The sequence below is a fragment of the Sporothrix brasiliensis genome (assembly GCF_000820605.1).
Source record: "Sporothrix brasiliensis 5110 chromosome Unknown Cont19, whole genome shotgun sequence".
NCBI classification, from domain to species: domain Eukaryota; kingdom Fungi; phylum Ascomycota; class Sordariomycetes; order Ophiostomatales; family Ophiostomataceae; genus Sporothrix; species Sporothrix brasiliensis.
The window spans coordinates 3,474,811-3,610,619 of NW_024467138.1; the positions used below are offsets into that span (position 1 = coordinate 3,474,811).

Below are 135,809 nucleotides of genomic sequence, written 5' to 3' on the forward strand. Positions count from 1 at the left end.
TCGCAGTGGCTCTGACAAACGCTCGGCTCGTGGCTCTCCTCACCCAAGTCGTTCGGGTCGGAAAGGAAAGCATCGATGGCTGCAACAACATTGGCCACGCCGTGGCTGTTGCTAAAGGTGGCGTTGTCTTCTTGTGCCTCTTTGCGTGCCGTCTCTTCGGCGGCCGGCGTGTCGAGAATGATGTCCTCCGTCACTCCCTCCTCGTGGCCGGTGATGTCGTCGGCGAGGACGATGTCGTCGGCCATGTGCGCTGTGTGTGATATGAATGTTGAAGCCCAGATCGAGGTGGGAAGAAACAGCAGGCTGGCGAGAAAGAGGGTAGAAAAGAACAGGGGTATTATGTCGCTGGTCTGGTCGAGGCAAGATGAAGGTCGTTTCGATTTCTTATGGTGTCTTACTGTGTCTCTGCGCTCTGGCAACGGAAAATGCAAAACAAGCAAAGAACGGGATGTGAAGTGTTGTTGACGCAAAAAGCAGTAAGGGTATCTGGTGAGGTTCAAGGACAAAGAACAAACAGACTGGAGATGAGAAGCCGTAACAAAAAAATAGATTGGACGAACGTAGCTCAGGTGCACTTAGGGGGCAGGTAGCCCAACGACGTAGAAGGCTCTGTCGCTCTTTCCTTGTTCTGTTTTCTTTGGCTCGTGCATAATGTTCCAAACTGGGCCATGGGCTCGTAGTTACAGGGCCCTTTGTGGCGCTGGTGGTGGTGGTTGCAGGCGATTGTTTACCTCACCAACCGTTGCCAGGTCAATGGCGCCACCCAATTGGAAAGGGAAGCCAAATGCGTCCATTCAATGCGCCACCCAAAAGACGTCAAAATGCGTTTCTGCAAAAGATGGAAACGATGCAACTTATGTAGCATTATCTTTACGAATTTGGACGGCGCATTTCCGTGATGCGTTGAAGCGCGACATGAGTTCGACTGGAATCCAATCAGCACGTTTATTGTTGGCCTTTCCGCTGCCCTAACGGTGACACTGGCATGGCGCCGGTTATCATTGCTGATGTACCTTTTTGGTGCTTTTAGTACTGTAAAGGTACATGGCCCGTCTGCCCTTAGCCGTTGCCAAGGTGTATTAATGTTATTCAAGCGCTCGTCTTAATTGATTATTTCATAATCTCAACAAATTGACGTCACAGCCATAAGCATGGCTTTCCATCAAGATGACAACTTCATAAATGCACAGTCCATCACAACGCAGGAACATAATTAAGTGCAGTATAGCTAGACGGATTTGTATTGTCACTGTACGGAGTATATATTGCTATCACGCAAACTTGGAGCATGTCGTGTCTTTGAAAAATGTCATCATCATCAATTCGAACAGTAAATGGGTACGGTTCTGCCAGTAGGAGACAGCCCCCCGTTGGCAGCCAAGCCACCACAAACATGAGCAAGGATAAAATAGCAAGAAACGATAACACGTAAGAAAATGCATCGGCAGCGGAGGATACAAGAAAAAAAAACACAAATGCAAAAGCCTATCCCGAGAATCATATCCGACCTAATTTCCTTGAATCAACGACGCCGGGCAACAGAATCAAACCAAATGACTTTGTACAACGAAATGGGGTGGGGAGAGGGACGTGTCGTCCCATCGGTATGCAAGAAAGCAGGAGGGCTCAGACAAAGGAAAATAGGAGCTGCGGAGCCGGTCTATGTCGACCTCAACTTCGGTGACTGAGGCCACGACGGTGGAGGCAGTGTTGCAAGGAGATGGAAACCCAAAAGAAAAGTATCGAAACGCCGACGCTGCTTGACGTTACAGCAAAAGCAAAACATGACCATGCCAAACCCGAAGAAACGTTGCAAACACAAAACACAAAACGAAAGAGTCTCGGTTTACTCGGCGTTCAGCCTGTCAAGCCTTGATGCGGTCGTTTGGATGCTGCGGGCGATCCGTGCTATCCGGGCCAGGGCCAGGGACTCCTCGGCTTCGGTCATGATCTCCGCCTCCTCCTCCTCCTCGGACGCGGCACCGACGAGCTCGTAACGGGACAGAGCCTTCTCCGTCTCGACACCGCCAAAGATGCTGTCAACATCCGACATCACCTCGGTGTTGAGCGAAAGGGGCTTGCTAGCCGCAGCGGGCGCGTCGGCGGGGCCAAAAGCGGTCGAGGCAGTCGAAACGGCAGCGTCGTGGTACAGCGCAAAGGCCGGGTCGTTGTCGAACGCGGCATCCGCGGCCGCAGGAGCAACGGATGGGACGAGCTCGGCGACCTTGTCGGTGACGGGGTGCGCAATGATGGGCATCTCCACCTTCTCTTCCTCGTCCTCGCAGCCGACAAAGTTGGACAGCTTGCCCGTTAGGACCGACGTGTCGATCGAGGGGATGGTGACGTCGGGCGTCTCGAGGACGGCGTACACCTGGGGCTGGAAGGCAAAGGCGGGCTCGGCATCCATGTGCAGCATCGAGAAGTCAATGTTCTGCTCCGGGATCATGGCCATACCGATCTGCTGCTGCGCCGCATACGGGTTGGCATCTTTGGGGGGCTGGCGCTCCTGGTCCTGGGACGCAACCTGCGTGGAAACCTGGGAGGAAACCTGGGCCTGGACAGCCTGGGACTGAGCCTGGGCCTGGTTCTGCGGGACAAGGGCGGGGTTGGCGCTGAGGCGGTCCAGGAAGTCTGAGAACGACGGCGAGCCAAGCAGCATGCGGGTCAGATCCGACAGGCGCTTGTTCTCCTCGGCGAGCAGACGGTTCTGGGCACGGAGGTCGCCGTTCTCGGTGACCTTGCCAGCAATCTCCGCCTCAAGCTGCGAGATATATTCTGTTGTTCAGTTAGCATATCGTATCCAAACGTGTGCATCACGAAATTCGTCGGGCGTGCAACTTACCCTTTCTGCGGGACCGGAATGCGCGCGCCGACACCTTGTTGCGGAGCTGGCGGCGCTCCTTGCTACTCAGCTTCTTTCCCTCCTCACTCGCGAGCAGGCGCTCGTCCTCATCCATGTCCTCCTCATCCTTCTTGAGACGGGAGATGTTGCCCATGCCGCCCATCGACCCGTTGGGCGAAGACGGCTTAGCGCGCATAGAGCTCAGCAGCTGGGTGATCTTCTGCTCAACAATGGGGTCCGACGGCTGGCCAGCCTTGGCCCGCTGGGACTGAGGTTGCGGCATCGGCTGCTGCTCGGGCTTCATCTGGCCCTGGCTCGACACGCTCTGGCGCTGGCGCTGCTGCTGCTGCTGGATGACCTGCTGCTGCTGGCGCTGCTGGGCCTGGGCCTTGGCCATGGCGGCCTGCTGGTGCATGCCAGGCCACAGACGGCCGACGCTGCCAGCCTGCGAGCCACCGCCGTTGGCAGCGACGACAGGGGGCGACTGCATCTCCTGGGTCTGGACGATGACAGAGGCCGGAGCGGAGGGAATCTGCTGCTCAGCGAAGAAAAAGGACGGATCGGCGGTGGGCGACTCGAACTCGAGGTCAATGTCCGAGGGGCTGACGGAGGCACCGTTGGGCGCAGTGTTGAAGTCGAACATGTCGTCGGCGCTGTTCATGTTGATAAAGTTCATGTCGAAGCCGTTGTTGTAACCAACCATCTGAGGGTTGCTGTTCTGTGTCACGGCAAACGTGTTGGCCAGGGCTCCCGGGACGAAGCCGGTCTGCTGCTTGTACTGGTCATACTGATGGCTCGGGCCGGTCATCTGTTGGCTGGTAGACAGCATCGAAGACGGCGTCGAGGCCGCGGTGGTGCGAGCAAAAGAGTTCTTGGACGTTGCCGTCGACAGGGCGGGCGAGTTGAACTGGTTGGCGTTGTCGTACTCGGACAGGTCAAGGAGCGAGTCGATGGGGTCCATCATGCCCTGCTGGCCCGAGGCGGAAGCGGCCGATGACATGTTGTCGGCCATCGAGTTGCTGTGTGCGTCGGCTTCCTGTTTAATGCTCATTGTTGCTCCAGGCGAAGACGACAAGGGAAGACGGTGACAGGAAGTAGCGAAAGCGCGTCGTCAATCGGGGAGGCTGCGAGGTCGTTTCACAACGATCCTCAAGTCGAAATAGAATCACTGGCGTTGCCGTCGAGGGTAGAAGCCGTACGAAGATAAAGCCACGATGATTCGGAGCCTGCTTGTCGTCGGCAGTTAAGAAAACAAGAGTACGAATCGCCGTACGAATTAATGCGAATATGGAAATGGAGAAAGTAGATGGGAGAGTGATGAAAGGAAACGGAAAAGGGAAGGAAACAGAAACAGAACAAGGAGAATGGGTTGATGGAGGATGAAAAGAGGATACGGGACAATGCAAAAGAGTAGTTGGGCCGGCAGAAATGGATGGAAGTGGGTGCGAACAGGGCCGTGCAGCGATTCTGTGAGGAAAAAGAGAAACAGGAGAGTCGTTTGGGGGAACTGGATGCCTGGCTTGGCCAGAGGGGTGTGTCGGAGGCTGTGGAGCAGTCGGGGGAAGGCGAGGGAACGAGAACGAATGGGCTGGGCCTGGGGCAGGAACGGAAGTAAAGAACAGATTGACGCCGACGGACAATTGCCAAAGGCCGACGGCTGGCAGAGGAGGCGCGACCAGTGAAAATTACTGTTCCAGGCAGTCCTTCAGCGGACGACAGCGGCGGCAGGCGGCGGCGAGTGCTGTAGAAAGTGCAGGGAAGAGGGGAGGAGCGAGGGCTGAGAGGGAAGGACAGGGAAGTTTCGACCGGAAGGAGCCCTTCTGTGCAGCATGCAGGCTGACCAGGGGCGCGAGGAAACAAGCTGATGACGCGTCCTTCTTTCCTCATTACCCAGCGAGCGCCCTTTCCTCTTTGGTTCGCTGCTCCCAGAGCCCCACCTAATCGTCTTTCTTGCTCACAGCCCCAAATAGCAGCAAGGACGTTAGGCAACGGTTAAAAGGCCAAGTCTCTTTTTGCGCAGCATACACCAGAAGAGTACATGCACGAAATGGCGCCAAATGTACGGCCAGTGTCGATCCAGCCAATCAACAGCACTGCCGTGTCGTTCTCGCTTCCCCATAGGGCATGAGAGAAGCACAGATGCGGAGAGTGCCCACAACCACAAATCGAATGCATCGGGAGAGAATCGGCGCCAGCACCGACTGTGCCCATTTACGAGATACATAGACTGGCTGACAGAATACGGGGTACTTGGGGGAGTACGGAAGTACCGCCAGAATTATGTACCTTGTTCCGCTCGCGAGTCCCTTTTTCCACCTCCTCATTCTCAACCTCATTTGGCGCATCGTGCGGAACGGTCGACCATTGTCGGCGAATGACGACAGCGACCCAGCAACGGGACACTGGGGATGACGAGGCCTTATCCGCCAGACTGCCCCTTTTTTACAAATGTGCCGGATGTGCTCCTGGAAAGCCAGGATTGGTTCTTCGCTACGCTTCCTGCTTGTTTGGTTTCGTCGTCACTTTTCTAGGTTGTTTCATCTGTTTCTTGAAGATGAATGCCGAGGACGAGAATTGTTTATCGATACTGCACCAGGTTCCTATGAGATAGGCAGGAGGGGTGAATCATTGAACCCCTTGCATGTGGACTAGTTCACCTGGCAAAACTGCGTGCCCGTTATCGAAGTCTCGTTGATCCCGGCCAGGGCTGTTCAATTTAGAGAGCGACTACGTCAAGTGAGCCCTGGCTGCCAATCTTGGTTTATATTTCGTGATGATACTTTTTTCCCTGCAAAAGAAGACGTCACGGGCATCAAGTAGTGTAACAGAAATACAAAACATTTGGCAAAGTCAAGCCTTATGGACGGCCAAACGTACGTCGTATATGTTTCGGTGTTGCTGAAAGGAAAGGCAGAAAACTGCGATCGTGCTATGTTATGCGATATGCCCAGACGCAGCAGTCACGTTCCTCTTGACTGCTGCTATTGTCGTCTCTTTTAAGCCAGCGGCCCACACGCGTTTGCGCTGTTTGTCTAATTTGTCCTCTGTCCCTTGCCGGGCACAAATGAATAACTTTTGTACATCGGCGGCGCGCCTGAATTCGTTGCGTGAATTTGTACCCTTTCTACCAATTTGCCCACCGGACTGTTGCTCCGTATTTTTTATTACAGCCGAAGTTCTTGGTGGCAATTTAACATATACGGCATACAGTACGGAGTACCATTGTCAAAATCACCCTAGGAACTCTGAGCAGGACACAAATAGAGACTCGTAAATTACCATGAACACAGACAAGGAAAGAAAACTGGTACTGAAGTAGTTGGTAATGGGAAGGGCCCCGACGCCCGTACATGCTTAAGCTTGTCAAACTGGGCAAGTAAGATGGCAATATGAAACATTTGCACCTGTAGCGATCCAGCTGAGTCAAGTACTGCCGCATCCTAGCAAAGCAGTGGAGTTTATTGCAAACGCGGTCGTAACGTAAAATGAGCAGCGTTGCACAGCCACCCCGCTGGCAGCAGACAAGAGATTGGGCAACGACGTCGTAAGACAGGTGAGATGCCAGGTCTGTCTGGCACCAGTACTCGGCACCGCGTTGCCAATGTTTGAAACGGCCAGTTCGTGAGCCTTCTTTGTCACTTGAGCGTATGTCTTTCTTTTCTTCATCTTGGTGCTGACCTCCATCGCTCCTGCCACAACAACAAACCTCTGTCAGAGCCACGCGGTAAATGCCGATGTAAAGTCCGTGCCAAAGCAGGGGTGATCCGCGCCAGGGCGGAGTCTCCCAGACCACTAGTCCGAGTGGTACTCCGTATTTCCGAGAGCGACGGGCAGGTTGAGCAGAAAGGGAAAGAGCAGCAGGGCGAGACCTACTAGTGCGGATTTTATCGCCGTGCCTGGTGGAAACTCCAGAGCAGTTCAGGACACCCACTCATTGAATGCATCCGCTCGCAGCAAAATCGTCGGAGTGGAGCTACCAACAGCAAGCACATAAAAGCACTGCCTTTACAATCTCTCACCACCCGTCGTAGCTATGGAGCTGGAATGGTCCTCGCGTCCTTTTTTGCTGAGTTTTCTTGTTGTAATACGGTATTCGTTCCGGCCTCTACAGATAATCCGAGTGACGGACGACCGGACACGTTGCCAATGCCCTCACGCACGTCTTGGAAGGCCATTTTCGATCCTCGTCATGAGCAAAAAGAACACACTCGATACTGCCCTCGCCGAAGCAGCGAGTATCAAAATTATGAGACAGATCGGATACGCCAAGGATGCCCTGCGAAAAGATGTCCCTACCTCTGGCCTGTAAGTCACAGTGAATCGGCGTAAACTAGAACGGTGTCAGGAGGTGTCTGTCCCCCCTGCCGGCAAACCGTCTCTGAATCGTACATGTACACCATAAACGACAAGAAAATCCCAGAATTTGCTCCCCCTGGTCAAGTCGTTTCACCCCTGAATTCTGACCTTCTAGTGCCCACGTAATATTCAAACGTATTTCCGTGTCCAATGGACTGAGCGGATTTTCGCTTTCTCTTCTACGGAAGACCCAGAGTGCCCAGAATAAGATGCACCATACAGGCGCCAATTGTGACCAATTTCCTCGTTTCTCGACTTCTAGAGCCAGAGCAAAGAGTCAAGCTTATTTCACCTCCCGCCTGAATCAGTGGATGTCATGCTGAATAACTGTTTGTGTCTCGGCGGTTCCTTTTTTTTTTTGTTACCGTCTCGTCCTTTTATTTATACTTGTTTACAATTGCCGTCCATCTTGAATCTTGACCTTTGAAACACGAAGAAAAGGGTCCACCGTAAATGCAAACGACTCGACGTCGTGAGGTAGCGCCTTCAGCACCTGGTCCTTGTTTGTTGATCCCTGTTGACAAAGTCGCAAAGCCCGAACTAGCACATTCTTATGGCCGAAGCCCCTCTCTAAAAATAGAGGGAACGCCCGAAGCATTGGCATCAGCAGCCAGTCCGCAAAAAACCGGAAATGGAATCGAGAATTCTGCTGCCTAGCCGCCCCCAACAAGAGAGGTGGAAACGCACAGCAAAACTCCTCCGTAACACGTCGTATTTTGGATCTTGTGCAGTCCAAGCCATTTTATCCAAGCCTCCCATCCCCAAGCCTTCCTAGCTTTCTCCGCCCTTTCTTGCTCAGTGGTAACCAGTTCTCATAGCGTGCTCGACTGTTGACCCAAGGCACAGTCCTCCGTACCCACACTCTGTGAGCACACAGAGTCAAACAGGACGACAAACACCCCCTTCCCCGGCTTGTTTCCGTATACGGAAGCATAGCCGTGAAAATAGCAGTCCCCTGTCGGCGGGCTACCAAACACTTAGAATGAGATGCTTATGCCCGAGAATGGCGTGGATGCTCCTTGCAACGTCGTCGTCAAAAGGAGTACGTAAGTCGAGTCCCGCGTTGCTACACCCCCAGGCTATTACGAGTAGCAACAAGGCAGACTCTGGCGTGTCTTTACGGGGCTCCTCATCGCCGTTATCTGATGCTTGTAAGATATACTTGCTGATGTAAACTGGCGGCCTCCCAGAAGGCGCTCCTACTCTACAAAGTCTGCCATGGAGTGAAACAAGCAAAAATCAATACCATTGAGAAACACGTGCTCTAGCGTTAAAGGTTTGGAGATGTTGACTCAAGTTGCATATTCTCGACATGGATATTTCTGCAGTGGCCGAGATATCGAGCACGTTTATGAGGCGGCCCAGCAGAAGCGTATGATGTCGTTGGAAATGTGATGAGTTAATGCAGTGGTAAACTGTGTGCCCGGTCCATTTTGAGACGTGACTGTCAGCAGATGATTTGTTAGTTTCGATATCTGCTGTACTTTATGATGTGGGATTAGGTATTGTCCACAGTGTTTTGATCAGGGTTTCTTTTCACATTTGTTCCTATTTTCATTCTCGAATATTATGTCAAGTTTCGTATTGTTGTGGATAATTGTTATATAAATATTGTCCAAATATTGTCCAAAGTTCAAGAACAATGACAAAAATTTATTAAAAAAGTTTAAAAAAAAAAAAAAAATGAATTAAAAGCACATACGCAACCCATGCACACCGCGAGACGCGTTCAAAAGGGCACACAGAATTTCAAAAGTAAAATTGTCTCTTACCCATACGAATGATGTCGACTGAAGCTGTCGGTGAGATGGATAAAGAAGCAGGCCACCACGTGATATCGAAAGGTGCGGTCTGAAGAAGGAGGAGAGATGTAGATATGCGAGCTGCAAGAGAAGGAGCCGCCTTGTCGACTGCTTTGTCGCATACACTATCGCATCCGCTCCTTCTCTGCTTGACACACGCACCCTGACTGATTAATGAAAACACAGCAAACGGCAAGTGCAAGTCGTGTGACCTTGCCGCTGTCCATTCAGCTGGCAATTGCCTTCTGCGTGTTCTGTATGTTGTCCGTATTGCTCTCCACGCAATCTATTCGTTGCCGTGTCTCGCCAAACCGCGGCGAGCTGGACCATTCGTTCACCCACTCGCAGTGATACAAACTCATCTGCCGTGCGCTCATTTTAACAATTGAGTGGCTCGGCGAGCCTTTTGGTGAACCCAAAGCTCCAATGGACCCACTTTTTGTAAGGTTGCTGTTGGCTCCTTCCCTCCGGGCCCCCTTTCTCCTGGGGGCTGGTTCCATTTTTCGATTTTTTTTTCCAGCTTCTCCTCTCCCGCCCTTTTTCGCAATTTTTTATCACTTTTTTTTTAGTCCCATCACCCAACGCTCTTTCCTTTTCTCCCCCATCGTTCTTGTTAGAAGCCCCCGACTTTTTCGTCATTATTTTTTGCAGCAAAAAAAAGACAAAAAAGAATAAATCGAAAAAAGCAACTGCAGCTTCGGCATCTTGAAAGTTTATTTTTGTTGTATTGTGATATTGCTGATCGCGTTCTGGGCAGCCCCTCGCCATTTCCGCTCGGCAATTGACTGCGCGGAGACTCGAGCCTCCTGCCGACGTCGTCCCCGTCGACATCCCATCCTGCAATTGTCGCCCCTCCCCGTTTGTCGCTGCCGACGCGCGACAAGGGTTGGAAGCTTGACGTTTTAGCCGAAAACAGAAAAAAACAACACAAGAAGAGAGCTCGAGCTCGAGCTCCAGGGCCAGCATGGAAACGCCGATACCACCGCCGACGGTGCAGGCACCGGCCGCGGTCAAGCCGGAACCCATCCGGCGCAACGGGTTCCAGTACGACGGCACGTTCTCGACAATTGACGGCGTCGCCTTTGAGCGGCCACAGCATTTGCTGCGGCTTTGCTACCCCAGCGAGCCGGACAAGTGGAAGATCAAGCTCGGCCGAGGCCGGCCCCCCAAGATGGAGAAGATCACGGACATGGAGGCGGCACGGACGCTGTCACGAAAGTTTATGCTGGCACAGTTCCGCTTCTACGGCATTCCCCCGCCGTATCAATCGTCGTCGGACGAGGTGATGGCCATTTTCCGCGAGCAGGTGACAGCTGGGAATGTAAGTGACACGTTGGATGCCCTTTTGCTTCCTTGCGAGCGTCTATGACGTACGAGTTGCGCAGCTGTACTAACAGACTGTGTTTTTGTCGTGCAGTTCCGGAAGATGACGCCTGATGTCGAGACCCTGCGCGACGAAATGGTGGCCGAGTGGGACGCGCGCCGGGACCCCAATGCCCAGCGGCCGCGTGGCCGGCCCAAGGGCAGCACGCGCAAGCCCGAAGACCTGCTGCCGGCCACGATTGCCGGCGCCTACGTCATCACGAGCAAGGAGATCCAGGACCAGTGGTCGGTCAACGGCACGCTGACGCTCGACGTGGCGGCCACGTCGACCCCGGGCGTCTACAAGGCGACCTTCCACTTTGGCGTTGTCCTCGGCGTCATGATCCTGTCGGCCGACGAGAAGCAGTTGACGAGCCATGTGCGGCGCCTCGACGCGGGCGACGACCCGGACCGGCGGGCTGGCGACGACCTGTCGGCGGCGGGCAAGCGCAAGCAGCCCCCGAACGGCGCGGGCCGACACAGCGATGTCCAGCAGCAGATGGCATCCGGCAAGAAGGCACGGATGGGTCCCGGTGCGACGCCACAGCATCCGCAGCATCCACAACATCAGCAACAACACCCACAAGGAGGCCCCGGCCAGGGCCTGGCACCCGTTGCCGGGATGCAGCCCATGGGCGGGATGCCCGGCATGCCTGGGATGCCACCTCCCACCATGCCGGGCAACCTCGGCGGCCTCGGTGCTCTTGTCGGCGGCGGCGGCCTGGGCGGCATGCACGGCAGCCCCGGAGGACAGCACCCAGGCCACCAGGGTACACCGGTGCGCAGCGCCACGGCGCCCGAGACGCCGAGCACACCGACGACGCCGATGGCGGTGATCAGCGGGCGGCCGCCACTCAAGTTTTACGTGCGCTGGCGCGGCCGTGGCCTTGTGGACAACAACATGCAGACGGGCGAGCACCGGGGCACGCTCAAGTTCACAAACAAGCACTACACCAAATTTGCGGGCGAGATGGACCTGGCGTTCCTGGGCGCGGACGAGATCACGGGCAAGCGCATTTCCGACGTGCCCACGCTGTCCGGCGAATCGTGGTCCGACTACTTGGAGACGGTCTACGACTGGACGCGGAACCGGTGGAACTGAGATGTGGGCGCTGGGCTGTTTTGACCCGTTGTGCGTCTCGTCATTTCTCATCTCTCACCCGCGGCACATCGCACGGCACCCATCGCATGCTACACGTTGCATGTCGCATTTTACATTTGCTATCATTTCGGGATATCCTCGGCGTTGCATTCTGTTCTTTATTTTTTGGTCCTCTCTTCATGTCACTTCTCGGGCGGAGTCTGCTGCATGGCTTCTCTGATTTGTTCTGTGGACTCTACTCGTGTCCTTTGTTGTTCTGTTTGCTTTCGTCTTTCCGTGTATTTCATATTCGTATTGGTTTGGGATGGATCCGCAGAGAAGGTTTCTCTCTGGCAAGTGGCGGGATTGGGTCATTGGGACCGCGTCACTGGGACGAGATCACGGCGACGGGATGACGATGTTCTCGTCAAAAGCAGCATGGAATGTTCATTTTGGGCTTTGGGAATCCCGGCTTTCCACTTGCGGCACATCAAAGTTTTACAACATGACATTAGAATGTCACGAAAAGGGAATGACTTACGATCCACTACTTGATAGGAACGTCTACGTGGCACGAAAATGGCGCTAGAGTGTATAACTTAATGTATCATCGACATGCAGCAGCTCTTTGGATGCGGTATGGCGATGTCAACAAATGCCGCGATGCACCCGCGACCGTGCCCTGAAGCAATCAGTATCAGGGGACAACCATGTAAGCTCGAATGATGGACGTGCGGACCGACACAGGGCGAAACCGCCTCGGACTTGGTCTGTATATCGCCAGCCAACCCATTTCCCGCCTTCGAGCATCAAGACGTTGGTTTCGGAGACGCGACGGTGACCACGTCTCGGAACGGCCCAACGAATCGCAATGCGCCCTGAATCGGTGGCTTGCTAGCCGCAATATTCCCGACGCTTCGCAATACTGGGCGATTCTTGCCGTCACCAGTTCCCATCATCTGCCACCGGCCTTTTCTGCCAGCGTCATCCTCATCGCGACAGTATAGCCATAGTGACACTAACGTATCGGAATAGAAATAGCACGGCGTATCTCACATAGCGACAGGCTCAGCAGTGCCATTCGTCGCCACAATGCCAATACGGATGCCGTTCGCCGCCGACGTTCACCACTTGCAGTATACAACGCTGCTGAACCAACGCGGATGCCGTATGAGCCACAATTCACGCGAGACGCGCGCGATGACACTCGGGACGGTGCCTGGATCGTAATCTGTATGCCTTTCGGTCTTGCGACCTGCATGTTTTTCGGTACTCGTTTCCGGGATCGCGTCTATTCAATTTGCCACCATGGATTATAGGACGATCTTCGGTTTACATAATGATGTTTTGCTTCGAGTAGAGCGACGGGAAGGCCCACTACATCAACATATTTTCGCTCGGCGTTGCGAATTCGACTGTTTTCTCAAATGTCTGGCGATGCGAGACACTGCGCTGACCGCCGCCTTGCGATTGATACCATTCTGTGTCGGTTTGTTTGACTGATCAATTTATGTCCACGTTTCTGAATGTCTCGACCGTTTGGTGCCTCTCAGAGCTCACACGCAGAGCCCATAATCATCGTCTCTCCCAACGGCACATCTGCCACCTTCAGCCCCCTTCTCACCACGTTTCGCACAATCAGCAAATCTCTGGATCGACCAAACTCCGCTCGTTTCTCTCCATTTCCGGGTACCGCATTCATGCCATCTGGCACTGAGCAACCCTCCCGGGCCATGGCTCGCTGAAGTCCCCTGTGTTTGTGATGAGGTCTGGCAGAACATCGGATGTGGCGCCTCCAAAAGGTCATTAGCACACGACCGCCGTAGCTTGAAATGTACTACGACGTACATGTAAGCAATACTACCAAAAAGAAACGAGATGGATAGCGGATCTCTCGCTCCCATGCACAGGACCTGCACAGGACCTACGACGACCTTGGCGGTGTTCAGTTGGCATGCGAGGGGAGGACAGCTGAACTGGGCAAAAATCGGCGTAATGATACATATTCAGAAAGAGGGCTAAGTCCAAAACCCACAGCTCCAGAGAGCAATGGAGATACAGATGCACTTTTGAACAATGAAAGCCATACGACGCTTGGTTCTGCTCTTGTGATTACACTCCCTTCTGATTCCAAGGACCGCTGAGCAGATGTTGGCTACCTATACATGAATCCACAACTAACAAATCGACCATCTTCCGCGTCTTCCCTTCCCACTTCGCTCTCTCGAATCCCTTCGATTTGTCGTTCTGTAATTTCCGGTTTCCAAGTATGGGCCCCAGTGGTATACTAAATTATTGGATCTCTACCTCTTAGTTTGACCGGCGTCCAGCAAAGTGGAAAAAGGCACGACAAGCCCAAGCAGGACGAGAGTCAGGACTAAGGTCCGTACGGCTCGTACTGGAAGGTCCTGAAGACCAAGCGAACTTGCCTCTGGGAGCCGGGGAACGGAGAAAGAAAAATGTACATCGTATTCCGCACGACGTATCTGGCTTCACCGGCGTATGTCGAAGAAGGTAGAATATAAAAAGGGCCACGCGAAGGAAAGACTGTATCTTACTTTCTGCACACGAAATACGTCCAGTAAGAGGACATTGGGTACATCAAACACTCCAAGCACAGGCCTCATCTGGACGGCGATGCAGGTGACGAACGGACGCTATGATGCTCTGGACCTCCAAGGCTTATGGCTAGTTTCGTGTCTAGCCTTGTATCCTTTGTTTCGCGCCCAACTTGTCCTTTTGCCTCTGACAACAATGTCTCCCGCACGGGCAATACCGTTGAACCACGCCAGGGTCTCCTGGACTGGCCGCCATCTGGTCGCTCGGCAGTGAATTGTTTGACATCCGGCAGTACGACGTGCATTACCCGTTCGCGTTCACGCTCTGTTCTCCATTCGAAACGACGTTATTTCGTTTAACACGAGCTCTCTCTTGGCCAGACCTGGTTGTCGGCCCGTCTTTTAGGCCTTGGCGCCTCCTTGCTGAGGAAGAGCTCGGCGTATATTGCAGCAATCGGACACCGAAGAACCCGTCGCATTTGGTATCGTGGGTGTCTTTACAAATCCACAAGTCCCAAGGTTGTCCACCACCCGGTCCCTGACGCTCTGTTGGTCTCCTGTCGCTACAGGTGTTCGCTGAATTTCGTGCCGGCCATAGCTTAGTGGCATACAAGCATTGGTATGCCTTATTTGCGCCTGTCGTCCCGCTCTGTAGTCGACAGCCTATTGCGCATCACATTTCTCGGGGTCTCTCCCGAGGATAGGTTTCGTCCGCTGTTGTTCTGCGCTTCATATCGTCCATTTGTCGCCCTCGCTCACGACAGCGTCTCCGGCATGTGGCCACATCGCACCAACTTGGACGAGCTCGAGTTCTTGGCTCACTTGGCGTCTCATTGTGCCCTCTTCTCTTGCCCTTGGAAAGGACCGCGGGATATATGGTGTTGTAAGATAAGGGCAAGGCCCGGCCACGGCCACCGTCCCCGGTTCATCTCCCCTTGTCTCTCATCCCCGTATATGCATCGTCTGCAGTTGTTTATCGCCTTACATCCCATTCCGTATCAGCCTAGATGTGGGACATAATGGCGATGAGAATCTTCAAAACGGGCAGCAGCTATCACTCTTGATGCCTTGGCTTATTCGCTCGTGTCTTAATGGTGTCACATTCAGAGTCTGCATTGCACCGACCCCTTCCTTGGTGACCCGCGGGACCCTTTCCTTTCCACTGTCTAATTCTGCAGCTGCCGATGCGCGTCTTGCGGCCCAAGATGTGGACTGATCTGTCTCTTGGCGTCCGTCGATCTCGGGGCACTCGTTCGTTGTACTTTCTGGCCATTCCCTCGTCTCATCTGTCGCAGGTTAGTCTTCGTATTAATTCAATTGCTCCAGCACAAATGACAACCTTGTGACTGCAAAGAACAAAAATACGGCAACAATGGCAAACGGATAAACAGACATTCGTGGGAACATCGCAGATAGATATAACAAACATAAGTCACAACTCCCAAAAATAGAAATGAACAACAATGAAAGAAGAATCAGACGCAGGTAGGAAAGAACTCATATAAACGCCAGAATGAAACACGCCGCTTTGCATTCGCGGCCGTCGCCCGCGCACCTAACGTTGTCTGCACAGAGGTGATGGGATAAGCTCTGTTCTATAGCCACGTCCGTACAGGGCGGCATGGAAGCCCCCTCCAACGGCTCCCCATTTTGAGGTATCCTTGATGAAGTGTACATGTAGTTGCACCATCGTGCGTTTCGTGCCGCCTAGCCCAAGTTGCCTCGGCGGCCGCCGCGCTTCGAGCGTGATACGTGGGCTTGCAGTGCCTTGCGCGTCTCGACAAGACTGCGGCGGTTCTTGGCACGCGCCTTGCCCATGGTCATAAAAATGTTCTTCTTGCGCGCCTTTTCCTGGTTGGTCAGCGACTTGCCCTCGGCCACCTTCTTGGCCTTGCGCTGCGCCTGCACCGACTGGTGCGACTCGCGTGACGGCTTGCCCTCCTGCGCCTTGGCAATGCGCTCCTCCTTGGTGGCCTTGCGCAGCGTCGACGCCAGCTCAATCTGCTCGGCCGTCAGCCCGTCATCTGCGTGCCGCGCCGCCACCGCCTTTGCGTAGCGGCTGGCCGTCGCCGCCGCCTTGCTGCCCAGCGCCTTCTCCACGCTGGCCTCCATGCGCAGCTCGCGCAGCTTGGCCAGATCCGCGGGCGTCAGCACCGTCGTCGTAGCGAGCTTGGAAATGGCCGCCTCCTTGGGTGCGTCGTCTTCCTCGCTGTCGGCATCATTGTCTTCATCGCCGTCCTCGCCGCTCCCCACCTCTTCAGCGTCCTCCTCGTCGCCGTCGGCATCGGCGCTCTTCTTACCCTTGCGCTGCTTCTTCATCGGCGGCAGCTTAGCAGGGGCCTCGTCCTCGCTGACATCGATCCAGCCGCCCGAGTCGTCGCTGTGGTCTGACATGTCCCACTCGCTGGAGTTGTCCGAGTCGTCTTCATCTTCGTCGTCATCATCGTCGTCGTCGTCGTTGTCTCCCTCGTCCTCTTCGCCATTCTCGGCCCGCTCAGCTGCGCGCTTCCGCTTCTTTTCGGCCTTCTTCCACTCCTCCAGCAGTTCAATGCCCTCTATGCCGCCACCCGTGGCCTCCTCACCGAACTTGCGTAGGTGCATCTCACCGCTCCGCAGGCCCATGGTCGCCTCCTTTCCGCGGTCCTTCTTCGCCAGCATCTCGGCGCCCACAACCCGGAACAGAGACAGCAGGCCGCGCGCGGCCATCATGACGCTCTTGTCCTTGCTCTTGCGCAGAAGCACGAGGTCCTGTAGTAGGGTCTCGTTCATGGCGAGCGGCTGCCGCAGACAGACTTCGCGGATCGCCGTCAGACCGGCCGAGGCCACTTCGGCCGCAGAAGCCTCCGACACGAACTCATTGGCAATTTTGGCCAATAAGGGTTCCAGGGCATCCGGTGGCACCTGGTCGTGGACCGCCTGTGCTAGCGACGCCAGGAAAGTTGTTACGGATGTTTGACGAGGTGTCAGGTACTTGGTAAACCAGCTGAAAAGCGGAAGGATAATGAGCTTGTGGAGGCCATGCAAGCGCGTTACGAGCTGGAGAATCTGCAGCTTGCTGTCCAGCGAAAACTTGCACTTGGACGACTGCAGATGGCGCGTGAACAGGGCCTCGGCAAAATCATGCGGTGCGTGGAGAAGATGCTGCACAAAAATGAACATTAGTTGCTTGTAAATCAGAGTGGTCGACAGAGTGAGAGTGAGAGTGAGCTGGAAGGGGTGGGGGCACCAAGTAGTCCGTTGTCTCTGCCCTGTGCTCGCCCTGTCCGTGCTCCATGCGACCCAAGCGCCCCTCCCTCTTCCCCCGAAAAAAAAATAAGAATAAAAATAAAAAACAAATAAATAAAAACGTTGCAACCAGTGTTACTCGCATCGCCAAAGGAAGCCCCATTCAGGCCTAACTAACTTGGAGGTAACCACTCATAGAACAAGGCAGATGAGAAAGAAAAGACAAAATAGCAGGACTGCCACCTAAAACAATATGCGCAAAAATGGGCACAAAATCGGAACCGGCCCGGAGGAGTGACGAAAAAGGTAAGGAAGGGGACAAAAACAAAAAAAAAGATAAAAATAGAAGGTAAGGAGCAGATGGCCATGCAAGACAAACAAAGAAAAAAGACTCACCAGAGCAGAAAAGTTGAGCATTTGTGGCTGTTGCTTTTTGCGCTCCATCTTCTTGACCTTGTCGACGGCCCGCTCCAGGCGCTTGGCCGTCTTCTTGGTCTTCTTGCTGTGCAGACTGCCCTGCTTCATCTTCTGGAGATCCACAGGTCCGCCTGCGCCGCCGCCCAGCACACCGCCGTACTTGTTCTTGCCCTTTTCGTCGTCACTGCTGTCGTCCTCGAGCTCCTCGCGCGCCTTGTCGCCGCCCAGAAAGAAGCGCACGGCCGACACGACCACCTTTTCGTTGTCGCCCAGGCAGGCCTCGCGCATGACCTCCACGGGCCGCTCGTCGACCCAGATCTGGCGGGTCCACAGCTCGCGTGTGATCTTGACGGCCCAGATGGGCCGGGCCGACGTGCGGTCGGACGTGACGAGGTTGAACAGGACGGTCTGCACGGTGCGGTTGAGCTTGTGGTTCTTGGTGCGGCTGTTGGCGTTGCGCAGGTCCGAGACGATGCGGCGGAACAGCAGCGTGCGCAGTGTCTTGCTGGGCGTGTGGACGAGGATGGGGAAGAGGGTGCGGGCGAAGGCGGGCGAGTCCAGGATGTCTTTGCGGCGCAACAGGCCGAAGCTGCCGACAATCTTGTCACGCAGCTCCGGGTGCAGCACGGCATGGTGCTGGGTCAGGATGGCGGCCAGGTCGTCCGGGAAGCTGCGCAGGGCCTCGGGGTAGCAGTCGGCGATGTGGGCGAGCAGGTCGATCAGGTCGTGAAAGGCCCGGATCTGGTCCGGCGAGGCGTTTGCCGGCGCGGTCAAGAAGAGATCCCGTTGGGAGACTTTACGAGGGGGGAGGTGGCGGGTAAGTTAGTAAATGTGCCCCAGAAGCGAACAACGTGCAGAGCCAGGCATACAAGGCGTCACATACCATATTGCTCGTATTGTCTCTGGAACTCATCTTCATACGACCTGTGAGAGGTTAGATTTGGTCCATAGGGCGTCGACATAGGACCGTGGTGGCGATTTCCGCTGTCACTGTCATCGATAAGGCAATACTTGCTTTGGGTCTCGCCGGATCTTGTACTGCAGGCTCGCGCTGATGATGGTTAGCAATGGCTTGATGTGGTGGGTGGCGTTGATGGTTGGCGATGAGAGGGAAAAGAGGGAACAGAGGATGAAAAGGGGCAACGTACAAATCTGCATCAAGTTTCTCGAGCGCAGCTACCTTGCGCTTTCCCATCTTGGCGGGTTGGGATGGGTTTTGGAGGAAGGTGCGACGGTGATGTCTGTCGAGGGAAAGAGGTCGGCGGTTTGCCGGTTGTGCTTGCCTCGTTTTCTGCGACCATTTTTCTGCACAATTTGCTTGGACTAGCGTTCCTGCCAAGAACTTTTTTTGTATCTTATCTAATCGCGATAACGACAGCGCTCTATCGGCACGTGCCGCCCGCCTGGCACGAATCGCGCACCTTCCCTGTGGCGCTTTTCCTGTTGTGAGTGCAAAACAGGGTCCACTCAGACGTAATAAGCTTACAGCCTGGCAGGGCACAGTCTTTGGTGAGATTGCTTGGATTTATTTTGTGACCTGTTTGCCGTTTGCCCGCCATCCTGCAAACTATATTCGTAATTGTCCAATGCAACCCTGGGTTGACACTGTGTCGTGATATTGTGTGCATTCTGTATTTCGTATTCGATAACTATTTCGCGCCCCCCATTCTTTTGTCACGTTGTTTTTGATGGCATTATTGCAAGACGGTTCAAACAAATCGATTATTGCGTTCGTATCGTTGTTTTGCCTTCTTCACATGGTTTCTTTGCCATCTGCCGAGCGGTCCCACCCTCAAGCGCACGATCCTTCGCATCCATCCAGTAAAATTTACTTCTAAATGGAACAACAACGGCGTTCTTTTTTTTTTAAAAAAAAAGCGCTCGAAACGTTAGCGTCACATCAAAGCCACGTTTAGTGGCGAGCTGAAGGGTATCGAGAACTTCTTGGATCTCCGGGCTGTATCCGGGCTGTAGTATTGGCTGCAGGTCATGGTTTTCAGCCATGGTCGAAGCAGCCGCATCCGGCCGACTGGGCTGAACCAGCTGCAACGCTATCGTTCTACAGCTTGGCTCGTGACTGACCGGAATTTGCGTGTGCTCGCATCTGCAATATGATATATCGCGATGCCACTTGCCCGTTGCATTCGCTAAACGTGGCCTGTCCGTCGTTGGACTCGCGGCGTCTGTGTTTTACACCTGGTCTTGGACGACTTTGGCCTGTCTCTTGTCTGTTCTGCCACCCCACGGCATTCACTAGGCCGCTGGTCAAGCTTATCCAGCGTTGTTTCTTCTCGTTCTTCCTAAGGCGGCAACTCGAAAGGACAGCTTGAAAACGTGAGAGCAGCAGGCTTACCTATATGGGGTTGTCGTATACGGTCCACACAGGGACGGCAGAATGAATTGCATTGGCCCGCCAAAAGGAAATGTGAGGATGTTGCATACTGTTGTGTAAGTCAAGCACACTGGGCCGCCTGGCTACAAGCCGTTCCTGTAGTGATGCCATTGGGCATTCTGAGTGATGTTGTTGTTTCTTCTTTGCTATTTTGCTTGTTTGTTAGATTGTTTGTTCTCCATATGTTGTCCTCCCAAAGTCCATGCTGGTCAGTGAAAACGTTTGACCAGCCACAAGCTCGTGCTCCATTGATGCTTGTCTCCGTGGCGTTTCGGCTGCCGGTAGCCACTCCCGAAAAACGGTCGCAACTAACCGTCCTTCCGTCTAGACTAGGGGGCATCGGGATACCGATTAGGGGAAAGCGAAGAGTTGGTGCACATTTAAAAACCAAGTCGAGGGAAACAGAGCCATTGGCGGCCACGAATTGTGGAATGCCATAACAAGTTGTCTCAAAGGCGTCTAAATTGTACACCTTCCAAATGCGCTGCGCACGGCCAACAAACCCGAAAAGAGCCGCAAGGCGTGGTTTAAAAGGGGCCCCAAGCTGAGACTTTGGGGGTATTAGAGCGTTGGCACCGAGGTACGGCAAGCTCAACTGTCGTGGCCCGATGTACAGCCACCGGATCCCTGTTTTATTCTTGTTCTCTTCCTTTCTTCCTGTAACTCTTCGTCCCCGGGCTTCTCGTCCTGCGCGGGGCCCTAGGCAGTCAGAAGAGCTCGAGAGACGACTAAAGTGATGCATGTCTTACTACATGATCAGCAGTACACTGGGGCTCAAGAGCACCGAGCTTCAAACCATGAAGAAATGGCACAGCGAGAATGCAATCTTGTGTGATAATTCGGAACAAAACCTACACCGTCAAAAGGAGAAACTAGCCCCCAGACCTAGACCCGGATGAGCAAATTATAACCACCCATATTCCTTTGTCCACAATCATGCAGCTTCTGTAGTCCGTATGACGTGTGTGGGTGTGTCCGCCTTCCGCAAGAGCACTAGAGTGAGGGCTGCAGGAGGGAGAGCTACTGGGAAGAATGGATTGGTGTCTTGATCTGCAACAGGGTGTTTTGAGCAAGTGCAGAGACACACCCACACACATCTTTTCCATTTTGACCAGCCAGCCGCAACTGTCATCACAATCAGCTTCGGTGTCTTCGGTATGATACGCAGACCTGCTTCCAACATACGACGTAAGACGTAAGATGTAAGTAAAATACACACCTGGGACAGGAGCCAGGCGGCGAAGTGTGATTTCTCGGAGCATACGCTTCCCTGCTTCTAGGCTTCACTTGCTTACCCGGATTTGTCTTACGTATCAGTGCCGAGGCCACGGGGTGAGCGTGGACGCTCGGAAGGATGGACTACGCTGTCTTATATCGTACTCTCAGTCGGCTTTCCGCCTTCCAGATTTGGTGTTTTGTACAGTCAGGGATTGCTCGTAGTAGGCATGGCACCGAGTCTCCTCTCATTGTTGTCCTCTCGCCGCTCTGCTCTTGTCACTGTCTTGCTCTCCTCGTAGTATTCTTGTCTAGGTGCTTCGTTTTATTCCCTATGTCTAGAAATAGGGCACCGTGAACCAGTTTTGTACAAATGAAGGAACAGCGTGTGGTATGACGGGAGAGCAGTTTTGTGCACGGAATTATGGTAGCCATTACCCAAACCTGCACAGAAATTCCCTCCCTGTTTTAACTTTATTTTAACTCAGCGCCTGCCACTTTACTTTTGATAATAGCCTGCTTCGGTATGTTTCAACCCTCATTTCTTTTCTCTCCTATACCTGACGGTATGTCTCCCATGTAGGCCTACTGCAGAGGGGAGACGAATTCCATGCCCCATACCGGATACTTGCTTAATTACCTTGCGACGTTGGATGCCCCCCCCCCCATATACTCACATGCTGCATCGTTGGTCGGACACAAGGCGTGCGCGAAGGATTCAGAAAACGGTGCAGGGCTGTTGGTACCCACGGAAAACCATGCTGCCCCTATTCCTTCAAGCTGTCAACCAGCGATCGAGCCCAGACCACACGCTGCACAGTAACACAATGGCAACAAAACTCTCAGGGACCTGGTCCTGAGGGACGCCAAGTGGCAAAGCTTCTCAAATCATGGCGATGGACTAGGGCCGTTTATGGGCCACCCCAGCCCCATAAGCACAGACGTGAAGGCTTTGATTTTGAGCTTTTGTCCACATTCTGGATGCTAGTGGCATAATTCCCACCGTTAGAAGGGGAGGCTCGAGAAGGTGCACGACATACGTCGTACATGTATCAGAGCACAAAGGGGACTCGGTGGAGAAGGGAGGGGGGTAGCTTCGCTGAGGAGGTATGGCCAAACTTGTCTGTTTCCATTCGGGACGATTTCAAAATGGGATGGTGTCCTGCTTCTTCTCAAGGAAGGGTCCAAGAACGTCACAACTTTTCCACTGTCCCTAAGATTGCGCTCTTGTCTCCCCAGTCGACTCGTCCGAAAGACGAGAGATTGGGGGCAACGAGACGGCCAGTCGAGCTTAGACTGACTGGGAAATGATGGGAAGCCAAGAGATAGCAAGACCAAGAGCCCAACCGATCACCATCTCCAGCCCATCAAACTTCAAACAAGTTGATTTGCACTGAAATAGGGGCCGGCACTGCCACACACACTAAGGGTTCCGCTTTCCACGCTGCCGGGACTGGGGGGAGGTCAATTGTCGTGGGCGAGGTGAACGGAAGTATGAGAAATGAAAAAAAATGCGTACGGCGCGTCATCTGGACGTTTAAGTCCCCAGAAAATAATGCCAACATCGACGTCGCCGCCAACGCCAGAGGAAAGAAGCAGACGAACAAAAACACATACTCAGTAAACAAAAGAGGAAGCAAAACGCAAACGCCGCTACCACGAAACAGGACGACGACATGGACCGCGCCAAGGCGAAAACCGAAATGCAAAACGAGCGCCGGCGTTGCAGATTGGAAAGTCTTGGCATCGGGAGATGCAGTGATGCACTGGGAGGGGGAGACTGACTATTGGACCAGACGTGTGGGAGGGCTGTTGCGAACGGTGGCCAGGACCAGGGCCGGAGGGGGAGGGCACAAGATGGCCACGGAATAGTCAACGACAAAGGTCGTTTTGGCATCTGACGGCGTACGAATACGGACTGAGCAAGTTGCTCCAGCGAACGCAGCAATGGACGTTCAAACCAGATGGAACAAAAGACAGGCCCTCTGACCTGCAGCCAGGACGCAGGGCGTCCCCCAGCAAGGGAAGCGAAATGAGCACCTACATGGTATCCTGTGAGAGGCATAGCCCGGGCGGTGGGCCTGCGAGGGGGTTCTCCATCGCACACAGTGCTCATCGTACATCACGCGTCACTCCCGCAGCAGCCCTGCGTTGATGCCCTCGACCGTCGTTTCGACGGCCGTTTCGCCAGCCCCATATTTGCAGTAGAGCCGAGAGCCCGTTGCCGAGTCCAGGGAGGCGCCAGGGCGCTGCTTTGTCTTTATTCTGTAATTCGTACATGTAGTAATCTTACCTCTCTGGACTTCAGGTGGGGTTGTGACTTGCTCAACTGCTACCTTGAGCTCCATCTGCATCCCCACTTGGTCGTCACCGGCTCGATGGTCGTCTGTGGACAGGACTGGTACCAAATGGAAACTGTGGAGTAAATGGACCTATTGCCGGGCCAGTTCCCACTGATAACTGTTTTTGGGACAAAATCAAGATGCTTGCATTGGAATTCGCGCTTACGTTGTTCATGGTGATGATGCCTTTGATGCATCCCGTTCTTGTTTATAAAGTACCTCGAGTATCGATCATATATGCTCAGTACACGACAGGTGTTGGCTTCTTTTCACAAATGAGGCACACTCGTCTAGCATTGTTCAAATAGATGTCACAGGTGTACCAGGACAAGTTTTCACCAGCCAAGCATCAGGAATACGTAAATGGGCTTGTAGAATATTGACCGTCCAGGTTAAGACTATGGCTTTTGTCTCACCGAAATCAGCAAATCAAGTGGCCTAGGACCTCGCCGTTTTGCATTGTGTTGTCTACACTGCGACAAAAGTTGGATCGAAGGCCATCCCTTACATCGTACAGTGTTCAGATAGTCGTGTGTTGGGATGCCCAAGTTGGCATAGCGAGAGTGTTGAGGAAGGTTTGGTTAATCCACGCAGTAGTGGTTCTTATCTTGCCAACTACTGGGTTCGTGTCTTGTCAAACGTCCTTTTGGAGAAAAACAATTGTGAATGAGAGTTCATACGGGCCAATATGAAGGTGAACAAGCCATCTTCAACTCTCCTATACTGGCTGATCTACATAGAACGGTGGCCACGCTAATGTCTTCAGGCTGCGGAACCGCAAGAAGAGACAGAGGCGAAGACATCTCCAAAACAGCTACCAACAGGGGGCCTTGGGAGCGCCATAATGGCCTAACGTCAAAAAGGGTATGAGGCTAATTTTGCGGCTTTTGCGAGTATTTTGCTCCCACGATACGCCTCACAGAGAAGACAGTTACGACGCAGCAAAATGTCATTTTCAAAGAAACTCGGATGAGAAATGGGGCGACAAAATCATATGAATGACGAACACGAAGAATCTGCCTGAAAGTGCCTAGCAAGTTGGTCTAAAAATGAATTTAATGATGATGATCTTTTGACATGGGAACAGAAAGAAAGGAGAAGAAAAACACGAGCACGAAAACCCGTGATAATCAAAATCACAGCGCCATCCCGTGTTTCCATTCGACGTCCATTTTCAACCTCCTTTCAAAGCGCAAACAAATGATGCCGAATGAGAAAGTTAGCTCTCACAAACAGGTTTTTATTTTGCTTTGTTGTTACCAGCTGCCTCTTTGAGCATCGACTGCAGAACAATCATACGAGACTGCGACTTGCGCCTGGTTTCGCGCATCATCGGTTTGATTTGCCCCTGAACTGTTGACTTGTATTCGTCGTATTAACGGCCCAATCTTAGCACGAGACGGTACTTGCCGTCGTGGTCGCCCGTGCCAAAAGGATCCTTGGTTCGCTGGGATGCTTGTACGACGATGTGTGGCAAAACTTTCAAGAACCACGTTGCAGGGTAAAATAGCATGGGCCCTGGAAGAGCAAATAAGGCGTCAGGGACCCCCGCCGGCTCTTTCCTGCTTAGGTAAAAACATACGGAAAATGCCGCGCCGTGCCCAAAACGCGGTCGCTTTCACGAAGAGAGGCGCAACGCCATGAATAGGCAGAGGAAGACCAAGAAACATACTGTTCCGCAGACAGCGTGCGCCTTGTAAACGTACGAGTCGGGCAGGCCTATGTTTACAAAGTACGTTTAACAAGCAGTAAGTATACGTGTCATTGCTGCCATGCCGTGTACTTTGTATGTTTGCCAATGCTGCCTGCGTCGCAAAGTGGTGTTTTTTTTGCGGTGCGACGTTCACAACGACGTAATAAAGCTCCTTGGCTTTGGCTTCTGACTTCCATCCCCCTTCCCTTCCCCCCCGCCACCCCTGCCGGAAAAGTGGCTCTACTTTTGCATGTATTAGTGCACGGACAGGAGACTAAAATGGTTCGAAGCAGGCTTTTCTGGTCTGTCTTGTTTTACACTATTTTTTTCGTGAAAAAATAATTAATAAAAATTCTGGGCCAAGTAGCGGCATTTTGGGCAAAGTACGAAATAACTTTAGAGGCTCAGAGGATAGAGAACAAAGGTGCAAGGTAGTCCGTACTTGGAGCTCATATCCCAGCATCTCCACATTTATGTGGTGCTCGGCCACGGCAGTAATTTGTACAGGGAACGTTCAAAGTTAAAGTAAAAGGAGCGAGCGGTATGGAGACCATCCGAGGAACAAAAGTTGGGCGAGGACCACCACAGCAGAATACCAGGTACAGGGTATGGAAAAGTCTGTGTTTGCACCCGAATTTTGCCCTGCTTGATAGCCGTCGGTAAACAGGCTTTTTTCTCGAACTGAAGGGGGTCGGCGCGTTTTTCTTTTTCGTTTTTTTTTTTTTTTTTTTTTTTCTTAAAAAAATAATAATTTTTTGCTTCTCTTTGATGCTGAGGTATCCAAACGCTGGCGACCAAGCTCTCAAGGAAGCCAAAGATGAAAAAGATTATAAGGGAATGAACCAGAGAATGACAAGAGATGGATGGTCGGAGGTGGGGGACAATCGTCGGTACAGAAGTAAGTACAACATACAGAGTTGAAAAAGTACGGCGAATTTCAGGGCTCGAGCCTACAAGTCGATTGGCTCGCTATTGTGAGAAGAAGCAAGAGATGTAGAAAAAGGACAACGGAAGAGCAATGGGGCGCCAAGTGGCTTCTGTCTGCATTCTAGAAGCGGTCACTACCGGATTGGAACTGTATTTAATAAATCTCCAGACATTATGTGGCGTACCTCCGTTCCGGAGATCGGACTGGCTCGCCTGGTGCCACGGACGAAGAAACGAAAACAAAAAGGTAAGGTGTACGGTACGCACCGCTGGAACACCATCGAAATACAACGAAATATTGAGACACTAGAGCACGTGTGGCCCTGTGGTTGAACAGTGAGACAGCCTCTTCTCGAGGCTCGAGACGTCAAACTCTGTTTTGGCAAGGAAATCCTCAAAGGTGCGGTCCGGCGGTTTAGGACGCATTTGTGCCCCAAAAGGGAAGGGAGTCGAGGGAAGCGGTCAACAAAAAAGGAAGCCGCCACGTACTAGCTCCAAAAAGCTTAAAACGAACAAGCCGTGCGCTTTGCTTCGCACCTGCCTCCCCTGAAGCATAGAGGGTTTCCCACGTGATTTACTTGGTGTTTAGCGCGGCTACAAGTATTGGGAAGGCCCCCAGGGAATGAGCGCCGGCAAGAGAGAGAAGTGGAAGGAAAGAGCGATCGTGCCAAGACAAAAGCGCGATCCGATGGGCAAAAACACGTGAACGGTACCAGATGCAACTGCAGGACGCAAGGAAAGGAGCGGTACTAGACGACGACGGTTAAAACAACGACTGGCAGACGACTAACGGAAACCGGACCGAAAGTAGTCTTTGCTCTTGGGGTGCGCAAGAGTCCCTGCAGCTCTGTACCACGGCAGTGCACGTTCTGTACTCAGTACGGACAGAGGGCGGCCGTGATGGTGTATTGCATCGTACGAGTGGATGAGACGAAAGAGGGATCGTCAACAAGCCGCCCGGGGAAAGGGTTACAGAGACTGGGATGGCAAGCTCGCAAGGAGGAGACGGGACGCAAACCCCCTGGCAAAGTGGCGCAATAGGGCGGCCAAGGTATTGGCACCACGGACAGGGCTCGCTGGGTTGCACTTTATAGTTTCTGGTCGCCGATGTCGAGAGGGATATTCTAGCTCTTGTCTCGGGGGTCTCTCCAGCCTAGTTTTCAATCCTGTTTTTTAAGCTTTGTAATTTTGTTATTTTTGGTCGTCTTATCACCGAGGCAGACAGCTCTGAAACAAGACCAACCGTGGCTATGCCAGATGGACGCTAGACGGTGGCCTTTTCAGACTTTTGATGGCCAAGCTTTTGTTCCTGGTTGACACACAAAGCTATTGTACGTAGCGTGGACTTGGTTTCTGTCGTGGTTGACGCGGATCTACGTTGTTTTTTCTGTCGACAAAGTATCTTATTACTTACAGTCCTCCTTCACCGAAAAGTTTCTTTTTGCGACGGTTTTTCTCCGTTATTTTCTTTCTCGTCGTATCCTCTTCTCTTTCTTCTTTTCTATAAAGTACAAGAAAAGAAAAAGAAAACTCCACGCGCGACAGTAACGTCTCTGTTCATCTCTCGTGATGCCTTGACAGAGGTTGGCCAGTCCAGCCTCCGAAGTAGGGGTGGTAAAGAAAAGAAAAGAAAAAGCACAAGTTTGTGCTAGCGTGTGATTTTTTCCCGATTGCCTCCCCCAACCAGCAACTATTTTCCCATTTGAGACGCTTTGAGACGCTATTTTCCCCCCCTTTACTTATTTAACCTCCTTTTTATTGTGCAAGTGTGTGTCCAGGTCCGCTCGCAATTACATCGCACTACCGAATCTGTTCCTGTAGCCTTGACCCGCTTTGAAGGCTTGAATGAGGGCTACATTTGAAGCGGATGGGGAGTTGTCTCTCAAGCGATCTCAACGCGCCAAACAAGATACACGAGACACTGGAATGGCACAACAGTTACTCCGTCTGGATTCCTCTGGCCACCACTCATAAGGGTGTACCGGTATTCGACAAAAGTGAGCGAGTATCCAATGCCCTGCAGAGTCCCATCCATCAGACGTGACTTTTACATCGTGGGTGCTTATTTACCGATGGTCTGCTCCATTTTACGTTTTATTTATGTAATTCATTTACCACCATTCTACACACATGTTATTTTATTCTGTTTATTCTTTATCTGTTTCGAAAAAGAAATACAATAATATAACCCGAGATAAACGGCTGCTTGCCCTTCATCTTGTCTCTCCTTTTTTATTTCAGCTCGTATCGTCACGATTTTCGCCACCATGATGCTTCTGGCTGCTCAATCTTCGTCCTCCACGTTCTGCGTGTTTGTAAGACAACCTTTCTGCTTGCAACGGGATGCAATCCCGTTCACCAGTATTTCGTATTGCCCATCCAACTCTCGCACTCTTTGTCTTTTAAACGTTTCGCCGACCATAGCCGCAAACCGCGTCACTGGCGATGCAATGCAAGATCACCAAGACGGAACTTCCCTGGACATGTTTGGAATTGTCGTCCCCAATTCACACGCCCTCCCGGAACACCCTACGGAATCGTCGTAGTAGCCTTGGACGATCACTTAGTCTGGAGTAATTACCTCCGTAATTTTGTTTCAAACGACACCATGTCAACCCAACTCCCGGGACCCATCGCACTGGGTCTTTTGTCACCCGAAAGCTCTATTGTCTTGGCTTGCTGGGCCCTGTCTGCCTTGCCATGGCCTGCCCTGTTCCTCTTATCCCCGCTCTTACGACCTAGCGCTCTTTGCTTTGTGCCATTTTGTATTGTATTACGGAGTAGGCTTTCGCAATGTCTGTTGGCCGTGCGTGGCCTGGTCTGGCCCCAAGCCACATTTCTTCGACGATGACAGTCTAGTAATACGACGTAATACTTCTCATTCCGTGCGACATATGGCTACAGACTTTATGTATCCCGTGCTGCGCAATGTCACCCACGGTGCTGTCATTTTTTTTTTGTTTTCTTTGGCAACAGACATGGTCGTCAGTGGCGCAAATGATGCACATGAAGGCTCTTGCTTTTATGCTTGCAGCTCACTTTGTACACACATGATCGACCAGTGAACCCCGACTTCCGTTCTTAGGCAGTAGAAAAAAGCTATGGAAAACGTGGGATGTTGACATTAGGACAGGAAAAAACGTGAGGCAAAAAGGCGACACCTGTCAATTGTTACCACAACAGCTGGGTTTAGGCCAAAGCAAGAAGGCAGGGCGACAAATCGTCAAAGGCGGTCGACACTTTAGAAACACAGAGTTCTAGGTACGTATGCGAGAGATACCAAGTACGAAATACAAAGCTGTACTGAGTACAGGGGCACTAGCGAATCAACGCAAGGGAATGACAAGAACCAGGACGAAACAAAGTCAAAACGGAAAAGGGACATGGCAAGGAAACAAGAAAACACGCCCATTCTCCTGCCGCTCTAGTTCCGCCCTATCTCGATCTGGCTACGACCTCGCCCGTTTGGGCAGCTCCAACAGAGACTGGCGTCATGAAATCCAAACAAAAAAACACCCCAAAGTAAAAACAAAAACAGAAACAAAAACAAATGATTCAAAGAAAAAGAAAAGGTGACCCCTGACAAGTACCGGTGTGCTTTCTTTTCCTTTCCTTTCTTTGCAAGGTATGTACGCTTGGCTGGCCATCCTCAGCTCGGTTGTCCATTTACATTATTGTGCTTGATTCCCTGTTTCTGCACCCTCTCGCCCCCTTTCCACCCCCTTTTTATGGTGGCTCGTGGTCATGGTGGATGTGCCTCTACGGCGGTACCGATGTGTGTTGCGTTGCTGCCAGCTGGTGGATGGTTGACATGTGCTGACGGGCTGAAAGGGGGGGAGGGGGGGGGAGCCATCGTCCTTTGCCACCTGGCCCTCGTGGCATGAGGACCACACCGGGTCAGAATACAACTTGAAATCTGACATCTGTACGGCGTATGCATGGCAATGATGATTTGTGCGACGCATTGCCTTCCAGATCTTCTGCTTCTCCCGAATGCCAAGACCCAGGATGGCCCTGGCTTTCCCGCTGTGTTAGTTGTGGGCGATTTCGACCGTTTTTTTTTTTTTTTTTTTTTTCCTTTTGTCAGAGTTTGATTTTCCACTAGTGCCGGGTTTCACTCTGGACTAGAAGTTTTGTGGATTTTCTTTAGTGTCTTTGGCGGACGCCTTCTCTTTCGTGCCAACAACTGGCTCGGTGTTTACACTTTGGCACGCGGCTGGGAAGAAGAGGAAATTGGTTCGCCATTTTTCGGCGAAAGGAAAATGCTCCCCATTCGAGTAAACTATGTATAGAGAATTTGCAAGGTGGATGGCTGTGTCTGCGACTCGTCTGTTCTCATTGCTGTCCCATGTTAGGTTTCTCCTCTTTGATCTTAACATTGCAAGAAGGGTTCTGACTCGTTGCCCACCCAGCCCCCCTCTCCTCCAACTTTGATCTAGGCAGGTCGACCGACGGCATTACGACTAAACTAAGCAGCCACCTAAGAAACTCTTATCGTGACTGCTTTTATTGCATCCATTGTGTTATTGATGAACCGCCGTATGCTGCACGATGGGCTTTCTGGGGAGCAATGTCTTTCCCTTTCCTGCCCTATTACTTGGGTACGGCGTCCTCCATACCTTGGCTTTGTTCCGGGTTCTTGTCCTCGTCTCATCACTCGTCGTCCCTGTCGAGCTTGCCCTGTTCGGCTTCCTTACCAGCTGCCTCCTGATTTGGCTTTTGGCACTCTACGACGTTGTCCTCTTGTGGGGGCCGGTTCTTTGCATTTGGCTTCCGAGGATAATTTCCCCATTTCTGGCCCACTCGTACGTCGTACGAAATATGTTGTACATTGTCATTGCAGTTCGACACCTCTGAGGCCTAGTTAGCAAAACACCGCAAACGCGCACGCGGACTCATACACAGCACATCGTTCGTTCTGTCTGTCATCGGCTTGGCCGCCTGTTGGTCATTTCTCGGCTTTGTTTCGTTTTCTTGGTCGCTCATCGAACGACCATCACTCAATCACTCTTTGCGGTCTCGACTTGCATGGTCTTATGGTCTTGGCCCAGCCAGGCCTGACCGCACAGGCTCACATGCATGAGCTGCATAGGGCCCGCAGGAGCAGGATTAAGGCGGGCGCAGAAACAAGAAAAAAAATAAAGAAAAAAAAGGAGAAAAAAAAACGCAATCCTACCTACACTTTGTGGTCTTTTTTGTTCATGCCGACGAAAAACTGCGATAGGCTGTCCATCTGGCTCCCGACCGGGTCTTGCTGCCACATCTAATTGCTCCCGATATATTTTGGTCCTTCCCACTCCACGTTGCTGCTCTCCTCCTCTCATACTTACGATTACTACTCCCCTTCGTCGCAACCTAACCCCTCTCCATCTTCGCCCTGTCCCTTGACTCCTTGGTGCTGCATATGCTGCCCGTTGCCTGCCACTCCAGTCGTGCAGTCGTGCGTGCTGTGTATTCGATGCAATTTTAAAGTACAAACAAGCAGCCCCCATGTCGTATTCGAGTCGAGCTCTCAGTTCGTGTTCTTTTTTGGGGCCCTCACAGTTTAGACGGCGACCTGCGGTGTTTCTGCGGCTGAATACCTTTGTGGTTTTGCTTCTTACATGTATCGTACTTTTATGAATGTGTCAAGACTTATTTCTGGTACTGAGCTGTCCTCGCATGTCTGACGTCCATTCTGGGTCCTGTCTGTATGTGGGCGTCGACCTCCCGTGTGGATGGATTCTTTAGATCGATCGAGACCCCCTCTCGTTCTTTCTTCCCAGTTCCAACGGTTTACGACCTACGTCGTACGATCTCATTCCCCTATTTTCCCACCATTCTTTAATGATCATCATTTGATTGCCGGGCGCATTTGCTTGTTTCTTTCCCACACCCCCCCCCTCTCCGTCCTTTTTTCTATCCCCTCCCTTTTTGTTCATTCTTCGTACGCCCACTCTCCACTTTTTGCTTTGTCTTTCTTCTCCGCGCACCTGTTTCTCCCGCGCATGTCTCGTCTTCTGTTCCTCCTCAACCACCTTGTCCGCTGCCCACTTCACCCGTCCGTCCAATTGTTTCTAAATTTCCCAGGGTGCTTCTTCTTTTTCTTCTTCACGTCGTATTTTTCTTACTATCATTATTGTTTTTGTTTTGTATTGTCGCAGCCGGCTTGGCTACAGCCTCCACTTCACTTTTGCTCGCAAATAAGCGCCCGAACCGTTGAGAGGGGCACGCGCCTGTCCACATTTCGAAACTAAAGATGCCTGTGCATGTCGTACTCGGTGCTGTGCCGAAGTGGCTTTGTGAGAGAACGCAACTGCCAGAACATGTCACCTGGCGTTGAACATCTGCTGTCGGCGCCTCTGGCGCATCGGTTGCCTTCGCCACAGCTGTCTTCGTCATCGCCGACCACTAAGGCAGAGGGACGCGCAAAGTGAAAAAGAGGCGCACGTTTCTGGTGCACATGTCACAGCTAGTTGGATAGTTTGATAGTTGGGATAGCTTGATAACGCGGCGACGGGGAACTAACAGAACAAGTAGCTTGTTGCCCGACCGGTGAAGGACAGGAGAGAGTGGCGAAAACGAACCGTGAAAGTTTGAAAAGAGGGCTAAAGTTTAACAAGTCCCAGGCAAAAACAAAAAGCTAATTGCGACTTGCCTGCGCTGTGTCCCCCAGTTTCATAGCTAGGAAGGCTTCAAGGCAAGCGCGAGTAGTACCGGCCTCGTAGGGGCACCAAACGAGCATGCGCCCAATTAAGGCAGGAACGAAGAACGACAACAACAAACACGCAGAAATCACAAAGGCAGGCACGGCCCTGCCATACAGGACAAGAACAGGGCAACTGGGAAGGTATCTCGACGAGGAAAGAGCCAAATCCCAAACTTCAATAAAAAAAAAGAGTATAACACAGAGAGAAATACATAAAAGAAAGAACAGAAACGCCGCCAAAAGAACTCACAAAGTCCATAGGGCAAAAAAGACTAAGAGACTAAGACGACAAGACCACTTCAGAGCCAAAACCGCGGCCGAAAAACGACAAACGTGTCGTATTTTACCTGCAGACTCCACACACCCTGCCCCGACACACACAAAATCTCTTGGAGCCTCCACCGGCCCTGGCCTCTAGAACAACTCTCTGTCTGTTTTGTCTTGTGCTTTCCTTTCCACATGTAGCTCCATGCACACCTGTCCGATCTTGGTTTACCCTGCATTGTCTTGGGCCATCCTGGCCTGGTCCATTGTTCCTCCGCTCCTTCCCTCTGGTCCTTGTTAACTAACCTTCGTCTCAAAACATCGTTCGCTCTTTCCTGGTTGGTCTGGTCATGGCCACCGGCGGTTCTTTTCGATGGATGCAACTGCACCTTCCGTAGTATGCTCACATTGTCTTCTTTGGCGGCGTTGTCCTTCGCACTTGCTTTATTTTACCTCCTCTTCAACCAAATCTCGTTGGTTGCTGCTTCCCTTTTACCTTCTTTTGTTGTACCCTTTGGGGTCTTGGAGCTGTTGCGAGCCTGGGCGGCACTTTCCTTCGTGTTTGTGCCTTTTTTCCTCTTTCCTTCCCCCACACATTCTTTGCACTTGCTCTTGTCCTCTCGCTCTTGCCAATTCTCTTGTCTTTGCGTTCATCTCCCCCCTCGCCCCCTTAAAGGGTCCCGTCTCTATTTCTATTTCTATTTCTCGGTCGCCCACCTCTTCTCTAGACTTCTTCTTCCACCATCCCTTTCATTTTTCGACCTTGGGACCGTCTCGAACATCAACGCCGGCCAAGGCCTGACCTCCCGCGTCTTTTTCTACTCGTTGTCGTTTTGCCATATCCAGCCCCAGTCCCGCAGAACTAAGCCTGCTGTACCCGACTTTTTCTGCTTGCTTTGTCGCATTACTTCTGTCTTACGTGCACCCTCTTATACTTTTATTCCCCTTGGCTTCCTCGACTTTCTTGAACGTCCCTCCCTTCCTGTCCGTCTTCCCCACGCCAAAACAGCCGCCCAACACCGGGCCAAACAGCACACGGAATCGCAGCGGACAGAACATATCCGCCCGCTCTTGGCTTTTCCAACCAACAGAGCGCCGTCGTCACCGTTTTTTGTCAACTTTTGAAGCCACTCGTTGCATTTTCTCCCTTTATTATCTGACGTGAGTGTGTATGTCCCCCGAATACCGTCAACAGGCCAGTCTTGGCTTTCTTTATTCTACCTTGCAATGCGCGTTATTCGAGTTACTTGAGGTTGTTATCTTTTCTTGCGTTTCGTTTTTCTTACTCATTTGTTGTTGTGATTATGCTTGCAGTGTCTCGAGTCATTTTCGGCCTTCCCAGGTTTCACGTTTTCCTTGCTGTGATACAAGAGCTTCGGGCCGGTCTCGAGCTGCGCGCATTCCGCGTGTGAGAGCAGTGTCATGGCGCCAGCGAACGCTCCGGCTCGCGAGCTGGACGGCGGTTCCGGCGCGGGCGCTGGCTCGGGTGGCAGCGGTGGTAGCAGCGGCAAAGGCGCCGGCGGCAAGGGCAGCACCACAGTTCCGGGCCGCATCGGCCGGCCGCCGCAATGGACAAGCACGCGCTCGCGGAAGCTGGTGCGGCTGTACATGTACTCAACACTCTCCGTCGACAAGATCCTCAAAGTCTTGGAAGACGACGTGTTTAAGCCAAGGTAAGCAAAAATCATATGCAACACGCAAAGGGTTGATCCTGCGGAGCCGAGTATAAGAAAACATGACGACGGAACTGCCAACAAGAACGACGAGATACGGCGCGAAGGAAAGTCGCATCAGATACTTGAACGAAATAGGTCCCCTGTCAAAAAACTCGAGCAAACCAAGGCTGGCAGAGCCTCAAAGACAAACTAAAACGGCGTTATTCACACTCTATTGCGCACTGCAGGAAAAATTCGGCCCAAAAGACGATTCACAACATGCTGGACCACGATCCGCGCTATTTGCGCCCAGAGTCGCGTGAGGACATGAACCAGCGCGTCAAGTTGCTGGCCGGGTCGACCCAGCGCAAGCGCCGGCCGTGGAAGAAGCACGGCGAGGCTCAGCAGCAGCAGCAGCAGCAGCAGCAGCAACATCAGCACCCGAACTCGCAATACCAGCAGCCGCCACTTCCACCTCCGATGGGCCACTCATCGGGCTACGATGACGCAATGCTCCATGGCATCAAGCCCGAGATAGGCCACGGTCCGGGCCTTGGCCACCTCTCACAGCACCCACAGCACCACCAGCAGCATCAGCATTCGCAGCACCCGTACCAAGCTCAGCATCAGCAGCCGCAGCACCACCACCAGCAGCCCCAGCACCAGATGCCTCCGCAGCCACATCACTTGTCGCAGCACTATCCGAGCCAGCCGTCGGCAACATATCTCCCGCCGCCCCAAAGCCTCCACCAGCACCATCCACAGCAACCGCAGCAACAGCCATATCATGATTTTTACCACCAGCAGTACCCACAGCAGCCAGCACCACCGCTGCCGCAGCCGCAGCCACAGCCGCATCAGCACTACCCCCTCTCCATGCAACAAATGACAGCACATCACGTACCCCCGTTTATGAGCGGTAGCTGGGGCCATGTGTACGATAACCAGAGTCAGGCCGCAGATCCCGCCTCCCGTCTCACCATGAGCAACTCGTTTGACCTGGCACAGCACCAAACAAGCATGGCACCGCTCCATGCACAGCAGCAACATGCGGGTCATGCACAACAGCACCTTCACCAACACCCACAACACGCGCAGCAGCACCAGCAATATCAGCACCCCCACGCAGCACACGGCCATCCCCATCAACCCTATCACCCGAACGAGCACAGCGGCATCGATGGACACGGTAACCTCGGCACACTAGGAGGTGGTATCACGAGCAGCCATTTGCCCCTGCTCAGTGACCACCAGCGGCAGCGGCGCATGAGCTCCGCGGCGTACTCAACAGACTCGGACGCGTCCTCGGACGTCAGCACGGAGACGATCCAAGATCTCAAAAACCGCCTATCCGGTTGTTCGACACATTACGCAAACCAAATCGCCAACTTGCTGCGCAGATTCACGATTAGCAACGGATCCGACGACCCGTCGTCTCCTTCGCCGTCCGTTGTTCTCTCGGGCCCTCGTAGCGGCAGCAACGACAACAGCACGGACTCGCACCGGATTCGGAAACCCTGGCGCCAGCGGACACAGAAAATTCGCAGCAACAGCGTCAGCAGCACTAGCAGCAACGGAAGTTTTGGCGTCTTCGACAGCGATGTGGACGTATATGGCGAGCCAGGCGACGATGACGACACTACACAGCGCGGCCAGAGCAGCCACGGTGGTAGCAACCCTTCCAGTGTGGCCGGTGCAAGCCCGGATGGGCACGTCGATGAGCATGTGCGCGGTAGTGCTATGCGGCGGGCAGGTGCCTCTGGAGCCGGTTTGAAAACCACGACAGCTACAACAGCTACGACAGCACACGCGACGACCATTCTGGGCGCCAGCGGTGACAACGCCGGAAGCCCGCGTCTTGTGCTCCCGGGAGACTTTTTCAACGCGTACCAGTACCGCGACGACGCTAACTGTCCCTTCCACAACAAGGAGCAGCTTCTGCGTGACGAGCAAGAAAGACGGCAACGGCAGGCCGAGGAGGACCAGAACGACCGGAGACGGGGCCGGAGCGGTGCGAAAGGAGCCAACGCCAAGGTTCCGCGCGAAAAGCGCTGCTGGTGTGCGATTGCAGACGCAGTCGGCTCTGTGGCACTCGAAGACGGCTCGTTCTGGGTCCTCAGCGACGGCCGGCTCACGCCCGACGCCGAAGCGATGGTTCGCGAGCCTACGCAGCAGCGCCACCAACTGGCGCGCCGCGATCGGTTCGGCCACTCTATGCTGCACTTGTTTGCATCGCGGGACGGTCTGCAGATGCAGCTGCTGGCCATGGTCCTGAACTGTGACGATGCAACGCTCCTGGCGGCCAACACAGCCGGACAGACGTTTTTGCACGTCTTGGCTCCCAGCTGGTTTGTGGGGCTTCATGAGCCGTACGCACCCCTGGTCCAGCTTCTCGCCCATTTGCGGAGCCGTACGCGCCAGCCGCCAGCCGGCGGCAATGTTGGGTCCGACGCGGCAGATGACGTGAACGGCCCGGGGTCAAGCAACGCCATGGCGCACCTGATCTACGCGACTGATGTCTACGGCCGCAGCTTCTTCCACCGCTTCGGCACCTTTGTCAGTGACCCGCACATAATAACGAACACGATCATCCAGCATTACGACCGCGCGGCGCTCTTGCGGCGCGACGGCTTTGCCCATGTACCGCTGGCTATAATGGGCGCCAGCGGCAGTGGCGGCGCCGACGACTACGGCGCATGGCCCTCGCCGACGGCCACACATGCACTGGTTGGCGGCAACGTCCCGACCGTGTTCTCTAGCGAAGATGCTTTTATCCGCCACCACGAGTCGTTGCTGCGTACTGTCACGGCATCGGACAACCAACCGAGTGTAGAGGACCCTGAAGGCCGCAATGGCCTGCACTGCATGGCCGAGGCGATTGTGGACAAGCGCATTATGGACGAACACCGCAGCGCACTGAGCGCGGGCCGGAAGGTGCCTAAAAAGAAGACACTCGATAAGAAGGATCCCAGCACTGCGACGAGCAGCAGCAGCAGCTTTATGAATGGCCTGCTCCTCAGCGGCGAAGGCGGAAGTGTCGGCGACGGTCTTGGTGGTGGCCCGACATATAGCAGCACCAGCCCCTACGTCAGCAACCCGGCTCTTGGTGGAGCGACGTCCACACAGAGCCTGCTGCATACGTCGGTGGACGGTGCACAGATGGCAACGCGCCTTCGCCTGGTGCAAGGCCTACTGTCGCCACCCATTGTCGTCGACGTGAACCACTACGACCGCCGCGGCCAGACCGTGCTGACTGCCTTTGTTGTGCACATTGCGGACGACCAAGAGGATAAGGCCAAGAGCCTTGTCGCCATCCTCGAGACGCTGCTGTCGGCAGGTGCTCGTATCGAAGGTCGCAACCGCCGCGGCGAAACCCCGCTTCTCGTCGCCGCGCGCCTGGGCCGCAAAATCGCGCTGACTACGCTTCTCGACCACGGTGCCAATGTGCATGCCCGCGATGCCGCCGGCCGCGGTGTACTCGACATTCTTGATATGCAGTGCCGCCGACAGGGACGCAACAATGTCGCCCTCTACGGTCGCCTCGAGGCGTGCCGCGTCCTGCTGACGAGCATCAAGCAGCTGCCGCTCGGCGTCAAGCAACGCCCTACGCTGATGGACGAGTGGACCATTGTACACCGGCGTGGACCGGAGCCGCGGGATATTTCCATGGCCATGTAGCAAATGAAAATACGGACACTCTTCAAGGCAGATATGCGACGCTATGGGCCCGGCAGCTGCCACAACCAACGCTGCTGGCCAAGGAGCACATGGACTCGTCCAACGAGCTTTTGCCATCCATAGTACATCTAGACAACAAAATTTCTGATCGGAGTCAAGTCAGACGCGGGAGGAGATATCTACAAATGTCCAACCTCACATATGAAAGACATAGCTCACTGCCAGTTCCACAGATGGTTTTTGATGTACAAATAAAAGACGCCATTAGTCATACAAAGCAATTATCAAAAATCAACAAAGTCTGCGGTGATGACTGAAATGCGGTGTAGAAATGTCTAAGTCGATGCGGTGGAGCGGGCCACGATGCTGCTGTCAATGGCGGTCGATAACACTGCCTAGCACGGCGTCTTTCCTGCGTGGTCTGACTGTCGGCCCAGTGCAACCCGACGACCAGCTAGGTCGATATTATTGTCTTTCTTTTTTCTTAATGTTTTGCTTCGCATTTAGTGCGCCCTTCTGGTTACCCGCCATCGCTAACAGAAACCAACAGCACTGGGTTGGCCCGTCTTGGCGCGGTGGGCACAACAAATGGGAAATAGAAAAACACAAAAAGTCGCCCGTCGCCGTTGGCGTCCAGCCCTACAGGGCCTGCTGGGTGCAAACCGATAAAGCCACTGGGATTCCGCATTTATTGCGCGTGCACACATCATGCGCGACGTCGTCAGTCGTGCGCAAAACGACTATATTTGCCTGGTCGAGGAGCCGGTCGAGGACGTTTTGCGTGAGAGGATGAGAAGCGCTCGTATTTTCTCGTATTTTCTCGTATAGGCATTTGTTAGTGATAAAATTACCCAGGGTTCGTGGGCAGCAGCCTCTGAGCAGTCTCAACAACACAAAATAGCAGCCACAGAATGACTTTGACATGCAGCAGAAACGCAAGAGCACAAACGATGCAGTAAAAATCCTGTGCCGAGTGAATTTTTCCACTTCCACCCTGTGCGTCTTTTTTTCCCACCCGTAGTTCAGGACAGTGGAGGGCGGCGAGGGCGCGCTGTTTTACTAGGCACAAAACGTGGTCAGGGCCCTTGTCCAACTGCGATTTCAAACGTCGTAATTCGTAGAAGAGCCAGACCAGTCCATCAGATCCTGTATTTCTCGGCAAAAATCTCCAAAAAGACGGAAAATCTTCGGCGCATGTCTCACACCATTTCGAAGTCCGACCCCTCTCTCTCTCTCCAAGCCATTTGTCCTTTTTCCTCTTCTTTGTCTGGTGCTTTCTGCAAGTGAGATGTCTGCAGGTCTAGGAACTAGACCAAATGGAGGACCTTCTCCCATGCACCCAATTCGATGAAGAGGGAACCAACAGTTGGTTCCGAGGCCTTGGCCAGTCGTTCCGTAGCTTCCGTCCTGCAGCTGTCATTGGCTGCTCAACCAAACAATGTGAACAACAAAAAAGGTGCGCTCTGCAGAATCTGATGCCCAGAAGGGTCTACTTTGGCAGGCGAGTATCTCACTCGCAGGCGAAATCAAACAGTCCCGTCATAATCTTCTTACGTCATATTTTGTACGTTGCCCTTGATTCACTGCTTCCTCCGCTCCCAGAATTGTTCCCATACGCAGTAATTACGAAAGAACGAGGGCATTGTCGAGAAATGGGGCCAGCTTTTGCTGTCAGATTCTTAAAAAGGGGGAAACGACAGGGGTCGGCTCAATCTGCCTCGGCGGTCAACTCAGGGGCTTCGGTTCCTTTGCGATTTTCGTCCTGTCACGCGCTCTGCCAAGAAAAGGGCCACCACCCCTGCCTCCTTATCCTTATCACTTCTCTTTAGCTGTTGAAGCCAAAGAACTTTCTGGGGGTTAATAGACGCGAACCGGTGAAGCGTTTATTATGAGAGCCAAAGAAACGAGGGGTTCGTTTGTAATAAAAGAAAAAGAAAAAAAGAAGTAGGGCGATTTAGCGGACGCAACAGGATACTACGTTTTACCCTTCCAGAGAATACAGGCACACAGCAGTGCCCATTCCAAATGTACTTTTAAATTCTCTTGCCTGATTTACCCTGTTTTTTTCGCTTTCTTTCCGCTCCAACGTAAAGGCAGGATCATATGAGCGACAAGAGCCAATCTCAATGCACACAATACGAGGAAACAGATCTAAAAGAGACGCAATAGTAAATTATCTGGAATGTGAGATGGTGGATAAGGTCAGTGGCCTCCGGCATGGCACATCCATTCCATTTCCCCCCTCTATTGGCACTCATCGGGATTATCTTTTTCGTAATCTGTACAGGTTTGACCTTTCATACATCTCTCACATTGCTTTGCCACAATGACACGACGGCTCCTGCAGAGGAATTTCCGCCGTCACCGACGAGCGAAGTAGACTTCTGACAGCGGCGCGCTTACAGACTTGCCGTCGGGCGACTAAACCATCAATTGCTTCCCATCTCCCGGGTCGACAACCACAATATGGGTACCAAAGCGGTCTTTTTACGGCTGTTGAAAACATACCAAGATCCCTGGAAAATGCTACGCCAAGACTTTCGTAGGATGGTGGGCAACGAAGGGCTACGGAGTGGAAGTACTGAGAGAATAAGCTGCCATTTTTGGGCCATCATGATGCCATGTGGCTGCGTTACAAAAATGAGTGTGGGTCACAGAGGAGCTTGCGATTGCAGTAGATTCAACACGAGATGGCTTCAGCAGGAAAGGATTCGACATTCAAAGGATGAAAATGGTGTGTAAGTGGGCCAGTTGTATTGATTTCTTAAACAAAAATGATTTGTTTGAAGGCTTCATAAGTATGCTGTACGGATAAACAGACGCGACAACCCAATCGTACAATGCAAAATCCACCTCGAAAGAAGCAATATTTCTGGACGGTACACAGCGAAACAAAGAACCAGACATGCAATAGATCAGAAAGGACCGGAAAAGGTAAAATATAAAAATAATGGACGAGCAAGGACTCATACAATCATCAACACTGAGCATTGGCATCGATGTCCCTAGGGGTTGTATGGCGTCGGTCAAGGCCGGCGAGGCAGGCTCTAAGCTTAGCGTACATTTGGTCAGCTGCTTCGTCAGGCGTGCGAGCTGGACAAAAGCCGATAGATGCAGGCTCGGCCTCCAAGAACCGACGAAGACAATAACCATGGTCCAGGGGCACTGGCACCGACGGGAAGAAGCTGCCGAGCTTCTCTGGAGTGCAGTCTAGTGGGAGATGCTGGGCATTTGAAAACAGCCCTGGGAGATTCACGGGTGCCGAGAAGGAATGGAGTCGCGTGAGCTTGGGGGTTGCAGGAATTGTAGGGATGAGCCCTTGTACGTCAGGGGGGATTTGGAGTGCATTGGCCTCTGGAATTGTCGCGATTGTAGGGAGAGCAGTGGGGGCCGGATGAAGTGCGCTTTTAGAAGACAGGAAGTGTAAGTAGGAGGTTGCACGCCAATTCTTCGTCTGGCTAGTTGAAAGATACCAATGAGGGTGACGGGAGACTGGACAACAGGGCACAACATATGTTTGCCGGCCAAGAAAATATCGACATTCATCTTGTGTAACAACATAGAGGAGACTGTCATACTTAATTAGTGAGATGCCCTGAGGCTGTTGTGTTATAGCCATCTCTATTGTAGCCGGGAAGAAGCAACACAAACGGTCGTATCTAGAAGAAAAGCCACGCGATGAATATGATAATGTGGTATCTTCAGTGACTTGAGATGACGTGAGGAGACGTATGGCAACGTGTTGGTCTTGACTTGTGAGTGGCTAGTGACCGATGCAAGGTCGTAGGCTCGGTAGACTTGTAATGTTTTGCGACTGGTCGTTAGGAGACGAAGTGCAAATAGTAAAATCCCTGCAACAATGTGACTGTGCGATATTGAGAATATGAAACGGACGATTATGATGAAAGGCGAGATGAAGCGAAAGAAAGCGAGGAGTTTTGCTAATAAAAAATACGTTCTCGGGAAGCTATGCACTTTATGTCCTAGGATTGGCTCCTTTTTATAATGAATGGGAGATACGATCATATCATAGAAAAGGGGGGCCATAATGGGTCAGCTCATTCTGGTCTGCCTTTTGCTTTATTCTTGTCCACTTGGTTGCCTATTGGTAGAGTTGAAAGATGTGACAGACATGGAGTTCACGAGTTCACACTGACCATGAGTATTGGATAGTTCCTTTTCTGTCATGGCCTACTTGACATGAGGCACGATCCATTAAGCAATGAGAACCTCCGTAATCGGCGATTTTTGTGATGAAAATATGTCAGGGTGAACACAAACAACCCCAAATCAAGGAACTAGCACCTTTTGACGAGGAATCTCGGGATCTCCTGGGATGAGTAGAAGTGAAACTCGGAAAGAAGACACTGCCTGATTCCGTATCCTTATCGGAGCATACGCCCCTGAAGTAAACATGGACCAATTGGATGTCCTGAATATAACGTAGAGGGACATAAACAGATGCAGAAACCGGTTTTGAAAGTTTACAGGGCGTCGGCTGACCGGCAAGAGTGAGAAACCGATACCAAGCAATAATAGTCTGGCTACATTTCCAATCTGCCGGGCCAATGTCGTGATGAGGCTCATTTTGACTATCAGATTAGGTGCGGCTTTGCGGGGAGATATTCGTTACGAGAACATATCCCCCCACGCAGGGCCAGTCACAATTTACGTGTCCCGGACCATAAATGACGTATAAAATAGGCTCAGATGCTCATAGGATGTGCAGCCTAGAGGTAGACTGAGGAAGGGAAACAAGAAACAGCCTAGTTTGACCGAGGGGCGAAAGCACATGGCCTGGCAGGATATGCACTGGGAGAATGCTTCCTGGGCCGGTGCGAGGGTCTCTGTTGCCCTGCTTTTTTCACACGTCGCGTGAATCAAGACCAAAAAATCGGTCTTATTATTCGATGTAGTGAAGCAGGCGTATTATTGGCCCTTTGAGTTGGTTTTGCTGCGTTTTTCTGATTATCGTCCATCGTTGGTCGTTGGTTGCAAGGAGTTGATCAACATATGACGTCACAGGGACTCCCCGGGCAGCCTTACGCGGGCCGTTTTCCGAGCGGCGCCCGCCATATTGGCGCCCGCCCAATTTGCTTCCAGGGTCTTTTCAGGGTCCCCTGAATACGAAGCCAATCGTACGCCGGCCGCAGTTGTTGACTGTCTTTGTTTGATTCGAATCAACGTTCTCGGATTTGTGGTCCTCGTTCCAGCAAGTTTCTGGTCTCTTTATCGTATCCCATTTTCAAAAGGACTATTTATTTCTCCTTTTACGTCCGATTTGTACGATAGTCGGTGTGCAAAGTAGAACTTGGGAATCTTCGAGTCCGTTTCATAGTCTTAAAACGTAATGGCCATCGTAGGTCTCGCCATGTTTGAATCATTCAACCTCAACTTTTGTATTTGCCGACGTCATTTTCTCAATTCCCATTTCTCATTTTCTTGTTTTTGTTCCATTCCCGCCTTCAAGCGTATCTCTCCGCCATCGGAGAAAGATCAAGTCACCTGCCAGTTGACCACATTCGCCACAGCCGATTTCATGGGCACACTCAACCCCGTGGGGGCACGTCGTTGTCTTGATTTCAGGGCTCGGATAAAGGACGTTATTGCCGTCGTTGCATCATTCAATGTTCTCCATCCTCCTACTCCTCCTCATGAGACACATAACCCAGCAGCTTCGTGCTTGTAAAGCGTCCGCCAAAGACGGGCTGCAGGTGATCAAACAGTGCCAACGTGTCTTCCTCGCGCACACCGGTGATGGTGTCGGGATCATAGGGCAGCATGCGGGACAGCACATCTTTGGCTTCAAAGGCCAGCTTCCGAGCCGCGTCCCGAAGCTTGGCCGTCTGTTCGTTCTCGCCATCGGCTTGGATGCGCTCGGTCATGATCAGCGACAGATGGTACTTGGTGCGCGCCACGGCGGCGTCGGGCCAAAAGTTCTTGCCGCCACGGCTGGCCGCCTTGCTCAGTGCTGACTGCATCAGAATCTCGGCATCCTCGAGGCGGCCAAGGTAGTGGCACAGGGCGGCGACCGCGTATTGACTTTGGAGCGTAAAGTAGCTGGCGCGACCCTGGAAGCCGAGACGCGCCTTGAGAATGTCCTGGTGCATGTCGAGCGCCTGCTGCAGATTACCTGACTGCAGCATGATGCAGGCGAGATCGAAACGGTACCGCAGCGCCATGGCCATGTCGCTGACACTCTCGATAATGCGCACAGCTTTATGACTCAGCGCCAGCGCCTCGTCAAACTGCCGCCGGTACATCTTGCAATAGGCCAGGTGGTGGTGCAGCTTGGCAATGGCAAAGGCGGTCCCACCGTCTTCGGCCTTGCCAATTTCTGTGTAGATGGTCAAGCACTCTTCGTAGATGGGCTCGGCCTTCCGGAAGTCGTTGAACTGAAGCAGCGTGTTGGCATAGTCGGCTCGCGCGTTGTTCAGCACGAGTTTGTCCTCATTGGTGACGCTCTCCGGTAGTCGTTGTGTGAGCATACTCTGACGGTATTCGAGAATTTTGGCGGACCGTTCCTTGATCTCTTTCCGGTGGCTGATGCCAAAGTACTGGAGGAGCAGGTTGATGGTGATGTTAATCTCGGAGCGAAGGTTTTCGTTGCTTTGTGGAAGCTGGTCTAAGACCCGCTCGGCCGAGCGAAGCAGTCTCAGTGCGTCCCCATGGATGTACCGCTGCCATAGCAGGACACCGCCATCTTTGAACAGCTCCGCCAGTCCTAGGAACGGCTTCACATTGACAATTGACAGCGGATCGGTATAGGCCCTCTGCAAGCTAAGCACATGCGGAAGGTACTCCTTGAACGCGTTCCATTTGGCCTGCTCCGGCGTGTCAAGCGACGGCCGAGGCAGACGGTTCCGGATCAGCCCGTAGGCAATGCCGAAAATAATGTCTCGCTCGTCTCGATTTGCATTCATGTCCTGCAACAGCTTCGACTGTAGCAGACGGTGAACGGTGTAGATCTCGCGGCCGCCCTGTTCTCTCTCCGAGACAATGCTCTGACTTTTAAGCTTGCTGATGATAACACGAAGACTGTGGAATAAGGTTGTTAAAGACGGCTTTCTTGCACAACATATGGGAGGCTACGTCATGTACGTACCGGCTCTTTTTGAGGTAGGTCGGTCCCGGCTGGTCTGGGTTGTTCCACTCTAATACCTCGCGCTGGATGCCGTTGCTGTCAAGGAAGGCCATAATCTTGAGCAGTTTCATTTCGTCAGAACTCAGATCCCGGAGCGCAACGTAGAGTACACTCTCTCGGCCAGCGGTGCTCGGCTCCTGTCGCTCTCCTTGAGTGGTGTTGGCGCTCATCCACGCGTTCGGCCGCCACTCGTTCCAATACTCCCAAAACTCCGAGAGTGTACACCCAGACTTCTTGATGTACCCTGAGACGTAGACAATCAGAAGCGGCAGCCCAATTAGCCCTGCAATCTCACCCGCCACTTTATACTCAGGATCGCGCAGTGACATCTCTTCGGGGCGCAGCTCTTCTGGGAGCCCAAAGATGAGAAGTTTCCGACCTTCCTCGACGTTCAGCTCCTCAAGCATGACGCGGTAGTAGTTAACAGGCCGCGATGGCGCCGTTAGGCTCTCGTGCCGTGTCGTGATTAGGACGGACCCTTGCGTGGCTGATGTCTTGTTGGGCATGTATGCGTCAATGTCTTCCCAGCGGTCCACGTTGTCGAGAACCATGAGCCACCGCCTGTCCTTGATTTGCTCGATAAACTCGCGGCCAAGCCGGACCAGCGTATCTTGATCAGTGCCGTCTGGGGCCAGCTGCAGTTGCTGGGCGATTTGCGAGAAGGTGTCGCTCGATCCGACGGGCGTCTCCGCCTGCACCCAAAAGATGTAGTGATAGCTCTGCTCAAAGCGCCAGCTGTACTCGACGGCGAGAGCTGTCTTTCCCATGCCGCCTTCGCCGCTCACGACGCATACTCTGCCAGGCTCGGACAATATCTTGTACAGATTGGCCAGCTCCTTATCACGGCCCATGAAATCTGAATTGCGTGGCGACGAAAAAGTGCGCAGCAAAGGCATCTTTTCTGTGGACGATGCCAAAGACGGTGGCTTCGCAGCCAACTGCAAGGCCTGCCGTGTCTTTTGACTAGTGGTCGTCGATGTCGTCATCCGCCTCGCCGGTGTATCGCGCTCAAAGGTTTCACCGGTGCGGCCGACCGAAGTCTGTTGCGCTGCTCCAGAGGTGTTTCCCGTTTGGAACATGCGATCGATAAGCATCTGCCGTGTGTCTCCGTGACCGCCACCGATGCGCGAGTCTGAGTCTTTGGAGCCGTCGTAGTCCGACATGTCGTCCAACAGGTCCAGCCGGCTGCTACTATCCATGAACAGATCAGGCGGCTGCTTTCCTCGCTCCAGATTCAGCTTGAACTGCTCGGTGACAAAGGTGTTGAGAACAAACTCCTTTCGGCCGCGCTCAGACATGGCATCGTCGCTTTGTGAAAAGATGTCGTCAGAATCGTCCTCCTCCGAAGCGTCTTCGTTGGCAACGGCAAGGAGCGCAAAGTACTCGAGGTGCCGTCCGATGTGGTCCTTGCAGGCAGAAGCCTCTACTTTGTCGCCGCACAGAGGACATATCTGCGTGCCCACATGTTGACCTGAGAGCGTCTGTCGCAGCATGGCCTTCATCATGACCACCTCTTTGTCGTCTTTGAGCTCCCGGCAGTGTGTCTGCACAAGATGTTCGGACGCCTCGCTCTTGGTGTCAAACTCTTTCATACAAGCAGGGCACGGCCACGTCTTTTTGATGCGGTGCGATTCCAGCTCGTGGCGGTACCACTCGTCACGCTGTGCGTAGGTCTCTTGGGCACTAAAGCACTTGTCGAAAGTGCATAAATATGGTTCCAGATCTTTGAGGAGGTGCTCGTTCCAGTCTTCCTCGGTCTTGATCTTGCCACCGGCTTCCAGATCGTAGCCGCAAAAGTTGCAGGTGAACATTTGCGTCTTTCCTTTGGGTAACTCGGTAAGCTGCAATGGCGGTCTCGGAAACAGTGCTGCTTTAGCAGGTGGTTGCCCCAACATGCCGCTGCCCGCCATCTGGATTTTTTTGGAGTTGAAAGTCGCCATGGTCGCCATGGTCGTCGCAGATTCGGCTCTAGTCAGCTTTGGTAGTATGGTGTGGTCCACATCGAATATGGATGCCGTTTCAGAGGGTGCCGCACTGCTCGCGGCAATCGACATGAGAGGTAAGAACATGGGCACTTTTGGTACTGTCTGTCGTCTCTCCGGCTTCAACGTCGGCTTCTGGAAGTTGAAAGCATCCTGTGCTACATCGTGATGGTGGGGCTTTTTGCTTCCTTTTTTGGTGATGTGGACCTTGCCATCGTGTTGGATCTGCTCTTGAACAACCGCCTGAGAGACCCGCCGTTTCCAGTTGGCACGGCCAAGGCGAGTTTTGAGAATATTTGATGCTGTGGGAAACTCAAGCTTTGCGCGCTCAATGTCTAGTTGGTCGCTCACGTCGCTAGTGTTGCTGATACTTGATGAGTATGTGTCGATGTCCTGCGGGTACGGGCGGTTGAGGCTAGGGCCGAGCATGGTCAAATTCTCAACACGCTCGCCAATGAAGTCGAAAACATCAGAGAGCGTCTCGAGTAGATCAGCGGTCTGCGCGTCGTCCAGCGATGCACCGTCGACTGTGCCCGGAATCAGCTCATCTCGGCTGGCAGTTCCATCTTCATTGTCTGGAATAACTGTGACGGGTGGTAGAGAGCGGTCAGCTTGGTCATCTGTGGCACGACTGGACCATTGTTGAAGTTTCTCATCTTCGAGCAGTTGCAGAGCTGTGCCGTAGTCAGTCGCCGGTAGTTGACTAATAGAGTAGTAGTTTTCAAGGGTACAGGCATACCTTCATCGAGCGATACCTGCAGCTCTTGGAGCGCCTCGACCACCGTGTCGTGGAGATCTTTTGACTTGCGCAGCTTGTAATCCAGAGTGTGGTCCTCGGCCCCTGTCTCATGGCCCCAGATTGTGAGGCGTGCAAATGCATCATCGAGAGCTTGGTGCTGTGTTTCTGTTTTGGGAAAAAGTTGTGCAAAGGGAATGATATTTGAGCACAGCTTGTTAAATGTTTGCGAAGCGTTCTCGTAGCGAGCAGCAACGACTGCCTTCATGACACCCGGTCTCCTCTTGCCGAGCACATCGTACATGTGTGTTTGCTTGTCCATGACACGTTGGTCTAAGAAGATAAAGGAAACTTCAATGAGGCAAATGTGCTTTCGTCAGAAAGTCCTATGCCGGTGACGTCCTCTGTGGCTATCGATGTACCGGGCGACGACGCGCAAGTCAGAGATACTGTTTAACCTCAGGACCCACGATGTTGATATGATACGCAAGAGGCAGGGTAGATTAAGTGGACCCTGTCTTGCTTGTTAGATCTGTTGTATGCACCACGCTAGCCGTGGCACATCAAGAGCTTTCGCTGCTTTCGAATCGGTCGAGAAATGCTTCGCCGTTTTGATTTCAAATGGTAGTGCGTACTTCAATCAGCTGTCTCTTTATCTTTGCCCTCTCTCGACGTTGCCCGAAGACAACCGTCATGTTCTCTAATCGACTTCGCAGTGCGGCTCTGTGTTGGCTCTCGGATGAGCCGATAGTGGCAGAGTCGGGGTAATAATCGCTGCTCGGTCGAAACAAGCGGGCACACAATTTGGCAACGAGGATGTATTGGTATGCCTTGGACGACAGAATGACTTAGGGAGACCTATTGCGAATTCAGCCTCATCGCACGCATGCCAGCGTGACCACCTGTAGCTTGGCGTGGGGATGCATTCAGGCCACGGCGGGCCAGCCAACCGATTCGCTTCTTTGTTCGGACGGTGGTGGGAGCGGGCGCTGTTCCGATCTGTAAGTGTTGCTAGCTGCATGTTAGTGGAAGCGAATGCACCACAACTAGACGGCCATTTGCGGTCTAAGTTTTGCACTGCCCTCTTTGCTGGCCATACGAGCGGGGCATGCATATTGTCCGAAAGTTGTCGTCATATGGATTTCTCTCCAGAACACAGCAATGCGTCCTGGGGTATTCCACTTGCCAATATCCGCCGACAGGTTGACAGGTAAAAAATAGACCATACATCCACCCTCTTGGAGAGAAACTGGGAACGACATCGGGAACCTTGACCGAGGGTCCTAGTGGCAGGCAGCAAAGTCACTTGGGCAGTCCTAACCCATGACCTTATCTGGACCGAGTGTTTGGCAACACGTCAGATCATTGCTCCTTGCCAACCACAATCTTATGAGACTTGCGAGCACGCCGATATAGGACACACCGTGTTCTTTGTCCATCCTGACTGAAGTGTCGGGGAAAGAAGCACCTTCTCTTCCAAGCTTCGGTGCCTTCTAGCGTTGTTCGTTCTGACATGGCGCCGGACGGCACAGCAGATCGCTCTTCACTTGCTCGCGGTTTGCTTGCTTCTCGTTGGTCAGCCTGGCCTGGCGATTTGATGTGTCGTTTTGTTTTCACAATGTTTGGTGTCATATTGGGCTGTAATTATAAGCATTCGGTTGGTGTGAAAGAAAGTAAGGCTTGGCCAAAACCCAGGTGCGGCCACCACACCAACTTTCAGGTGCCAACCAAATAGCGTCCCAGCGTCCATAACCTCCCCCCTTTCATGGTTTGGCTTGGAAATGGTTTGGCTTGGAAACGGTTCATAACGTTGACCTCACGTCTGCGTCTCTTGTCTCGGCTTCCTCTAGGAACATTCAAACTCCTTGAGCCGCCTGTTTGCCTATTCATTTTCAATTTCATATTTTGGACTGCCGTTGCCAACATCAACCGAGATTCAGCACAACATATCCAGAATTCAGTAAACACCAAATCACACTGCCCCTGATGTCGGGCATGGAGGTGATCGGCCTAGCTCTCGCCCTATGGCCCGTGGTCGGGTGTCTCAACGAGCTTTACTCGTCGGTCAAAGATGGGTCTGCCAGCCGGTGGGCCATGACCATCAAAGTTCAGGAGCGCATCTTTAAGGAGTGTGTGCTCAAACTGTTGCAGGGCGACGAGGATCTGTCAGAAAAGGACCGCATTGGCCTGATCACCGGCGACAAGAGCTTTACGAGCCTGTGGCAGGACGCCGAGTTCAGTGCGCGGCTTGAGAGCCGTCTGGACAAGGAGCTGTGCATGCTCATCAAGCACGAGGTCTTGGAAATCTCCAAGCTGGTCTCGAATTTGCAGCGGTACCTTGGCGGGATCAAGACAGAGCCGGTGGCCAAGCGGGTACTGCCGTCATTCCGGGACGTGAAGAGGGTCCTGCGCAAGGACGAGATCAAGAAGAATCTGGACTACCTGGCGTTCCATAACTCGGCGCTGCGCAAGCTGCTCAAGACCTGCTCGAGCACGGCGTACGCGGATGCCAAACCGGCGGCGAACACGGTGCAGCGGCAGAGCACATTGCAGGAAGAGCGGCAAAAACGGATCGACGCACAGTTCTTCAACGGCTTCCACGAAGTGCTCGGCAAGAGCTTCCGGTGCAACTGTCCAGCGGGCCACGAGGCGAACCTGTCGGTGACGGACACGATGGTCATGTTCCAGTCGTCCGACCTGTCGCGTGTCATGTCGAATCTGCGACTTCGCGGGCGATCGGCCACAATGGAGAGCGATATGACAGCGTATGACGACGCAGATGACGACGAGGACATGATGAGGTGAGTGTCGATGACATGCCCTGTTTTGTGACCGATTGTTGTCGTTGTCCGCCACTAACAAACAGTGAATGGATCCGGTCGACGTGGTCCCGCGCGCGGCAGGGCAGCCTGTCGACGCGGCCAGGCGACAACCCGGCACTGCTTGTCAAGTACAGCGAGAGCCGCGGGGTGCAAAACTTTACGCCCATCCCGGACCTCTGTCAGTGGATCCACGCGGTGCGCATGTCGCCGCCCAACTCGCCCAAGATGAGGACGGAAGAGTTGCAGGGCGTGCTCGGTGCCCATGATGGTAAGCGGTACACAGTGCGTGCACCGCGGCAGCACACGGCGCTCACCATTGTGTCGATGGAGGAGTGGCTCGCGACGTGCGGCACGGAGAGCAAGCGGCGGCGCGTGCGGGCAGAGCTGGCGATGAACCTGGCGGCCACGATCCTGCAGTTCTACCCGACGGCGTGGATCGAGAAGACGTGGACGTGGCAAAACTTTTCGGTGGCGCGGCATGAGTCGTCCCACAACCTGATGATCACGCAGCGGTTCTGGTCGCTGGACATGCCGCGGCGGCAGAGCCTCAAGAAGACGCCAGCCGCTGCGCCGTCCAAGTTCTGGAGCACCTTCCAAGACCTGGACCCGATGCTCGTGCGGCTGGGGTTTGGGCTGATCGAGCTGGCGCTGGGCAAGCGGCTGGCAGACATCCGAATGGACAAGGACACATCGGCCGAGGGTGGCGGAAGCGGTGGAGACAGCGGTAGCAGCGACGCAGATCTGGCCGACTACTACACGGCGGTGGATGTTCTCAACAGCAACGAGATCGAGGACGAGATCGGCGTGACGTACCAGCGCGTGGTCGAGGCGTGCCTGCGATGCCGCGTGATCAGCGACGTGGGCATCAAGCTGCTCAAGTCGAATTCGAGCAAATTCGAATCGGACTTGGAGCGGTTTGTGGTCGAGCCACTGCGACGGCACCACTCGTCGATCTGGGGCACAGCACAGGTGACGACGTATTAGTGGCAGTAGTGGCTGGCAGCGCCAGGATGGGACTCACGATGTATGATGGCGTTATTGGGTTGTGGCTGTAAGGCGTTTCACGTTTATGTAAATCTGAGCAAGCAATGTTTTTTGTTTTGCTCTTTTGAGGCTTCGTCCAATTTGGTCACGCGATTATGATTTTACTTCCAGATTAGGCAATGACGATGTAGAATATCTAACTTGGAAGGAGCGTGGTGGGAAGGAAGTGGCGTGTCTATTTGGGAAAGAGCATCTGACAATGTCTGCATAAGATGGTTTCTTTCTTTCTTTTATTTTTCGAAGCTATTATAAGTATGATGTTATTGTAAGTATCATTTTTTTTTAAAAAAAAATTGTACTGTTCGTAGGAGAAGGGTACAATTTATTTTCAATACCATATGTATTATTTACAGTTTTATGGTGACTGAAAACTATTTTACTTGAAAATATTATCTCGTACCCCATTTTTTATTGTGAAAAAGACAAGCACGGTTTTCTCCAAAAAAAAAAAAAAAAAAAAAAAAAAAGAAAAACATACAAACGTAGAGATTGAAAATCATGTCGTATTCCACAGCGTCTCATCGAGCAGATCTGTAACCGCTAACCATCTATAGAATGATCGCCAACATTGGCTGTATCACGCAACAGTCAACCTCGTCGCTAAATGCTTGCAGCTTCATACATAGACTGATGGTATCTACGTCGTCCAGCTTGCTCCCTTGAACCCGATGGCTGGCTCCTGCTCGCGCCCGGCAGCGGTGGCCGGCCATTCTGGTACATCAGGTTGACAAAATGCCCCATGACGTTTCTGGCTTGATTAAGCACCAGAACATCTAGGATAGTCATTCCCGTGTAAAATGACCATCATTTGTCGTAATTTTGAATTCAAGAACGTAGATGAGGATAGCTTTCATGAGGAAAATTTGAACCAACCGCGGCCATTCCGCAGAGGTAGAACGGACTCAAACTGATCGACAGGACCGGCGCTTTACTTGTATTGTCCTCTCTCCCGATCCATGTCCGCTATCATCGTACAAGCCCCATGGGATGGCTTGATATTCAACGGCGTAGTCACCACTAGCCTCTGTTGACGTACACGTGCCCGATTTGCAACAATTGCTATGCTTTTTAGAGCCTCTGACAGGTGGCTCTCATCTGTCCTTGTCCGGTCTTGGCACGCAGCCGTGACACAATGTTGGGAAAGACGTCTCACCGTCGCATCGAAGCCTTGACGGCTCTGCGGTATTCTACCAAAGCAGGATAACGACTCGCCAAAGCTTCTTCCTCGGGCGTCAGAATGGAGTCGTCCGCATTGGATGGCGGAGGGCCAAAGTAGGCTTCTTCTTCATCGTAGTATTCAAACGCCTCTTTCTTTTTCCGCTCCACAAATTCTCGTCTCTCGTCGGTATCAAACTCCTCAAGCCACCCGTCAACGGTTTCTTCGTACTGTGCATACTCCTCGTCGCCACGCGGAAAGCGCAAGCAGCCAGCTTCCGAGTAGCTGAGGTGGGACCAAAAAGTATCGTAGACATATTCGGCGTGGGACAGGCCGCGCAGTACGAGAGCGTCGCAGCGCTTCTCCTGTTGGGACCAATCCAGCTGCGTATCCATCTTGTCCAATATGGCATTCAACTTGCGCATCTCTTGCATGTGGTCCGGATAGGTGAGGCAGAGAAAGCGAAAGTCGTGGTTGATGATCCAAAGCGGAGGAACCAAGAACTGCACGGGGACCACCGAGCTCCATTCCCAATCGAGCACAGCTACGAGGTTCATATCGTCGTCCCAGAGCAGGTTCTGGATGGCAAGGTCACCGTGCATCAAGACGAATGGGCCGGTTTCCAATGCTGGATCCATCCACTTGCTTGTGAGATATTGCCGGTATGCCGCGAATGCGTAGAGGAGCAAATTCCGCCGCCCGTCCACTGCGTTTCTGCCCTTCTCCAGCAAGTTGTCGCCAAGCCAGAGCAGCGTATCGAGGTACTGACTGGCGCCAGCGAACGTCGTGCCAGGAGGCAGCCTCGCCGTCGGTGCGAGGCCTTCGCATTCTTGCAGGAGAACCTCGATATTGATAGGTCGGTGCCGCACTTGGATGGACGAGTCTCCCGGGTCGAATCCCAGAGCCCCGATTCTCGGAAATTCGAGCTTGCGCAGCTCTGTATAAATATGCGCCAGGCCACGATAAAGAGCCTCCCGTCGTTTTCCTGTCCGCCCGGGCGTCGCAACCCAATGTTGGTCGTCCGCCGCGAAGCCAAGTTGTCGAATATTTTTGCCCTCCACGTAGTCCATTATGATAAAGGCCATATGTATAGGACTGTCTTTGGTGAAAGCGTATGCATGAACTTTCGGAATGGGAATGGTCGTATGTGAAGCAACATATCTAAGCAGCAGGCGGTCAGCAGGAAAAAAAGCGTAGCCGATCAGCATCCCAGAGAAGCGCTTACTTCATGGTAGCGACCTCGACTTCAATCTTCTCGTCGATCCACGGAACGTTGCCTGGAATCGGGAACCGCACGACCCATTTGTCTTGGGCAAAGGCGACAAAAAAACAGACGTTAAAGCTCCCATTGGCAGGGGCGCGGAAGACTTGGCAGGGTTCATCGTTGTGGTATGACGAGGCTAGACTAAGCACCGCTTGCGTATCGATCGAGTCGATAAACACTTTCTGCGCCTTTTCAGACTTGTCTTTGAGGATCCGGTCTCGCATATTGGCTGTCGAAGAGATGGCGTGTTGTGCTGTTGTCACGATGAAGGTTGTCGTCACGAATAAGACTGGGGAGAGAGGGGCGAGATGCTAACCAATCTGGCTAACCAATCCGAGGCCCAAATGATTTACATGTGTACATGCCTGAGGCACTAATTTCTCAGGAATTAATGCCTCAAGGCGAAATCAGAGCAACGCGGCCTATTGCTTATGCTTTGATGCAGCCCAGAGGATCGATTTTTTTTGTTTGGTTTTCCATCCCGAGTCCGTTGTTTCTGGCATCTTTTTACACCTAAAAAAAAGAACAAAAATTTCTCCACCGCCTTTGCTTCTTATTAAACGTTAGTGCCATCTGAACTAGACCAACAAGACTGGCATATTAGCGTGCAACTAACTCAAGGCTTTAAACGCTCAGATGCGGCGTACAGGACACAGCCATAGACACGGAGGCGGTGGAGCAAGCGGGAATAGCTCTCACCGCAACGACCCGCGGCCGCCTAGTCCTGCACAAGTATTGCAGGATGCCCAAACCATGCTGCGAAAACTCCAGAGACAATCGGAAGAGCTACGAGCGCAGTACAATCATTATGGACTGGAGACCAACAGACTCCGGATTCTCATCGACCCTCTAATCGCGGAACGCGAGATGCTGTCAACTTCTGCAGCGTTTGCGCAAGCCGCTCGCCAAGGTTGGGTCGTGACGCCAATTGAGATCCGGTCCAGAAAAAAGCAAATCAACCGACATATCAAGGACTTGAAGAACTCAGCCTCTTATTATGGAAGAGCATCAGAAGCCATGGGCCGCCTAGTAGGCAGCTTCGGCGAAGAAATCATGAGACTGGAACAAGAGATAGATCATTTGAGGGCTGGTCGTGAACTCGACCCCTAATATACAGCGGGTTCACCTTGGACTAAAGAACTATGGCTTGTGGTGGAGAATGTTTGGGGGATGCCCCGCTTCTAAGAACGACTTGACGATGCACCCCGCTACCCCCGCACACAAACTACAGTGGATAAGATAACGACAAGAAAATGATTAACTAAATGTAAGCAATACTGTCACGTAATGGTATGAAATAAGCTTGATTCTCCTATCTAACGACATCGCTACGGGTGTGGCGATGTTTATCTATCTACCCCTTGTCACGTGATAACGGGAACTAGTAGCCTAAGTCAGGAACCAGTGCCTGAGGCATCAGCTGACAAATACCGTCACGCCAACCACGCTTATGCGTTAAAACGCGTCAAGTACAAAAAAAAAAAAAAAAAAAAAAAAAAAACTAACAGAACAGAAGCACGGGAGGAGGGGGGCCGAACGTGCCGCACAGCCTTCTCCTGCAGGTCGTCTATCAACACCAAGAGACCGCACGTGATACGGAGTCGTGGGCTCAATAATCCGTAAAGGCCTCCTTAGCAGCGACACGCGAATTATTGGTTTAACCAAGGGAGCGGAGACGGGATCCCCGTGTTCTCCTATCTGTGGCCGTACGTGAAAGAAACCGGTGTGAAGTGATATATAGCAGAAAGCGTAACAGTAGTTGAAAAAATCAAGAACAAAGCTTGTTTTCGTGGTTGACTGCGTGGGCATTGACAGGGATGCAGTTACGGTGCACAAATGTACGAAATAGGCAGATGCGGCGCAAGACGCTTGGTATCGGCCGTGTTTCCGGTAGCGGTGCTGCTGAAGGGAAGATACCTCGTGTGGCCTACGACGTCTTTACCCAGGCGCAATAGCCCACCGGTTAGGCGCTAGTTTACTATCTTGCAGACCCCACTCCACTGACTGAATGACGCTGGCACACCAACAGTCGGCGCACAAACGCACACAACAGACATGGCCGTCGACGCTGAAGATGTGCCACTGTTGGCCAGCGGCGCCAACAAGGGCACCGCTGTGCTGGGCAAGATGCATTTCCTGGCGCGCGAGGCCAAGTATGCGCACGAAAAGCCGTACACGCTGCGGTACACGCCGGCGCCCGAGAGCGGCCTCCCGCAGACCAACATTGCGCGCGTCGAGCACCCGGTCGTGTTCCGCGACTGGCGGGGGCGGACGGACCTGCCGTACGACGAGTGCGGGTTTGGGATGGTGACGCTGGACGACGAGCTCGACGGAAGGTTTGGCGAACGGTTCGGCTACGACGACTACGAGCACAGCGACCGCATCGAAGGCCGGCATGCGCCGCGCGTGCTCGAGGCGGTGCGGGCGGCGCTCGGCGCCCAGTCGGCCGAGCTGGTCGACTACGTCGTGCGGCGGCGGCATGCGGCGTGGCCGGTGTCGACGGGCGAGCCGTATGCATTCCAGCAGCCGGCATCGCGCGCCCACATTGACCATACGCATGCCGGCGCGGTGGCCGTGATCCGCGAAGCACGCGGCGCAGAGGCAGAGGCCGTCCTGTCGCGACGGTGGCAGCTAGTAAAGTAGGCCCCAGCCCTATCCAGCCTTCGTCCAACCCCCTTCATATCATCGTGACCTCGCTGACATCCCAGCGCGTGGCATCCGCTGCGCGGCCCGTTGGTGGACTGGCCGCTGGCCGTGTGCGATGCGCGCACAGTGGACTTTGCACGCGACACCATGGCGGGCGACGTGGTGGACCGGCACCAGGTGTTTGAGAACACGCAGGTGCACTTTGACGCGCGGCAGGCGTGGTACTACTTGCAGCACCAGATGCCGGACGAGGTCGTCTTTTTCAAGAATGCCGACAGCCGCGAGCCCCAAGGGGCGTCGCCGGGCGTACCACATGCAGCGTTTGATAACCCGTTGACGACAGACGAGGACGTTCGGCGCGAGAGCATTGAGATGCGCATCCTTGTGGTGTGGTAGGGGGGAGGGGGGAAGTAGGATATCATGCGAGATAGCGAGGCACTGCCGACGCTGATCATGTATGCAGTGCGATGCCGTATGATGTATGATGCTTGACGAAAATAGAACAATAATCATCACTTGGTACATGCTACGGCGCGGTGGCCGCATCGTACGGTACACAGTAACGTGAATCAGTCTGACCACAATCACATCATGAGCGGGTGAGCAGGGAGCACGATAAATCCGCGGTATTTCACTACCCGCCCGTCCCATCATTACTTCCTGTCTGCCTTTCATTTTCGTCTATAGTACAGCAGTCACTCCAATCGTCAAATCATTACAGGTGGTCCCGTGCCTTCGCGATCGTCCGGCCACCCGATACCATCGCTCTCCTCCGTGTCCGTCATTGCCGCACAACACGCACCGTCTTGCGCGAGCTTGGCTTGACGTTGGCCGCTGTGCCGTCCACCACGACCGTGTCGCCCTTGGCCACGCCGTATTCTTTGCCGCTGCTTGTGCTGGCTGCAGTGGCAGTGGCTGCGCCGGGCCAGCTGGCCTTCCACGGCTGCGTCTTCTCGGCGCTCTCTGCGCTCTCGGCGGTAACTCGCGCTGACGGCTTGACATTCGCCGCAGTGCCATCGACGACGGCCACATCGCCCTTGGCGACGCCGTACTCGACTGGCGGTGAGCTGCTGCCGGAGGCACGCGCCTCGACGGCCGGCCAAGCGGCTTTCCACGGCTGGGTCTTGGCGGCCATTGTGTGGCGAGGAGAGGGAGTAAGAGAGAGAGACAGCTGGTGTGGGTGTGATGCAGCCGTGGTGGTGCCGTGCACGGGGGACTGTTTGTTGTTTATTGTTTAATGTTTGCAGTGTCGATGTTGGAAGAGTCAGAAGGCCAAAATCGCCCACAAGTCCAAACGGGCGAAAGATAAGAGTCTTATGATAATGCCAATGGCTAGGCTCGGCTTGGGCTGGCGAAAGGGGCATGTTAGGGCAGTCTAGGCCCTCCTCTCCAGTGGCCGATATCGCTAGCGGTGGGAAAAACCGGGGACAGTCGCCGCCAATTGATAGGGGACCTGGGGGAACTGGCGGCCTGGCGGCAGACGGTGAGACCAGCGGTGACCGCAAGACTGCAGCCACGCGACCTGTTATCACGTAAAATAAACTCGACAAATCCACGCCATTCCTCCAGTCTGCCCAGCACTTCTGCATTTCTCATACAGAGGCGAGATCATGCACCAACGATAACTGCTTTTGAACAGCACGAAATAGCTCCATAGTGGGACAGCTGAGCCGCCTCCAAAATATAAAAATCGAGCATCGAGACGGATATTTGGCATCGGACCACCACATCGACTCGGACCGACAGGCTGCTGGCCTGGATAGTATAATACGGTAAGTATAATATGGTACGGGATATTTGATGGTTGCTCCGTCATTCTGAACAAATCTACGCAGATGATGTTCATGATACATTCCCCCAAAGCATCCTGCTTGTCTCCCTTCTTCATCACTCCTGAACGCGCATCGCCGCCCTGCATGTTTTGTGCTTCTTAATTTTGTGCTGTGCTACCCTTGTTGCTGATTAAAAGGCTATGCGCGTATATGCTGTGCACCCTCTGTGGCGTGCTCTGCCTGCGTGCTATGTTGTATTACTCGCTCAACGTGAGAATGCGTAGTTACTCAGTCCACGCCTTTCCGACGGTTCCACGGCCACATTTCCATGCTTCCCACGATATCCAGCGAATCCAACCATTGCCGGCCCATTCGCAGCTCCCGTACCTCCACCTCCATCTGCATTCATATCCTCGGTGCTATTATTAGAGCCGTCGTTGGCAAACTCACCAACTCTTGCACGAACATCCCCTACACTTCCAAACGTATGCCAAGATGTGCATACCGCACGTAGAACCTAAAACAAGAGCATCCCCGCCACGGCCAGGCTGAAGAGGGCCACGCCGGCCGCGCTCATGCCGCCCTGGCGCATTCCAGCAGCACCCGACGACGGCGGGCCCGGGGGGCGGGTTGCGCTGCTCGTGGGGCCGGCGCTCGTCGTCGTGCTCACGAAGCTCGAGGGGCGCGTCGTGGTCGTCGTCTTGGCCGATGTCGTGTGCGAGTGCGGATGCGCGTGCGACGACGTCGGAGGGAGCGTCACCGCGGACGTGGAGTTGACAAACGTCGTGGACGTCGTGGATGTCGTGGACGTCGTCCGCGTCGAGGCGGTCGAAGACGACGCCGAAGACGACGTCCAAGACAAAGACACCGGGCCCACCGACGTCGCCTCCGACGTGTGCTTGGCCGTCGTCACAGGTGTCGTCTCCGGCGTAGTCGTCACCACAATGCTTGTCGTTGTGGGTGACGTTGTGGCCGCCCAGCCGGTCGACGACGGGCCCCAAGCGCCCGTGTCGGATGGTCCCCAGGCACCGGAATCGGTCGGGCCCCAGCCAGAACCACCAGAACCACCAGATCCACCAGAGCCACCGTTGGAAGGGCCCCATCCGCCGGGACCGGAGTGGCCCGAGGGACCGCCCCAGGCGCCGCTGTTGGACGGGCCCCAGTCAGACGACGGCCCACCCCATCCGGCAGGACGAGTGCCGGACGGGCCCCAGCCGTTGCCGTTGGGGCCCCACGCAGAGTTACCGGGAAGCCCGTCGTTGATTGCAGCCATTGTGAATGTTGTGGAGTGAGTAGACCGACGTGAGAAAAGGTTAAACGTGTGTGAAGAAATATAAATCAAAACGCTTGAACGAGTGGCTTTTTTGGTGCTTGTGCAAAACGAGCGGCTTGGGAGAGCAGTGTACAGAGCGGAAGGTAAAGACAGGGGAGGGAGATGAGAAAGAAAGGTGAAGAGGGACGAGAACGAACGTGAAAGGAAAAAGGTCTTCACCTCTGTCTTTTAATACCCAACGACGAAAATGAAAGAGCAGACGACGGCCGACACCACGCGTTCCAGTGCTTGCTGCCTGGATCCCGGTGCATGTCTCGAATTTCTTGTTTATTTCCCGTGCAGCTGCGGTGAATTGCTTTGCCTATGGTTCTGTGTTTCTGTCCTTTTCGTTGGCCGGTCATGCTTCCTCCTCACCTTTCCCTGCTGTCGCTTCTGTGTATGACACGCACACAGAGCCAACGACTGGTGGATGCTGGTGGATGCGGTGTGACCGCCGTGAAACAATACAAGGCTAGACACAGGAGAGAGGGTTGGGGAGAAAAGCATTGGCCATTCCTTGGTACACTGGCAAATTGCAAGGCTGAACAATACTGTTGCTACGAGCAACATCGCATAAGAAACGACGCGCATGCTGATGAGCAGCAATCACGCAAGCCACGGTCATCTTGTCTGGGCGGATGTGGAGGAGCGAAACCTGCAAGGTTGTGTCCATTCCCCGTAGTGTCCATTCCTCGTGCTGCACACAGCAGGACAGTTCACGTACCACAAAACCGGAGCACCGCCACTTGGGTTCCGGGATGGCGAGCGCCTCTCTTTGCCCTGATTCACATATATAATAGCAGGACCAGAGAGCTTGCAGCAATCATCCTTGTTTCTTCTTTCTGTTTTCTGTTTTCTGCTTTCTGAATTTATGTCTCATGTCGCTCCGTCGTCTCCAAGTGAACCACATAGATGACAGAAAATAAGAAACAGAGACAGAACTCACACGGCCACGTCGCACAAAATAGATAGAGCAGATGTGCAAAAAGCAGGGGTGGAGGTTGGGCGGCGAGCAAACAGAGCCATGGTCGTCCAGAGCCACTTTATATAAATCATGCGTAATTCGCTGCGCCATGCCGCATCGTTCTGGGATGAGACAGAGTTGGACAGCAGATATTCAACTCCCTTTCAGCTACGGCCTACGGCGACCGAAAGCCAAGACAGGGGCCCAAAATAAATACCCGGGAACCAGCAGTCGGAGAGGCAGGTGAATTTCCAGTTGTGCTGCGCGAACGGGTGAACGGTGATTATCTCGGGAAATAGGCGTTTCTAGAGTACATGTGAGCGCCTCACAATACTCAATGTGGACAGACATGCAACGAATTTCAATAAACATGATGCAAAATTGCAAAACTGGCCATATACGATGGCTCTGTTCTCTGGACACCCAAACCCGAACGCTATGCAACATAAACAAATAATACACAAGAATGACACCATATACATATAAATGCACATACAAAAAAAGTAAAAAATACGCAGCCCCATGGTAGAACCGTGGTATATCTGGGTCTTGCCCTCCTTCTCCCCCCCTCCCCATCAGTACTGCACGAGCATGTTCCACGCCTGGTGGGCCAGCACCGTGCCGTGCAGCGATGCCAGCTGCCACCACGGCCACAAAAGTGTGGGCCCGAGGGCTAGTCGCCGCGTCTGCGGCTCAGCGCTACCGCTGTTGTCGCGCCAGCCGTGCGTTTCTTCATACGTCTCGCCGTTGTACTCAGCGTCCTCGCCAGAGGTCGTCTGCACAACCAGCGTCTGCCCCGCCTGCAGCATCGTCCACATTTGCGTGGCCATCCAGGCAGCCAGCACCAGACTGGCCAGGCCTAAGCAGAGGCCAACGAGTGCAGCGAGGTCGGAGCCTTGGCCTAGGCCACCACCACCACCACCACCACCACCGCCACGATGGCTTGCACGGCGCCAGCGTGTGACCGACTCGGTCGTGCGGGACAGCGCCAACACCGCGCAAAGGCCGACTGTGGACGTCTCCACCAGACGCGCGTACGGCTGGATGTACTGCACGACCAGGGCGTCGGTGCTGGAAACAGAACCAGAACCAGAACCAGAATGAGCGGAGGTGGCGCCGCCACCTGCAATGTCCTGCAAGCAGTAGACGGCAGCCAGCGAGGCCAGCGTCGTCAGGAGCGAAGCAGCACGGCCCAGGACGGCGTGGTGGTCGGTGGGTGTCGACGTCGCTGACGACGCAGGGCGTCGACGATGCAAAGATGCTCTCTGTCGTCCATCCCCGCCGGACGACAACGCTGCGTCGCCTGGGTCGCCTGGGTCGCCGGGCCCTTCCTCTGTCGCACCGCCAGCGCCCAATGTAAAGGTCTGGCTGAAGAGGTCGGACAGGTAGCTGCCCGGGTCGTCATTGTCTGCGCCTTCTCGGCCGCCCCGGCCAGCCATGCCTTTGTTCGCATTCTTGGGCACAATGTCTTCTGCGAAAAAGGACGGCTGGGCAAACTCGACCGACGATGAAGTCCCCCTTGGGCCTTGGAAACCAAGATCGAGCGTCCCGCCCCGCCGACCATGGGCGCTGTCACCGTGTTGGCTGTTTTGACCAAAGGACGCGTCGGCACCGGTACCGGCACCAGCTCCATCGCCGCTATCACCCAGCGCCACCTTCTGTACCAGTCTCGGTGCATTGGGCCTGTTGAAAATGCGCTGGGCGATGCTCGTCGGCGCCGGCGGCACCTTGTACCAAAACGGTCCGCGATCTGCCTCGACAGGCGTCTGGCTAAAGGCGCCAGCTGAGGACTGTGATGGACCCTGGCTGAACTGACTGGCGCCGGGTTCGTACGTGTTGAAAGCGCGGTGCGGCGACTGGGCCGGGGTGTGTCCATGCGACGATGGCTGGGTGGGCGTCCAGTCCATCTCGTCGACGTCAGCGGCTGCCTGCCCATATGCCTGCTGCTCTCGCGGCCAAGGCTGCGATGGTGCTGATCCGGGGTCTCCACGGGCCCCAGCTGGCCATCCACCGCGGCTGCCGAATCCATTCTGCGAGTGTTCTTGTGGTAAAGCATGGGACTCCTGCGACGGTCGCCAGCCATCCCACCCGCTCGTGCCGCCGTCACGTCGTGCCAGCGGACTAGATTGCTGCATCTTTGGCGTCGGCCGCTGGGGTGTCGCCGAGATCTCGTCAAGCACATCCGACAGCGTGTCGAGCCCGCGCCGCCGGTTTTCCGAGATGTGCAGCTGATGTTGTTGTTGCTCTTCAGCGGCCCTGACGCTCGCCCGCTGCGGCGTCAACGGCGTCTCCGGCAGCTTCGCAAAGAGCGGCCGCACGTCTTTGCGGATCGCGCGCGGCGCCACGGTGTAGAGGTACAAGATGAAAAAAGCTGCTACGGCGTGAACGCCGGCGACGGCGGGAGGCAGTGCTGGGGTTTCTGCATTGCCGTCCGCCCCACTGCTGAACGGTGCAAGCGGTCCCTGGTAGTCGGCCACCTTGGCGAGAAGGAGCCGCACAAGGACAATCGTGGCTTGGTGGACATACCATGTCGGGATGCCGATCAAGGGCTTCGTGAAGCCGCGGACGGTCTGCACAAAGAACGGGTTCCACCAGCAGCTGGCCAGCGTGGCTGCAATGCACGCTGACCGCAAAAAACCGGTGTTGCATACGAGTAGGCGCAGCAAGGGCTCGACGAGGACCACGGCGGGACGGCGACTCGCAGTCTGAGAAGCGGCCGAGTCGCCAACAACGGCGTCGCTGTCGAAGCCGAGATCATCTGTGCTGGGAAGCGATGCCACGGGAAGCAAGAAGCTCCCTAGGACGCCCGCCTGCCACAACATCTGGAGCAGCAGGCCGGCCCACCACAGCCTCCGCCCCAGCCAGTTGCTAGCGTCGAGCGGCGTGGCACGCGTCAACCGTACCTGCCGGCTGTAGTCGACCATTCGCCGCAAGTGGTCCGTCTTGGCCGTGTAGCCGGCGTCGCGGATGCGGTCGAGCACGCGCGGCTCGCAGTCGGCGCATACTTGGGGATAGCGCTGCTCGAGGCCCTGGCGGAACCGAAAGTACTTGCGCTCGAGCTCGGGGGTGTCTGGGTGGTTGGGGTCAGATGGGAAATACTGGGCGAGCGACGAGATGAACAGATGCTGGTTCTTGAGGCAGGTCTTGCAAAAGACGCCGGACTGGTCTCCGTTGCCAAGACTGGGCGAGCCATAGCCGCCGCCGTTGCTGCTTGCGCTGCCTGGGCTGCCAAAGCTGTCGTGGAAGGGCTCGGGGCCGGACGCAAAGAAAGGGGAGGTCGTCTCGGCAACGGCCGTCGTGGACGTAGGAGGGTCGGTGATATCGCCGTTCTGTATGGTCAGCGTCGACTCTATTTTTACGAAAAATCATTTGTAAACGGCGTCGCTCACCTCGTCCAGGTAGTTTGTCGCGTCGCAGCTGGAGCAGGTAAACTGGCGCACGCTGCTGTCGTAGACATTCGACGACCGGCGGCCACAGTAGAAACAGCTCAGGTAGCGAGCTCGCCGGAGTCGCACCATGGCGGCCGGCTGTGAAGAGGAAGAGGCAGAGGACGATGTCGATGTCGGATTCCAAGTTGATGAAGACGAGGTCGTTCGGTCTGCAATTGGCGTAGCCCGCGGTGTTCTCCCGCTGCCGACATGTGCAGATATACCATCACCCGCTGTCGAAAGCAGTCGTCAAAACAAAGCAACAGCGCCGCGCCTCGATTCGCGTGGCTGGCGGCTCGTGGTTGGTTGATGCGTCGTCGTCGGTTATTTCTGCCGTGTGTCTTTGTGCCTCTTGTTTCTGGTGGGTGAAGCAACTGCCCTGGAAGGAGCTCCCTAGCGAGCAAGAAAGTAAATACTGCCGGGCGGTCAGGCGCTAAGCTCCTGGAAGTGGGTCTCTATCAGACACCGATTCACACCCCTGTATTAGTCGCTTAAGAAGCCTAAACGTGTTGTTCGAAGCTTCACGTTTTGGACAGTCGTGACAATTTACCAACTGATACTCTGTTTGCAAAAAAGAGGTACCGTCACCACAACTTCCCTCAACCGAGGACAGTAGGCATCCTGAGCTTGCCTAGAAGAGCTTGTGCCATTAGGTTAAGAACAAAGCGACGGGCACACCAAGATGGGCGCTCTCGTCCAGGCTCTCTTCATCGGCACTGTTTTGCTCACTGCCATTCTGCTGCTGGCCACGGTACGTCTACGACAGTATGGGCTTGCGTTTCTTGTACGTCCGTCTCTAATGTAACCTAGGCACGGTACATGGCCGTGGTGCGCAGCAAACGCTCGGCCATGGGCAAGGCGTGGAAGGCCGCTTGCCAAGGCCCTGTGCCCGACGGCGTGCAGCTGCCAGGAACCTATTTTCTGTATGTCCTCGGCTCGGGCGGGCACACGGGAGAGCTCTGCGAGATGATAAAGCAGCAGTTCCGGCCGAACCCGCACTGCCACCGGCGCTATATTGTCACGTCGGGCGACCACCACTCAGTCAACGCCGTCAAGCGGCTCGAAGGCCAGATCAGCCGGACGTTTCCCGTGGACGAGAACGGCGTCGCGCCGGGCGGCTCGTGGGACATTGTGCACGTTGTCCGTGCACGTCGGGTGCATCAGCCGCTGTACACGGCATGGTTATCGGCGCTGCAGAGCGCGCTGTCGATTGTGCAGGCTCTGGTGCGGCCGCCAAACCAACAGCAGACGACAAACAATTCAAAGAGCGCAAAGAACGCAAAGAACGCAAACGACGCCTTTGCATACCCGAACCTGATTGTTACCAACGGCCCCGGAACGGGTTTTATTGTGTGCTTGGTTGCCGTTGTGCTCAAAATGCTGTATATCGTCCCGACCAACCGCTGCAGCGTTCTGTTCATCGAGACCTGGGCGCACGTCAGCACACTGAGCCTGACGGGCAAGCTGTTCCACTACAGCCGCCTTGCCGACCTGTTTGTGGTGCAGCACGAGCTATTGGCGGCCAACACGGGCCATCGCTTCATTGGCGACGTCACCAAGTACGGCAACCTGCTCGGCATCCGCAAGTCTCTGGGGCGCAAGGAGGCGTGACGTGTTGGGCGGAACGACTCCAGGTCTTGCACGATTTGACACGACATATGCAACCGTCGGAACGGCCATTTGGTTGTAGAAAAGCAACACATAGACCTTTGGACACAATACGCAATGAAACATCTGATACATTGATACACTGGTTCCTCGTGAGATGGCTAATGTACACAGGCCACAGCCGCAATCTCCATCTCCATTCCATGCGCGTGCCCGTTCCGTCGTCTCTTCTTCCCTTCGCCTGAACCCCAGCCTTCTACTCTTATATTGGTGCACTGTCCGCGGACTCGGTCGGCGCCGAACCGAACGGCGTCTCCTCGCCGAAGGATGTGTACGCCTGGCCGCGTGTCGCCTCCGCCTTCGCTGTCATGCGCTTTGCCCAACTCTTCCAAGACTCGAACACACGGTCCTCTTGCCTCATGTTGTCCACCAGCAGCGAGCCCTTGAAGTAGCCGCCCATCATGCGGGCCTCCTCCATGGCTACGCGGCGCTCAACCTCTTCTCTGTGCCGCAGCGCGTAGAATTCACGCCGTGCCACGTCGTAGGCCTGCTCCTTGGTCATGCCCGAGTTCATCAGCCACATTTGCCGCTGAACGACGCTGTCGAGCAGTTAGTAGTGGCCACAACGCGGAGGGAATGGGGATTGTGGGGGGTGCCCATGCACAGCCCGTCACAAAAGACTTACCACTCCCCGCACAGGGCCAGGCCATCCTGGTAGAGTCCCTTGCTCCAATCGTACCGCTGTGCGTCCTTGCCGTCCGTCTCCAGCACAACCCGCGGCCGCGCCAGCTCCCACGGGTGGTCCTTGAAGAAGGTCTGTCGCAGCTCGTCCTCCTCGTATGTAATGTTTTGTGGCCGGTACGTCCGCCGCGGCTTGCGCAGGCGCGGGTTGGGCGGCTGCAGGGCCACAGGGACGGTGCGCGTGAGCACTTCGGCCGGCGGGATCTTCTCGACGGCCTTGAGCCATGGCGGCGCCACCGGTCTGTGGTTGCTGTTGATTTTGCTCGACAGGTGCTGGTGCACGACGTCGGCGACGCGCAGGGCACGGAATTGCCGACCCATCGTGTCGATGCGTGTGGAGGTGAAGGCGGAGCAGAAAGTGGAGGAAGAGGAGGAGAGGAGGACGACAAAAGAAAAGGCCGCTAGGTTTGGCCAATTGGTGTCGGCGGTGGCAGCGCGAGTCGCTCAGATCGGTCGTCCGGCTCGTCCGGCCCTCGTCAATGGATGCTAGGCGTCAGTGTGTCGACGGTGTCGTTGCTGGCAGACAAAACTGGACGGTGTGGTTTAAGCCAAAGCATCAGTCGCTAATTTTTTTCGGCAGCTCTCGCCATGCCGATTAGATGCATATACCGACGAAATGCTACCGTTTGCAGCAATCCGACTTCAAACTCCACTGTAAATTTTGGGTGCGATAAGATAAAGCCCCCAAAATTGACGGTACAGGCACCCCACAGCGCCTAGCAATTAGCTGCAGTGTTGCCTTTTTTTTTTTGCCTCTCACTGTAATTCGTACAGCCGCTGACAACAACGGCAAATCATCTGCACCAACCGCACGACATACGACGCGACACAACCGGTCCCGGCTCCCGGCCGCGCACATCCCAGCACAGCTTATATGACGCCGCCATGCCGAACAGCCCATGAAGGCCTCACGCCGCATCAACAGGACCGTCTGTGGCGCCGTCCTCTCGGCCCGGATGCCTCATTCCGCAACGGCACCTGTTTCCGGCCGGTCGCCGCCATCACGATGCATCCATGAGCAGAGTCGACGGCCGCGGCGGCAAGGACGACCGCGGACAACTGCGACGTCGGCTTGGTTTTTTGCCGCGGGCGCCGCAGACCCGGCCTCTGGCACGCTGTTGCCGATGCTGTTCCCTCCGGCCTGGAACGACGCCTCGTGGCAGACACCAACGACGCAGAGGGCCATGCATGTCTATGACTCGGCATGCCGCCGGGCCCAACGGGCCACGAGATGCCCGCGTGGCAGCCTGGAGCATAGGCGGTCCGGCCATACGTCCACAGCCGCGGCCAGCCGGCCGCCATCGCAGGAGTTTGACGACATATTCAACGACGGCGAGCTCGAGATCAAGAGCGACGGAGTGACGACAGCGTCACAAAGTCAGAAAAGCGGCCCTGGAAGCAGGCCGGAACATAGTCGCGACATATACGGGAGGAGGAGAGCTGCAGATATTGAACACAGAGACGAAGAGTTCTACGACATATACGCAGAGGATTATGATGACCGCGATCTGGAGCCTGCTAGGTCCCCGGCGTATACGACCACGACGCCGTCCAGGGCAGACCAGCCGTCGTCTCGAGCCTTCGACGAGGACCCCAAGAGGGAAAACGGCGCAGACAGGCTTGATACCCGCCACAGCGAAGACCCACGGCCCGACGACAGCTACTCAGACGACTACCACTCTGACGACATAGAGTCTAGGAACAAGCCTTCTCACGACACATACAACACTCGTGACACCCACGATATTTATCCTAACAATGACCCCTTCAAAGACGCCTTCCACGAAGACGCAGACTCCGACAGCACTCCCTCCACAAGGAGGTTCAATCCCGACGATATCCAGTACGAGGAATTCGTAACCACACCCAGCTTCACAGACGATTTTCGCCACAAGGACTTTCAATCGAGCGCCTTTCACGCCGAAAACCGTGTCGCCGATGGCGTCCATCCTGGCCAGAATCGGCGCGGCCACGACATGGACGACGAGCCATACACGTTCCCCGAAGAAAACCACTCCAGCCACTTCGACGCCTATGACAGCTACCCCCACCATGGCGAGCCGTACCCGGAGTCAAAGCGCGTCAGCAAGGAGGAGCTGCTTGCGCTCGTCGGCCCGCCCCTCACCGGCGACTCGGCCCACGAGTACTTGGCCCGCTTGAAAGACCCGGATATCCGACGGCACAATGGTTCCTTGGATGATCGCGACTTGCGCGTCGTGGACGACAACGCCAGCACCGAGACGGCCATAACGTGGGACGACGTGCAGAACCTCGACGTTCGAATCCAACAAGCCGTGCGCGCGCTCGACCACGACGTCGTCATGCGGCTCAAGGACCCAAGCGCCGTCCCGGCCGAGCTTGTCTACCAATCGTACCTGCGGCTGCCCGGCATGCGTATGTCGTACGTGCCCGACGAACTGCGCCACGGCCTGCTCCGGTCGCTCAACATGGAGGAGCGCAAAAACGCCAAGTCGATGCTGCGCTTCTTTGCCGTCGTCGCCGACATCAAGGACTGCGGCCTGCCGCTGCTGCGCGCCGAGTGGAACGCGGCCATGGCGTTTGCCGGCCGCTACGTCGGCTGGACCACGTCGGCCGAGAACATGGCCGTCATCAACCTGTGGCGCGAAATGGAAAAGGACGCGGGCATCCGCAGCAACGAGGTGACGTTCAACATATTGTTCGACGCCGCATCCAAGTCGCACAACTTTACGCTCGCCGAGATGATCTACGACGAGATGCTGAAGCGCGGCCTGCGCTTCAACCGCTACCACCACGTCAGCCTCATCCACTACTTTGGCCTCCGGCTGGACCCGGACGGCATCCGCGCCGCCTTCCACGAGATGGTCGAGGCGGGCGAGATGATTGACACGGTCGTGCTCAACTGCGTCATGGCTGGCTTTGTGCGGTGCGGCGAAGAGGATGCCGCCGAGCGCATCTACACCCGCATGCACCCCCGGTACAGGATGCGGCAGCAGCAGCAGCAGCAGCAGCAAAATGAACTGAGGCAGGGCAATGGACACCCGGACGTCGTCCTCCAGATGAAACCGAAACCGAAAAAAGGGAAGAACGCGTCGCCGCGATCGCGTGGAAGCTTTGTTCTGTCCTCGGACGCCTCCACCGGCAACCCGCCGTTTCCCAACAGCACGGACTACAAATCCGAGCGGATGCTGTCGCAGGTGCTCGTCATGCTGGCGCACGAGAACCGGTACAACGACGACCTGCGCGCCGCCCACCAGGCGCTCATGCCCATCCGCCCCACCCTCTCGACCTTCCGCGTCCTCATCAACCACCACGCCTGCCGCCTCGGCAACCTCCCTGCCGTCACGCGCTACCTCGACGACATGAAGTCGCTCGGCATCCCCCTGCATGGCTCCATCTTCCAGGCGCTGTTCAAGGGCTTTGCGCTGCACGGCGGCGCGCAGGGCATGTACACCGACTGGAGCGCCGCGCGCCTGCGCAGCATCTGGGCCGCCCTGCTCAAGGCCCTCGACGACGGCACCGAGGGCATGTACATTTCCGTGTGGCTCGTCATGTGGGTGCTGCGCGCCTTTGACCGCTGCGCCACGCCCGAGATGGTCTTCAAGGCCTACAACTCGCTCATGTCGCGCTGGACGCCCGACGAGGTCCAGTCCGATTTTGCCATTAGCGTCTTGCACAGCCTGCTCAAGGGCCGCGAGGTGAATAAGAGGACGACCCCCGAGGAAGTCATTGGCAGCGGCGCCCACAACAGAATCACCAAGTACAAAGGGTTCAGCCATATTGAACCACGAAAGTCTGTCCTGAAACAGCTGGGCTGGCGGTCCTTTCAATGAGTCCGTGTGGTAGACTCGGGTGGGGGCTTCGTCTTGAAATGTTTATAGTTATGTTTCTATGGCCATGGCCCTGTAACGACCATATCCTTTTGTACATATTCCGCCTGGATTGAGACGTCCAGCGTATTACGAATGCATGCATCCGGTCCAATGGACGGACTCTTCACCTCACTTCGTCCTGCGTCTGTGACAGCTTTATCGAGACATCCAACTCTAACCATTCACAAAAGACAGCTTGACGTGGCCATGGCAAGGTCGCTTTACACAGGCGGATAGTAGTATACTTTAGCAAATTGCTGTTGCGCGCTCTTTGGATGACAAGATGAATCGACGTCCTCTGCATGTAGTATAGAACTGTTTGATTTTTTGTTGAGTTTCTATGACGACTTTATGTACAAGGCAGCGCCCGGCCAGGGTCGACAAACGGCCATCGGCCCCGGCCATGCGCCCCGGTATTCTGATCTTCCGCGGTATCCTCCACAAACTCTAAAAAAGAGCCTCCGAGATAGATCGTCTATTTCGGCTTGTACGTCTGCCAGGCTAAGCGGGAGAAAGTAAAAGACGTCAGCACGTGCCTGGAACAGTATAGAGCATAGACACCCATCCCTCAGCCATCCCAATGGAATCGGCCCATCTCCTCAACGAAAAATACGCACCGGCAATGCCGAAGGGGGCAAAGAAGAAGAAGGTCATCGAGGTCCAGTAGCCGATGCCAAAGAACTTGCTCTTGGGGTTGAACGGGATGTTGGAGTAGGGGCCCTCGGGGTAGTGGTACGGCGACGAGAAGCGCAACGGGGTCGAGTGGAAGGCACGGCGGCCGGCCACGGCCTGCGACGTGCGGATAGCAGCGCGGGAGAGCATCTGGAGGGTCAGTAAGCTTTGTGCCGAGCAACGGTGGGAGCAAAACATCGTCACATTGTCGAGGAGGGCGGGCTGACGGGGACACCGGGCGCGGTGGAACGACCAATTGGTCGCCAAAAAGACGATTGGGAGCGCGACGAACCTTGGCGACGGAGTGGTGATGGTCTGTGACGGCGATGGCGGATGGCTGTTGGGGTGTAGATGGTGGGAAAGCTCGAGGTTCGAAAGAGCTCGGTTTTTTGCAGTGATCTCTTTTGCGCGGCTGTGACTGGGCGCCGTAGTGGCGTGAGTGTCGTCTCCTTCCCGCTGTTCCATGTTTTTCCGGCTGTCCAGCGCTGCAGTGGAAAGTGGCCCGTGCACCTCGCGCTTTCCACAATTGGCTGACTGATCATATCACATGATCCTACTAACCGCCTTTTCCGCACGATGAGCTTTTTGGGTGGCAGAATTCTGTGCATTGCTCCACTTTATTTTTCCTGTCCAGCGCCTTCCCTTCCCGCAGTTTATTAGTTTTTCTTGTTCAGTGCATCGCTTCGTTTCGCTCTCCTTCGTTCCTGCCCAGGACACTTCGAGAGTGACGCCTGCCGTTTTCTGTTTTCTCACCACCAGGGAAAGAGTCGGGCATTTCCCCTTCTCTCCCCTTTTCACCCAACCGTTGCTGTTTTGCACCAACAGCACCTCACCTCCAGACCACCAACCGCGCGACGATTTCCAGTGGCTGCCGGTGTGCCTGTGTACATTGTATACACACTTTCCTACCCGCCCGCCGCGTGCGGAGCAACCACTCAGCAGACGGATCGACAATGGATATCGACGAGCTGTTTGAAGTCTTTGACAAACCGGCATCGGGGCCGTCACGGCCGCAGGGGGACCGCGCCACAACGCCTGGCGACGCCAGCCGCAAGCGCAAGGCCGGGGGCCTCTCCGACGTGTCCGCCGAGGTAGCCAACAAAGCCGCCAAGGACGTGCCGGCGATCCCAACCGGGGAAGCGTCCAACGACGCCGATATTTCCTCGGCGGCCGAAGATGTTCCCATGAACGAGGACGACGAAGAGGACGAGGTCGAGGACGAGGATGAGGAGAATACCAGCGGCGATGGCCATGGCGTCGACAAGCAGAACAAGCGCCGTAAGAAGGACGGCGAGGCCGAGCCTGTGCTGACCGACACCTTCCAGACGGCCGAGTCGCGTGAGGTGGCACCGGCGTCTGGTTTTGCCCCGCAGAAGGAGACCGAGTCGCTCGTGCTGCAGCACAACATCCAGCACCAGGTGGCCCTCCCGCCCGACCTCAACTATGAATACGTTCCCCTCTCCGAGCACAAGCGGCCCGCCGAACCCGCGCGCGAGTATCCCTTCGAGCTCGACCCGTTTCAGAGCATGGCGATTTCGTCAATCGAGCGCGAAGAGAGTGTCCTGGTGTCTGCGCACACCAGTGCCGGCAAGACGGTCGTCGCCGAGTACGCCATCGCGCAGTGCTTCAAGCGCAACCAGCGTGTCATCTACACAAGCCCCATCAAGGCGCTCAGCAACCAAAAGTTTCGTGATTTCATGGGCGAGTTTGGCGACGTCGGCCTGATGACGGGCGACATCACCATCAACCCCACGGCGAGCTGCCTCGTCATGACCACGGAGATTCTGCGGTCCATGCTGTACCGCGGCTCCGAGATTATGCGAGAGGTGGCCTGGGTCGTCTTTGACGAGATCCACTACATGCGGGACAAGTCTCGCGGTGTCGTCTGGGAGGAGACCATTATTTTGCTGCCCGACAAGGTCCGCTACGTGTTCCTGTCGGCCACCATTCCGAACGCGTTCCAGTTCGCCGAGTGGATAGCTAAGATCCATCGCCAGGCGTGCCACGTCGTGTACACCGATTTCCGTCCGACGCCCCTGCAAAACTACTGCTTCCCCGCCGGCGGCGACGGCATCCTGCTCGTCGTGGACGAGCGCGGTGTCTTCAAGGAGAAGAACTTCAACACCGCCATGGCGCTGGTGGAGCAGAACAAGGGCGCCGATCCGGCCGACCCCAACGCCAAACAGAACGGCCGCGGCAAGAACAAGAAGATCAACAAGGGCGGCGGAAACGAGTCGACATCCGACATCTACAAGATCATTCGCATGATCATGAAGAAGAACTTCCACCCCGTGATTGTTTTCAACTTTAGCAAGCGCGAGTGCGAGATGCTGGCGCTCAAGATCTCCGGCATGAACTTCAACAACGAGTCTGAGCAGGCCCTGGTCACCAAGGTCTTTGAGAACGCCATTGACACCTTGTCCGAGACCGACCGTGAGCTGTCGCAGATCACACACCTGCTGCCGCTGCTTCGCAAGGGCATCGGTGTGCATCACTCGGGCCTGCTGCCCATCCTCAAAGAGATTGTCGAGATCCTGTTCCAGGAGAACCTGATCAAGGTCCTGTTCGCGACAGAAACCTTCTCCATCGGCCTGAACATGCCCGCCCGCACGGTCGTGTTCACGCAGGTGCGCAAGTTCGACGGCGTCTCCATGCGGCCGCTCACGTCGTCCGAGTACATCCAGATGTCTGGTCGTGCCGGCCGTCGTGGCCTCGATGACCGCGGTATTGTCATCATGATGGTGGACGACAAGCTCGAGCCCGAAACGGCCAAGGCCATTGTCGCCGGCAAGCAGGATCGTCTTAACTCGGCGTTCCACCTCGGCTACAACATGATCCTGAACCTGCAACGTATCGAGACGGTGTCGCCCGAGTACATGCTGGAACGCTGCTTCTTCCAGTTCCAGAATGCCGCCAGCGTGCCCGCCTTTGAGAAGGAGCTCAAGGCGCTGCAGCACGAGCGTGACAGCACCATCATTCCGGACGAGAACACGGTCAAGGAGTACTACAAACTTCGGCAGCTCATCGAAGAGTACCGCAAGGACATGGTCCTCGTCATGCAGCACCCCAACTTCTGCCTGCCGTTTTTGCAGCCGGGCCGGCTGGTGCACATCAAGACGCCGGGCAGCGGCGAGGACTTTGGCTGGGGCGCCGTCCTGAGCTTCTCTCAGCGCCGTGCGCCCAAGCGTGGCGAGGACGAGGTTCCACCGCAAGAGTCGTATTGCGTGGACGTGGCGCTCTTCATCTCGGACAGCAAGAGCGCACAAAGCATCGCACCCGGCTTCCCGCTGGGTGAGATGGCGCCCGGTGCCGTGCCGTGGGTCGACAATGCCAACAGCAGCACCGCGAGCGGGAGCGAAGACAACGGCAGCGGCGACAACACGAGCGGCAACGACAAGAACTCCAAGGCGTCCAAAGCCTCCAAGGCGTCCAAGGCGTCCAACAAGAAGGAGGACAAGGACACCAACAAGGAGAAGAGCAACATGACCGACGCCCGTGTCGAGATCGTTCCCTGCTTGCTGTCGACCATTGTCGCCATGAGCAAGCTGCGCATCTTTATGCCGGACAATGTGACCAAGTCGGCCGGCAAGGACCGGACCGGCAAGGTCATCCGCGAGGTGCAGCGCCGGTTCCCCGACGGCATCCCGGTCCTCGACCCCATCGAGAACATGAAGATCAACGACGAGTCGTTCAAGAAGCTAATCCGCAAGATCGAGCTACTCGAGGCCAAGCTGCTCGCGAATCCGCTGCACGGCTCGCCCATCCTGCCGGAGCTGTGGGAAAAGTACCACCACAAGGTGGACCTGGGCGAGAAGATCAAGGAGAAGAAGAAGGCCATTGCGCAGGCACACAGCATCGCGCAGCTCGACGAGCTCAAGTCGCGCAAGACGGTGCTGCGGCGCCTGGGCTTCATCAACGAGGACGACGTGGTGCAGCTCAAGGCCCGCGTGGCGTGCCAGATCTCGTCGACCGAGGGCCACGAGCTGCTGCTGTCGGAGCTGCTGTTCAACCGCTTCTTCAACGACCTGTCGCCCGAGGTGGTGGCGTCGGTCATGACGTGCTTCCTCTTTGACGAGAAGGTGGAGGCGCCCGATCTGAAGGAGGACCTGGCCAAGCCGCTGCGCGAGATCAAGTCCCAGGCAAAGATCATTGCCAAGGTCAGCCAGGAGAGCAAGCTGGACATCAACGAGGAGGAGTACGTGGCCAGCCTCAAGTGGCAGCTGATGGAGACGGTCCTGGCGTGGGCCAAGGGCGCCTCGTTTGCAGACATTTGGTAAGCTTAAGCTCTCGCACCCCGTTCCCTCCTCTCAATCGTTTTCTATCCGCGACACAAGCACTGACACACCCCAGCAAAATGACAAACGCCTACGAGGGTTCTTTGGTGCGCCTGTTCCGGCGGCTCGAAGAGCTGTTGCGCCAGATGGCCGAGGCCGGCAAGGTGATGGGCAGCGAGGAGATTACAAAAAAGTTTGAGGAGAGCCTGGAGAAGATCAAGCGCGGCATTGTGGCTGCTCAGTCCCTCTACCTGTAAAAGTAGGGATCGGATCCGGTTGCTCTTCTGTTGCTTGTCTTATGTTATTTTCTTTTAAACAGATTTTGGCCACGATTTACTCCTTTTTATCCTGCGAGTGTTTCATTTATTGCCACGTTCAATTTTTACTTGCATTTTTGGGGAGGCATTGTTTGTCGGGCGTTGATCGAGACACAATAGTATCATCACTTTAGAGCGTTAGGTTAGGACAATACATAGATAACCGGCATGATGACACCTGTTCACTGTTCCGACGAACAACAATGTGCATGTTTGAAAGTACATAAATATGAACCAAATTGTGTTGTCGTATCTCAACAGTTAAACTCCAATACAGTTGTAAAAATACAAACCGTCAATGCTCCGCGGTGCGATACTGGTCTCAACTCTGCTGTTATAGCAGTGCATGAGAACCATTTTGCATCACAGGACATCTTTTGCGGCCATGCACCGATCCGAAGTTGATGACCAATCCCAATCCAGCCCAAGAAATAATATATCATAATACAGTTAATGCCTCCAATACACCAGTGTGCAACGGTACCTTGACCTTTTCCGTTCCCAATCCTTTTTGTTTTCCTTTCCTTTTTCCTTTCAGTCGTTTTGTTGTCTTTTCGTTATCTTTTTGTTGTCGTGTTCCGTTTTCGATCATATATACCTCGTATATCGTACAATAGCATCGCATCATGCCGTTTTCGTCTGACTTGGACCGGTGTGGCGAGCTATGTAGCATGCTCAGGACATGCCCTGGGCGGAGCTGCCGTTAAAAGTGAAAATCGACCGGACGCCCTCGGCGATCTTGGTCATGCCCTTATCGACCGTGCGCTCGAAGCGGAAGCGCGATATCGTCTTGCTGCGGATTTTTTGGACTTCGACACCGGCCCGAGCAATGTAGTCGTACAGATCGTCGATGCCCTCACAGGAGGCGAGAGACGAGCACTCAAAGTATTCTGTGCAGCCCAGCTTCAGGGCTGCGTCCATTCCCTGCCGTGTGTGTTAGAATCCACGACTACAACGCACAATTGGGTGGTCAAAAGCAGCCATCTCTCACCTTTTCCGGTGTGACCTGCACGGCGTCCTCAACAAAGGTCAGCTGAAGAGGGGGCAAGCGGCGACGAGAGTCTTTCTTGAGTCCAGCCAGCACAAGAACCGAGTTCTCTTCGTACATGGCAATGTCATTACGGTACTACATAAGAATCGGTGAGCGTGTGCCTTCCTGTGGTGGCCGTGTATGCTGCTTACCTTCTGCAGACTATGGAGCGTGCCGTGGTGGCCAATGTCAAAGCAGAGGACCACGACACTGAACCAGCCGAGTGCCAGTATGCTTGGCTCGCAAGGATCACGAGCGCTGCCGCCTTCCGAGAGGTTCAACTGGACACGGACGCCGTCGACCATGATACGGATCGTCTCCTCTTGGATGGAGCTCGGCGCGTATGTCTGGGGGAAATTTCCATACACCAGGCGCCTAGTCAGTTAGCAGCCGTTTCTCTTGTACTTTCTGAAGAGTACCAGGGGGACGCACTTGATCAGCGCCGTCTTGCCGACGCGAGCGTCGCCAATGAAAGCCACATTGACAATCATATCAGGCCGCCCTTCTGCCCAGAATCCGACCCGGTCATCGCGTGAAGGCGGTGGCATAGCAGGTGCCAACCTACACGACATGATACGGCGTATGGTGCTGGACCCTTGGGAACGGAAGGTACCGCTACGCTTGGACAGAGACGAGCGGATGCTGCCAGATGGCGTCTTGCTAAGATGGGCGAACTTGTAGAGCATTTCGTTTTGCTTTGCCACCTCCTCGGGAGACAGGTCCTCACTGTCCCGCTTCTCCTCGGCCGCCCCATAAGACATGGTAAGCGATGAAGACAGGCGCTGCGAGAAGCGGCGTACAGGGTCCAGAAGCCGCGTTCGCTTCCGTGCAGAGACGTCACCAGCGTCCTGTAGAAACAATGTTAGCAATCCCAGATGCAGGGCCACGCCGGGTCTCGTTCTGTATGCACAGTCATACCTCTGTCAGAAGTCTCTTTTTCGATCCCAAGACAGGCCTCTCGGCCAGCACGTTGGTCGGCGTAATCTGAGGCGGGCTGCCCAGAGACCGCAGTCTGTTGCGGACCATGGCATTCTCCTTATCGGACGCGTCAATAGCCAGCTTCTCACACGAACGAGAGAGCGCGTCGTCGTCCTCGGTCACACCGGGATTGCCCAGGTACGGTGCTTGGCGGGGTGCCAGTGCACGGAGCGGCCGGGGGTGCAGCGGGTGGTCGACGGCCGGGTTGAGGCCCTGGATGTAGCGTTCTTGTGGCGACACAGGAGGCGGTATCTCGGACAGCCAGTTCTGCATGCGGTTCTCACGGGCAACTTTGGGGCCAATTGTGATCAGTGTCGGCGTTGAGCGTCGAATCAACGTCGTCTTGGCGGCACTGCCGCTGTCATGCATGAGGACATTGTCGTCCTCGTCGGGTGTGCCAGGGGAGGGCGAGACGGGTTCGGCCAACTTCAGCGACGGCGATGTCGGAGGGCTCTGGCAGGGTGATGCGAGCGAATCCTGAGGCGTGGGCGGTGCGGCCGCGGCCCATGGAGATGGCGACATGGACAGAGGGTGCTGGTGATCGAGCACGCGTTCCTTGCGGTCGGCGGTCGTAGGCGGCGTAGCCTCCACGGAATAGCCCGCCATGTTGTCGATCGAGAAACGAAAGAAGAAAAGAAAAGAAACAAACAGTAACAGCTACCAACAGGCAATAAAAAGGGCGAAAGAAAACTGGGCTTCAAGGATTGCAAGGACACCAAGGAGCGAACCGGACCGCACCGGTCTAAAGGGATGAAATAAAATACAAGTCTCTCCACGGATGCAGCGAGACAGTGTGGATGGAATTTGAAAAACAGCAAAGGAGAGCGAAAATGCGGAGAGAATGAAGAAGCAATTCGGAGTCGTGGGGGGGGTGAGAGAAGCGACCAATTCCCGGAATGGCAGGGCAGGACGCAGGGACGAGAAAGACTAAAAGGGAAAGAACACAGGCGTGGTCACAGAAGGAAGGAGCGGCAGAAGCACAAGTTGGTCAGTCAAGGAAGGAGCGATGCCGTGCAAAAATGTGCGGTTCTTTCACTGGAATGGCAGGAACGAGGACATCAAGGGAGAAAACGTGGAAATGGCAAGAACGTGGTACGACGGAAGGAAAGAACGCCACAAGCAGCAGATAGAGGCAAGGGACGGGCGTGCAATTTGTTGTGCAGCAGGGCAAGAGCGAAGATTGAGAAAGGCCAGGCGTCGACGCTTCCTTTCTTGGACTGGGCTGCTCCTTTTTGGAAAGAGGGACAAGGTCAAGATCGCGACGCTTTCAGAGGAGATCTTTTCCCTCTATCACTCTTTTCTCTTTTCTTCTCCGTGTTCCCCGTTTTCCAGTCGTACCGGCAGTGGATGTTGGCCGGCAGGTCCACAAAAAGGCTGGCAAGGAGCAGGTCTGGACCACAAGATGCTCCTTGTTCATTGGCATGAGGTATTGGGTGAGTTGTCGGTGCAAAATGAAAGCAAAAAAAAGGACGACGACGCAATGGGATGGAAGGAAGAGAACATGAAAGGCAACTGAGCTCAAAGGTCGAGCCTCGTCGTTTTAAACAAGAAGCGTCCTCTTTTTTCTAACATTTGCAGATAGGAAACATGAAACGCCGATGTCAAGCAGAATTCGACGACGCGCTTGTGATGCAACTGCGGTTGTGGATGTTGACGCGTCCAGATCCTCTTTAAACGCGTCGATGCTTGTTCGCAGTGGCGAACAACCTGCAGTAGCGGCGTTGTTCCAGGCTCTTGGACCTCTCGGCACACATCCCGACAACTGGACACACCCAATACAACCGCGCAGACGCCAAGCACGGTTGCAGCGGGGATCCGCGTCTTTACACAAACGGAATCGCGAGCGAGGGGAATTAACGGGATCGAAAAGAGCACAAAAGAGGAGGGCCCGAGAAAAGAGAAAACTCGGCAAACGGCAGTCGAGTGGAAATAATCGACGATGGCTGGACGGTGGATAGACAGCAGCAGCCAACCTCTTGAACGTCTGGGGTGCCACAAAGACAGAATTTGACAGAATGTTTGCTCGTCGAGACACAGACCAGGGTCCCTAGCAAACGCGGACGTATCTTGCTTTTGCGGACTGAAGGCCCCTCGTTCGATCTCCATCACGATCGGCCAAGAAACAGGCGCCGATGGGTGTCGCGTGGGGTGTTTCCTGGAAGCAATACTGCAACTCCTTACCGGCGTAAGACTTACTCCTACTAACTACAGGCGTCTTTGCAGAAAGCTCCACAATGCAAGAGCAAGCACACCGACAAGCATTACTAGACAAGAAATACTCGAGGTGCCTACCTTTCGTGCTCTTCACACTTGTCAAGGTACCAGTGCCTGGCGAGCAGAATAACCTATTCTTGATTTCTGTCTTGTTGCAAGACGTGTCTGATAGCTGTGTTTTGTATGGACTAAGATACGTGTAGAGCTATTGGGCTCTATGGAAGAGCCCACGCTGTGCAGTACAGTGCAATACAGTGGGATTATGGACATTTTCAGGCACTGTCACCACTGCGCACAGTGCTGGAGCTGGCCCAGAAAGGCAATCTGCAACCTGTCGCGTCAGCTCTCCAAAAGCTCCAAACTACACGTCTTGGTGCATCACCACTCTGCACCCCGTGCCCACCCTCTCTTCCGCACAACGAGACACAGCCATGGCGGTCAAATCATCAAAGGCGGCATCGGCCAAGTCCGTCGTTCCGCCATCGCCATCATCACCGTCATCGCCCAAAAAGACGGTCGTCTTCTTTCACCCGGACCTCGGCATCGGCGGTGCGGAGCGGCTTGTCGTGGACGCCGCCGTCGGCCTCCAGAACCGCGGCCACCGGGTGGTCATTTTTACGAGCCACTGCGACCCGGCACACTGCTTTGACGAGGTGCGCCCGGGCACGGGAGTGTTGGACGTGCGCGTGCGTGGCGGCAACGTGGTGCCGGCGTCGATCCTCGGCCGCTTTGCCATCCTCTGCGCGATTGCCCGCCAGGTGCATCTGTTGCTGCAGATATGGCTGACGGGAGAGCTGGCGGCGCTGGGCGCCACGGCGTACTTTGTCGACCAGCTGTCGGCCGGACTGCCCTTGCTGCGGAGTCTTGGCAGCGCCTATGGTGGCGCTGCACAACAGACACCAACCACGCCCATCTTCTTCTACTGCCATTTCCCAGACCTGCTCCTGGCCAAGGGCCGGCAGAAGTGGTGGAAGCGGCTGTACCGGGTGCCGTTTGACGCCCTGGAGCAGTGGAGCATGGGCTTCTCCGACGCAGTGGCCGTCAACTCACGGTTTACCAAGTCGGTGGTGACGGCGACGTGGCCGCGGCTGGCGGCCAAGGTCAAGGTGGGCATCGACCCTTTGGTGGCTGAGGACGACAACGGCCTGCGCGTCGTCTACCCGTGCATCGACATCAAGCAGGAGGACGCACTAGAGCAGGAGCGGGCCAGCAACAACAGCAATGACAAGAAGACGAAGCAGAACAGGGACGCGCCCGTCGACCTGTGGCAGGGTCTGCCGTTTGTCCTGAGCATCAACCGTTTTGAGCGCAAAAAGGACATTGGCCTGGCCATCCGTGCGTTTGCCGGTTTGCCCACCGGCACCTCCCCCCAGCGCCTCGTCGTCGCCGGCGGCTACGACAACCGCGTTGCCGAAAACGTCGGCTACCACCGCGAACTCGACGCTCTGGCCACCGAGCTCGGCCTGCGCACCGCCACCGCACGCACCATGGTCACCGCTCTCAGCATCCCCGCCGACGTCCAGGTCTTGTTCCTGCTGTCCGTCCCGTCCGCCCTCAAGTCGCTGCTTCTGCACAGCCCCTCGTGCCGCCTGCTTGTCTACACGCCCGCCAACGAGCACTTTGGCATCGTGCCCCTCGAGGCGATGCTCGCCGGCCTGCCCGTGCTCGCCTGCAACTCCGGCGGGCCCACCGAGACCGTCGTCGAGGGCACCACCGGCTGGCTGCGCTCGGCCGACGACGTGGCCGCCTGGACAGACGTCATGGCCAAGGTCCTGCCGGGCACCGGCATCCCCGGCGCATTGACCGACGCCCAGCGCAAGAAAATGGCCGACGCCGGCCGCACACGCGTGCGCAGCCAGTTTGCCGACACGCAGATGGCCGCGCGGCTGGACGGCATCCTCGACGAGATTGTGGTTCGTGTGGCGGACGGCACGACCACCGCAACGCCGTCTGCATCCATCAGCACCCTCCTCTTTTCTGCTGTGGCGCTCATTGGTGTTCTGCTGGCGCTGGCTGTGGCCGTGCTGAAGAAGATATTCTAACTCGAGTTCGTGGCATGTCGTGGGTGCAGCAGCACTTCACAATTATATAGCAGCTACTTTTGCACAGCTATTCTATGGAGTAATATACCACGTACTAGCATAGGATACGGTTACATCAAGTCACGACAATAGATACCATATTGTACCATCATCCATATAACAACGAGAAGAACATGTTTGAACAGCCGGACCAACACGTCAAAGAATCAGTATCACAAAATATGGCTTCGTGTTTTGGCTAGAATGTTTGAAAATGCGAACAAAAAGTGGCAATGCAAGATATCCGAAAACACCAGCGACAGGATAGCGACAACAAAATGGCTAAAAAACAAGGACCGCAAAAGTACACGTGGGGTGTAGGTACAGTATAAAGAGACAAAGGAGACGAAACAATCAGGAAGAGCAGGAATATGAAGTGAATAACAACAGAGAATAGAAAGGTTTGTATACATGAAAGGTAAAAAGAACATATAAGAAATCTTTGAAGGACAGGGATATACGCAAAGCAAACAGAATGAGTGTGGACATGCAACTAAAATAAAAGACAAAGGGGAAAATCTGGAAATCAGGGACATGCAATCACTCTTCATCAACGGCCCCCATAAAGCCGTTGGCCTTGCTCGACTTCTTGCCCAGCTTCAGCATGCTCAGCCGCTTCCGCACACTGCCCATCTTGGCCTGCCCGGGGCCGTCCACCTCGCTTCCCACACCATTGTTGACGCCCTGACCGTTGCCGGCACTGCTGCTCATGCTCCGCTTGCGGTCCATCGAGGTCAGGTCCGAGCTCTTGCGCGACAGCTCCGCCACCCACTCGCTCGCACCGCTCTTTGGCTTGTTGGCCTCGGCAGGGGCCCGGTTGTTGCTCGTGCTCGTGGTGTAGTAGTTGTTGCTGCCGCTGCTGCCGCTCTTGGTCGGCCGCGGCGTCCCGCTCCCGTTGGTGCTATTATGCCCGTACTGGGCGCCGCCGACAATCGTCGTCTCCATGCTGGGTGTGTACTGTGGCATCGGCGGCGTCTTGTCGCTGCCGTTCGGGCGGAAGAAGCTCCGGCGGTTGTTCGCGGCATTCGCGTTTGCGTTCACGTTCTCCTTGCTCCGGCTGCGGCTGTGCTCGCTCACCGAATCCATCTCGGCGGCACCAACGCTGCTCTTGCGCGACGTCTCGTGAATCGTGCCCTCGCTGTTTGACATGTGGATGCTGTCACGCTTGCGGCTGGTCGTCGCGCCGCCGCCGAGGAACGACAGGCGCGTACCGCGGCCCTGGCGCAGTGCTGCAATCGGCTGCACCGCCGACGCTTCCTCGACGACGGCACCGCCGCTTTCTACGGCGTGACCACCGCTTGGCCTTGGCCCATTGGCTGTGCCCTCCAAAGTGGAAGCCACATCAGGAAGTCTAGGCGTGGCAGACTCAGTCGGGGACGAGCGGGGCCACGTTGGCGATGCGGTCGTGGTCTCGATAACGGCCTGGGGGGTGAATATGGCAATCTCCGGGGCAAACGTTGCCTCAAAGTCTGTAGAACGAACGTATTAATAGGGGAAAAGAGAAAACAGTACATGGCTGGTTAGAGAATACATACACTGCATGAGATCGTCCGCGTGGCTCGACAGGCTGTCATTGGACGACCGAGCCAGCAGTGCCAAACTGCGCTTGATCATCATCGCGTGGTCCACGAGCGCCATCTTGATGGCATTCTCCTGCGGATCCATCTCCGGCGTTTCGTCTTCGTCATCATCCTCGTCGAGCTCGTCGTCGTCGTCGTTGTCGTCGTCTTCACCCTTCTCAGCAACGTCACTGCCCGATTGCTTGCCACGGCGCCCGCCTGTCGGAAGCAGCTCGCGGTAGCTGACCACACTGCTTTCTGACGAGGGATTGACGGAGATGCTGATCGCGTCCAGGAGGAGTTGGGCCGTCTCCGGCGAGGAGTCGCCCTCGGCCACCTTCTTTTCCACCGTCGTCATCTCCGCCGTCTTGCGCAAGATCCTCTCCAGGGCAGTCTCCTTGGCCGACAGTCGCGTTTCCCCCACAGTCACAATCTCGCTGCGCCGCAAAATTGTCGGGAACACCTCCGCCGTCGTGTACGTTGTCTTGTGCACATAGTGTTCTGCGACGGGGCCTGTGGTCTGGCGGCTGAGCGAGGTCGAGAAGACCTGCGGGTGAGAGGAAACCAGATACTCGCGAATGACCTGCGGGACACGGGCCCGCTGGAAGACATGATGTCGCAGGTCGCGGTGCGGGCTAATGGCGGACACCACCAGGAACTGGCCCTCCACAATGTCTTCAATCATGTCCTCCGTCGCCGTCGTTCCGGCACCTGCAATCAGGCCCGAGCCAGCACGAGAACCGCCAGCACCCGGCGCCGACGGCATGACGACAATCTGTGCTGCCGGGTACTGCTCCTGCAGGCGGTCCGTGAAGGCGCTTGTTCGCTCGTTTGGCGATCCCTCGTACACAAACTCCTTGTCGCGCACGTTGGCCGGGAAGCCGAGGCCGCGGAACATGACGCGGAAGTACTTGGGCACGAGGCGGTCGCTCTTGGCGATGGTCTCGTACACGGTCGCAATCGCGCGTTCGGTGCGGGCGAGTTTGGAAAAGTCGTAAATGTTCGTCTCGTACTGCACCTGCAGCTCTTTGTAGGCGGCCAGAGCACTGCTCCATGCCTCGCCCTCTTCAAAGTGCTTGATCATGTCAAAGTATATGCGCTCTTTCCGCTCAAAATGCGATTGCGCTGGGAACGGCGGGTCCGACAACGCCGGTGCCGTACGCAGCGGGTCCCATTCGTACAGCTCGGCATGCAGACGCAGAGCCAGGCCAGCCTCTGCATGGTTGCGCGATGCTGCCTGTAGCGACGCCAGCTGGTGGACGTAACGCACAAACATCTCCTCCTTTTGCATGTCCCGGAGGAACTCCATCAGCCGCAGCCGGTTGATCAGGTGGGACGCCTCGCCCGAGGCAGGTATACCGCTATTGGCGCCACCGGCCGATGCAATTGCGCCGGCTGCCGACGAGCCGGTCACTGCGCCGCCGCCGTCACCACCGTGGACGGCGACCAAGAGATCCAGGAACTCGTCAATGGTAGCAATGAGCTCGCGCAGCGCCGTGTAGAGCGGCTCGTCAGGAACATCGGCAAGAGCTGTGAACCGGGCGAGCAGCTCGCCCACAAACAGCTTTTGCAGAATGCTCTCGGTCAGAGGCTTCGTCTTGAAGTAGTGGTCAAGGTAGTCGATGATCTCAGCCTGGATGATAAACAGGTCCTCGCTCAACGTCCACTCGCTCACAATCATAGTCTGGAGCACCTCGACCGCCATCCGGCGCAGGCCTTCATGCACGCTGAGGCAGAGCTCAACAATGGGGCCGACCAGTGTCGGCACATACTGAACCTGGTAACCGCCCATCTTGCTGAGGCCGTAGCGCTGCTGCTCATCGGCCGTCGCATCCCAGCCGATGGCCTCCCACGTCCGGCGCAGCAGATCCGCGCCGTGCTCACGGACGTCACCTGCAATCTTCCAGACCGCACGCCGTTTCTGCTCTGGGAAAGTCTCGAGCGCGAGCGAGGGGCTGCTGACAAGCATCAGCAGAGTCGTAAAGAGCAGCTTCCATAGCTCCGTGTTGAAGCTCTCGGCATCATCCGGGTCGGGCAGAAAGCTTTCCAGGAGAATCGTGGACAGATATTGCAGCGTACGCATAATCGACTTGTGGTGGAATATGTGGGTGCTCAGCCACGTCGAGGGGAAGGCTTCGCCGCGCAAGATGCTCATGTGGACGCGCAGCGTATTTTCGAGAATGACAGCAAGATCGCCGTCGGCCAATTCGAGCTGCATGCCGCTTGGTGAGTTTGACACAGCAGACAGGATGGCGGACAGTTCCACTAGAGCCTCGTCAAAGACGGGCTGCTGCTGCTGGCGCTGCAGCAGCTTCTGCTGATCAGTGGGCTGCGGCCGTCCATCCAGAGAGTCTTCGGACCCGCTCTCTGGCAACGCGACCGGTCGTGATGCGAAAGGATATTGCGTCGGGAAGAGCAGCGACAGACGCGTTCGTGGAGTTTTGGCTGGTGTGTTGGCGCCGGCGGCAGCAGCGGCAGTTTCGATGGAATGCTGAATGGCCAGGTACGACTCAAGGATCTTTGGTACGTAGTCGGGAATCTCGGGGCCGAGGTGGTCGATCTGGCTAGCAAGGATGGAGCAGCAGAGCCGGACCTGCTCCTTCCATTGCTCCGTAACCTCGTCGCTGTGGCCCCAATGCGGTGCTATCCAGCGAACTGTATTGGCGCTCAGTGCAGATCTCTGTTCCGGGTGAGAGAAAATCTCCAGACGGGAGTAGTTGATGATCAGGACCAGCTTGTACAGTACGAGCTTGCCCTTGACGTTGGCACACGCGTCCATAAAGTCAATGGCAATGTGCAAAATCTCTTCGGTCGTCAACAGATTCGACAGCTCAGGCAGCCATGTGTGGAAGTGCTGGACTGCCAGCGTCTGGCTACCGACGAGAACGGGGGCTGTGTTGCGCATCATGGCCTCGAGGGCCTTGAAGATGCTCTGCAGGTGGCGCGTGAAACCGGGACTCGAGCTGGTGATGCCGATGCCTGCTTCCTTGACTTTTTGCTGGTCGCGCGCGTGTGTGATGAACTTGAGAATATGGCGGACGACCTTGAACGTGGCACGGAGCTTACGCGATATCTGGGGCTCCGTGGGTTTGGCGAGGAGACGGGTAAACGATCGAACGAGACAGGGTGTGGCGAAAGGGTAGTTGAACTTGTTCTCGGCGTAGTGGTCGACAAGCGGACCAACGTTGAAGCGGCGATCGTGGACGATATCAAGAACCCGCACAAGTGCCGTGAAGACGAGGTCCTCGTACTCGTCGTTGCCAGCGTAGTCGACTAAGATGGCAAACAGGGCGTCCAGCACGTCACTGAGCAGCTTCACGACTTCAATCTCGGGAACGAAGATGAGCTGCTGGAGCAAGCTCGGAACGTTTTCTTTGAGGCCTTCGCGCCACTTCAGCAGACCCAGGACAACACGGTCCTGCGAGAAGCGTGTGCTGCACAAGTATGACTCGACGCGGAGCGCAGCCAGCGGGCCAGTGACCTCGGACTGCGCGTCACCACGGCCCTTGGAAGCCCACGGCAGGGAAAGGTAGCCACCACGCCCAGGCGGTGCGTTGGCCGGTGGACGAGGTGCAACGGTATTCTCGTCGACGCGGTACAAGAGAAGAGAGTGAGTACCGTCCCGCACAAATGCTGACTGGTCCCACAGCGGCATGTACGCCACGGCAAATGGAGGGTTGGGCATATCCGCGACGAACATGACCACGTGTGCCGAAGACACGTCCTGTGGCACCAGGGACAGACGCAGAGTCTGTCGCCAGCCTTCGCTTCTCTCCGCCGCCAAGGAGCGCCACGTGCTGAGACCCTCGCCGTTGGAGTAGGGGAAGATGCAGTTGTCGATGCGCTCACCATTGGCGCGGCGCACTTCGAGTGTGACCTGCAGGTTGTTACCGTGCAAGCCGTTGGGAAGCGCTGCCGGGCTTGTGCCATAACGAGACAACTGGACTTGGCGGCTGAGCATAGCATCCTGCAAGGTCACATAAATGTCGGAGCGGGGCTTCGTCGGTGCTCCCGAGAAGCCCATCTTGTTGGTCTTGCCGACACCAGCCAGCAGTGTAGGCGTAGCTCGGATAAGAACATCGGCGTCTTGGTGGTTGAAGGCGCGGAGGTGCACTTGCACGCGCTCAGAGCCGCGCGACTTTTCAAACTGGCCAGACCTGCTGTGCATGAGCTCCTGGATCAACGGATCCCAGTCATCGCCCGTCTGTTGCTTCTCGCCGACGCGGTCACCGGGCGCCCAGATGTTGATCACATGTTCCACCTCGTCGTTTTGCTGCTTCATGATGGCGTTGAGCTTCAGGACACCAACGCCCGTCATCCGATCGGTCGTCATGTAGTGGCCTGCCGAGCCGTCAAATGAACTCCGGCCGGCGCTCTTGGAGGTAGCTGTGCTCGGCGGCTGTGAGTGGCCGTCGCGGCTGGCCGGGGCACCACCGGTTCCTGGGCGGTCCTCGCCTTGTTCGTTCAGCGAGTCGAGTTTCGTGTTGGCCGAGCGGGACAAGGCGGCACGACTGCTCTTGCCGGACCACATCAGACTTCTCCGGACCGACTTGTTCCCACTGGACAGGGGCGGGCGGTTGCCGTCCTTAGGGGCACCACTTCCGCTCATGGGCGCGCCAGCACTGTGGCCGTGCGAACCTGAACCTGAGCGGGAGGCTGGCTTGCCCGAGTGTGGTTGGGCCGCAGTGGAGATTTGCTGCGCCGAACGAACCGCCACAACAAGGAAGAGGTCGGAGTCGAGGGCCGGGGCCTCGCCGATGTCGGCAGACGAGAGGTCGGTAAAGAGAGAGCGCAAGGCGAGGCCCTTGGTCAAATTGTTGATGGAGCCGCCGGGCGGCGTGCTGATGCTAAAGTTTTCAGACAGACGGACGAGGCTGCCGGCCACACGGCCAACGAGGCTGAGCACCAGCGTGGTGTCCTCGGTTGACGCACCCGCGAAGCCCTTGACGTCGACAAGCAAATGATGAAGGGCAGTGGGCTCAACATGCGGCTGTGGGGGCTCGCTGAGCATGCTCATAATGGACTGGAGCTGTGTGATCTCGACCACGGAGTCGTCGCCCGTCAGGATGCGGCCGCGCTGGACGGGGTCCCGCACAATGACCTCGCCGCCGCAGAGCTTGTTGACACGCACGAGATCCCACACGGTCTTTTCACGTAAGATGCCGTACTCCCAGGTCGTCAGCACGTTGTGAAGCAACTGTTGGCGGGCGAGGTTCAGCGACGCAATCAGCTGCGAGAGGATGTCGAGCTTGTGGTACTGGCGGGTGAGGAGGAGCTCGTGTAGGTTGGTGGAGTGCCACTCGCGCAGGCAGGAGGCGATCTCGTCGATCAGCGGCTCGGCTGCTGAGGTCGGCGTCTCGTCGCCAATCTTAAGCATGGGAACGGGTGCTTGTGGGCGCGGTGCGTTTGGGTCGCGCTTGACCGGGACGGAGAGGCGCTCCTGGGACGAAATAGTCGCCATGGAGCGAGCGCGCGAGGACGGGTTGCTGGTGCGGCTGCTCTTCGCATAGCCGTCGGCGGTGCCGTTGATGACGGACAGCTCGAGCTCCTTGAGGGCTTCACGCCTCTTGGCGGGTCGCTGGCCAGCGATGCCACTCTTTGCCGAGTCGCTGCCGTGGGGATCGCCCGTCTGGTTTTCGCCACCTGCGCCATCGTCGCTAACGTCGGCGGCAGTTTTGTCGTTTTCATGTTCGTCGTCTTCGTCGCCAGCTACTGACTCGCCAAGTAGCTCGCGCACTTCGACACAGCTTCTCGGGAAAATGCCGCTGAAAACGCGTGCCTCGAGGGTCTGACCTTTGACAGATGTCAGACCGGCCAGCAAGCTCGGCGGCTTCAGCAGATAGCCACGCAGCCAGCTGCCGTCGGTGGTCTCCTCGATAATGTAGAGCTCATCGCCGATTTCGAGGACGAGGTCTTCGGGGTGGGATGCTGCAAAGGGAAACGTCGCTACTGCGAACGCAATGTGAGGCAATGGTTGCCAGGGCATTGTACCGGCTACGCGTGCATCTATGTCCGCACCGATTCACGGAGCTGCAAGAGGTGGGATTCGTAGATCGCTTTCGTCGGCTGTGTATCGATATGTCGTACCTCAGCGGTCACCGGAGAATTGAAGACGGCGTCGCACAATTGGGGGTACCACAAGGAACGGTCTCATGCACAAGGTCGTAGGGCTGTGGGCGTAGCGATCACGGGCATGGCATAGGAGGTACAGTGCGTCCTGTCTTTTGTCGCGTTAGACAACTGAGGCTGTAGCAGCGGTATGAGACAGCAGCAAATCTGCAAGGTTTGAAACGCAGAGGACACCGCGGTGGAGAGACGATAAAACAGGTGTACAGAGTACAACAAGAGGAAAAGCTTGGACGCTTTCAAGGTGGTGCAAAGGAGTGTCGAGAGCGGCGGACGTACAATAGCTGTAAGAATCGTCGTGGGTATGCGCCGTTAAAGGAGAGCCCGAGGAAAATGCGAGATTGTCGAAATTGTGTCTCAAAATTATGTCTCAATGTCGTTACGTCTCGATGCTGTCGTCGCGAAACTGCAGGTCTGTCAGTACTTTGTGCGCATCGAAACGAAAGAAAAAAAGGAAACCTCGTTCGTCGAGTCCAATTCGGTGGCACTCACGCAAACGGCAAACAACGAACCACCGGCACACTGTGCTGTATCGCCTACAGACAAAAAGTTTCTGGGCCGGCAAAGTACTGTCGCGTTAGCTGGGCGCGTTGTTTAGAGGGCGGGACAGGTGACGACAGGAGGATGGGAGTGCTGGAGGGCTGGGAAAGGGGCGAGGCGGGAGAAAAAAGGCATTGCCACTCACGGGCGACGCTCACAGGGTCGCTAGAAAACCACGAGGAAGTGATCGTCGTGCATCAAATCTGAGAAATGGGCCAAAACCGGGGGTCATTCGAAGTATTGTAACTCGAGGCTGAGGCCGGTCGGTGGAGCAATGGCCAGAGCCAAAACGAAACAGTGAGATTGAGCAGCCGATGCAACGGGACGGCGACACGGTGAGAGGAGACCAGAGGTGACGACCAGGATGCAGAAAAGGCAGATCATAAGAGAGGTGATAATCAAGTCCAAAACGGATGCACACAATTTTCGAAAAAGCTGCAGCGAACTGGGGGCCAGCGACGTGGCGTGGAGAAGCAGGGTCCGTCAACCAGTCGCGCAGCAGCTGGAGTGGGTAAAAAGTTAAATTGATGGCTGCGATCGTGGGTCGGAGACCGTGAAGCAGGTCGACAGGGGCGTCGTTGGTGTGCTGTTGACTTGTGTTTAGGACTCCGATGTGACTACGACGTAGATGCTGTTCTGTTTACCCTTTCTGGATGAGCGAGATGCCGCACCCAGCCCTGGCCGTTCCTTCCCTGAGAACAGAGAACAGAACCCCCGCCCCTGTTCATCGTGTCCTGTCACGGCGCATTCGTGCCTTCCTGATATGCGTCCGCGTCCCCCTGGCACTTTCCCTTTTTCTCACGGCTCCCGTTCACTTCCTGTTAGCTCTTTCCAGTCTGGTTCCCTGGCCTGTCCCGCACTTCAATCAGGGATGGGACTCCTATTGGCTGGCGCTGCCAGGGCAAGAGCCGGGTCCTGGCACTAACGGGCGCCATCACGCTGTCTGCAATGTGGAGCATATTATGGCATCAAACGACGATGTCGTACGTTTACAGATATTGACAACTGTCAAGATGTCTGTATTCCGTCTTCCGTGTTTGCATCACTGGCGCTGCGTTATAATCAACGCTGTGATGTAGCGTGATAATGAGTGAACGGCAGCAGTGTACATGTCCGCGCCCTGGCTAGAAGGAGTCGAAACGATCAGGCGACAGAGCTCTCGTATAAAGGCCGAAAAAGAAGCAGAGAAAAATTCTGCAGCAGGGTCCGAGCCCAGGTTGGCACCGGCTGCATGAGCCGCACAATCACAAAAGTACGGTGCATGGGCACCCATCCCTAGGAAAACTGCACGAGTGCATCAGACAAACCGGACAAATCGGCCGGCCACACATGGCACTGACCTCTGAAGAGGCAAGGGATCGGGCCAGCTACAGTGCAAGCTCTACTCGCTTCGACGGCAGACGAGCAAATCTGCCGAACAGCAATCCGTGGCAGTTGTCGAGTATTCGTCTTGTCCACCTCGCGAGTCGGTCTCCTCCCCATTTTGTTCTTTTTTTTGTCCCTTTTTTTTTCTTTCTCTCGTGTGAGAATCGTCTCAGTTCAGGCCCTTCTTGCGCAACCTTTGTTCTTGTAAACGGCTCGGCTGCACGTTGCTGCAAACACTATCGATCTGCATGCACAACAGCGGCCAATGATGCGGCTTGATCCAGCGAGCTGGGCCAATAAATGGATGTTGTGCGGCGTACGACGCACGACACCTCTGCCGTATTGGCAGGCGTCCGTTGAGGCCCACAAACTCACCGGGCTGCACTGTCGGCGATGTAACGGCTTTCTCAGGGGCATGCAGTAGCTGCAGGGAGCACACGGACCGGCACATGTCAATATCCTGAAGGGAGCTAGCGTATTATGTCATCAAGCGCTGGGTGTGACGTGTCACGTGCTGATATGTCCTATGACGGAATCATCGAATGCCCGCTTATCCTAATATGGGAGCTCCCTTTCACAGGCAGCCTGTTTTCCCGGGAAACCGCCGTCGAGTAAGCAGCTTCTCGACAACACTACGAGCCACCAACAGCTCCAAGCACACGACCTCTCTCGATGGCCATCAACTATCACGTTTGACATTGTTACGTTTCTTCTCCCACACAACGCCGTTTACAAAGAAACGTCTCATCCAACTCGCCAACAAACGCCTTATATTTGGCCCCTCTCCGACAACAAGACTACAGTTGGCCGCCTCGATCCCGAGATACTTTCGATACGTCTTTGACGACGGGTAGCCTGGATAGCAGCATCACGCCGACTGCTGTGCCTTGTGCGGCTTCCATCTAATTGACACTGTACGGGACCGTCGCGTCTCGCTTCCGTCTTCCTCGACACCTACCCTCCCAATCTCGACTCACGTGCACTGGTCACCTCGCCCACAGTACTCTCCATTGGCTGGTGCGCAAAAGCATCCTTTGACGGCATCACAGCATGATCTTCTTGCTCAGCGTGGCCCTCGCGGCCGCCGTGCAGCCGGCAGCGGCTATGCTGGCGTGCGACCGCGTCGTCGCGGACAAGCAGATCTTCGACTTTAGCCCTCTCCGGGGCCCGCACTCCGTCGTCACGACGCAGCACACTCCGCCCACCGAGCAGAATGTTACGTACACGCTGGATCTGTGCGGCCCGCTGAAGCGCAAGGAGGACGTGCCCAAGGGAGAAGAGTGCCCAAACGGAAGCTGGGGTGGGTTCACATCTTTGCTTTTTTTTTTTTATTCTTTGTTGTTTTACTTATACGTGGCTCACGTACTAACGCAACGACAAGCATGCGCGATAAAACGACTACGAGCGGCCGACGGAACGACCAGCATCACACAGGTGATTCCACTGGCCGGCAACCTCGCGGACCACGGCGGCGGCTCGCTCGACCACAAGGCGACGCGCCTCAAGACGGCCGACTCGAACGCGGACGCGCAGCAGGAGGGCGTGCGGCTGGTGCTGCAGGGCGGGCGGTACCCGCTCGACGGCGCCGTCAAGGACCGCCAGAACCAGCGCGTGATTGTGGAGCTGCTGTGCGACAAGGAGCGCACGGGCACCGAGGGCGAGTGGCTGGTGGACGAGTACGAGGGGGCGGCGGGCGGCGGCTCGGCGGAGCCGCCGCAGACGGTGGCGAACGAGACGCTCGTGGATGCGGGCTTCAGCACGCGCGAGGACCACCCCGGCGAGAAGCAGCTGACGCGCGAGGGCGAGAACCCGGCGCTCGTGTTTGGCGGCTACGAGATCCACGACGCCGACGGCGCGTTTGGCACATTGCGGCTGACGTGGTACACCAAGTACGCGTGCGAGAACGCGGCCGACGGGCGGCGCGACCACTGGGGCTTCTTCACGTGGTTTGTGGTCCTGGTGTTTCTGGGCACGGCGGCGTACCTCATCTTTGGCTCCTGGCTCAACTTTAACCGGTATGGCGCGCGCGGCTGGGACCTGCTGCCGCACATCGACACCTTGCGCGACGCGCCGTTCCTGCTCAAGGACTGGGTGCGGAGGCTGATTAACACTCTCCAGGGCAGCGGCAGCCGGGGCGGCTACAGCGCTGTGTGAGCCGTGAGTGTGTGAATTGAAGGGGCTTGTGTTGTATTGGACTGTGCGTTATGTTGATTTGTCTGTATCCACTATGGGTCGTTTTTCCTGTCGATATATGTATTTTGGTCTTTTGGTCATTTGGTCTTCGGTCCTCTGGTCTGCTTGCTGTCCCTTCGTTTTGTTCCATTCGTCTTATATTCTCCTTTGCTCATTGTCTGTTTCATTATTGTTCTTTTTGGCTGTTGCTCGGCATTCATTGGGACATTTCTATCAGGATGGGTTCTTGGAACACGGTTTTTGCATCTTTTGTCTCAGCAACTCAAGACAACCGTTACTTATTATTAAACCACATTGGAATCTTGGCATATTTCGACTCGCGTTACCGCAAGAGGATTGGTGACACAAGCCTCTGTTCAGAGCGTTGTTGACCACAAACGTGTCGACTTGATTTGACCCCGCCAAGTTTTAAGTGCATCGCGCAAAGAAGCTTTTTCGGATTGCTTGTTGCACCTGTCTGACGCCTATCTTCGTCCCGGCGCTATGCGTGCTAGTCGCTATGGCGCAACAGCTGCAGGAACAACGTCATTGGCTGGTCAGCCACTGCGATTCGTTGCTCTCCAACGGAACTGACTTGTTCGCACTGCTGGCGCGCCCGATTGCGGAATTCACACGCCTAGACGGAACAGCACCCCGAGTCAGAGTTTCGTTCTCCGTCGCCTCGATCCGCGAGGCCTGGCTTTATAATCGTCGCTGACCACCCACGGCATCCACGGCACATACGGGCTTTTCTGTTCTTTTTTGGCGCTCCTGCATCCCAAATGCGTCTATCCTGTCTAAAGCCTCTCCCCAGGCAGGTTTCGTCGTTTGTCACTCGCGCATCTTCCCCGCATTGTCGCCAGCTTCGCTTCTACGCAGCACCCGCCATGGCGTCCACCAAGAAGCTCCAGCCGGCCGCCCGCGTCTCTGGCCAGCGGCAAGACGTCTGGACGATTGTCAACGAGGCCGCCGCTGCGTCGCCCAAGCAGCCGATTGTCAACATGGGCCAGGGCTTTTTCGGGTACAACCCGCCCAAGTTTGTGCTGGACGCCGCCAAGGAGGCGCTCGACCGCGTCGAGTGCAACCAGTACAGCCCGACCAAGGGCCGGCCACGCCTCCGCAAGGCCATTGCCGACGCCTACACGCCGTTCTGGGGCCGCCCGCTGAACCCGGAGACCGAGGTGACCGTCACGACGGGCGCCAACGAGGGCATGCTGAGCGCGTTCATGGCCTTTATCGAGCCGGGCGACGAGGTCATTATCTTTGAGCCCTTTTTCGACCAGTACATTAGCAACATCGAGATCCCCGGCGGCAAGATTGTGTACGTGCCGATGCACCCGCCGGCGGACGGCGCCGACCGCACGTCGTCGGCGGGCGAGTGGACGGTCAACTTTGAGGAGCTGGAGCGGGCCGTGACGCCACGCACCAAGATGATTGTCATCAACACGCCGCACAACCCGGTGGGCAAGGTGTTTTCCAAGGACGAGCTGCTCAAGATTGCGGACATCTGCCTCAAGAACCAGATCATCATCCTGTCGGACGAGGTCTACGACCGCCTGTTCTACACGCCGTTTACGCGCATTGCGACGCTGTCGCCCGAGATCGAGAAGCTGACGCTGACGGTCGGCTCAGCCGGCAAGAACTTTTACGCCACGGGCTGGCGGGTTGGTGAGTGGGATGTGATAAGCGGGTGGTTGTCGTGAGAGGTGAACAGGACCTGACTTTTGTAGGCTGGCTCATCGGCCCTCCGGAGCTGCTGCAGCATGTGTCAGCGGCGCACACGCGCATCTGCTACTCATCGGTGTCGCCCCTGCAGGAGGCGTGCGCCATTGGTAACTCTTCCCCTTCCCCGCCACCCACGACGAGAAACATGCTGTACAGCGGCATCTACTGACCACTCACTACCGTAGGCTTCGAAAAGGCCGACGCGGAGGGCTTCTGGGACGACAGCGTCAAGGAAATGAAGGGCAAGCTGGCGCGCTTCAATGAGATCTGGGGCGAGCTCGACATCCCCTACTCGGAGCCCGAGGGCGGCTACTTTGTGCTGGCCAACCTCAGCAAGGTCAAGCTGCCGGCCGACTATCCCTTCCCGCCGCACGTCGCCAGCCGGCCGCGCGACTTCCAGCTGTGCTGGTTCCTGATCCAGGAGCTGGGCGTGGCCGCCATCCCGCCGACCGAGTTTTACACCGAGGCCAACGCGAACATTGTGGAGGACTACCTGCGGTTTGCCGTGTGCAAGCCGGACGACGTGCTGGAGACGGCCAAGGAGCGTCTGCGCGGTCTGAAGAAGTTTATTCAGTAGTGGAAGACAGCAAGACGGCAAGTACAAAGAGAAGGAACATATCGAAGAGAAAAACGACAACAATATACAGTCGGCGCGCAGGTGCGCGTCCACATATAGAATTCCGCAACCATTCCGCAGCTTTGTTGATCAAATTAGAGACACCGTCAACCAGCCCTCCTGTGACATCATTGCCCCTTCCTGTTCCCCTTTTCCTCCTGCGATACGATGTTTACTTGAAGCATGAAAAGAGGGCCGAGAACGGGTTGGACGCTGTGCCCGGCTTTGTGGCCGGTCTGGCGACCGTCGCCTCCTTGGCCTCTGATGTCGACGCAGACGACGCCGCCTTCTTGTCCTTGGGGATGTGGATGCTCTTTGTGTACGCATACGACAGCAGGCCCTGCCTGCCCATCTCGCCGCCGAAGCCGCTGTCCTTGAAGCCGCCGAACCACGCGCGCACATTCGGCTGTTCGCTCGCGTTGATCCACACGGACCCGGCCTCCAGCCGGTCGGCCAGGCGGCGCGCCTTGGCCACGTCGGTCGAGTAGACGCTCGCGCCGAGTCCTGCATTCGCAAGGTTGGCCCGCGCCACCACCTCGTCGTCCGTCGTCCACTTGAGCACGGGGATGATGGGCCCAAACTGCTCCTCGCGCACCAGCAGCGAGTCGTCGGCCGGCTCGGCCACGACCGTCGGCTGGATCCAGAAGCCGTTGCCCGCGAGCACCTCGCCACCCGCCACAATCTTGCCGCCGCCTGTGTCGGCCTTGGCATCCTCCAAAATGCTGCGCACAATGTCGTACTGCATCTTGTTGGAGACGGGGCCAAAGACGGTCGGCACGCTGTCGTCGCCCCGGCGCGCGTCGTCGGTGGCATCGGCTGCGGGCACGGCCGGCGCGTAGTTCTTGTTGGTCTCGGCGACAAACTTGGCCAAGAACGCGTCGTAGATGGACGCGTGCACGTACACGCGCTTGGTGGCCACACACATCTGGCCCGCGTTGAAGAAGGCGCCCCCGACGGTCTGCGCCACCACGGTGTCCAGACGGCCCGGCTCGTCGGCGACGTCGGCAAACACGATGGCGGCGTCGTTGCCCGCGAGCTCGAGCGTCACCTTCTTCAGCGTCTGTGCACAGCTGGCCATGACGCGCTTGCCCGTGGCAATGGTGCCCGTGAAGCTGATCTTGTGGATGCCGGCGTGCTGGGTCATGCGGGCGCCCAGGTCCGCGCCGCCGTTCACGGCCTGCAGCACGCCCCTGGGCAGCAGCTCGATGCACAGCTCGATCCAGCGCAGCACGGTGTAGGGCGTAAAGGGGCTGGGCTTGACAATCACGCAGTTGCCGGTGATGAGCGCCGAGATCACCTTGAGGTTGCAGAGGATCAGGGGGAAGTTCCACGGGCAGATGGCGCCGACGACGCCCAGGGGCGGGTGCGTGGCCAGGATCTGCACGTCGTCGTCCTCGTACTGCACCTCGTCCTCGAGGCCCGTGGTCGAGTAGTACATGGTCTGGTCGATCGTGTTGGTGATTTCGACGGCCGCGACGATTTTCTGTCTGGGTCAGTCCCGCGCAACGCCCCGCCGACCGCTCACGCCACGGCAGCAACCTACCGACTTGCCCGTCTCGCGCCGCAGGATGTCCGTCAGCTCGTCCTCGTGCGCCTTGATCTGGTCGGCTATGCGCACAAGCAGCTTTTGCCTCTCAGCCAGTGTCGTCTGCGACCAGGACGAGAACGCCGCGTTGGCCGACGCAATGGCGTCGTCGAGGTCCTGCGTCGTGGCAATGGGGCATGGCCAGAGCTCCTCTTCGTTTCGCGGGTCGACGCTGTGGTGCGTCTGGGCAGCGCCGTCAGTGGTAGCGGCAGCCGGCCGGCGCGCGCCGTCGACGATATTGAAGAAGGAGTATTCGGGGATTGTCATTTTGGCGGACAGTTGTATTAGAAGTGCTGTGCAGAGCAAGGCTGTTGATAATAGCGAAAATATGAAAATAAAAATAAAATAAAAATAAAATAGGCACTACTATGGTGTCAACGGGTCGATACTTCAAGGACAAAATGACAACGGAAGAAAAACAGAAAAACAGAAAGGAGTAAATCACAAGGTTACAACGGCAAAAAGATATACAGGAAATGATGGACGATGTATCGAAACGGAAGAGACTCGGGAACTAAATCAAAATGAGATGCAGCTTCAGACGACTCTTTAACCGGGCACGAGCCGTTTCTACATTACCGTTCTGTCCACTTCCTTATCCATTTGCTCCTGATTCATCCCATTTCTGTTAATGTTTAATGTTCCGCCCGTCCGCAGAACCATCGGGTGGAAACACTCGACACGGCAGCAGACATCTTGAGCGCACCCACCCTCGCCTGTTCAGCCTTTCGCTCTTCCTATCACAATCAATGCCGCTCCTACGCCCAGCTTGAGTCGCCTAAGTAGTATGTGATGTGCAGTTACTTTTCGCTCACAGAGACATGGAATAATCGAGCAGCGTCGGGGCGTCAATTCGGTGGTTTAGCTCTCCTTTCCTTTTCTTGCCCACCGGATTTACTGGTTTTCTTTGGTCGACGGAGCACAATAGAGCGAACCGGGCAAGGTTGCAGTTTGGGCTACATGCAGACGGGCGGCACAGCAACTTCGACACGTTATACAGCGTTCAGCGAGTTGAATAATGCCAAAAGAATGGCACAAAATGAGCGACGACTAAACGAAAGAAATGAGCATAATTAGAGGAGACTTTTTGACTTCTTACCGGAGAATTAAAAAAAAAAAAAAAAAAAAAAAAAAAAAGACCAGGCCTGTCTCATAGAACAGCAAGCGGCTCATGATGCCGTTCTATTTTAATAACGGGAGTTTCTAGAACAAGGATGATATACGGCAAAGGAAGATGGTTAAAAGTATGTGACAGGAGGAGGGGTATCCATTAAATGAGTAGAGCAATACGACGTACAATGCAACCAATACCATGCTATGGATACATGCCAACCGGAGAGAAGAGTCTCGTTCCTCCTGACGAATCCTGAAATTCTAAAACGCTAGTCGTTAAAATGCACAAAATAAAATGCCAGATTCCAATCCAACGCTCTTTGCAGCCATTTACAGCAAATCAACCACGACGCCACAACAATGAGGAGGGAAAACGTGAGAGAAAACACCGCTCGTCCAAGACGCCAACAAACACTTTTAGGGCTGCCGTGGACGGCTCATGGCTGGCGATTTCCAGAGTCGAGTGCCCGCACAATACCGTACGACGCACCCGCGGCCAGCGCACCGATAAACAGCGTCTGCAGCGCGCCCCAGACGCCGGCACGGCGGCAGTGCACCGTGATGATCGTCTTGACGTAGCCAAAGGTCAGCAGGATGGCCGCCGTGACGACAATGGAGACCATCAGCGCGTCGCCCGTGCGGGCCATCAAAAAATACGGGATCATGGGGATCAGGCCGCCGACAAAGTAGCTCATGCCCATCGTCAGCGCGGACAGCCACGCGCGGCTGACCTCGGGGCACTCCAGGCGCAGCTCAAAGTGCATCATGAAGCGCACCCACATCTCCGGGTTCGTGCACAGCTCGTTGACGAGCGGCGTGGCCGCCTCGTGGCTGATGTGGTACGCGGCCAGGATGTCGTAGATCTCCTGGCGCTCGACGGCCGGCGTCTTCCGGATCTCGTCCCACTCGCGGGCCTCCTCGCTGTGGTAGTGCTCCTTCTCCGTCGCCGCCGCCAGGTACGCGCCGAGGCCCATGCTGATGGCGCCCGAGAACAGCTCCGCCAGGCCGCCCATGACAACGAGGCGCGTGTCGCCGAGGCTGGACAGGCCGGCCGTCAGCGCAAAGGGCACGGTCAGGCCGTCGGCGAAGCCAATGATAATGTCGCGCACAATGGCATTGTAGTCCGTGTGGCGCTCCGAGTGCGACGAGCTGCGGGACGACACACGCGTCAGGCTGCTGTCGGAGCGGCGCTCAATCAACGGGTCGACTTCGGAAGCCATGGTGATGGTTGTTGAGGACATGTGGCGGTGGTGTGTGAGGGCGTGAGGGTGTATATGTGAGGGCGAGAGCTGTGTTACTGACGCGTCGTGCGGAGAGCGGTGGTGCACGACAATAAATGGCTGGCGAAACAGAAGGATGGCGACAGGGCACAAGGGGCGAATATGGCGGATGGTTGTGTTGAGAAAACTCACACAAGGCAATATGACGAAACAGGAAGGTACGCTAGCCACTAACACAAAGGCAACTGGCAAGAGAGAGCAGCCAGAGAGATGTGACAGATCGGATGGAATGGACTCTGGTTTAATACTTTTCCCTGGATATGTGATAGCCAGGGCGTCCGCAGCGTCCCCGCTTACTTTGTCTATTTTCTTACTTTTCATGTCTCCATTTTGCATTGAAAATCCATTCTTGGACCCTCAGCTGGCCTCTCCCTTGTTGGTCGCTCTTTCCTTCCACGCCAAATTTGGCGACAGAGGCGAGATCGTACACGATCCACCAGCCAATCACAGCGCATTCATTACAAAGTCACGCTGCTCTGGCCAATCACAGCAGCGTCATTTGATCGACAGATCCAGGGCACATCGCCAAATCAAAACGTTGACACCGTAAAAGTACTGTTCACTTGCAACAACGGGCTGGTGATTGGCTCGGGGGTTGGCATCTGGCCATCCTTGCGCACCGTTGCCCCGTTCGTAACCCCGAATAATTTGACAAGAGGAAAAAGGAACGGGCAAAGAAGTGAGAAAACAGGATGGGCATACGTCATCAGGCAAAAGAACGATCGCTTGCCTACTGGCAGTAAACACCGAACGAACTGATGGCAACTGATACTCACGACATGTCCGACATCTCGGCATCAAGACTCTTGTCTCCGAGCACAAGGCAACAGGGTTGCAAAGCTGTCTAGACGAGGATCAAAGTCTATTATGCACATGGTCATGATGCTAGCAAGAAATCAAAGAAAACCAACCTCGTACTAAAAGTCTGTGTCATAAAACCAAAAAAAAGAAAGAAAAAATCTCGCAAACATAAACCGTAACCGTAAATATCTTTCCTTTTTTATGCGCCAAACGCTCCATCCGCCATGATTGTATACGTCGCGTTTCTCGTGTCTCGCGTCTCTTATCTCACGCCTCACGCCTCACGCCTCACTTCTGGCTGGCAGCAATGGCCTGGTCAAGCAGGCCCAAGCCCTCCTGGATCTCGGCCTCGGAGATGTTCAACGGCGGCACGAAGCGCAGCGTGTTGGTGCCACACGAGATCACCAGCAGACCGCGTTCGCGCGCCGCGGCAATGATCGGGTTTGGGTCGACCGCCAGCTGCGCACCCAGAATCAGGCCCCGGCCGCGGATCTCCGTGATGATGGCCGGGTACTTGTCGCGCAGCTGCTGCAGGCCGCGCACAAACACGGCGCCCTTGGCCACGACGTCGCCCTGCAGCGCCGGGTCGCTGAGGCGTGCCAGCACGTGGTAGGCCACGCGGCACGCCAGCGGGTTGCCGCCAAAGGTCGTGCCGTGGTCGCCCATCTGGATGGCGTCGGCCACGGCGCCGCTGACGAGCGTCGCACCGATGGGGAAGCCGTTGCCGAGCGCCTTGGCCGTCGTCACCATGTCCGGGTGGGCCTCCTTGGGCAGGTGCGCGTGCGCCCAGAGCGTGCCGCCCGTGCGCGCCAGCCCGCACTGGATCTCGTCGTGGATCAGCACGGCGCCCACGGCACGGCACCGACGGGCCAGGGCCACCATAAACTCCGCCGTGCCGACGTGGACGCCGCCCTCGCCCTGGATCGGCTCGACAATCACCGCGCACGTCTGGGGCGTGACGAGCGCCTCGAGCACGGCCGGGTCGGCGTCGTTGAACGTGCCGCAGCGGAAGCCGGGCACCATGGGCGCAAAGGGCGTCTGGTACTTGGGGTTGTGCGTCGCCGACAGGCTGCCCATGGTGCGGCCGTGGAAGGCGCCCGAGAAGGACACAATCTCGGTCTGCCGGCCCGACGGGTCCCGCACCTTGCCGACCTTGCGCGCAAACTTGATGGCGGCCTCGTTGGCCTCGCTGCCCGAGTTGGCAACGAACACGGCCTTGACGGGGTCGTAGGCCATGCCGCCGGACTTGGCCGTCTCCTCCACCAGCTGCTTGGACAGCGTGCCCGTCCAGATGTTGTGGTACAGGTTGGACGCGTGCATCAGCGTGCTGGCCTGGTCCGCAATCACGCGCGTAATCTCCGGGTCGCAGTGGCCGAGGCCGTTCACCGCAATGCCCGCCGTCAGGTCCAAGTACTTGTTGCCCTCCAGGTCCCACAGGTAGGTGCCGGCCCCTCGTTCAAACACGGGGGCGGGCCGCGAGTACGTCGCCACCATGTACGGATCGCTTTGGGCGACAATATCCGGGCTGTGCAAGCCTTCGACGACCTCCTCGCGCTCGAGCACGGCCGTCTGTGTCGGGGCAGCAGCCATCCGCCAGACAGAGGTGGACGACATGGTGCGCACCGCCGGCCGGGCCACCATCCGGGCAGCACTCCGTCCGACGGCCGCCGAGGTCACGGCACGCTTGGCCGCGTTCAGGGCTGGTGTCCGCCAGGCCATTTTGCTGTGAAAAATCAGAGTGTCGGGGTCGTTTGCCGTGGCGGTGAGTCAATTGGAAAACCCCGGAACACGAATGAAAAAGGGGAGAGAAAATGCCAAAACAAATGCAGCCAGAGTGACTCGATATGGCAATATGAGGTATATGAGCAAAATCTCGTAGCCGTGGCCGACCTGTGCCGTTATCGATAAGCGCCAAAGTGAGTCAAGAAAAGTTTTGGTTTTTATGAGGTTCAGTGGGTTCAGTGGGGTTCATGGGTCCGACGTCGGGTCGGAGGTGCTAACGCTTAAGGGACGGAAGGGCCTGTCTGGGGAAGGAAGGAGCGTTCGGCCAGGCCCAAGCGCCACGAGGCTGGCAATTCGAGACGACAGTCAGGACGGGATCCCAGGAAGATTCATAGGATTGACGGGTATTTAGTGTTTTGTCTAATGGAGATGATGTCTTTTTTGTTGTTTTATTTTCGTTGTATATTGCATTCTACTTACGTAGACTATTGTTGTGACGTGTCTTCTCTCCTAAGTTTGTCTCACGTTTTGTTACTTTCATTTTCTCTTTTTTTTATTATGTTGATTTGATCGTATCTGATACATAGAATGCATCCCAACCTGATTCTCCTCCCAGGCCACTTACAACGCTCCATCAGAAAGGAAAGTAGTGCCGGTGGTGAATTGACCGTCTCTCGTCTGTGCTACTCCGTAAATCTGGTGCAAATGGCGGCTGTGACCACAGTTATCTTCGCGCCGCACAAGCACCGGCTACCTGCTGCCTGTTCTGTGCATTCAAATTGTCCTCTGCTCCATTCAACGCCTTGGCTGAGAGCGCTGTGCCCTGTTTCATGCGCTCCACCTGTACGCTGGCAACAATATGCTGCCAAGTCCGGGCCGGCTGCATCAAAACGAGGGGTTTGTCGCTTGGAGTTCGCTTGCAGCAGCGCGCACAGGCTCCAGGGTGAAAAAAAAGGGAAATACGAACTGTCGATACGAGGTTGGGCCAGACGGAGACCCTTTTAAAAGCTCGCTCTGAAAAGCTGGCTGGCCAGCCAGACTGTAAGGTGATCTGCAGGGCTTACACGGCTGCCCCACTTCGCTGCACACCATCCTCGATGTTTCCTTCCTCGCTGGCACGTCTGGGCCCTGGCTCCTTCTCTCTTTGAGAACAGCACGGCGGAAGGACAATCGACGCCAAAATAGAAAGAGCGAACGACAAACACAAAAGGGAAGGAGAGGGGATAGAGCCGGAAAACAAAAATAACTAAAAACACAAAAACACAAAAACACAAGAAACAAAACGATCACAGCACACAAAACTGGCATGGCCTGCACATGTGTGGCCACCCACCACCTCCTCAGACCCTGGCGCGGCGACTTGACTTGGGCGTCTGGGCCTCTTGAGGTTCTCGACATTCTGGACCAGCTCTGCCCGCCTCAATCTGCAGGGGTCTGCCTACTGTCACCCACCTCGAAAACTGCGTTCCCGCACTCCCGTCCGTTCTTTGTCGCGGCCTTCCTTGTGTGCTCTGCTTTATTGCCGCAAGTATCTTAGCTTTCCCAACGGCGGTTTGTCCATTTGTTGCAACTAGCAACCTTACCTTACTATTTCACCCCCAACAGTCGCCTTACTATCCCGCCTCCTTTACCTTGCCACCCTCCACATACTCCGCATCATCCACCACCACGCCCCGGGTCGTCCTTATCCGCGTTCCCCCCGCGAACCTTCGCGGCCTACGGAGTATTTCCCCCCCTAGCATTTTGCCGCATCTTGCAATGGCGGACGATCACTCGGCCGGCGACGCCGCCGTGGGCACGGAGGAGTCCAAATCCGCCGCGGCTGCGATCGATACCAAAACCATCGCTGCGAACCGGAAGGCCTATCTGCTCAGCCTGGTTCCGGACCTGACTCTCGACGAGATCTGGATGCTGCAAGAACGCCTTGCCAAGCTCGACCTACGGACCGACATCTTTGCCCGCCTGCCGCCGGAGCTGCAGTTTATGGTGGCCGACAGCCTGGGCCCGGCCGACCTGGGCTGCTGTTTGCACGTGTCGTCCATGTGGCGGAGCGCCTTCTTGCACGAGTCCATGCGCAAGGACCTCGCACGGCGGTGCTTCCCGTCGTTGCTGGAATACGTCGATGCCGTGCGGGCGGAGATGGCCAAGGCGGGCACCGACGGAGCCGTTGCACGACGTGACGAGACCACCGAACGGACTGAGAGCACCGGAGACTCCAACGACACCAAGAGCGCCGACGACGCGGAAGGGACCGACACCGTCGACAACACCGGAGCGGCCGAGGGCCAAAGCGAAAGGGACCACAACGCCCACGTCGACCTGATATTTTCCGAAACGGCACGCAAGTACGCGCTTCGGGCGCTCGGTCGCTTCCGATATGTGTTCCGCCACTGCCGGACGCCGCCGTTTACAGTGGCAGAAAAGGCGGCCGCCAGGGTAGCAGGGAAGCCGGTGAGCGAAATCACGGCGAGCGAGTCGACATGGCTGGACCAAGGACGCCCGCTCGCTCGACGGAGAAACAAAAGACGGCAACGGCAGCAGCAACAACAACAGCAACAACAACAGCAACAACCGGAGCCAAGCTACGGAATGGTGCATGCCGAGGCGGTACGACGGGGATGGCAGCCGCCACGGCCGCACGACCTCTTGCAGAACCGGGCGGATCCAGCCCTCGATCTGCACAGTGACGAAGACGACGAGGACGACGAAGACGACGGCGTTGTCTCGTTTCACGGGGCAGACTACGCATACGGTCGACTTGCATGGCAATGCCTGCGGAACAACGACACGTGGTTTCTTGTGGATGACTTGCGTGATGGGCGGCGGCTCCCTCTCTGCGTGCCAAACGACCACCGGCGAGGCGATTCGTTCTTGCTCGTTGGCTTTGGCGACGAATTGCTGCTGGCGGCGTCAGGAAACCGCATGTGCGTTGACCTTGACATGTGATCTCCAAAACCCCCCGTATACCGTGAACCGCTTCGTACTGACGCCTCGCAGACTCGCCTGGAACTTCGTCACCGGCGAACAACAAGACAAGCAGCTTCCAGCACAGCTGGACACCGTGCAGACGCTTGGCAAGCGCACCTGCATCTTAGCGGACGGCCACGTGTACTTTTGGGAGTTTGGCGGCATGCTCCGCGAGGTCGATATGAGTGGCCTGGACGAGAAGCACCGGCAGCCCGACGTCGACGGCCGCCTGCCGAGCTTTTTCATCCTCGACCCTGTCAACGAAGCCGTCTTTTACCTGGGCAACTTTGAGCTCGACGGGGGCCAGATGGGCCGCAACGGCAAGCTCAGCTTCCACCTGCACATGTTTGACGACCTCCGCTACAAGGAAACCTTCTCCGACCACATCCACTTTGACAACTACGCCTTCCCCCGCTGCCTCATCGAGGCCACCGTGCGCCGCAACGCGCGCGGGCTGTACTCCCTGGCGTCGTGGCGGGCAGGCTCCGGCGCGCCAGGCCCTACGCGCAGTGTGTCGACCGGCGAGGTCGTCGGCGTGGCATCACTCGCGTTCAACATCTACACAAAAACGTTTTCGCTGTCCTTTTTCAACCTGCCACCCGCGACACCGGCCGCCGGCCGCGAGGGCGCGCAGCTGATTCGCATACACATCTGGAACGACCAGGTCATCACCATTGTCGACCGATACCGCGACGCGCCGCAGGGCAAAGTGCTCCGCTCCAAGCCGCTGCTCTTTGCGTTCGACGACGAGTACAGCGAAGCCGCGCGCTGTTCGGCGGCGAAGCCGTTCTCGAAAGTGCCCTTGTATACGTCAAAGGTGGACGACGAGGATGACATGGACGAGTTTGAAAGCAACAGCAAAAGCCAAGACGCTACGGGTGCTACGAGTGCTACGAGTGCTACGAGTGCTACGAGTGCTACGAGTGCTACGAGTGCTGCGAGTGCACGACCACCACCAGCGCATTGCAACACGCACGTCAAGCCCGAGCTCCGGCAGCAGGTGCGCTTCGACGATCTGGCCCCAGGGACCCCCGGCCAGTGGCTGCAGGACGACGACGACTGGACCAAGAACAATTGTCTGCTGCGGTTCGCGCTCGACGTGGACTCGTCGCCGTCCCGTGCGGACCCCTACCGGCCGGCACACATCGGCTCGTATTTCATGCAGGGCGACGACGACTTTCTCGTGTTCCGGCACGACAACGAATACACCATCTGGAGCTTCCGCGACGACATCGTGCACAGCGTCGCACATTCGGATGAGACTGCGGGCGGTGCCGTCACCACGGGCGACGCTTCTGCAAGCTGACCAACATTATCGGTGCTTGGAAAGCTAAGAAATGCTGTCAAAATAGTCGTTGCCCATCCCATTGATCGCCGCACAACGTCGCGTTGGTCCGGACGGTGCGCCAAAAGGCGGGCCTCCACTGTCCCGGGGGAAGACGCGGTGAGTCCGGCTGTGTGGCTGCAATCATGGTTGGATAACGACGGCAGCAGACGAGCATGTATGGAATCCAAGACGGTCTCAGGTGTCACAGCAGCTGGACACTGAGGGGAAGCCTGTATTTATTTTACAGCCCCTCATTTGGGCGCCAGTGTCGTCGTATGCTGCGCAGTAGCCGAGGCCCTGGCCACTGTAGGGAGAAGGACTTCAGGCCAGAAAGGGCTGGGGGCATGGAGATTGGCTATTCTGGGGACAGCACGTCGCACATGGGGCCAAAGGGCGCCTCTTACAGGCCCAAAGCTGCTTCCTGCCACGGGCGTCAACCGGGTAATGAGAGACCGCCGCGCCTTGCCTCGTGTGTTTGGCGGCAAGCTAGGCCGTGGCAAGAGGCAAAACAGAGGAAACGGCCACTGAAAGAGCGAGCCTGGCGGCGCTGGCAGCGCCTTCCCCTTACGCTAGAAACCTGCAACATACGGAGCCCGTTCACCCGAATCCACCCGAGATAAAAAATAGGAGTTTTCAGCCAATCAGCACGCGCGGAAATATGCGATGCGGGTCCACCAGACACAATTTTTGCAGTGGCTGTCCCGGCGCTAGCGGGCCAAGGTGGGAGAGGAAACAAGGCAGAGTGGCACAGACCGGCAGGAGCGAACGGCTCAGGTTGCCCAAACAGCGAGACAATACAGGTAGTGCTCGGGTACCTTTCAGGGGTCTCAGATGCTCAGAGGGAAGGCACGCCCGAAACAGCGAGCACGCCAAATTTTTCGAAAGCAACGAAAAATAGTAATAAAAATAAAAATAAAAATAAAAAATATTCGCCGGGAAAAAGGCCTCACAGATTTTCGACTCCCTCTCGTTTCTCTTTCTCCCCTCCCTCCCCTTCTCTCTTCCTCCGTCTCCCTCCTCTCGCGACAGCAACACTAATCTTATTCGCAAAACCTCGTCTTTGCGAACATCTACTCCACTCCTTCTTTTTTTTGTTTGTTGCTTATCCCGCACACCGCCTCTGTCTCTCACATTCACAAAATGGCTGCTGCTGCTGAGAAGACCGGCATCGTCGCCCCGACGGCCGTTGCGCCGAAGACCGGCCTTGCCCTGTACTCCCGCTTCGCCCTGGCCGGCGCTGTCTGCTGTTCCGTCACACACGGTGCCCTGACGCCCGTCGATGTGTAAGTTGCGCCTGCTCTGCCGCCCCGGATGGCTGATGAGGACGGCGTGGCGCGCCTTTTCGGAGATGTGCCGCATCACCGTGGCCTAATCTCCGGTGGCATGGGAGGAGCCACGACAGACATGCCCATCGCCTGATGCGTATCGCGCTCGCCTCTCGTCTTGTCACGTTCTGTCACGTTCTGTCACTAACCCCCTCTCAACAGCGTCAAGACCCGCATCCAGCTCGAGCCGACTGTCTACAACAAGGGCATGATTGGCGGCTTCCGCCAGGTCATCCAGAACGAGGGCGCCGGCGCCCTGCTGACTGGTATTGGCCCGACCTTTGCCGGCTACTTTTTGCAGGGTGCCTTCAAGTTTGGTGGGTATGAGTTCTTCAAGAAGCAGCACATCGACTACCTCGGCCTCGAGACGGCCTCCAAGTACCGCACCGCCGTCTACCTGGCCTCGTCTGCCGCCGCCGAGTTCTTCGCCGACATTGCCCTGTGCCCCCTGGAGGCCACCCGCATCCGTCTTGTCTCGCAGCCCACGTACGCCAGCGGCCTGATCTCCGGTTTCTCCAAGATGCTGTCCACGGAGGGCATTGGCGCGTTCTACGCCGGCTTCGGCCCCATTCTGTTCAAGCAGGTCCCCTACACCATGTCCAAGTTTGTCGTCTTCGAGAAGGTCTCCGAGGCCATCTTCAACATCTACCCCAAGAACACCCTGTCCGACGCCAGCCAGACCGCTGTCAACCTGGGCTCTGGCCTGATTGCCGGCTTCGCCGCCGCCATTGTCTCGCAGCCCGCCGACACCATGCTCTCCAAGATCAACAAGACCCCCGGCCTGCCCGGCGAGGGCACCACCTCGCGCCTGATCAAGATCGCCAAGGAGCTGGGTCTGCGCGGCTCGTACTCTGGTATTGGTGCCCGTCTGTTCATGGTCGGCACCCTGACCGCCGGCCAGTTCGCCATCTACGGTATGTCCCCACGATTGCAGTGTCCCGCGTGTCCATGTGCCACCGGATTAGACAAACACGAACGAGATACTAACAATCCTTGCAGGTGACCTGAAGAAGGCTCTCGGCGCCACTGGCGGTGTTGAGATCTCCAAGTAAACGGAGACCCAGCGCTTGTTGGTTGCGTCAAGAAGCTTGGGCGAGGGGGCGACCTTGGTTGGGTTAAGAGAGGTATTGATGTGGATAGACACTGAGGGGACGAATAGAGATGGACATACGGTGGCCCGTGGTGGAACGTTGCCGCTTGCGTTTGTAAAAGTAGCCAAAGACTCTTTTTTTTTCCCTTTTTTTTTACATCTACCTCGAGAAATAGAATTTCCGGTTTAATTTTTGACAAAACAAAATACTGGAGAGTTATGACAGGGCGGCGTCCCGGGGAAGGAAGTCGAACGGCTTTATATACGATGGATGGACAACATACAAGCAAAATGGAGAAGTACAACCGCTGTTTCTACAAGGACGCAAGTTTTACATCACAATTATACACAACACGACGGATTACGGTACGCAAATACAAAATCATTTACTCTTGAAGTACGTCAAAATATTTGATATCTTCGGTCCGCAGATGGCCAGCCGTAAACTACATACACTATGTAAAGGAAATTCATCAGGCGGTTCGTAAATAAGGGTCGAATGCAAAGAAACGGGATGACAGGGTAAAGTAAAATGATGAGAAAAAAAAAGAGAAAGACACCAAGCAAAATTGCAATGTATATACCAAACTCACAGCCGACAGCTGTTCCAACTTTCAATCCTTGTCCACTTACTCCTTGTTCTGCACACGGCGCAGCCAGTCGTCGTTGACACGCATGCCGTCCACGACGACGACACCACGGCCACGGCCAACACGGTCCTCCCGCTCCCACCACTTTTGCGCTGCGGCAGCATCGCCGGCCGGCTTCTCGGCCTCCGATTCGCTGTCGGCCAGGCCGCCGTGGCCGTTGTCGGCCCCGACAACGACAATAATGTCGTTGCGGAACCAGTTCTGGATTTGGTTGACGGTGGCGCCGTTGTCGCCGGTCAGAGACTCTTGCAGGTACACGACGTCGGGCTCGAGGAGGTGGAGGATGTGGGCGTGGCCGTTGGGCGACGTGAAGGGAATAATCTCCGAGTCCTTCTCGACAAGCGCGAGAGCCTGCGAGTGGAGGGCGTTGTAGGCCACGCTGGCCGACGGAGCCTTGGCCTCCTGCTTGGGCGACTGAGCAGCGTCAGCAGCGATGTTGGAGAAGGAGGAGCTCAGCGAGTTGGGCTGCTGGAAGCTGGACGCCCCCGGGTCGAGCAAGGCGCTGTCCTTGAGACCGGGCGCGTAGACGAGCACGAATATCCGTGTGCGCGAGAAGTCCGTCTGGCGGGGAATGTACGAGAGGATGGACTGGAGGAAAGACTTGGTTAGTAAAGGGAAAACGAGGCGAGGATTTTGAAATGGCTCAGGCAGCACTCACAGCATGCTCGTGGAAGCCGTCTTCGTCGACGTCCAGGTCGTGGGCTGCCGACACGACGATAGCGACCGTCTTGCGCTTCCGGCCAACGACGTCCTTGGCGAAGGGCGCTGCAACCGACGACGCAGCAGCAGCGGCGGCGGCCGGACGCTCATGGCGCGCATCGGCTTCCTCAGACCAGGTCTCATGGTCGGCATACGCGTCCTTGTCGCCCTCGCGGATCGACGCAAGAGCGCCACCCACCGCTGCCGACGCAGCCGAGATGCCGGCCGTCACAGCCTTGCTGGCATTGCCAACCCAGTGCTGCGGGCTGCCCGTGCGGTTCAGCGCATCTGTCATGCGCGCACCCCAGCCGCTACCGGGCGCATTGGGGACGCCGCCGACGTAGGAGCCGGAGGCATCGGCCAGGTTGATGGTGTTCCCAACGGCGCTGCCCGGCGGCTGCGGCGTCGAGACGCCGTACGGCGGGTTGTCGCCGTAGTCGGCGTGGTCGTAGTCGACGTCGCCGTATGGCCGCTGCTGGTTGCTTGGACGGCCAGAGCCTTGGTTGGGGCCACTGCCGTTGCCGCCGCTCATGAAGCCGCTGTGCTCGCCCTCCTCGTCCTCGTAGTCGTCGTCGTGGTTACGCTGGCTCCAAGCCCACGCAGCGATGCCGGCGGTCGCAATGGTCAGCGTTAGGACGAGCGGCACCCAGTGATTCAGGGCGCCGCGGCGCCGCGAGTTGTCGTAGCGGTCGGACATGGTGGCCGACGGTCAAGTTGCAGATGGTCGGGGAGAGAGACGATGTGCCCGACTCTCGACTCTCGACTCTCACACGGCCCGGAGGCGGGCCGAAACGGAACGAATGTGGCGAGTCAAAACGGCAGCCGGGGACGGCTCCTGGGACAGCTGGCTAAAGCAGGATCCGCAGCGGCGCAGGAATGCACGCGGGTGTCGAAACAAAGTGCTCCGTGGAGGTGCAGCCTCAAAGTATCGTATATAAGAAAAGAGACTGGAATGTGGAAATGCGCACAAGGGCGGAGATGTCAGGAAGAAAGATACAGCCGACGCCTGAACGTTAGGAGTGCAGACAGCAAGCAGTTAGCAGGCCAACGACATTCTGCAGCATTACCAGATGTCGGGTCCTGTCGTCGTGTTATCCGGGTGGCTGGTAAACAATGCGAATTTGCACCTGCTAGCCGATGCCCGTTGCGCTGTGGATTGCTGGGCCGAGGAGGGACAAAACAACAGGGACGAGGTGCCTGTCGCTCTTGCCCCAGCCACAGCCTTTCCTGCCCAGTTGCCCCAGCTTGTTTTGACCAGCGCCGAGGCAAGAGCCTACGCTAATTGGTTGTCCGGGCAAACGCTGGCTCGGGTGGAACAGAGCGTCTGTGGCACGTGATTTAGTACCACGTGCCGATAAGCTGATAAGCGTTCTGTGCGTGCTAATTATTTTGGTGGGGCCGACCTCCGCTGAAGGGCCCAGCTAGCTGCTGATTGGCTGCCTGGAACAGCTACCCCCAGCGGCCCGCTCGCCGCCTATTTACAAGCACACAATAGCACTGGCGTCATTTCCACGTCCCCCATCGCGAGGCTGGTTTTGTCCTTTACGACGAACAACCATCAGCACCGACCCACCCTCTACCCTTCCGGCGACCGCTGCCGACTGTTGCGACTGTCGTTTGTAATCGCTTTCGTTTCGTTCGTCACGGCAGCACATTGAGCACCGCTGACTCGAAATCGACGGCGTCCTCGTGCCCACGGCGTTTCGCCTCGGCTTTTCAGCCTCCGGCATCAATTTATCTCGAAAAGCATCGTCTGCACAAGTAGACTGTTGTCCCGCACGACAGAGTCTCCTCCCCTTGTCGGGCGTGCTTCCCTCGACGGCCTGATCTGCGCCGTCTGCGCCTTTTGCGCTGTGTAGAGCGCAAGCTGCGACCGCATCCGCCATGTCCGAAACACCACCGCTCTCCTCCTCCTCGTCCTTCTCGTCGATCCGTTCCTTGTCGCCCGATCTTTCGTCCTCGCGCATCTACCGACGCCGCCGACGCAACAATGCCGCGTCTGCTGTGTCGCGGCAGACCGCCCTGACGGTCGCGTTTGTGTCTGCCATCGTCTCGGCCTTGTGTGCAGGCTCTGTCACCGTCTTCTCGCTGTACGGCCACATCTTCCAGGAGCGGCTGCACTACTCGCAGTTCCAGGTGAACGGCGTGGCCATTGCTGCCAGCATTTCGTGCTACCTGCCCGTGCCCCTGATGGGCTACGTCTGCGACCGCGTCGGCCCCGCCCCGCTCTCGCTGCTGTCGAGCGTGCTCTTTGGCGGCGGCTACGGGCTGGCTGCCATCCTGTACAAAAAGGCAGCCACCGAAGCCACGGTGGGCGCCGGCGGAGCGCCGGCGCCGCCGGCGACGCGCGCCTACGCTCTGATGGTGGCTGCGTTTGTGTGCGTTGGCGCCGCGACCTGTGCCATGTACCTGAGCGCCGTGGCGACGTGCGCCAAGAACTTTGGCCGCGGCCGGCACCGTGGTCTGGCCCTGGCGGCGCCCATTGCGGCGTTTGGCCTCAGCGGCATGTGGCAGAGCCAGCTCGGCAGCCGCCTGCTGTACGAGCGCCTGCCGCCGCTGCCCGACGATGGACCGGGGGCGCCGCCCCGCCGCGGCGACGTGAACGTGTCGGCCTTTTTCCTGTTCCTGGCCATCCTGCTGTCGGTGGTCGGCCTGCTGGGCACGTTCACGTTGCGCGTCGTGGACGAGGCGAAGCTGATTGACGAGGCTGTCGACGAGCTCGAGCGCAGCGGCCTGCTGGACGGCAGCGCGCTCTTCCCGTCGTCGATACCGGGCCATGTGTCGTCGTCCTCGGCCGGCATAGACGACGCGACCGTCGGCCGGCCGACGCGGTTTGGTCCGGGCGTCAGCCGTGGCAACAGCAGCATCGGGATTGCCACGAACGGGCGCGGGACCGCCAACGGCTCGTACGGCACCATGGGGCGGACCAACCCCTTTTGTACGGCGCAGAGCGAAGACGAGGACGACGAGACGACGGTCGACGAGACGAGCCGCATGCTGCGTGGACCCCGCCGCCGCAGCGAGAGAGTGCGTGGCACGGGCGACGATGGCGAAGACGACGCGCTGGCAAGTCGCCGGCTGCTGGACCCCGGGAAGGACAACAGGGATGATGGCGACGGCGACGGCGACGATGAAGACAGCGACGAGGCTGGGCGCATCGAGGCGCAACAGGCGCGGTTCAAGAAGGCCTGGGTCTTGAATGCCGAGACCCACCGCTTCCTCTCCGATCACACCATGTGGCTGTTTGCCCTGGGCTTCTTCTTCATGATTGGACCCGGCGAGGCCTTTATCAACAACCTCGGCACCGTCATCAAGACGCTCTACCCGCCGAGCACCAATTTTGCGGCCGGCGGCGGCGCCACGACCGCCGCCACGCACGTTTCCATTGTCGGCATCACCAGCACCGTGGCCCGCCTGCTCACAGGCTCCTTGACGGACCTCCTGGCCCCGCGGCCGCAGACGCAGCATCTGCAGGCCGGCACGGCCTCGTCGGTGCCGTCCGTCGACGTGGAGGATGCGGGCGCGTTTCGCCGCGTCGTGTCGCGCTTTTCCGTGTCCCGCGTTGCCTTTTTGCTGACGTTTGCGCTGCTTCTGTCGGCGGGCCTCGTTGTGCAGGCCTCGGGCGCCGCCCAGAACCACGGCGACCGTTTCTGGATCGTGTCCGGGCTGGTCGGTGCGGGCTACGGCGCCGTGTTCAGCCTGACGCCCATCATCATCACAGTCATCTGGGGCGTGGAGAACTTTGGCACCAACTGGGGCATCGTGGCCATGTTTCCTGCACTGGGCGCCACCTTTTGGGGCCTCGTCTACTCGGCTGTCTACCAGGCCGGCGTCACGGCCACCATCGCGCCGAACGACCCCCTCTCGGCCGCTGCGGAAGACAACCTCTGCTACGGGACCCAGTGCTATGCGCCGACGTTCTGGGCCATGGCCGGCAGCGTGTGGCTGGCGTGCCTGCTCGTGCTCTTGGCCTGGAAGGGGCGCAACGGCTGGTCGCAGCGTGGGATCGTCATTTGATCTTCTTTGCTGATATGTATTTATGTACAAATTTCCGCGTGTTTATTTTTGAGCGACTCTTTGGCCATGTGTAGGATTTCATTTGTCTACTTTTGGTTATCATTTTGGGTATCACTTTGGTTATTTTACTTGTAGACACAGCTTCACGACGATGCAGCTGCCATCTTCCGGCGTATAATTTTCAAACCGAGATTTTTTCCTCCAGTCAAGCCCAAGTTCAGAAGTGAATCATCCTTCAATAACTATTCAAGTGATATAATTTTGTCAGCAGACATGCATCAGCTATATATCAGCAGCAACTACCGTTTTGACCTCTAGCATCGTGGCCAGCATTATATCCGGCATCATCTCCCGCGACATCGCCTTCGTCTGGACTCATCATGGCAACATCTCCATGCATCATCGCAAATGCTTAACTACATGAACGAGCGTAGCACGCACAGATTCACAATAACTACCGGAGACGGTCTATTCGTATCAATGCCGCCACAGTAGCACAGCCTGGCGAGGTCGTGCCACTATGACTGATGTTCTCCACGTGTAGTCGGCGCTTATATGCCTTACTGGAATAAGCGTGACACGGTGTTATCTGGTGGCTAATAGCTTCTAGGCTGTCCAGCCGCATGGTTGCCCCAACAGGACCCTTGAAGTTAAAACGAGCCTCACATTCATACTTGAAACACTGAGATGCATGATGTCTCGGCATAAAAATTAGATAAAGATTGAATTTATATGCATCAGCATTCTGTTCTGCACATATAGTCATAGTTCGTGGTACGTGCAGATATGACAGTCGGAAGCGCGTCTGAATGTTGACATTTGCGAAATGGCCACTGGTGAACTCGCAATCGCTGCAACATGGCGGCCTCCAAGACGCAGCACATCGTTGTCGTCCCCACGTCCAAGAGGCTTCGTCAAGCGCCTGTGTGGTTGTTCTTTGGTTGTTCTCCAACGACGATGCTCGTGTTTCGTGTTTTACAAGCGGCGCCGTCCCGATTTAGCTATTTTGGTGCCCGTCTTGTTCGCCTCGTTGGGAGTCGTAGTGTCGTACCGGTCATGCCATCGTTGTGTGCCCTTCATAAGCACACCTGTCAATATCGACAATAGCGGTACTGAGATCTACTTCTCGCCACTGGCGTCGATCCCCCTGCTCATTTATCATCGCCGAGTAGGACGTACTCCAGCAACGACATATTCCAGTGCACACAAAAAGCGGGCCCTCGTTGCTTCCTGCTCTGGTATTAGTGAAGCTTCGCATGCTTTATCGCGGGGTATATGTCATTGGGTGTCCTCTCGTTGGCACGTTCGTCGCTTATTCTCGGCGCCGGTGCAGCTCGGTCCGACATCTCCCATCCCGGTTGGCTTGTGAACGCGGCTGCTTGGCTCGACCTGTATGTGCAATGGTGCTGTGCGCTTCGATGTTCTAGATGCCTAAAGAACGCGGGCTCTAGTGTTGTGCGATTTTGTTGACTTCGCTGCGACCTGCTCACTCATCGAACGCGTTCATATGATTATGTAGCAAATCAGGACATGGGCACATGAACCCGGAGAAGCGTGCAGCCGAGGATGGCTCAACAACCCAAGCAGTTCAGGATGCCAGCAGAATCTCCAGAGTGCCAGCCCAGTGTCGAGGTACTGGCTGTTGGTTCTCCCCGTACATCCGACCGTCTTGCCGCGAGGCTTGTAGAGCCCAGCCGCCGGGATTGCGTTTGCCAGACCGCGTTTCTGCTCGAAACTGGCGAATCGCATCAACCACATCAACCATCACGCCATCCTTTGGATGACGATGAGGCCGTACAGCTGATCCCAGCCGGTGTCGGCCTTTATTGACTGCGCCACTTGTTGCAGCCGTCGGAAGATGTCGTTTGCTTTCATCCGGTGGCGGAAGCCACGCAATGGCATCCCAGGCAGCATTGTATACACAGGCCCCAACAGGCACACCGGCGGCGACTTGATCGGGAGTGGCTGGTCGAATGTTTGCTCGCAGCGACGGTCTGGCGAGGTTGGCCATATAGCCGTTGATGGCTCGATTGGTTCCCGGTTGGCCGCTGCCGACCCAGACTGAAAGCTGAATCGTCTGTTGTGCATTGGTGCTGTTGTCGGCAGTGGTGTTGATAGCAGTCTGACTGTTATCTCCCAAGGAGAGCAGCTCGCGAACATACTCGCTGCTGGCGTCGAGTGCGCCAGACAGAGGATAATGTGAAAGTCGGTCCGACTTCTTTGCCTGAGCGACATTGTCCTTTCCTGCTCTGGAATGCAGATGATCCGGGGAAGCTGACCCGCCAGCGCCAGGACAATCGGAGTGTCTCGGGACGTTTGTGTTTCTGCTGGCGTTATCGTTCGCGCCGCCAATGTTCTCATCTCCGTAACCACTGCCTCGTCCATCATCACCGCCTGCCGCAGTCCGCTCGCCGTCCTTACAGAGGCCGGCGTCGTTCAGCTGGTAGGACTTCTTTGCCGCTGCCTCTGTCCCCGCTGCCGTCGTCACAGCTGTCCTCGTTTCCCGAAAGAAGCTAAATGCATCACTGCTATTCGCGTTGAGCAGCGCTTTGGCATCCAGACTGTCAAATGCACCGTCGAGATCTCCGTCTTGTGGTGGATAAGGCTCAAATTCAAGCCGCAAGTGTCTCAGGCCGCTGAGCACGGTGGGGCCGTGGCGCGACAGCGAAACGGCCGCCTGCTGTGCGCGCACTGCCGCCTCCTGCTCGGCCGCAGAGACAAGAAATCGGATCAGCTTGTCGATCAGAGGCCCGGCGGAGATCCGTGGGAGTCCAGCCAATGTGAGCGACTGCAGACGAGGATTCCAATCTGGCCCGAGATCAGCGATCATCAGTGGATACGCGGTCTCGGCCCTTTCGCGCAAAACAGTCTCAGCGTACATCAAAGCCTCCCGTGGGCTTCTGGACGGGTCGCTGAGCGTGGGGATTTGCGTCACCAGCGAGTGATGGACACGCAAGCTGCGCAAGTTGGAAGCCATCACAGGGCGGAAGAGGTGGCTTCGGCCCAGAATGCCAGTCAGTGTAAAGGGCACCAGCCCGCCGGTCGGAATGGTGGGCGATGCGCAGTCAAAGTGCTGGATGTGGCCTCGAGAGCAGCGAAAGATTGACTCAACGCCTTCTACGGTAAAGTCTCGGTTTCCGCTTAGATAGAGATGCGTCAAGGAGACGGGCAGCTTGCAGATGTCGGTATCCCATACGTGATGCCAGTCCAGAGGCATTTGCCCAGGTCCACCGGCCAGAGCAAGCTTCACATCCTTGGCACGATCGCTCCTCAGTGGTTCATTGCCGGCGAGGCGTGCTACACTTGGGGGGCTGTGATTGTCAGCATCGTAGACGGGCGCATCGGCCAGGAACCGGTCCGGGTGCGAGAAAGTCCCACTAGCAGCCGATTCAACGATATAAGAGAGCCATCCTCGCCAGAGTGATGGGATTGTCTCTTCTGGCACATCTCCCACGACGGCTAGCTTCCCTTCCACCTCGAAGTGACTTGGCTGTGCAGTCAGGTCGTCTGTTCCAAAGCACTGGTAGAACAAAGCATGAACAGAGCTGTCCGTGAGCTTGTTGCTGGTCAAGTCCAAACTCCAGATGCGCTGCTTCGCGTGCTCGGCAATCGGGGCCAACGACGCGTCATCTAGCACCCGCCCGCGCAGCTTGAGTATACGAAGGTGTGGCAAGGCACCCTGATTGAAGGTACCCGTCTTAATAATGCCCTTGAGCGAGCCCGGTACATTGGACATATCCAGGTAGACAAGTTGCCTCCAGTAAGACGGGTGGAAGAATGTGTTTGGCAGAGGCATGCCGCAACCGGCAATGTCCAATATCAAGGGCATCGGTACAGAGCCATCCTCAGGATAATCATCCGGATGGAGAAGATGGCCTAGATCTGAGGGGTCGTAGCCCGTATTGCCACCGAGCAGGATACAACGCACAGCCGGGAACGCTGTACCAAGGAGCCGGAGGGTCTCTGAGAAGCTGCGGCCGCTGCTGCCGGCAATGGACATCGGCACATCAACAGCAAAGTCCCGAAAATCTAGTGACACGATAAGACGGCGGGTGCTATTCCGCACTGTCATTGCATGCCTTGTGGCGAAAAAGATGAACCATTGCAGGTCTAGAAGCATAGTCACAATGTTAGGTCTAGTTTTGTTGAGCGTCAAGGCATTAAGCAATAATGCTCGCGGCAAGAAGACCGGCAAAATAACACACCACGCTTGCCCAAGGACAAATGAAACTATTCATCTGTTTCACCAAAATCTCCAGGACACAACTAGCACAGGGCAGGGGGCAATAGGAGGAAAAGTAAAAACGAGACCTCCGACTACAGAAGGCACCAGCAGCACACATTTGGTGCCGGGAGAGAACATCAGGCCGTGTCAGGAAACACAACGCGGCAACAACATGAAAAGAAGAAAAGACGGTCCGATGCATGGCTAGGGTGAAGAACATTATTGAATCTCAGAGGCAAAAGCAATTAGAGTTAAAGACAGAAGACGAGAAAAAGACGCACCGTCGTTTGGGTGCAGGCCTAGCAGCCTGGCCGTTTGTAGTGGATCGTTCCACAATCGAGGAGCAAACTGGTCATAGAAGCGGCGTGATACTTGACAGAGCCTAGAGTAGTCTCGGGGAGCGACATACGGCGCAACAAGGTCAAGCCAATGGCCGCCGGTCACGGCCTCTTCGTAGGATGGAGGATGTGCCATTCTTGTTCGAAACTGGCAGGTCCTATCTGTATGAGGCTTTCGTTCTTTGTTGTCGTTGCGGGCAGCACTGGGAAAGACGAGGATCTGGGGCCTGGTGGCGACTGTTGGGACGGGGACGAGGAGAAAGGAAAACAACCGTTGTGAAGGAGGGGGTGTGCATGCAACAGACAAAGGACGCGAAGCAACAGAGTTGGGGTCTGTCTTTGTCTGGCCTTGTTAAAAAAACAGAGATAAAATGAGATAAAATAAGAAAATAAAAACAAAAATATCAACGTGTCTGTTGGAGAGGCCTTTCGTGAGCTGCAGGGGACCACGAGGCGTTGCCAAAGACGGAAGCCGCCACAGTCGTGAAGGAAGAATAGAGAAAAGGAAAGAAAAAAAGTGAAGAGAAGAGGGTGGTACTCGGGGTCGAAAATAAAAATAAGAAAACGCACAATGAAACGCAGGCGATGCCGGTGGGGTGGAAGTAGGAGAACCAGCGATGTAGAGACGCAAAAGGCAACGATGTCCTGACCACGAATAGGCAAAGCGGTTCACGAACAGAAGCGGGCCAATACAGTTGCTGTCGATGTGGCTGCTGGCCGTTGGTGTTGCACCGAATATTCTGTACAGTGGCTCAGACTGATTGGTGGCTTCCAAATCTGGCTTGTCTTGTTGCGGCCGCATATGCCAAGCCCCGAATGCCGGATGGGTATGCCGCACTGCTCTTGAAAATGGCTGCGGCGTCGATGCAATGGCAGTTGGGGGCCGTTCTTGGGCGTCTAAACTGGGCCCGGGGTTGGCCCGTTTTCGAGACCCCCGAATCTGGTGATACGGAGACGGGCTGCAGGCGTCGCTGCTACAGATGGAGCGGGCGTCTGTTTGCCCGCGGACGGCCTGGCTTGGGGGCCATCGTCTGCTTCTTCTGCCCTCTTTTGGCTTGTTCTGCGGTTTCGGGTTCTTCGGCGCTGGTTCTTTTTCTTGGCCCCAAGGTGGTACCGGTGATAGTCGTGCCGCTGCTTGCGGCACAGTCTGGATGGGCTTCTTGTGATGCTCGTCCGGCGGCTATGCAAGTTGTGTGCGCCTGTGTGGTGTTTGTAGATGGGGGAGTGAGTACGATTGCGCTTGTAGTTGGGGAAGAGGAAGACGTTGAAGCGCAACTCTGAAGCATCCGTTTCTGGATTTTGAGGTTTCGCTGTGGACGCGTATTGCTCCTTCCGCATGCTGCGCTGCGCCTTCCCGCTGTGCAACAGAAAGCAAGAACTGGAAAAAGTGGAACCCGGCTGTCGTACGCCATAATATATCGCTGTACGATGTATGGCAAGGCCGCGCCTGCCATTTTGGATACCCCGCACCGCATAGCCGTACGACCGGTTGCACCTGCTTTCTCTGTCTTCGCAGCAGGAGCGATGCGCCACAGTTTCCCTTCATTGTGATCAGAGGTGTGGCCGACGCCGGAGGCGACAGAATGCGCCTTCCAGAAAACGGTCCTTCCAGGTTTGGTTACTTGCGCTATTTACAGATTGCAGCCTTGAGCCTCAAACAACGTCTTTTAAAGCAAACGACAAACAAAAGACGGCAAACTGCAGTCGGGCAAACTGAGCGGCCCGTAGCTTGCAGCGAGGGTGTGGGTTGAACCTGGTAAAAATAACCCGCATGCAGCCTCTTTCGACTACGCTTCCTGCAGGTTCTCATGCAGGCTCGTCATCTATGAGAAACAGACCAACCCTACCCTTGCAGGAAGCAAAAAAAAGTACCGACTGATTCCTCCCGCTTCTCCCGTCTTCATGCCACTCTATTCGTGCCGCCGCACGTCGCACGTCAAACCGGGCCGCGTCGAGACCAGAGATGGGTGATGGGCACTGCCCGCGACGTGCGTCGGGATGCCAAAAGTGGCAAAGAGGCGCGTTAAACGAGGCTGGCCAAGAGAGTTGGGGGTCGAAGCTGAGGGCGAGGGCGAGGGGCGAGAATGGAGGGAGGGAGGGGGTGTCAAGATATCAGGCGGCTAGGTGCGTTTTGGTTTTGCCAACATGGCAAGGGACGGAGCCAATAGACGCGCAGGCGCAAAAGCCAGAGACGAGACGACGAAATGCCGACGCAACGGTGAGACAATAAAACGACAAAGCGCAAAGCCGCCGATGGCGGACTAGGTCCTACGACAAATGGCCAACCGGCAGTTCTTGTGAGATCAGACAAGATCCGACAAGAAGATGGAGACGGGAGACGAACAGGGTCTGGACAAGGGCCGCTCAATCCTGGCTCGCTTCTCGTCGTCCCCCCGGCACATCGAAACCTTTCGCCACAGCGCACCTATTTTCTGCCTCTGCAACATGCAGTATCCTGGTCGGAAATCCTTGGACTGGACGAGAAATCCTGGTCGAAGGCCAGGCCACAGAGTCAGGCCGTTCCTCTCAACGGCTGAACCCGACGGTGTGGGACATCTGTGCTGCAGGTGGCCCCGTAATTAATTCTGCAGCAACTCAACAGCCAACCGCAAGCAAGCAAAGGCCAACAGCCTCCTCGTCCGTGCTTCCCCAGCCCGCAAGGGAGGGGGATAAAAAGACGAGCACAGACGGACAAGGATTGATGGCACAGGGGATGGGAACAGAAATACTCGATTATTGGAGTGTTTTCAGTATCTCCATATCTCAATTCGCTTCTGTACATTTTCCATAAGTCGTATATCTGAATTAATTGACACCTCGATAGCATCATACATTTGGCAAAGAGACGGCACAAGTCCTATTTCGTGCTAGCCTGTATGACGGACGGTCGTATCTTTATGTATGGCTTTGTGTGCAAGCACGGATTTGAACAAAGAACACTCAGGCTTTAGTGAACGACCGCTTCGATCTTTGGCAAGCCTATTTTGGGCTTACTTCCCGTCCATTTTGTTACTGTGTTCTCTCTTGCAACCGATTTTCCTTTCCTTTTCTTCTTTTCGTCAACACGGCTCCCGCTCCCTTTGTTTTATGGGCTTAGACCCGTTGGCCCCCTCCACTTTTTGACACTGACGTTTTTTTGTCTTGACGATGTCCTTTCGGTTGTGCGTCCTTCTTCATCCACTCCCCGCCCATCTCTCTGCACCCTCTCTGTTCTCCCTGCTCCCGCTGCCCGTGTTCCCGCTTGCGCAGCAAGTCGGAATATGCATTTTGCAATATTTTTGATAAGAATCAACGGGCAAAGACAGACCCGCGTCTTTGCGACTATGCATTCTCGTCGTTGATACAACTTCCCGCCCCCATACACCGTTGCGGCTGACCACCCAATCCGCAACACGGGCGCGCTTTGCTTCCTGATGGGGGATGGTTTCAAGTTAAAAACGGCGTCGTTGGTCTGCCGGGCCGCATGAGGGTCCTCGTGTGTTGATGTCCGTCATTGGGGGCTGCTTAGGGTTGCAGGCGGGTAGATGGAGGCAGGGCAGGTTCTCTCCGTGGGAGGCATCGGGAGGGGGGGTGTGAATACAAGATAGACGAGGGGAGGTCGGAGCAAGAACAAAACAAAAGCAAAATAAAACAACCCCGGGGATCGGGGAACGCGAATTTTGCATGCAGCATGTAGATGTTGGAATCGGGTTGGACTTTGACATGCTGACGGGTGACAGCGGCTGGCTGACTTGGATGACAAGACCCCAGGACCAGTGTGGGATACAAACGACGTTGAAGAGTATCTCTAGACACGTTGTATGCAGTAATTGACGTGTCACTCGGTCGCAAAGAGACATTTGCAAATACTCTGTTTGAGTGACCAAAAATGGCAACTGGGCAGCCGGTTGGCTCTATGCTCAGCACAAGGACCCCGGGCCCAACAGGCCGTTGATTCTTTGTGCCCCTTTGTCTCATGTCTGTGGCCTGTGGCCTGTTGTCCGTTGTTTTGTTTCTTTCTTTCCATTTTCTTTTCTTTTCAGTTTTCCTGTTTCTTGTTTTGCTCTGCGCCCTCTCTTTGTGTGTTGCCCCCAAAATCCACTACCCTGCGTACGTCCCACCAACAACCCTATTGCTGCGATTCTGCATCTATCACCTATTCCCGATGCGGTGTTTCAAGGGATTCCCCAAACGGACCCCATGCTGGGTCGACTTGGAATAAAATCCCTGTCAAGAACGACGGTACACAAAACTGGACACAAGACGCGGGCAGGGACGAAAGCCAAAAACGGCAAGGGAGAACGTCTCTGGTTGAATAACAGTGTCAAATCTCAAATTTAGCCTCCAGACCAAGAGGAATGGCGTCCAGTAAGCGTGGCTGTCCTTTGAAACTGCACAGTGGTTCTTTTGTTCGTTTGATTTTACATGCATGCTTTTTAACGGCTACGTAATGCCGTTCCCATTACCTTCACTGTCGGCGAGAGCGAGATCGAAGCGGCTTGGCATGGTATGATGTTTTGGGCTATCGATAATCTCGAAGTCTGTTGGGAATTGTCGTGGATTGTGGACGTTTGCCGTCAGCCGTCTGTAGAGTATACTTATGCGTGCGTATTTGCGTATTCCTATGTGGGTCTAGTAAGTGCACTGTTCTTTCTCACGACCTTCGGGTCTGTGTCTGCCTTTTGTTTGTTTCCTTCCTTTGCCTTCTTTGTTTCTTCTTTCCTGATCATCGTGGAGAAGCCTGTGCCTCGATCATTGAGAGCTGCGTGCATTGTAAAATTAGTGAAATTTAAAGTGAGCACACTCCCCACAGTGATGGCGATGTTTCAAAGTCAGAGGAATACAACTTGTTCACTGAGTGTGCCGTATTCAGAGCTGAGGCGACGAAAGCAGCAACGGAGCCAGTAGATCATAATCAACACAGTGCTGGATTGTCCTCGAAGGACCGAATAACGTTCGATTCTGTTTTTTCTTTTGTTTCCTGTCAATTTCCAAAAGTGTTTTTTCCGTAACTCAAAAGACAATGAAACAAGAAGCCAAGAAAATCAATCACTTGATGAAATAAAACAGCGCAATGCAACTTACATCGCCGCTTTTGGTAACGCTTTAAACAAACGTCTGTTGGGTGCTGGTTATTGGCTACTGACCAGCCGATGGCTGTGTGCATCATCGAGCGATGCTACTCGCAGCTAGCAACTAAGCCGAACTGAGCCCAAAAAAACAAACGAAGCCCGGAACGATAACACTTTGCTGGCCAGCGGCATTTGAGTCTGTTGGTGCCTCCGCCTGCCTCCGACAGCCTCCAGAATGCCTCCAGACTGCCTCCACGGCCTCCAGAGGCGCGCTTCTTTTGTGTGCTTTTTGTATTGTTGTCGCTGATGCCGCGGATGTCGTCTGCATTGCGGTTCAAATTTCTTTCAACAGAATTGTTCCAAAGAGGAAAATGGCCGCTTTTGGAAATCCGCCGTGTTTGCGGGCGTTTGCGTGCATCTGCGGCATGCCCGGCCTACCTGGAGTCGATCATTGATCGTCTTATTGGCGAAATGGATCCACGACGGTCTCCGCCTGGAGACTCCGAACACTCGTAGACTCGTTCGTCCGGAGATAGAATGGGGACGTCCACTGAGCTAAATCGTAGCGGCGATGGCACAAGCGGTCAGCAGGTCCTCTTTTTGATAGCCCTGCCCGGGTGCAACGGCACCCAGTTGCTCCAGTTGAGCAGCTGCTAGAGGACCGAGAGGACGTCTGCGAGATATATTGCTCGTGCTACTTCGGGCAAATCTCACTCGATCAGTGACGGCTGTTGTCAGTTGGCGCATCGGTCGAGACCCAAAGGCAGCCAATGATGCTCTCTGGGATGGCTAGTTCGGGCCTTTTGTGTGGATCAGCGGTAAGGATATTAGCAATCTTTCCAGCCTCTGGGCCAAATAGTGTAAGTCTTAAGTTGATAACGATGGGCTGCCCAAACTGGTATCAATATGCAGGAGAGTGAGTTAACTCCAACGGCAGACCAGCGCGGATAAGATGCAATGCTTCACAAGTAAGACGTAAGACGACGCGTGGTGTTGTTTTGATTTGGCTTCTGAATCTCAAAAGGCATCAGCGGTCGAAATATGTCCCTGGTCGACCCCAGCCTACCTTCTCCGTTCATCCCATCGACGCACATCCTAGAAAGATAGCTGAAGCTCGTCTCCACCTGGCCGTCATTCCCGGCTGCGGTCGCTTCGAGAAGCGACGACAGTAGCGTGTCCACTGTCTCCATTGAGCCCACTGACCCATTAAGCCCACCGACCCATTAAGCCCACCAAACCCACTGACCAGTACCCACTGAGCCCACTGAACCTTGAGGCCGAACCAGTAGAGGTCTCTCTGGAAGTGGATTTACCAGGCACTTTGCACTCGCACCCCCAGAACCAGTACACTTTCTACGACTTTTTCGACGCAGGCCAAGCTGTCCTGGTATGCAGCTCCTTTTTGTAGCTTACCAAAATAGGCCCTGTATGACATTCCCAGGCCTTCCCAGGCCAGGCCGAGTGCCTAAGGCCACCGCAAACCGCCTAAACCATAAGCCTTAGGACCGCCTGAACGCGTTGCGGTGGCGCTCACTCGCTAGAGCCACACTTGACTAATGCTCTTTTTCATGTGGCTGTATTTAACGAGGCCAAACCGGTTCCAAGCCACGGCCTAGACTTTGTCTATATACACTTGTTTAACGTTGGCCTCCTCGTCCGCCGATGCTGACAATGCCCTGACAAATGCAAGCCTCGAATGGAGAGCACGTGGGCCTTCAATGTTGTAGGCTCTTTTTTTCTTTTGCCTCTCCCTATCCATCTGCTCGTTTGCTCAGAGAGGGTAGGGGCCTCGCCGCGTCGGGGCCGTGTATTTTCTTTTCAACACATTCTTAAAGGATGAGAAGACGAAAAGTTACGAGGGAATAGGAGAGACCTGCGCGGTTCCAGTTGTCTGGCACCGGATGGCAGCAACTGTCTCGCTTCTCGTTTAGGTAGACGCACGAAACTGGAGACTCGGAAGGATGCGAACAAGCATGGCATAAAACGGCACACCCATCCCCTACTTCGTAGCCCGTATACGACATTTAATTCGTACCATATGCCGTATTGTATGCTGTCTTCCCTCCAATCTCACATCTCAAAAGTTGCCCACCCTAAGAAGAGACCAAACCTAACCTAACCGCTGGGGGCTGGCCTCCTACGCAGTATTCGTTTCCTTTTTGCTGGGCTCTTGTCCGCGTTCAAAAGCCTGTTTTGTTATTTTCTTTCCTTCTCATGGGAGGGTGTGCTGCCTCGGCTGCCCCTGGACTGAACGGGGGAGGGACCTGAGACATGCATTGTACAGAAAGGTAGTGCCATACGGCTTTGCAGCTTTGCAAGCTTGGCGGCCTTTTAGCTTTCAGCTTTCAGCTTTCAGCTTTCAGGCACCCTCACACTCGGTGCGGTACCTGAAAAATGTGTGAGACATGCATGGCGATGGGCTTGACGGACTTTTTTTCTCAGGATCGAGGATCTCTTTTTTAGTTTTGCGCCAGGCTTTCCAGCTGGGTCCAGGCCTTTCTGGTGCCTCGTATTTTTTTGGACTTTGGTTTTGCGCCGGAGAGACCGGAGTAAAAACGAGTCGGTTAGAATCAGGACAAAAGAAATACACAAAAAGGACGAGGAGGCAAATGAGTCTCCTATTACGTTATTTGCTAATCTCCTGCGTGTCTTGTGTTCTCTACGGTGCCTACAAAAACAATGAGATGAACTTTGTTTTGCTTTCCTTCTTGCAGACTTCGGGGGGTTTCTTCCAGCCCTTTCAAATTGACGTCAAGCACATTGACGTGCAAGGCAGAGTTGTCTTTGTTGTTTTGTCGGTTGGTTTGTTCTTTTTCTTTTCTTCTGTTTTCTTGGCGGTTTCCAGGGTGCCATTGATAGAGGAGCACACCGCCTCCATTCGATCACAGCCTCCACCACTAAAAACAAATCCTTTGCGTTTCTGTCCATCTTTGCTGGTGCCATGCGTGCAGCGTGTGGATGTTAATATGTCAGAGTGCGACGTAGAAGCATGGCCCTCCTAAATTGGATGGATGCTCTACCGATCCATATTTTGGCAATTTGTAGTCCAGACAGGAGATTCTTTTCCATCTTCTTTTAGATTCACGTGCCATCTCATCCTTATGAATTGGATTGGTTTCTTGACTTTCTTGGCACAGTGCTTGGCCCGTGTCTGTAGTGATCGGGTGCTGTTATCCCGGCATACCTCACCATTCTCACAGTTCACCTTGACAGAGAGGAGGTAGATGTATCTCAGAAGAACGGTCATGGGAAACAAACTTAAAATCGCATGAGTCGCCATGGGAGCCAAAAAAGGAGTACAGGAGGAGAAGAGAGGAGTAAAAGAGAAGAAAAGGAGAAAAGAGGAGCAAAAGAGGGGAAAGACGGTTGACAGGAGGCGGTCGTCGACAAGATGGGGGCAAAGCCACAGCTACCAGCTCTTCAACTCAGTCAGTCGGCCAGGCCAGCCTCTAGAGGATTGTGATTGGCTCGTTATCTACACTTATATCTAGTTTGTCGTAGGGCTTGCACCGTCTGTGTTTATTAGTCGGCGATCTAGTGGGAGAGCTTAAAGCGCTACCCACTTATCGTCCTTTTTTCAGATTCATATGATTTAATACAATGATACCTGCGAGACAGCCTAAATACTGAATAAGAAACACCTCGACACGGACAAACAATCTCATGATGTTGTCCGTACGATAGATGTCATTAGACGAGGAACACTGCCAGATGCGTGTGCATATGTCCAGCCGTGCATTGACGTGCATCGACCTGCGTCAGCCTGCGTCAAGCTGCGTCAACCTGCATGCATGCGTATAGACTTGTGCACTGCAATGTGCATGTGCTCCGTATATGCACGGCGTACGGAGTCCAGCATATCTGGATAGTATACGCGGCTGCATATAGAAGGGGCGAAAAGGAGTAAGTAGTCCGTACAAAACCCGTACTTGAGTAAGGACTACAACATATCGACGCGGACCTCGGCCAGCAAGCAACACTTTGAATTCGTACTTTTGTTTTGCGATCCAGTCTCTGTCTGCGGCGTGTCGATTTGGAGTTGGTTTGCCCCGTAGTTTGTTTTTGTTTTCTTTTGTCGTTTGTTTTTTTAGCTTTCATACTGAACCGCACCATGTCTCCCCAGAAGTCTGAATCGGGCCAGGTCAGACCAGGATAGCAAATTGGATTGGCACTAACGCGCTTTAGCGCGCACGTCGTCAATGGTTTGTCTTGCCTCTTCGGTGTGCCCTGTTTCCCGTCGAGCCCAGCCTTTCCATCGTCGGGTATCCTTGTCGGCCCTGCTCGAAAGACGTATCCACTACCACTGGCTGATAGTTGTTTTTTTACCTGAATCGAGTCTAATCACGCCTAAATCGTCTTCTAAAGTCAGCGAGCGATCATGTGTGGTGACCTTGTCCTTGCCGATGTCTACATCTGTGACTAGAGCCGATATGATATCAAGCACTGCTTTGGTTGAAGTTGCAGGTGTATTTCATTTCATTTCATTTTATTTATTTATTCAATTTTTTTTATTTCACAAAATAGATGCGAGTGATGGTGTCACGATGGTCATAATGATTTCAACTATCGAATAGTAGCCGATGCCCACCAAACTCCGTTTGTCCACTATTTAGCATTCACACTATTGTATCACATGGAAGGTTTCCAAGACAACTGAGGGGTGTGAAGAAGTGGAGGTGAGAGACAGTCGAACACAGTCCGCTTCTTGTTCTGTCGACTTGCATGTCCAACATGCAACTCCAGTTTGTGATTGGCTTTGACTTTGAAGTGCTGGGTTTTGTTTGTTTTGGCATTTATGTGAATACGATGTTTACGACTTTTCTCTTCTTTTTATATTTCATATTCATTATTTTTGTATTGTATTCCTTTTTTCTTATTTTTCCTTTTTCTTTTTCTTATTTTCTTTTTTCCAATTCCGGAACCGGTGGTTTCCTTTCTTATTGTGCACTTGACTCGCTGCAGCCGCGCCGCGCCCCTTGAAAAGATGGCAAGGACAAAACTTGTCCACAGCCAGGCACAGAATTTTGATTTCCTCCTTTTCAAAAAACAAAACCCAACCAAAACGTTTTTGTTGGCGGCTACTGCACGCTATATGCAGTATGCGGTCGGCAACGTGGTGCAGTGTGCATCATGCACAAGGATGCCTGCAAGCCTACACGCTGCCAGACAGACTCCGCCGGCAGACCTCGCCTACTCTACGTCCCGCCGAGTTGGCCAAGCCTACTGGCCTATCCCACTGGCCGTCAAGGTCGACCCAGGCTCAGACGACTGCATCCTGGGATGCCTCTCTGGAATAGGAGAAAAAGAGGGGAAAAGACCGCCGATCTTGTGGATTGCGAGAAATGTCCCGAACGACGGTCCAGAGCCCACAGCTGTTCCCCTCTTTTTGTATGTTTTATGTGTGTTTGTGTGTCCTGAACTACAAATACAGATGGTGGTCAGCTTTCGATGTCCTCCCCCGGTTTCTCGTGCTTTTAAATGTACATGTACGAATTATGACGACAACGAGACCCTGGTCGTACGTTAGTAGCAGACGCAAGAAGCATGGTCGTGAAGATCATGTCATTCTTGGGTCATTTTTGGCCATTTTGGGACGTGTAAAGCTTCGTCTCCACCACATTCAGGCGGATTGTGACAACAATTGGGGAGTCTAGGAGTGTACGTACGATAACACAACATTTTGTATTACGACATCAAAGGCTTCGTTAGTAACAAGCTGTAAGCTTTAGTTTGTTTTCTGTTCTTTTTTATTTTACCGTAAGGGTTCTGTTACGATTCTTTTCTGCTTTCTTTTTTTCATTCATTCATTTTTTTTTTTTATTCTTTTCCTTTTTTCTTCTCCTTCTTTCCTTTCCTTTTCCTACTTTCCTTAATATTGCCCCCCTTCAAGCAACTTGATTTGCCTACCTTAATGTAAACTGTTCCCTGGAAACAGCTCGGCTCTCAGGTCTCCACATTTGCTCAGTCCCATCTTCCCGTCTCCATTTTTTCTTCGCCTCTCCTTTCTCAGCCCTTCCTCACCACTGCAGGACCAATGCGACGCTGATGCACGAGAGCGTGCGGCACAGCCGGAACCGTCTTCCTGCGCGGCCTAAAAATGGCGGTGCACATCGTGGAGCAGGGGATAGGTGGGCATGTGGGACAACTTCCTGGTCGTCGGGTGCCAGGTAGCATTCGTCCAGTGTTTTCGTAGCTGGTTGTCCATCATTCGAAATACAAAAATAAATTATGGGAATAACAGAAAAATAGCATTTCCCCTTTCTCCTCCTTTTCAGTATTCCATGTTCTGTGTCACAGATGGCGTCCGCTCTGCTCATCGCCGTTGCTGTCACCGTCCGTTGCAAAGCGTTGCATATCCTTTATGACCGAAACTGCTTGGTGACCTGCTCGGAGTATGCCGTGTGTAAAATAACAAAATAGTAGCAGCAGCAACAAGTGATCTGTCATCTTGTCTTGCATCGTTTGGAGACAGCACCAACGGCGAGCTTCTTCGCGCCGTTCTTCAAATCGGATTACGTAGCAGTGTTTGAATCTTGTACCTTGTATTTTGTATTTTGTATCTTGTATCTTGTATCTTGTATCTCTGTCGACAGGACCCCTTTCTTTCCATCAAAAAAGCGGAACAAAGAAAGTATTGCCACCCACATTGGCTAGCATTTGACATCCGCACGCTATAATGCGGGTTGGCCTATTTCCAACTGCTGGCTTGCTGTCCATTCACAACGCGCGCACATCCGTGATAAGTACTTTCTTGAGATCTCAAGCTAAGTGATCAATGGCTTCGGTTCACAACTAATATCGCCTTTGCACATTGTTTCCTATTCTAGACTTGCTACGACTGTCACAAGAACACAAATCTTGTTGATGGAGCCGTGACATGACTACGATATACAAAGCATACTCGGGGTCCTTATTGGTGTCGTGCTAGGGTTGCAGCGTAACAACCGCCCTAAATATGCGAATCCGATGCAAGTGTGCGGCGAGAGTCCACAGATCGGATGGCCTAGGACCACAAAAAAAGGAAGCCAGCTTTCTTTTCAGCTTTGGTCTTGGTCTGCGGGTCGCCTCTGGGAGAGACTCAGAGATAACAAACAGTGCCGCCAGATCGACCAGGATATGTGCGGGGGGTGATGCCCAGGCGCCATGATGGGAGTTTCTGGTGGAGTTTGATGGATCTTGGTGGAGTCTGAGGAGTCTCTGATGGAGTCTGATCCTTGTCGTGTGGCTTTTACTGCCTTTGTACGAAATACAGTCGCTATCTTTCCGTGAGGTGGAATTGGGAGAGTGGGCACCGTCGAAAATCATAAATATGAATCACAAAATGTCAAAGGAGATTGAGAACACAATTCGAGCAGCTCGATTCTACTCAATTGGCTAGGTCGGTCCGAACAAAACGATAAAGAGTACGATGTACTGGTTGCAACGGCAGGCCGACAGCGACGGAAAGGGAATGGACAAACGACGAGTTGACCTTTTTGAAGGCGAACAATACTACGTGCACCATAGCCAGTATTAGTATTGTACTTGAACTCGACGCGCACTTAAAGAACAGCGCTTAGTATCTACCACCGGCAAAACGAACGGAGGCAAATCAGAATCACACGAACAGCGGCTTTGGGGTAGAATGCGGTGTCCTGTGCTGCTCAGGGTGTTCTGATTGGGCTACGAGATGGACAACAGGAATTGCGGCTCCAAAGCTAAAACGTTGAGCCTGAGTTGTTTGTAGGTCGAGTAGGTCTACGGAAAACAAATACCTTTTTGCTTTCCGTCCGAGGGACCCTCGTCGTTTTCTTTCCTCCGGACACTGCGGCCTGGACTGGACCTGGACCACATTTTGCCCCGTACGATCCCCTAGCCTGCAGTATCCCATCAGACTAAAAGGGCGATCGACCCTGCATGTCTGGGAGTTGGACAGGGAAAAGATGCAGCTGTTGTTTTCGAGGAGGGACGGGCAAGACACAAAACAAAAGGGAAATAAAAAATAGAAGAAAAAGAGTCCGAAGCCTGCTGTGAAAAGTGAGACATGCCCCGCCTGGTGCAAGGCACGAGAGGGAGGAAAAAGAGACGTTGGGAGGTCTGGGAAACGACCGGGAGGCTTCGAGGGACCTGAATAAGTCCAGAAAATCCGAATATCGCCCCTGGCATCCTAGTCCAGTTGGCAGGGATCCGCGGGCAATTTTTTTACCAAAGTCGGTCCCTGTCTCACGAATTTACCAAGACGACATACAAGAGGAGGTGACAGGAAAAGCAACGAGACGCGTTGATAAGCTCGATCGAGTGAGACACGAAAAGGACATGGGATTACCAAAACGAAGAGAAACACAAGAAAGAAAAGAAGCAATTCAAGGAGAGACATGAAGAAACAAGCGAAAGTGGCTGGAGGAGGTACATACACACCGTCGAAAGCGGCAAAGGTACAAAACAAAATGAGGAAAGAAATCCCCAGTCTGTAAAGCGATTCGTGTCTCACCGAAAACTAAACTTGGCAACCCGCCGTTCGAGTCCAGCTTGCTTTGCTGCTGGTTACTGAGCTGTATTCTGGGGATGCCTCCGTCTACGTCGCTTTGGATCTCTCTCTCTCTCTCTCTCTCTCTCTCTCTCTCTCTCTCTCTCCCTCTCTCTCTCTTTCTTTTCCTTTTGTTCGTTTTACGTTGCTATCTACTGAATCGGGGCGGCGCATTACGCCGAGTGGTGCGATACTCGATTGGGACAAAAAGATCGACACGGCTTATCCTTCGATGTCGTCGTTTTTGCGCTTGGCACTCTTTTGGGGTTTGTGATGGGTTGCATGATTGTGCTGACAGCGACATCGACTCGCCAAATCGTGTGAAAAGATTGTAAACTGGGGATTTGAAAAAAGTGGGACCGCACTTATACCCATTTGGGCCACGAATTGCGGGTCTGCGGACACATCAGTGCAAAAGCGTAAAAGCGCAATTCAAAGCGGTCCCCATTGACAGCACCTCTCGATCCCCTACCAATTTCCTAGAACACCAAACACATCAATCCATCTTTGGTTTTCCCCGGTGAGAAATGAGAAGAAGTGAGAGGAAAAGCAGTGGTGGGCATTGCTTGGGGCATGAGAGGTGGCAGAAGGATGAAAGTCGCAACAGGCAGGCCAGGGTGGTTTTGGTTGAGTGACAACTGTTATGACTGTTCTTGGAGAATTATGGTTCCGTTTGGAAAACATGACATGGGAACTTGCTGCCCTTTTTTCGTCCATGTTATTTTATTTTATTTTATATAATTTTTTTTTTTTCATCTTTACCATTGATTTAATTTATTCCGATTTATGTTTACTTTAATGATACATTTATTTTACAAGCCACTTTTATTATACTTTCTATTTTGTTACTTGTCAGTCGTCCTCAAGGCTGGACCCCTGCAAGCTGCTTCTTTCATGCACACGCCCTCTCCATCCCAAACTTGCACCGCCCGTCCTGTTTTTGCTCTCCTCTTTTAAAATAGTGTCTTATTGCATGCATTGGTGACGCGCTCGAGGAACCCCGTCTGTTGGTTCCGTTCTTTTTGGTTCTCATTTTTGGATACTCTTTTTAGACATGACGCAAACAGCCACTGGACTGCTCTAAAAATGGCAAGTGAAAATCGATCTGCAAAAGCTGCAAAGTGTAGCAATCCATGACCAAGCAGTGGGAAGGCAATGGACCCGGGATCCTGCTATTTCACATGTATTGCGTCGTACATTTGTCCTCGTCCTTTGTCAGCAGTACGGTTAGTGAGTTGCCAAGCAACAAAGACAAAAACACCGCGACCAAGTCGACTCCGAGGACAGGTCCAGACAGTTTAGAGAGCAATAGTGTAGAGACCAAGATTGGTTATTATTCGTATTTGTGACAAAACCTAACCTAACACAATAAGCCCTATTTCTTTCCAAAGGACGGTTGTCCTCCTTTTCCCTCCGAAAAGTTGCCACCCCGAACAGAAACGTTGCTTTTTGCGAGTCACACGAGACAAGAATAGAGGAAACAAAAAGCCATTTCCAACAGTACCGTTATTCCAGTCGACATGGCCGAAATGTAGAAAAAAGAAAAAAGAAACGAAAAGCGCAAATTGTCGTAAACGATGATGACAGTACATGAAATGCAAAAAGTACAGAAAAGTCGTAAGCCATATAATGCATCATGGAAACACGCCACGTAAACGCCTTGTAAACGCCTTGTAAACGCCATGAAAACGCCATGTAAAAATCCGCCAACCGCAAGTAATGAGGTAATGAAAAACATCAATGTGTAAGAACAACATAATAGTGGCACATGTCGCTGGGCCGAAGAAGAGAAGAAAAATCCAAAAAAGTGCAAGAGTCCAAGATGCGCCAAAGGGGGATATAATGAAGAATTCAAAGCATGAAAAGAAAACACAAGGCAGAACAAGGAAAGGTCTTTAGCGCCGGAGACTGTTGACCTCCTTGCGGGACCGCGACTTGGTGATGTGCTTCATCTCGTGCTCGTAAATCCGGACGGCGGCAGGGTAGTAGTCTGTGCGGGCGTTCTTGCCGCGGGTGACGGTGTGGAGCTTCAGGTGCGACCGCCAGTTGTCCTTGCGGTTGAAATGGCGGCCACAGAATTCGCACGGGAAGGAATCCTTGTTCTCGTGGTGACTGAACGTGGTTGTTAGTAGAGAGCAAAAGGAGGTATCATGTATACATAGAAATACATAGAGGAGCCAACGTACGTTGTGACATGGCGCTTGAGGTGCTCGGAGCGCTTAAAGGGCCGCGAAGGGCAGCCGGCCACGATGCACTTGTAGGCGCCCGAGGCAACGCGAGACACCTGGATGCCGTTGCGGGTGACAATGGTGCCGGTGCTGGCCGGGTTCGTGGCAATGTGCGGGCCGTAGCCGTGGTTGTCGTTGGCATCGACGGCACCCTGCAGAGCGCGGGCGCTGGACTGCGCACCCATGTAGTGCAGGGCACGGCGCGCGGGCGACGTGCCGTAGGGCGACTCGGAGGAGGGCGAGAGGTAG

General features: G+C 55.2%; 33 protein-coding genes across 33 annotated transcripts in view; 14 read left to right on the plus strand and 19 right to left on the minus strand.

Moving 5' to 3' along the window:
- SPBR_00094 (uncharacterized protein) overlaps positions 1-245 on the minus strand; it is a gene marked incomplete at both ends in the record, with an annotated part of 3,564 nt that extends 3,319 nt beyond the window's left edge. Inside the window, one exon of the mRNA XM_040758414.1 lies at positions 1-245. This exon is cut by the window's left edge and continues 3,319 nt beyond it. Coding sequence (XP_040618769.1) covers positions 1-245 — 245 coding nt within the window.
- Positions 246-1,846: 1,601 nt separating this feature from the next.
- On the minus strand, positions 1,847-3,893 carry SPBR_00337 (bzip transcription factor; the record flags this gene model as incomplete). The annotated part of the gene is made up of 2 exons (XM_040758656.1): positions 1,847-2,775; positions 2,843-3,893. The coding sequence occupies 2 exons, from the start codon at positions 3,891-3,893 to the stop codon at positions 1,847-1,849; spliced, it is 1,980 nt and encodes a 659-aa protein (XP_040618770.1).
- A 6,071-nt stretch (positions 3,894-9,964) lies between these two features.
- Positions 9,965-11,464, plus strand: SPBR_00559 (hmg-i/hmg-y, DNA-binding protein; the record flags this gene model as incomplete). Its single annotated transcript, XM_040758878.1, has 2 exons — positions 9,965-10,321; positions 10,418-11,464. The coding sequence occupies 2 exons, from the start codon at positions 9,965-9,967 to the stop codon at positions 11,462-11,464; spliced, it is 1,404 nt and encodes a 467-aa protein (XP_040618771.1).
- A 4,244-nt stretch (positions 11,465-15,708) lies between these two features.
- SPBR_00133 (protein SDA1) lies at positions 15,709-18,838 on the minus strand (the record flags this gene model as incomplete). The annotated part of the gene is made up of 4 exons (XM_040758453.1): positions 15,709-17,142; positions 17,623-18,437; positions 18,527-18,567; positions 18,792-18,838. The coding sequence occupies 4 exons, from the start codon at positions 18,836-18,838 to the stop codon at positions 15,709-15,711; spliced, it is 2,337 nt and encodes a 778-aa protein (XP_040618772.1).
- A 15,748-nt stretch (positions 18,839-34,586) lies between these two features.
- Positions 34,587-34,841, plus strand: SPBR_01158 (uncharacterized protein; the record flags this gene model as incomplete). Its single annotated transcript, XM_040759474.1, has 1 exon — positions 34,587-34,841. The coding sequence occupies one exon, from the start codon at positions 34,587-34,589 to the stop codon at positions 34,839-34,841; it is 255 nt and encodes an 84-aa protein (XP_040618773.1).
- A 257-nt stretch (positions 34,842-35,098) lies between these two features.
- SPBR_00106 (ankyrin repeat containing protein) lies at positions 35,099-38,497 on the plus strand (the record flags this gene model as incomplete). The annotated part of the gene is made up of 1 exon (XM_040758426.1): positions 35,099-38,497. The coding sequence occupies one exon, from the start codon at positions 35,099-35,101 to the stop codon at positions 38,495-38,497; it is 3,399 nt and encodes a 1,132-aa protein (XP_040618774.1).
- A 5,642-nt stretch (positions 38,498-44,139) lies between these two features.
- Positions 44,140-48,681, minus strand: SPBR_00044 (nb-arc domain containing protein; the record flags this gene model as incomplete). The annotated part of the gene is made up of 4 exons (XM_040758365.1): positions 44,140-45,535; positions 45,603-45,885; positions 45,937-48,297; positions 48,363-48,681. 4 exons carry the CDS (start codon positions 48,679-48,681, stop codon positions 44,140-44,142), a joined length of 4,359 nt encoding a protein of 1,452 aa, XP_040618775.1.
- A 1,664-nt stretch (positions 48,682-50,345) lies between these two features.
- SPBR_00413 (uncharacterized protein) lies at positions 50,346-52,165 on the plus strand (the record flags this gene model as incomplete). Its single annotated transcript, XM_040758732.1, has 2 exons — positions 50,346-51,160; positions 51,226-52,165. The coding sequence occupies 2 exons, from the start codon at positions 50,346-50,348 to the stop codon at positions 52,163-52,165; spliced, it is 1,755 nt and encodes a 584-aa protein (XP_040618776.1).
- A 1,209-nt stretch (positions 52,166-53,374) lies between these two features.
- On the minus strand, positions 53,375-54,451 carry SPBR_00792 (uncharacterized protein; the record flags this gene model as incomplete). Its single annotated transcript, XM_040759111.1, has 1 exon — positions 53,375-54,451. One exon carries the CDS (start codon positions 54,449-54,451, stop codon positions 53,375-53,377), a length of 1,077 nt encoding a protein of 358 aa, XP_040618777.1.
- A 151-nt stretch (positions 54,452-54,602) lies between these two features.
- On the minus strand, positions 54,603-54,869 carry SPBR_01156 (uncharacterized protein; the record flags this gene model as incomplete). Its single annotated transcript, XM_040759473.1, has 1 exon — positions 54,603-54,869. One exon carries the CDS (start codon positions 54,867-54,869, stop codon positions 54,603-54,605), a length of 267 nt encoding a protein of 88 aa, XP_040618778.1.
- A 1,831-nt stretch (positions 54,870-56,700) lies between these two features.
- Positions 56,701-57,687, plus strand: SPBR_00855 (methyltransferase; the record flags this gene model as incomplete). Its single annotated transcript, XM_040759174.1, has 2 exons — positions 56,701-57,284; positions 57,354-57,687. The coding sequence occupies 2 exons, from the start codon at positions 56,701-56,703 to the stop codon at positions 57,685-57,687; spliced, it is 918 nt and encodes a 305-aa protein (XP_040618779.1).
- Positions 57,688-58,072: 385 nt separating this feature from the next.
- SPBR_01127 (uncharacterized protein) lies at positions 58,073-58,426 on the minus strand (the record flags this gene model as incomplete). The annotated part of the gene is made up of 1 exon (XM_040759445.1): positions 58,073-58,426. The coding sequence occupies one exon, from the start codon at positions 58,424-58,426 to the stop codon at positions 58,073-58,075; it is 354 nt and encodes a 117-aa protein (XP_040618780.1).
- Positions 58,427-59,580: 1,154 nt separating this feature from the next.
- SPBR_00973 (uncharacterized protein) lies at positions 59,581-60,336 on the minus strand (the record flags this gene model as incomplete). Its single annotated transcript, XM_040759292.1, has 1 exon — positions 59,581-60,336. One exon carries the CDS (start codon positions 60,334-60,336, stop codon positions 59,581-59,583), a length of 756 nt encoding a protein of 251 aa, XP_040618781.1.
- Positions 60,337-61,914: 1,578 nt separating this feature from the next.
- On the minus strand, positions 61,915-64,857 carry SPBR_00155 (uncharacterized protein; the record flags this gene model as incomplete). The annotated part of the gene is made up of 2 exons (XM_040758475.1): positions 61,915-64,668; positions 64,729-64,857. 2 exons carry the CDS (start codon positions 64,855-64,857, stop codon positions 61,915-61,917), a joined length of 2,883 nt encoding a protein of 960 aa, XP_040618782.1.
- Positions 64,858-65,449: 592 nt separating this feature from the next.
- Positions 65,450-66,378, plus strand: SPBR_00893 (beta-1,4-N-acetylglucosaminyltransferase; the record flags this gene model as incomplete). Its single annotated transcript, XM_040759212.1, has 2 exons — positions 65,450-65,518; positions 65,578-66,378. The coding sequence occupies 2 exons, from the start codon at positions 65,450-65,452 to the stop codon at positions 66,376-66,378; spliced, it is 870 nt and encodes a 289-aa protein (XP_040618783.1).
- A 259-nt stretch (positions 66,379-66,637) lies between these two features.
- On the minus strand, positions 66,638-67,437 carry SPBR_00953 (37S ribosomal protein rsm25; the record flags this gene model as incomplete). The annotated part of the gene is made up of 2 exons (XM_040759272.1): positions 66,638-66,974; positions 67,061-67,437. The coding sequence occupies 2 exons, from the start codon at positions 67,435-67,437 to the stop codon at positions 66,638-66,640; spliced, it is 714 nt and encodes a 237-aa protein (XP_040618784.1).
- A 578-nt stretch (positions 67,438-68,015) lies between these two features.
- SPBR_00161 (pentatricopeptide repeat protein) lies at positions 68,016-70,928 on the plus strand (the record flags this gene model as incomplete). The annotated part of the gene is made up of 1 exon (XM_040758481.1): positions 68,016-70,928. One exon carries the CDS (start codon positions 68,016-68,018, stop codon positions 70,926-70,928), a length of 2,913 nt encoding a protein of 970 aa, XP_040618785.1.
- A 514-nt stretch (positions 70,929-71,442) lies between these two features.
- On the minus strand, positions 71,443-71,789 carry SPBR_01129 (cytochrome c oxidase subunit 7c; the record flags this gene model as incomplete). The annotated part of the gene is made up of 2 exons (XM_040759447.1): positions 71,443-71,468; positions 71,585-71,789. The coding sequence occupies 2 exons, from the start codon at positions 71,787-71,789 to the stop codon at positions 71,443-71,445; spliced, it is 231 nt and encodes a 76-aa protein (XP_040618786.1).
- An 803-nt stretch (positions 71,790-72,592) lies between these two features.
- On the plus strand, positions 72,593-75,916 carry SPBR_00116 (ATP-dependent RNA helicase DOB1; the record flags this gene model as incomplete). The annotated part of the gene is made up of 1 exon (XM_040758436.1): positions 72,593-75,916. The coding sequence occupies one exon, from the start codon at positions 72,593-72,595 to the stop codon at positions 75,914-75,916; it is 3,324 nt and encodes a 1,107-aa protein (XP_040618787.1).
- Positions 75,917-76,905: 989 nt separating this feature from the next.
- On the minus strand, positions 76,906-78,844 carry SPBR_00367 (Ras family GTP-binding protein rho1p; the record flags this gene model as incomplete). The annotated part of the gene is made up of 5 exons (XM_040758686.1): positions 76,906-77,154; positions 77,222-77,356; positions 77,413-77,635; positions 77,693-78,108; positions 78,179-78,844. 5 exons carry the CDS (start codon positions 78,842-78,844, stop codon positions 76,906-76,908), a joined length of 1,689 nt encoding a protein of 562 aa, XP_040618788.1.
- A 2,039-nt stretch (positions 78,845-80,883) lies between these two features.
- SPBR_00501 (alpha-1,3/alpha-1,6-mannosyltransferase) lies at positions 80,884-82,494 on the plus strand (the record flags this gene model as incomplete). The annotated part of the gene is made up of 1 exon (XM_040758820.1): positions 80,884-82,494. One exon carries the CDS (start codon positions 80,884-80,886, stop codon positions 82,492-82,494), a length of 1,611 nt encoding a protein of 536 aa, XP_040618789.1.
- A 579-nt stretch (positions 82,495-83,073) lies between these two features.
- SPBR_00005 (RhoGEF group protein) lies at positions 83,074-90,078 on the minus strand (the record flags this gene model as incomplete). Its single annotated transcript, XM_040758326.1, has 2 exons — positions 83,074-84,002; positions 84,069-90,078. The coding sequence occupies 2 exons, from the start codon at positions 90,076-90,078 to the stop codon at positions 83,074-83,076; spliced, it is 6,939 nt and encodes a 2,312-aa protein (XP_040618790.1).
- A 3,095-nt stretch (positions 90,079-93,173) lies between these two features.
- SPBR_00775 (autophagy protein) lies at positions 93,174-94,277 on the plus strand (the record flags this gene model as incomplete). Its single annotated transcript, XM_040759094.1, has 2 exons — positions 93,174-93,423; positions 93,505-94,277. The coding sequence occupies 2 exons, from the start codon at positions 93,174-93,176 to the stop codon at positions 94,275-94,277; spliced, it is 1,023 nt and encodes a 340-aa protein (XP_040618791.1).
- A 905-nt stretch (positions 94,278-95,182) lies between these two features.
- On the plus strand, positions 95,183-96,597 carry SPBR_00613 (kynurenine aminotransferase; the record flags this gene model as incomplete). The annotated part of the gene is made up of 3 exons (XM_040758932.1): positions 95,183-95,963; positions 96,026-96,127; positions 96,206-96,597. 3 exons carry the CDS (start codon positions 95,183-95,185, stop codon positions 96,595-96,597), a joined length of 1,275 nt encoding a protein of 424 aa, XP_040618792.1.
- Positions 96,598-96,808: 211 nt separating this feature from the next.
- Positions 96,809-98,488, minus strand: SPBR_00475 (uncharacterized protein; the record flags this gene model as incomplete). The annotated part of the gene is made up of 2 exons (XM_040758794.1): positions 96,809-98,119; positions 98,180-98,488. The coding sequence occupies 2 exons, from the start codon at positions 98,486-98,488 to the stop codon at positions 96,809-96,811; spliced, it is 1,620 nt and encodes a 539-aa protein (XP_040618793.1).
- A 1,283-nt stretch (positions 98,489-99,771) lies between these two features.
- Positions 99,772-100,554, minus strand: SPBR_00962 (vacuolar iron transporter; the record flags this gene model as incomplete). The annotated part of the gene is made up of 1 exon (XM_040759281.1): positions 99,772-100,554. The coding sequence occupies one exon, from the start codon at positions 100,552-100,554 to the stop codon at positions 99,772-99,774; it is 783 nt and encodes a 260-aa protein (XP_040618794.1).
- A 1,149-nt stretch (positions 100,555-101,703) lies between these two features.
- On the minus strand, positions 101,704-103,134 carry SPBR_00597 (acetylornithine aminotransferase; the record flags this gene model as incomplete). The annotated part of the gene is made up of 1 exon (XM_040758916.1): positions 101,704-103,134. The coding sequence occupies one exon, from the start codon at positions 103,132-103,134 to the stop codon at positions 101,704-101,706; it is 1,431 nt and encodes a 476-aa protein (XP_040618795.1).
- Positions 103,135-104,895: 1,761 nt separating this feature from the next.
- On the plus strand, positions 104,896-107,410 carry SPBR_00221 (uncharacterized protein; the record flags this gene model as incomplete). Its single annotated transcript, XM_040758540.1, has 2 exons — positions 104,896-106,061; positions 106,135-107,410. The coding sequence occupies 2 exons, from the start codon at positions 104,896-104,898 to the stop codon at positions 107,408-107,410; spliced, it is 2,442 nt and encodes an 813-aa protein (XP_040618796.1).
- A 1,161-nt stretch (positions 107,411-108,571) lies between these two features.
- Positions 108,572-109,808, plus strand: SPBR_00704 (solute carrier family 25 (mitochondrial phosphate transporter), member 3; the record flags this gene model as incomplete). The annotated part of the gene is made up of 3 exons (XM_040759023.1): positions 108,572-108,714; positions 108,919-109,670; positions 109,756-109,808. 3 exons carry the CDS (start codon positions 108,572-108,574, stop codon positions 109,806-109,808), a joined length of 948 nt encoding a protein of 315 aa, XP_040618797.1.
- Positions 109,809-110,475: 667 nt separating this feature from the next.
- SPBR_00608 (uncharacterized protein) lies at positions 110,476-111,892 on the minus strand (the record flags this gene model as incomplete). Its single annotated transcript, XM_040758927.1, has 2 exons — positions 110,476-111,084; positions 111,155-111,892. The coding sequence occupies 2 exons, from the start codon at positions 111,890-111,892 to the stop codon at positions 110,476-110,478; spliced, it is 1,347 nt and encodes a 448-aa protein (XP_040618798.1).
- A 1,187-nt stretch (positions 111,893-113,079) lies between these two features.
- On the plus strand, positions 113,080-115,212 carry SPBR_00314 (major facilitator superfamily transporter monocarboxylic acid; the record flags this gene model as incomplete). The annotated part of the gene is made up of 1 exon (XM_040758633.1): positions 113,080-115,212. One exon carries the CDS (start codon positions 113,080-113,082, stop codon positions 115,210-115,212), a length of 2,133 nt encoding a protein of 710 aa, XP_040618799.1.
- A 1,588-nt stretch (positions 115,213-116,800) lies between these two features.
- SPBR_00227 (leucine rich repeat domain containing protein) lies at positions 116,801-119,284 on the minus strand (the record flags this gene model as incomplete). The annotated part of the gene is made up of 1 exon (XM_040758546.1): positions 116,801-119,284. One exon carries the CDS (start codon positions 119,282-119,284, stop codon positions 116,801-116,803), a length of 2,484 nt encoding a protein of 827 aa, XP_040618800.1.
- Positions 119,285-135,227: 15,943 nt separating this feature from the next.
- Positions 135,228-135,809, minus strand: part of SPBR_00605 (uncharacterized protein) — a gene marked incomplete at both ends in the record, with an annotated part of 1,421 nt that continues 839 nt past the window's right edge. Inside the window, 2 exons of the mRNA XM_040758924.1 lie at positions 135,228-135,444; positions 135,519-135,809. The exon at positions 135,519-135,809 is cut by the window's right edge and continues 839 nt beyond it. Of these exons, the coding sequence (XP_040618801.1) occupies positions 135,228-135,444; positions 135,519-135,809 (508 nt within the window). The remainder of the gene's footprint in view (positions 135,445-135,518) is intronic.